The sequence below is a fragment of the Eretmochelys imbricata genome, chromosome 21 (assembly GCF_965152235.1).
Source record: "Eretmochelys imbricata isolate rEreImb1 chromosome 21, rEreImb1.hap1, whole genome shotgun sequence".
In the NCBI taxonomy this organism is placed as follows: domain Eukaryota; kingdom Metazoa; phylum Chordata; order Testudines; family Cheloniidae; genus Eretmochelys; species Eretmochelys imbricata.
In genome coordinates this window covers 8,921,095-9,036,855 of record NC_135592.1, presented here as the reverse complement: position 1 = coordinate 9,036,855, position 115,761 = coordinate 8,921,095, and the positions used below count along the sequence as shown (strand labels likewise).

General features: G+C 47.2%; 4 protein-coding genes across 8 annotated transcripts; 1 reads left to right on the top strand and 3 right to left on the bottom strand.

Moving 5' to 3' along the window:
- Window positions 1–5,057: 5,057 nt before the first annotated feature.
- Window positions 5,058–20,489, bottom strand: FRS3 (fibroblast growth factor receptor substrate 3). 3 transcript variants are annotated; one of them, XM_077839421.1, is made up of 7 exons: window positions 20,358–20,489; window positions 14,428–14,564; window positions 12,946–13,034; window positions 11,955–12,141; window positions 9,053–9,214; window positions 8,291–8,448; window positions 5,058–6,638 (listed from the first exon to the last, which is right to left on the bottom strand). In XM_077839421.1, exons 3-7 carry the CDS (start codon window positions 13,009–13,011, stop codon window positions 5,715–5,717), a joined length of 1,497 nt encoding a protein of 498 aa, XP_077695547.1. In that variant the 5' UTR covers window positions 13,012–13,034; window positions 14,428–14,564; window positions 20,358–20,489; the 3' UTR covers window positions 5,058–5,714. The 3 variants fall into 3 exon arrangements, with proteins under 3 accessions (XP_077695547.1, XP_077695548.1, XP_077695549.1); XM_077839422.1 differs by lacking the exon at window positions 20,358–20,489 and adding an exon at window positions 19,244–19,455; XM_077839423.1 differs by lacking the exon at window positions 12,946–13,034.
- A 4,343-nt stretch (window positions 20,490–24,832) lies between these two features.
- Window positions 24,833–42,555, top strand: PRICKLE4 (prickle planar cell polarity protein 4). The gene is made up of 8 exons (XM_077839570.1): window positions 24,833–25,103; window positions 35,116–35,295; window positions 37,107–37,214; window positions 38,088–38,216; window positions 38,375–38,578; window positions 39,016–39,202; window positions 39,468–39,806; window positions 40,219–42,555. Exons 2-8 carry the CDS (start codon window positions 35,143–35,145, stop codon window positions 40,863–40,865), a joined length of 1,767 nt encoding a protein of 588 aa, XP_077695696.1. The 5' UTR covers window positions 24,833–25,103; window positions 35,116–35,142; the 3' UTR covers window positions 40,866–42,555.
- Window positions 42,556–42,588: 33 nt separating this feature from the next.
- On the bottom strand, window positions 42,589–62,927 carry LOC144278216 (uncharacterized). Its single transcript, XM_077839433.1, has 14 exons — window positions 62,624–62,927; window positions 56,448–56,523; window positions 55,436–55,591; window positions 52,438–52,587; window positions 51,513–51,584; window positions 50,795–50,918; window positions 50,207–50,262; window positions 49,164–49,283; window positions 48,310–48,441; window positions 47,421–47,546; window positions 46,416–46,547; window positions 45,928–46,059; window positions 44,281–44,412; window positions 42,589–43,412 (listed from the first exon to the last, which is right to left on the bottom strand). The coding sequence occupies exons 2-14, from the start codon at window positions 56,514–56,516 to the stop codon at window positions 43,230–43,232; spliced, it is 1,584 nt and encodes a 527-aa protein (XP_077695559.1). The 5' UTR covers window positions 56,517–56,523; window positions 62,624–62,927; the 3' UTR covers window positions 42,589–43,229.
- A 15,801-nt stretch (window positions 62,928–78,728) lies between these two features.
- USP49 (ubiquitin specific peptidase 49) lies at window positions 78,729–113,196 on the bottom strand. 3 transcript variants are annotated; one of them, XR_013348573.1, is made up of 9 exons: window positions 113,082–113,196; window positions 112,837–112,964; window positions 101,934–102,079; window positions 99,184–100,594; window positions 95,132–95,336; window positions 90,886–90,994; window positions 89,344–89,549; window positions 79,778–88,592; window positions 78,729–79,742 (listed from the first exon to the last, which is right to left on the bottom strand). XR_013348573.1 is itself a non-coding variant. In XM_077839616.1 (8 exons), exons 4-8 carry the CDS (start codon window positions 100,564–100,566, stop codon window positions 88,402–88,404), a joined length of 2,094 nt encoding a protein of 697 aa, XP_077695742.1. In that variant the 5' UTR covers window positions 100,567–100,594; window positions 101,934–102,079; window positions 112,837–112,964; window positions 113,082–113,196; the 3' UTR covers window positions 78,729–88,401. The 3 variants fall into 3 exon arrangements, 2 of the variants coding, with proteins under 2 accessions (XP_077695742.1, XP_077695743.1); XM_077839616.1 differs by having other exon boundaries at window positions 78,729–88,592; XM_077839617.1 differs by lacking the exon at window positions 78,729–79,742 and having other exon boundaries at window positions 88,439–88,592; window positions 89,495–89,549.
- Between the last annotated feature and the right edge of the window lie 2,565 nt (window positions 113,197–115,761).

Here is a 115,761-nt window from a genome sequence, read left to right as displayed (position 1 = left end):
TCTAATCAAACAGATCAAGGAACTTGATGGTTAGAAAAAGTCAAATAAAAAAGGTCCAAGCCTGTTCAACCTGCCACTGAAAACTCCCATCTTCTACCTGAGAATGTCCCACATCGGACCACTAGAGGAAGCTATGAGGCTGGATAACACCACACCACACTTATTAACATGGAAACCTCATCAGCAGGGGCTTCCCTTCTGTTTCTGGTCCCAGAAGCTCTCATGCAGCAGAGCTCACACTGTGCTCCATGAAGTGTTCTCCTGGCTGTCGAAAACGAGGCAACAGGATGGAGACTGGGAAAGGACCTTGTCCATGGAAGGAGATCTTCATCTTATGAAGCTGCCAGAGAATGAAAGAGCAGTGGAGCTATTGGTCTAATACATTCCTGGCTAACTCAAGTCAGGTGACCACGGCTGTGTCTCCCCAAGCCCATGAGATGACTAACTGCCTTAAGAAGCCTTTATCCATTCACAGTGTGGCCAACTGGTTCTCCCACTTTGCCTGCACAGATTCTCTCTCCATCCCCGGAAGTCTTCCCACCCAGCTCAAAAGCTGAACTTGACCTTCTGTGCTATGGAGACACGGTTCCAATGAGCATTAAATTGTAAATTCAATTCTACTCAGCCATCCCCTAGAGCCAATCTGCCCCTGGCACTTCTCTCTTGAACCTCTTCATGAGATCGGCAGCTTCTCATGAACAAAGCCTGCTGAGTCAAACATTGCACTCCTCTTACACAGGGATGCCATAAGAAATGGAGAATTCAAGAGACAGTAAATCAAGACACAGCCAGACTGCAATTTGTAAAATCAAACTCCAAATCAAACCACAAATGTACTAAATCAGAACCACCCAGGATGGAATCAGAGGCTTCTTCTCTAACCTCAGTGATGAGAGAACTTCTAGCTACTTCATCTCCCCCACTTTGCAGGTGCATCATCCATTATCAACCACTATAAACTGGATTATAGCTTTGATAAGGCAACCAACTCAAAGTGTCAGAATCTTTATGTACTTATATGGCCCTCATCGCCACAGTACCCCAATCACAGGTGCCTTACAACACCCCTGTGAGAAAGGGAAGTATTATCCCCCTTCACAGATGGGAAACTGAGGCACAGGGTAGCGTGACTTGCCCAGGGTCATCCAGGAAGTTGGTGACACTAGACTATCTGATGGCATTCCAGACCGGGGCATATTAGGGGCTTCAGCCTGTGTGGGTGCACTGGGGGGAAGCCCCACAGAGCCGTGTTATTAACAAACAGTGCCTTGAAGAGACCAGTCTGATTGATTCCAGCCTCTTGGCTCATTTAGAGTTTTGGAAATACTCATTCAGGTATACTGTTCCCCACAACTCCCCCACTCTAGAGAGAGAACACTATGACAGCAAACTCTACAACATGGCCCCAGCCCTCACCTATTACATTACACCTGATTTGACTTTTCCCAAGACAGGTAAACTGTACAGATCTGTACTCAGATACAGTTTTACCTGTACAGATGAGTGGCTTTGGATACACTTAAAGGAACCCAATGTTTCTGTCAAAAGGCAATGAAAGGCCCCTCCCCTTTCCATGGGAAAGGACAGGGTCTGAGATATCTTATTCCAATGCCAGGAACCATACTGATCTTGGGTGTAACCCTACCAAAGCTAAAGAGGCTGCAACCAGGAAGAATTTGGTCCAATGGTCAAGGAGTCCTTTTCTGCTATTGCAGTAGTGTCAAGAGTCCTTTGTGATCTTGAGGTAGTTCTAGCCAATAGCAAGTAGCAGGCCCACATGGGGCAGAATGAGGAAATTTACCTTTTTGTCTGGGACTAGATTAGCTTTGCTGTTAAACCTCCTAGGCCCTGATCCTGCAAAGCAATGAGACTCAATGGGACAGGAGGATGCTCAGTGATTCATAGGCTTAGGCCCCACATCACCTGAGGTCACTTCCCATGATTTACTGAAAGAAAGAAAATGGCACAAGCCTTATAAGTGCCTTAGCACCAGCTCCCATCTGCCAAATGAGTGAGTGCATGCAAATAGCTTACAGGATCTTCTTTCTTATCTCAATCCTTCTCACCCTTCCCTCTTAGCCTTTCATCTCCATCAGGAGATGATCTTGAAGTCCTAGGATTGTCACCACCAGCCACTCCCAATTTTAATATATTACATGTTCTTAAAGAGAGACACACTTTCTAAATCTTATCAGAGTCACCAGCAAATACAGGAAACTTCACAACAGAGTGGAGCTACTGCAATACAACAGGGATGATGGCTCTTGTCACATACTGGTTTTTCCTCTCTCCCCCTTACTCTCAAAAGGTGCTGAGACTGTCCAGCGTATGACTTACACCATGCTAGTAAGAGCTCCTCTTCAACGTGGGTGTTGCTAGGCCTGTTTCCTAGGCCAATGTGGACAGCGACTTTTCCATTTCCCCTGCACTACAAATACAGCTGTAAACAGGGCATCAAACACAGGCTAAAGCCTCAGACATTTCCCATCTGCATTACAAGACCAACTCTCCTCTAACTGCGTGGGCAACAGGCATTTTGTAACCAGATCCCCTAATACTGTCATGGTGTAGATGGACGCAATGTCCGAGAACTATGTTATAAAATCATGCTACATACAACAACGGAGAGCTAGCCAGCTGGGGTATCCTGTGGGTGCATCTGAGCATGGTCTAACTAACCTAGTTCTCAGAAAACTATTGCTGATCAGAGGAATTGTGATAGGGCCCTGCTAAAGATGCTTGTTAGCACAACTGTAATGTGGACAAGGCCTGAAAGTCTGCAGTTTGCGCAGGCTAAGCAAAATCCAGGACAGAGGGAAGTGAGAGAACATGCTGTTTCTTTTATCCTAATGTTAAGAGCACTCATCTAGCAGCAGGCAACCACTTTCTACTTTGTGGTCATTTGTGATCAACATTATTTGTACACAGCCCCGCTAATCACTTTTTAAAATCCACGTTAGATGTGGTGAAATAAAAACGTTTTATCCTCTCCATTAACTGAATAAACCTGTTAGATCAATACATTTGCTACAGACCAATGAGGAAGTGATCAAGGTATTAGAGGACTTGATTTACTGCTGTGGATGTGTGCCAGGCTCCCTACACACCTAATCATAACAACACTAAGCTAGATAGTTCATCATGTCAAATGCTAGCAACGAATTCCGAGAATAGACTCTGATCCGGGCTGCAAGTGAATGGAATGGAAGATCTCAGCAGACTTCAGTGAGTGCTGGATTGGTCCAATGAAGCACTGTAACAGGTAACATTTGCCCATAAAAGGGCAATTCAAAGCCCACCAAAGACAGTGGGAGTCTTTCCATTGACTTCGGTGGACTTTGGACCAGGGCCTACATGAAGACAGATAAAACTTGGCATGGTCAAAGTGGGATGAAATTCATGATCCAAGATTTGACCCGTGAAGGGGTCCATGAGTGCATCTGCAGCATCCGCTGCCATGTAATTCTAACACATTCGTATTGTGACATTTAAAGACATTCTGTCAAGATCAAGCACACATTTAACAAAACCTATATCCTGACTTGTTTTACAAATAATTTTTTTTTGCCTGGATGTTTTGCACATCTCTCAGCTGGGTGAGCAAAACTAGACAAGTCAATTTAAATTCAGCAGTTAGTCAGTTTCAGCTAAAGATTCTCAGGCATTCTCCAGCGCTGTAATGTCTGAGATGCAAAAGCTGCAGGGGAGTATGATATTTAAACCTTTAAAAAAAAGCCTCTTAATTGAGATTTTTCATGAAAATATTTTTATACAGTTACTTAAAAAAAAAATTCTTCCTCATCCTTAACGAAACCTAAGTTTGGGGCATAAACTACTTGACAGTTTCCCTATAAATAAAGTCAGTTCATATATTAAAAATAATTAGCTTCTGTTATAGAACAAAAAAAAGAGATGGAGGGAAGCATGGAAGACAAGAGGTCAAAGGCTTGCCAAAACTCACTCACTTCTGAAAGTGGTGGTGGTGTGTTTGCTATTTGTAATGCAGACACCAAGCCAATGAGAAGAATCATAACACTACAAATGATAGGGAGTTCCTGACCTGAGAGTAAAGAGATTATATGGATATCCATCAGTTTTACTTATTTGTAGGGCTGTGGCTACATTCCTTGCCATTGCTCCTAGAAGGCTCACTTTTCAAGGCAGCACCTCAGCACCAAAAAGAAGCTGGGTCTGTTAGCGCTGGAAAGAATCTCAGTAATCAACAGATTATGTTTGTGACCTCCAGGGCTGAGATATAAGCAGATGATCCCGCTTTTCCCTTTCACCGACTCTAGTCTGTTAACATACCAATGGCAAAGACATCATAAGAAGGTTTGGATGGCTCTGTTTGCCAACCCCGAGAGAGCTTTCAGAAAATTGGATGGCATGATTCAGATCCTGTGGAAGAGGGTGAGGAAGTTTCAAAGCGATAAGGCAGAAGTTAATATAATTCCAAGAGCTCTTTTATGTCTCTCAGAAATGAGAGGGAATAGCAAAGTGGAACCAATGAATGCCTCATGCTGCAGAGATTGGTGTGGCCTGTAGCAAGTGAAACCATATACAGAATGTTATCACTGGACCATCCCACAGTGGAAGAGAAGTAGAATGTCATGCGCAAGTTTGTTTGTTTGTTTTTTTTTAACAGAAGGGCCTGATGGTTCACATCAAATTCAGCCCTGGGGTTACTGGTTACAACCACTCAAAGCCAATGGAGTTATAGTAAAGCTCAGTTTAGTACTCTGAGCCTACAATACAAGGAAACGAGCCATGCATTTAGCCAAAACACTAATCAATTATTTCACATGGACTCAGCGAGGTGGTGTGGGAGTAGGCAACGCTCCTTAGATAGGACTCCAAGCTTGGCTGCCTCGCAGTTATGCTCACACTTCCATGTGTTCTGCACTCACTCCCACCAGTGCATTCCAGGTAACTGAGCTTTGAGTCACAGCTACTCTTTCCCCATTTGTGTTCCACAAAGCATCTGGATGTAATACATCACCCTTTTCACCATATCTCCCCTGTCCCCGCCCCAAAAAAGGAGTTGAACACCAAGCAGATCCATTGCATGATGCCACTGGCTTAGCACTTTTAACTTTGATGCAAAAGAACATTCACAAAATAAAATAAATAGATAAAAAATAAAACAAATAAATAAACGGGCTGCTGGAAAACATTTCTGAATATCTACAAAAAAAGACAGACAGACGTACACACCAAGGGCTCCCTGATCCCAAACCTCAAACTCCACTTGCATTCCCCGTCTTTCCCCCTGCTCCTATGGTTTTTTTTAAAACGCTCTCAATACGCTCTCCATCCCTCTGCGGTCTTCTCTGCACCAGCTGCTGACATGGAGGCTATGAAAGCAGGGGGATTGACCCTGGTCCATGAATGACCTGTTCACGTTTATACTCCGCTTGGTGCCATTTTGAATGCTGGCCCCCCACAAAATAACTAAAATAAATAAATAAATAAATAAACAAATGTTTTCTGCTGCTCTGCAAGGCTTTAAAAACAAACGACACAGGAGGAACGGAGAGACGGGGAGAGACAGGCAGACATTTGTAAAGTCTGCGTGATGGAGCTATCCCAGGATGCTGTATTGAGCAATCAGGTTAACGGGGCATCAGGGCAACAGAGAACAAAAGTCACACTACACGATACACTGAAAGGCAGGTACGAAAGCCACAATGCAGCGCTTGCCCTCAGTGTTTCCCTTACACAGGCAAGTCGGTGCTGTTATGCCGAGTTTTCCTTGAAGTCCCATCGTCTCTGGGCAGCGCTCTCTGCAAGTTGGACATGGCTGCTGTCTTTTTAAGGTCAATGACCGCGTAGGAGTCCATCCTGCCGGCTGGGTGGGTGGCAGAAAGCGGGGCGCCGGGCACCTGGTGGCTCTGGCGCCCCTTGGGGGGGTCAGCCTCCAGCTCTACCTGGATGTAGTTGAGCTGCCGCTGTTGCTCCGGGCAGGGCTGGCGGAAGTCGAAGCTGAAGACACTGGGCGTGCCGTTGTGGTGGTGCTGCAAGAAGTCATCCCGACGCAGGCCGCTGCGCAGTGCAGCGTTTTCCGAGTTCATGTAGTTTTGCAGGGGGTCGTCTTCGTCCGGCTCAGGGTAGCCATTCGGAGAAGGAGTCAGCACGTCCCCAGAGTCCTCGTCCTGCTGCAGCGGCTGGCACTCCCACACAGGAGGCAAGGAAGGCAGGTTCTCGTAGTGCAGCAGGGGCATCCTGCGGTGAGAGCAGCTGTTTAAGCCCAGGTCCTCCCGGGTGAGTTTCAAGCGCCCGCCACGCCGGAGAGACGTGCCCCCAGCAGGCAGCAGGCCATTCACGTTCTCGTACACACACCTGGGCACGAGGCACTCATCCTTGCACTCGTTGTTGTTGTTAGGGGCGCAGATGTGTCCACCGCACTCCCGATGGTAACGGCAGGAGCTGTCACGTTTCACCATGTGCCTGTGAACTGGGGCAGGGCCCAGCACAAACTTCACCTCCCCTGGCTGCAGGAAGACCTGGGGGTTTCGGTCCTCCAGAGAGCAGCTGTGTTTCCCGTGCAGGAAAGGAGGGTGGACTTCAGGCAGCGAATGCATGCAGTGCCGGCCTCTTATCTCCTCCTCACCATTGGTTGTGTTCACATAGGTGTGGGACTGCAGGGAGAGAAGATGCATTTTAGAGGCAGAGGGTGATGCTGGGGAGGGTGACAAAGACAGGAAGAGATCAGAGACAAAAATACAGGGGGTGGAGGTGGGATTGAGTGTAAATACAGCTGAGAATGTGAGTGAGGAGAGTGAGGGGTCTGGCAGCTGATAAACCGGCAGGGCGGGGGAGGGAGGAGGAGGAGTCTTGAAAAAACTTGGAGGGGCAGTGTGCCGAGAAAGTGGAGAGTGAAACTTGACTGAAAGGGATGCAGCTTTGATAAAATTATGTTTACACATCAACTGTTGCAAACCAAACACCCAGCACCAGGAGACAGAAATGAGTTTTGTTTTCTCTCATGGATGTGAATTTAGTTTCTAAGGGGCAGGATGAGCAGCAACTTATCAGATTTCAATTGTATTCCCCCTCACACTGCTCATCTAGAAACTGCCCTGAAGAACTGCAGTTATAAGGGGGAAATAATATGGCTCTAAAGCTTCCCCGTTAGTCTGGCCTGATTCGGTTCTGCTCCTCGCTCCCATAAGTCCCCAGCTTCTCCCTTACGATCAGAGCCACTATTCATCAGGGAGTGATGTGTGGCTCTCCAGGGTCAGAGGCCAGATCTATGCTAGAAGTGCTTTGCTGGTACAGTTATACTGGTATATTACACCACCAAAGTGCTCCTCGTGTAGATGCAGCTTATACCAGCAAAACTGTGCTTTTGCCAGTAAAGCTTATTCTAGCCCGCCCCCCCCGCCAAAATGAGTTATACCAGCAAAACTGTGCTTTTGCCCATACAATTACATCTGGAACAGGGGCTTCTGCCAGTGCAGCTTTGTCCACCACGGATCACGCGTCACCACACCCCGACTGACATAGCCGCGGTGGCAAAAGTTTGTAGCACAGACTTGCCCTCACATAGGCTCCTTTCAACCTGAGCAACTTGTGCACATGAGATGGTTTAAAACAAAATATCGAGGCCACATTTTTAAACAGGTCCCAAGTTGAGTTCAAACTCTGATGTGGAGCATGTGAATTTCCATCTACCCAAGGTGAGATGTCTTCCTGAGCGGTCTATACAAAGTATCCTAGGACACAGCAATGACATGAGGAAGGAGCCCACACCTGCCTAGGTTTGTGTGACCCTGAAGCAGCAGCTATCAGACAATGATGGAGACAAGACATTGGGTCTAATGGACTGAGCTGGTAGGATAAATCCATGAGCCTAGCCACAGAGAGCGAAGATCAGCTGCCCTGGCAGTACAGTGGTAGCACAACACCATGCAAGAACCTGAGTTTCGGTATCCAGCCTAGAGTTGAGCTTGGGGCTGGTGGAGACGTGGAAGCAGCACATACAGTCTCAGGAGGGAACTGCATGCTGCTGTCAAACAAGGGGCAGATCATTACTGATCGACCGGGGAAGCTACACCCAGCTCTCAATGCGAGCAGCTGTTTTAGCCAGTAGTCACACGGGTGCAAATTTGCAACAGTGAAACTAAGTAAAACAGCCAAGAAGGAGCAACTGACAAGGTAAGAGGGTCCCTGGGCTTCCTTAGCATCGAGCAGAAGTGTGAGCCTGGCACCTCACAAGAATCCTAGAAGAGAAGGGGCAGACATGCTACGAGTTCCCGGCAGCAATGGAGATCGGGAGACCTGGTCTTACCTGCTCATCCGGCCCAATGAGGCCATGTGTGGAGTCCTCCCCAATAGAGGAGTGTCTCAAGCTGTTCATGGAAGGGTGTCGGGCTGTGGAGTAGGATGGGGCTTCCCCAGGGAAGCTGTGGAATCCGTTGGGGAACCCTGGAACAGTGTATCCCAGAGCTGGAGGGAGAATTCAGAGAGACATGCTTTAGAGGCAGAGTATCACACTGGCCCTGCGTACAGATGCAGCTGCATCTGCACCATGGGACAGCTTCTCAAAGGGCTTTATTAAACAGGCATGCTTGAAAGGCAGAGCCTGCTTGGCTGGGGAAGGCTCCTACCATGTGTACACCTGTTGTAAATATACAGGCTAGGCCCCCTGGGTTAAATTTACCAGCACTTAAGTCACGCCTATGAAAGTGGGAAACAAACACACATTCTTCTAGTTGAGGTTCCCCTCAGGAGCCCTCTGTTCCCTAAAGAGGCCACTTGGCAGGGCTCCTCCTGGAATCTGACTGGAGTTGGAGAACAAGGTTGATATTTGCAGTTTTTGTTCCCATTTCCTTGGGAACAAGGTATCACATCTGCAAACAAGTGGGGCTTTAAGCATGCTGCACAGAACATACATGGACTTGAGGACCCAGCTCAGAGGCCAGATAGATCACACCAGCTGCTTAGGGGAATGTAGCCTGGGCTTGGAGACCAGCACCCAACACAGAGATAAACTTGGAGAAACTTCCTCTACCCCTCCATTCCCCTGGGCCTACCACTCTGGAAGCCTTACTGTTGGGTGTCTGGGGTGTCCGGGATAGCTCCAGCTCAGTGGAGTGACCGCCCCTAGTCATGATGACTGGCTCCTCCACCACATTGATACTATTACACTGCATCAGGTCCTGCAGCAGGTTAAAGATCTCCTCCGCCCTTGAACACTTGAAGGCAAATATCCCTGTGCATATACAAAGAAGGGGGGTGGGGAGAGAGAAATACAATCCTAGTTTAATCAGAATGTAGTCTCATCCTTGGAAAGCAACAAAACCTAAAATCTGATTGAAAAAGGTTTTTGTTTAACACAACACAATTATCCTGGGGAACTCACTGTCACAGGATAAGGACACAAGCTTGGCAGGATTCAAAAAGAGATTAGACATTATATAGGTAATGAGAATATTCACCCTTCCATTAGATAGTACACAAATATGTAAGAGGTATAAACCCTCATGCATCAGGGTACAAACCAAATACTAAATGTCCGGGGTTAGGAAGAAATTTCCTCTATACACCGGTTGTTACACAATTGCTCGTCATGAAGCTTCTTCAATTTTCCTCTAAAGCTCATGGTGGGAGCCAATATTTCAAACAGGATACTAAATTAAACTGACAACTCCTCTGACCTTGTTGGGCAAGTCCTGTATTTCTCTACACACAAATTTATGATTTACAGGGAAATATTTTGTAAGATATTGTCAATATTAAAACACCTCCTGAGATGATATTTCTGTATAGTGTATCCTGTTTTTACATCACTAGAAACATAACACCACAGTTGCTACTGATCAATTAATTGGTGCATCTAATGCCACCTTCACATTAGTTAACTCATCTGGAGATAAGAATGGTATACTGGGTCACAGATGAGGCTCTTCACCTGTAATTTCCACTCTTTTCATTTTACCTGGGGCCTGATCCAACTCCCACTGTCAATGAAGTCTAATGGGAACTGGATTGGGCACCTGGAATGTATGTGGAAGAGACGGGCAACTGCACCCCACTTTTAAAATGTATCAGATGACACGGTGGCTCCCCAGATAAACAGTTTGACCAATAGCCAGCATGCGCAGAACTAACCAATCACATGCTGGTGCGCACACACATGAATGCACAAAAGGCATAGCAACAAGGACAACAGCATGGCAACAACTGCTGCTACTCTGAAGAAAAATTTGAAAAAAATATTCTTGCCAGAAAATATATGCAGCCGTCTTATTCACTGGTCTAGGGAGGAATGATCCAAACAAAATCAATTAAGTGCAAAAGTCTCCTATGAGCAGGAAAAGAACCAGAGGAAACGTACGCAGATCAAAACAATATGGCTTCCATACAATTTATCTTTGCATATAGAGGACATGGATGACTTAGCCTGTGCCCTCTGAAAGCTCTCTTTGTAGGTGAAGAGGGAATGTCTCTAGCCTAGCTGTGCTATCTAGAGCTCCGTAGAAAACCCGAGTAAATGTCACAGCATTCCAACGACTGATTGGAATCCTGCAAAAGGGAAAGTAGACACACACAAAAAGACACAGGTCCCACCCTGCTGACAACCAATAAGCATGCAATTCCACTAAAGGCAAATCCTGTTTATATAAATATTATAAAAGAGTAGCACACAGCATTGTAAATGCACACAGTACTTTATAAACAGACGCAGAACAGTGACGTGGACTTTATTCAGATATCGGAGGACTTTTCAACACACATGATGCTAATTGGGGGACATAACCGGATTTTTTTTTCCTTTTGCTGTGTGCCAAGAATATGCTCATCTCTTTACAACTAATATACAGATAGTCCTTATGCCAAGAAACTTACAGTTTAACAGGCAGCATGGTATAGTGGGAATCAGGACATAGGCTCTATTCCCAGCTCTGCCAATTACTAATGGTGTGTTCTTGGGTGAGTCACGTCATAGCTATGCCTCAGTTTCCCCACATGTAAAAACTGGGGCACTTTTGGAGCTACCCTCCCCCCCCCCCCGCAGGATCAATGGATAAAAAGCAGTAAAAGTAGCAGTACTGCTAAACAAGGCAGACAGAGAAAACAGAATACGCTGGAAAGACCAGAACAGAGGGGGACAGGAGTTTTTTAAAAACTAACATTGACTCACTTTTTTGGGTCATTGTGCAACAAGCAAGCCTTTTAGAAGGGACCTAAACGAAGACAGAGCAGAGGCTTGGCAGACCGTAGTACAGAGGACATAGATGACGACATGCATGCAAAAGCAAATATCTGAAGTTGAAATATGCTAGGAAACCGGAGCCAACAGCCTCACCCTTGCAAAAAGCACCTTGTGGGACCTTGGTTTCACATCCCATAGAAAGGTGGTATTTCTAGCACCTCGTAGAATCATAGAATATCAGGGTTGGAAGGGACCTCAGGAGATCATCTAGTCCAACCCCCTGCTCAAAGCAGGCCCAATCCCCAACTAAATCATCCCAGCCAGGGCTTTGTCAAGCCTGACCTCCTCAGTGCCAACGCAGAAGAGTAAGCCTACAGAATCACTAACTTTTTCCTGGGTTTTCTTTAATGGTCTCTGATCCAATTGAAACCCCACTCCAAAACTGCTTACCTTAAGGTACAATGAGAGCCAATTCCAGATGTGTTTCTCAATAGCCTAGTTACTTTAAGTCTATAAATATACACAAGTGAGCCACAATAGGCCACAAGAGTGATAGCACATGATGTCTCTGCCCTCATACACAAGCTTCCAACATTAATGTCTTAATTGGGAGTATTAAATGCACATGCAAACACACTACAGTACCCTAGGGGCGTCCTATCGCTTGAGCGCGTGAAGCAGGGTATAAAGCCGGTTTCCGAGACGTGATAAGCAGGGGAGAAATCAGCACCAAGCAGTTACAGCACTCTGCAACTGAAAGCTTTAGACAGGTTTGTTCCCCCAAAAGACATGACACCTTGTCCGGTCTGGCAGCGGCGTCCGCTCTCGAAGGAGAAGAGGTTGGAGTCATAGCCATAGCGGCGCAGGCAAAGGTACGGCCACCGGACAGCATCACGCTTGTGTGTGTGCAAGATGAGCTCCATCTGCGTTAGCTCCATAATCCCAGATCCCAGAGCGTTACCCTCATCATCCACGTTTGTTACCTGCAGGGGCACCAAAGCTCACATCAGGAGGCTCACACAAGGAGATGTGACAGATGTAAGTTTGCCTGGAAGCTACCGGAGCCCCAGCACTCTCTCCCTTGATTCATTAACATGCCTTGCTCTCGGATGATAGGGGGAGGTCATTTGGGTGTGAATTCATTGCTGGTGAAAGATTCCACCTCGACAGCCCTGAAGACTGCAGCCCCATGCCAGCTCAGCTAATGTGCCTCAACACAGGCATTGGGGGGGGTGGTGGGGGGGAGGACACCCTTGAGAGGGAAGAGGAGAGTTCAGTCTCTCTCCAGTTCTTGGCCTCTCTGCTAAGACTGTCAAATGGTTCAACCACTGCCAGTTGTGCTGTGCTTTTATAACCTGGAGACCTGTTTACAGCCAATTAGGCTGAAATGCACTCACTCATTTCACACAAGCCACCACATAGCTACCATAGGGTGGTAACTTTTGATGCCCACTCACTTGGGCCCAATTTGAAAGGTTGCGCAACACATGAGCCATCCAATTTTCCCTTCCCATTGCATCTGTTTCTTCTCTGGCATGGGGAGATTGAATCTCGATGCCAATGCAAATCCTTCTACACGACAGAGAACGGAACCAGCAAGCAGGGGATTCCCTGCTTAAAAATCAGCAACACTGATATATAGAAGAATTCCATATAGAAGAATTCCCCCATAAGAGAAGGGGCTTTAATGTGTAGGTTCCATGACATTTGGATTGTACTTCGCAGGCCTTGATTCCCAGTGGCTGCTGTCAATTGCAGAGCTCTCCCTCTAGGATAAAGGGTATTACCTTAAATTTGGAGGGGTGGTTGTTCGGGACACTGTCTCTGCACAGGTAGCTATAGCAGCTCCCCATGACGTTAGCATACCAGGTGAGCCCTAGAGGGATGGTGGGGGAGGAAAAAAAACAGAGGATAAGGGCACAATTTCATTTGTGTTTTTGATCCATAATTATCGTTTCATCCCAACCAATGACCCAAGCTTTTGAAGTGGTGGAGCAAAGGCTGGGATGGCTCAGCGGAGCCCTGTAAGTGTCCTGGAAGTTAAATGCCCTCAATGAAGGGGGGAGTGGGTATGCATGCCAGGGTGCAATGCCATAGGCAGGCCACACAGTGCACATATGCATCACCCGGTGATTTCGTCTTCACTACCTGCCAGATCGATCTATCGGGGATTGATTTATCGCGTCTCATCTAGACGCGATAAATCAATCCCCGAATCGACACCTGTACTCCACCTCGGCAGGAGGAGTAAGCGGAGTCGACGACCAGGTAAGTCGAACTAAGATACTTCGACTTCAGCTACGCGACTAGCTGGACCTAATAGAAAAATATTTGGCCTAACAGAAAAATATTTTCATAGTTATGCACCGATGGAGCAACTAACAGCGAATGTGACACAATGGGGCTACAGCAGCTGTTCATAAAACAAAGTTACTCTGGAGTTTTGGCACCAACTACCCTTCTTATGACTAACCACAACAAGGAAGAATTCCTTAGGCACTAGCCAGCTCCTCACTAGGAGTGTTTCACCAGTATAGCTCTCCCCGGAGGGTATAGCAGCAAAGCACTCCTTGTGTGGAAACAGCTTGTACAAGCAAAAGCACAATCTTGCCACGATAACTGTGTCTAGGCTAGAGATCACAATCCTGACCAACAAAGCCATGCCAGCAAGAGTTTGTAGTGTAGACCAGTGGTTCTCAACCATTTTGGGCTCAGGACCAATTTGTAAATGTTTATGGCTAGTTGTGACCCAGTAAATAGCCTGGGGTGGAGGCCCTGAGGGGTTTCGGTCAGGTCCTGCCCAGCACTCACCCCACAGCGACGGCTCCTGGAGCTGCTGTGCTGTGGGGCTAGCTGGGCTTGGTTCTCAGCTCCGGACATTGCAATCTCCGGGGTTGCAGCGCCACTCAGGTTTGGCCCCGCCCCCCTGACTTGACCAAATTTGTGTGAGCTGAGTTGTGACCTGACTCATGGGGTTGCAGGGCCACTCACTCAAATTTGTCCTATCCGGACTCCCGTCATCATAATGGCTGGGCCAAACCTGAGTGGCTGTAGTGTCTGGAGCAGGGAGGCAAGCCCAGCCAGACCTGTGGGACAGGAGCCAAAGGAGCTGCCACGCAACCCTTTGAAACATTCTGGCGACTCAATTTTGGGTCTCGGCCCCCAGGTTGAGAAACACTGGTGTAGACCTAGCCCTCGTGCAGTGCCTTTGAGATAATCCGTGAGGACAGAAGAAAGTTTGTAACTCTTTAGTCCCGCTTGATTCTTACCCAGTTGAGGCCATTAGGTGGTTTTTGAGGGCGGGGAGGGATTCCCACTTTATTCCCACAGTCCTCTGCTGAGTGTCATGGTAACCCGGATGTCAAGAAGTCACCTAGAGTTCCGTGGAAACTGTGCCATGTTTCACCTGACAAGAATACAATCAAAGAGATTGGCAGAGAAAAGAAAGACAGAGAGCTAGATTTTTATCATCTCTCTATTAATCTTTCTAAAAAGTTTAGAAAAACATAAATTAAAGCAACAATTTATAAGTGTAAGTTTATGTAACACACTGCATGGACAAATCCAGTGGAGACCCAGGACCAAATCCAGCGGGGACCTGACAAATTACACACTTTGGGGGTAAATTAGAACATAGGTGTAAACAGACCAATACAGTTCTCACTGGGTGAGCAAAATGAGATGTACATCAGCAGGAAATGCAACTAGCAGTTGCTTACTTCCTCCTATTGGCTGCTTTTTTCCCCCACATCCCTCTCTTGGTTTGTAAGTTACACTCCCTTTGCCTGTTCAGCACAAGGTACCCTACTTTGCCACTTACATCCATTTTCCACCCAACAAATGTCACTAGTGAACTTGGCACAGACATTCACGGGAGTTGCACTTACAGCAGAACGAACAAGGCCTGCCAAGCATTTTCAAAGACACACCAAATGTGTGTGCAGCTATTAAGGAATTAGCTCAGCACCATTCATAAATGAAGTGGGGCTGGAAACGCAGACAGGCAAATAAAATTTCAAAGAACACAAGCAACTTTCTTTTCACTGGGCAATATTGATCTCCAGAAATAAGACAAATTTTATGTTTTAATTATGGGATCCTGATCCATTACTGGGCCTCTGAGCACTACTTCAATATAAATAAATTATAATACTAGTAATTAGCATCCAAGATACTAACAATCACATGTATCTGCTGCTTTTAGGAATCTGTATGCATCTGAATTAGACAGAAGGTTCTTAACAAGGTTCAGAGAGCAAGAAGCTATAGAAGCCAGTGGACAAACAACACAATAGCTATTCTATTTTGGATCATAAAAGGAACAAATTCCAGACATACACAAAACTAAACAACTATTCAGTACTTGTCAGAGAATGCAAGTGTCTAGTCCACAGGAAAGGCACATACTAGTAATAGGAAAAACGGGCATTACACACTTTAGTTTACTGAACGCAACATCAAACCAGGGGCACCAGAATCAGACCCAGTCACTACCAAAGGACGCCTTGTGTTAATTATCGAGTAGTCCAAGAAGTGAGAGTGTAAATCTGTATGGACAACTAGCCTGAGATTACAAGAGTTAAATGAAATGAAGATGCTATTGAAAATTTCAAGCTCTGACACATAATCAGTTTCATCATCAGTCACTCCAGCTTAGCAAGAGTTCAGAGACAAAGATGATTCTCTTGGGCAAAAGCAGTATCCTCAAGCCCACATGTATAGGTTGCGGCCGTGACCATGTACAGCTAGCACATTTTGACTATTACAGTAACAAATAATATCCCATTTGCCTCCACTGTACATAACGGTCAGACTTGATTCTGCTCTTTTTTTCTCCTTCCTTATCCATACCTGGGTCTCTCTCCATCACACCTCTGAAACACTGCCTCTGCCTGCCACTACCCCAATCCTTCCTCTGATGAATCCTCATCCAGATCTTAAGCCTGATCTACACTTAAAACTTAAGTTGACAGAGCTACAGCGCTGACATCCCTGAGCTCTGCAGTTCTACTGACCTAAACCCCCAGTGTAGATGCGGAAGAATTCTTCTGTCGACCTAGCTACTATTGCTCAAGGAAGTGGAGTTACCACAGGGATGGAAAAAACCCTTCTTTCACCACAGCGTCCATCTACGCTCCAGGATTGCAGCAGTAGAGCTGCAGCACCAGCGATGCCAATGTAGAGTAGACAAGCCTTAAGTCTCTTCTCAGCTTCACTCTTGCAATGACCTTCTCAATGGCTTTTCTTTGTCCCAGCTCCTCCAACTCCAGAAAATGCAATATTCTGCAGCCTGCCTTCTTACAATCAATACAATCACATCATCCTCAACCCTGAGTAACTCCATAGGTTCATGACACAGTTCAAAATTGGCCTCCTTGTTTGTAAAACCCTCCACGAACTTGCTCCAGCAGACCTCACAGACTTTGACCACTAATCTAGCATCAGCCTCCTCTCTGCCTTTCAACTAATCTGGTCACTGCTGGCACAAGTAGCCTTCTCTTCTACAACTCCTGCCATTATCAACATCCTCTCCCACCCCCCACCCACGCACACCTTATCAATTCTCCATCCTATTTTAAATCTCAGTAGAAAACTTCAACTTTTTCCTTTGCCTCTTTGTTTCTCTCTCCCTCTATGAGTATTTCTGTCATTCAGTTCTTTGGCTCTGTAAAACGTTTGGGAGAGTTATGGCTTCCACTGAAAGGCTGTAAGGCTCAGAACTGAGAAAATGAGATGATAAAACTACCCATGTAACGATCTTTGCAGATTTCCTAGACAATGCCTTGCTGCTGACTATTCTAGCTGTATCCATTTGATGCAGATACCTAGATTCTTAAGACTATATCTTCAACGAGTAATCCTTTGAAAACATGCCATTTTCTGACTATGCTACACATCCAGAGCATATCCTAGCTAACCGAAACAACTTATCTGCAACTGAAAAAACCCACAAGCCAGTATATCCAAGTGGGACATTTTTAGGAAATGTTTCATATTGACTACAACATATTTTAAACATCACTTTCTACAAGACAGTGGAAAGAACTCAAGAACCCTCCTTATTTACTGTCTGCCTACATACTGTACACACACAAGTGCTTCAAAGCTCTTTCTGAGCGTCCATCATCCAGCTCCCTTTGCCCACACCAGCTGCTCCAGCCATCTGCTAAAATCCCCCATAGCCTATACACAAGCGAAGCAAAATGCTGCTATCCTTTGTTAAAGACCCAGATGTCAGTTGTGTCTTTGGCATATAAATATCTACAATACCATTTCTCATGGTTTCTTGCTCACCATGCTTAATTGGCTGTGCTTTCCGGGGGAAATGAAACCAGCTAGCACTCCTAGCCCTATGCGCACCTGTGACTGCCTGGGTCAGTGACAAGTGTCCCTACACTGTAGCTGGAAATGTGCCTCCCAGCCAAGCTCTGCTTGAGTTACCATGCTAAAGGTAGCAGGATGGACAGCTAGCCACCCCAGCTCATACCCACAGGGTCGGGAGGATTTGGACGCAGGTAGCTACCCAGAATTGCTGCCTGTGCAAAAAATTCGCACTGCTATTTTTAGCACACTAGCTCAGCCAGGAGGCGCTCTCCCAGCTACATACCCTAAGGAGAGAACTGACTATAGCCAAGGGATGGGAGTATTCTCAAAAAGATACAAGGTTCCAAGGTTGTCAAAACGCCCAAGGCAGGATTTATATCATTTTCCATCTTATTGTGAGAGAGAGATTCTGAAATCACAGCTGGCAAATTTTCTTGTGATACTCCTGTCACTTTATCAATAAAGGTGGAGATTTTCAAAAGCACAAAAAGGGGACTGGGCACCTAACTCCCATCAACTTTCCATGGAAGTTGGATGCTTAACTCCTGCTTGTATCTTAGAAAATATCCTCTAAGCATTTTTTAAAAACTAAGGAAAGGAAAGGAAAGTCATCCACATACAAAACTCCATCCTCTCTGTAATCCTCCCCAGCTCATATCTCGGTTCTTCTTATTGAGTGTCCCAGTACATAGCTCAACTCTTCGATTCCCTTTGGTGTGAATTTGGTGGTCAGCTCAAAACTGTGACAGCACCAAACACCCTCCAGCACTATAATTCACAATAGTGCCATCACCTCCTCTTCTTGTAATCTCTTCCTGTGTTTTTAATATTTACGTTTTTGAGAAACGTGGGTTGAAAACAATCATGTGAAATGATGACATAGCTCCTTTTCCTGGGAGGGTGGCAGATGAGAAATAATTTAATCTTCATTTTAGAATCACACTTTTTCAAGTTTTACACAACAATGACAATTTTAGGCAGAGGCCAATAATTTCTCCAAGGAGCTTACAAATAAAAATGCACTTCTAACTCAAATGAGTTGACATGTACTGTGTATTGCACCTGCAATGCTAATCTATTGCACGGCTTTGTTCTGTTTCCAAAATTATTATAGACCCTATGTTTATGTGCAACACACAGGTGGAGAGCTCCGGTCACTCCTCATTAGGAGCAGTGGATGCATAAGGCTAAATTGAAAGCTTTTGGTTTGCAAGCCGATTGACAGCCAGCATTGAACATGTGAGCGAATACCCTTCCAATTGGCACAACGCTACCAGCAGAGACCATGTTAAGACCGATACCAGCCCTGGAGCAAAAATGTTAATAAGACACAGGCTTTCAGGAGTCTTTAACCCCTATTTATTGTGTCTTCAAATCCCAATCTGGAGATTGCCCACTCTGTGGGTATGTCTATATTGCAACCAGGAGGCGCGATTGCAGCATGCATAGGCATAGCCGAGCTAGCTTTGAAAACAGCCGTGTAGCTGCAGGGGCATAGGCTAGCCGCCAGGCAGGATCATATGCAGGCAGCTAGCCCATGCTGCCTCAGCTACACCACTATTTTGAGTAAGCTGGCTTGAGCAAAGCTAGCTCGAGCATCCCAACACGTGTTGCAAACTTCCCTGCCGACTGCAGCGTGGATGAAGCCTGCGTGAAATGCAATGCCTAGTCCAGCCATTTGTATCTGAAAACAAGGCGTATATCACTCCCAACCTCAAAAATTTTCACTGCCTTCCTATCCATTAGAATTCAGATCCAAACCTCCCGGTGAGTCTTCATGCTCCTCCATGGACTCCCCCAAACTTGAATTGATCTCTAATTGACAGTTTTCTTCCGCTCTCTAAATATCTCACATTTGTGTCCAACATTCCCTGTCTCTCCAGTGCCGGGGGTGTCGGGGCAGGAGGTGCTGAGGGGTCAGAGGGAGGGGATAACAGGGTGTCGGGGCAGGAGGTGCTGGGGGGGTCAGGAGAAGGGATAACGGGGCTCAGTGCTGGGGGGGTCAGTGCAGAGGGTGCTGGGGGTAAGGGGAAGGGATAACGGGGGTCAGCGCTGGGGGGTTCGGGGCAGGAGGTGCTGGGGGTCAGGGGAAGGGATAACGGTGGGTCAGCGCTGGGCGGGTTGGGGCAGAGGGTGCTGGGGAGGGGATAATGGGGGTCACTGCTGGGGGGGTTGGGGCAGGGGCTGCTGGGGGGCCAGGGGAAGAGATAACGGGGGTCAGTGGGGGGGGTCAGTGCTGGGGAGGGGATAACGGGGGGGTCAGCGCTGGGGGTGGGGAAGTGGGTGCTAGGGGGAGGGGATAACGGGGGATTGGCGCCGTGGGGGTCAGGGCAGGAGATGCTAGGGGGAGGGGATAACGGGGGGTCAGCGCTGGAGGTGGGGAAGTGGGTGCTGGGGAGGGGATAACGGGGGTCGGCGCTGGGCGGGGTGGGGGCAGGAGGTGCTGGGGGAGGAGATAACGGGGGTCAGTGCTGGGGGGGCAGGGGGTGCTGGGGAGGGGATGACGGGGGTCGGCGCTGGGGGGGTGCCGGGGAGGGGATGACGGGGGTCGGCGCTGGGGGGGTCAGGAGAAGGGATAACGTGGGGTCGGCGCTGGGGGGGTGGGGGCAGGAGGTGCTGGGGGAGGAGATAACGGGGGTCAGTGCTGGGGGGGCCGGGGCAGCGGGTGGGGCAGGAGGTGCTGGGGGGCCCGGGCCCGGGGGGGCAGGGGCAGTCCCATAGGGGTGGCGGGTCCCATAGGGGTGGCGGGTCCCAGGTGATCCCGGGGGGAAGATGCCGGGTAGCGGGGCGGGGCGAGCGGGGGGGGCGGGAGGGGTCCCCGAGGGGTCCCCGAGGGGCGGGGGGGCCCTGAGAAGCGGGCCGGGGGTCTCTGTACCTGCGGCGCTGCCCGGCCTCTGCCGTGCGGGCGCTGAGGCCGGGCCCGTCCCGCCGGCCGGCGCCGTGGGGCCCCCGTTCGGGCTCCGGGACCCGCCAGCGCCGCCTCCCTCCCCCCACCCCAGCTCGGGCCGGGGCCGGGGCCGGGCCCGGACTCGGAGCCGCCGGGAGCAGCGAGTCCGGCAGCCGTAGCCTAGAGCGTCTCTCGCTGGGAGGACCCGGGCGGGGAGGCGATGCGGCCGCTAGGTGGCGCTGGGGACACGCGGCTCCAGTCCTCCGGCGGGGGGCGGGGCTCCGAAGGGGGCGGGACCTTGGAGCGAGCAGGGGGCGGAGCTTAGCTGCGGGGCGGGGACATAGGGCTCTCGGTGTGGGAGGGGGAGCTCTGGGACTGGGGCCGAGTGAGGGGATTTGGGGCTCCGGGGGGGCAAGGGAGGGGTTCTGGGGGGCAGAGAGGGAGGGAGGGAGGGAAGCTGGGGCTCTGGGGGGCAGAGGGAGGGAGGGGGAGCTGGCAGTCAGGGGGGCAAGGGAGCAGCTCTGGGGGGCAGGGGAAGGGGAGCTGGGGTTCTGGGGGGCCAGGGAGGGGCTGTGGGGCAAGGGAGGTGGAGTTGGCCCTGGGGGCAGAGAGAGGGAGGGGGAGCTGGGAATCTGGGGGGCATGGAAGGAGGGGAGCTGGGGAAGGAGGGGAGCTGAATTAAAAAATGTTGCACCTAAAGAGAGAAAGCAGCTGGAGGAAGGGGCTATGCAATGTACAAACCCCATCCCACCCACCCCACACTGCACCCAGCTCATGCCACAACAATGTACATACAGCTCACACGCAGGCTCCCCCAACACAGACAAAACCCTGTGTGCACTCCCACGCCGTATACACAAAACAAGCTGTACTCCACGCACACTAACCCCACACCACCCACGCCCGTTTCAGACGGATCATCCCTTTCTTCTAGCAAACTATTACTATTACCAGTTAAAAACCTCCCTTTGTCCCCATGAATTTAGATGCAGTTAAAAGGTGTGTCCCTGTTTTTCCTCTCCATATATCTTGTTTATAGCTTTCGAATACCTACACACTCCAGTAGCCTCCAGTAATGTCGCAATATTAACATAAAAGAATAATTCATATTAATAATAGGTCATCCCCACACACCATGGTAAATGCCTAAACAGATGAGTTAATATTAATGATATTTTTACAATATTCTTCACTTCCTGTAGTGTAGATTGCTGTCTGCTATTAAACAGCTATCAGAAGCGGCTATATGTCCATGGGTGTCTAGTGATCCCTGGATTGTGTATTGGGGGCTCCTGTGTGATGAAAGATGCTGTAGAAATGCAAGGTGATGTCATGTATTAAATCCTGATTGGTAGGACTGTTCCCTGTAGTGGCAAAGTGCCCACACCTGGTCCATTACCCATGTATCTTGCACCACACCCTTCAGAGGCTATGGGATGGCCCAGTATTCAAACATGTGCTTTTTCCATTTTTTTGGTGGAAAGATTGCACGTGGCCAGAGAGACGCACACAACAGATTTCCCAGGGCACTATGTCTCCTCCCCAGCCATTTATCTGCCAAGTACAATATTCCCTGATTGAACTAAAGTAGCAGATGTAAACACGCCAGCCAACCGTTGCCCTGTACCTACCTGCTCACAATTTCCCTATAACCTCTCAGAGTAGAATTACCATTGCATGCAGTCTGAATGCATGGGATACAAATAACAATCATAATTAATAATGCTAGTGACAATTAATTAAAGGTGGGGTTAACATGTTTTCCCTGACTTATGGACAGGGATAGTTTATGATTGTTCTAGCCAACCTACTCTATAACTTCAGAGTTAAATTCTCTTCTGAAGTCAACAGGTGTAACGGAGAAGCTTTTAATCCTGACCTCTGAGAGATCATGTGCATTTATGTTTTAAACAGGTTTTGAACATGGCTCAGACAAAATATCCTTGTCCACACCAGTCAGGGGAATTAACGTGAGACTTCTGCTGGCAACGGCATGCTTCTGATCCCGCAGTGAAATTCACCCCTGCAGAGGAGGCCGTCTGAAGGCATATGCGCTACATGTGTCTTCAGAATAGGGCATAATAAATCTGCAAATATGGTTCAAGCCATACTACAGGGATGGTAGGGGGCTGCCTTGTGAGAGGGAAAGTAGGGAGGTCTGTACATCTGACAAATTACTTAACTATTTCTGTTTTCTCTATGAGGCTGTAACAATGCTATAGACAGAAACTGCCTTTCATGTTTTGTACAGCGTTTACCACAACAGGGGGCCCGACTGCACTTGGAGCCTTCAGGCTCTACTGGGGTACAAATAATAACAAACAACACAGCGCAATGAAAGGGGTTGACTAAACGATTATATTTTCAGGGCTGTAACACAGGTCCCTTAAAGTGCTTAGAACACAGACTGGTTCTGTCTAGCGAGGCAGAATCTTCTGTGCTATGGTTGTGTTGTAATGTTGCCAAGAAGGCCAATGGCATTTTGGGATGTATACGTAGGGGCACTGCCAGCAGATCGAGGGATGTGATCATTCCCCTCTATTCAACATTGGTGAGGCCTCATCTGGAGTACTGTGTCCAGTTTTGGGCCCCACACTACAAGAAGGATATGGAAAAATTGGAAAACGTCCAGCGAAGGGCAACAAAAATGATTAGGGGACTGGAACACATGATTTATGAGGAGAGGCTGAGGGAATTGGGATTGTTTAGTCTGCAGAAGAGAAGAGTAAGGGGGGGATTTGATAGCTGCTTTCAACGACCTGAAAGGGGGTTCCAAAGAGGATGGCTCTAGACTGTTCTCAGTGGTAGCAGATGACAGAACAAGGAGTAATGGTCTCAAGTTGCAGTGGGGGAGGTTTAGGTTGGATATTAGGAAAAACTTTTCACTAGGAGGGTGGTGAAACAGTGGAATGCATTACCTAGGGAGGTGGTGGAATCTACTTCCTTAGATATTTTTAAGGTCAGGCTTGACAAAGCCCTGGCTGGGATGATTTAGTTGGGGATTGGTCCTGCTTTGAGCAGGGGGTTGGACTAGATGACCTCCTGAGGTCCCTTCCAACCCTGACCTTCTATGATTCTATGACTCTATGAATGTCTGCGCTTGGGGATGGGATCTTAGGTGTGACTGAAATGCTCCCCTTTCTGGGGGAATAGACACAAGTGACAGTGAGTGAATGGACAAGGAGGACTTAGAGGAGGCAGCAATACTTCAGATTGTGCGGAAAATACACAGGAAAAGTAAAGAAAGGCCCAGCAGCTCAATGGGACAAAGTCCGGAACAGCAAGCAGTCAAGATAAAGCTGACACCAAACCCAAACATAGTAGATTAACTTTCACTGGGTACAAGCTGGTTGAATAGTTCCCTTTAGGACTCTGGTCGAGCTGAATGTGCCTGGATTGGAGCTCCTTTTAGAAAGCCGCCCTGGGTGAATTGAGAGGGGTAGTATTCTTTGATACACACCTAGGGATTGGCACAGGTCCCTTCTTGTTGTTGTTTTTGACAGGCGGACAGCGAAGGAAATAAAATGCCGTAGCACAGGCATGAACAGATGTGATGATACATATAGGGCACACTGGGGAGGGCTCTTCCCACCTCTGCTACTGCCTGGCTGCGTGGTCCAGGGCAAGTCACTTCACAGTCAGCAGCAGCATTTGAGTTATTTGTGTTGCAGTAGTTCTTAGAGGCCCCAGCCCTTCTGCTAGGTGCTGTAGAAATCAACACAAAAGCAATCTGTGCCCCAAAGACCTTACAATGTAAGTATGAGACAACAGGTAATGCAGCCAACAGAGGGGAACCCAAGGTATAAGTATCAGGGGGGAGCTGTGTTAGTCTGTATCCACAAAAACAATAAGGAGTCTGGTGGCACCTTAAAGACTAACAGATTTAAGGTATCAGTGAGACAATTATGATAAATGTGATTAACCATAGTCAGGGCTCTCCATCTGCTTAACCACTGTTCATTTAATTATTTTAGGCATCATGGCAGAAGCGAGTTTTAAGGAAGGAGTCGCTGATCCGTGCCTCAGTTTCCCCGTCTCTGAAAAGGGGATAATTATCTTGACCTTCTTTCCTGAGGTCTCAGAAGAGTTTGCGATCTGTGTAGCATAATAATCACCACAGAGAGGAAAAGCAACGCACCAGTGAAGCAGGGGGATCAGGCACCAGATGGAGGGAAGGAGAGAGGCAGACGACAGAGAGGTGGTGAGCCGCAAAGCAGCGCCCAGATCTTTCCCCTGCAGAGTTAACAACAGTCTCCTCTCGCCTCCTCTGCTCGTTTCCCTCCCTGCCTGCTGCCATTGGCTGCCTCTGTAGGTTTAAGCTAAGAAGCCCCGTAATTAGGACCCCAGCTGACACAGGGCCAGGTTCCTGGGCAGGCAGATTTTAAAAAAAGAAGAAAATCCCTGGTGGAGCCTGGGTGTTTTCCTTTCGCTTTGCTGCGCAACCTTCCCAGCCATTCCCCCTCTGCCTGCGGCTCTTTGAAGCAGGTGGAGAAGGGGGTGACCAGCCATCCCAGTGTTATGGGGCTGTCCCAATATTAGGGGCGTTGTCTTGTATAAAGCCACTATCCTACCCTCCCTGGGAAAAAAAAGTGTCCCGATTTTTTCACCCTTGTTTTCTGGTCACCCCTCGCTGGGGCGCGACAGGAAAAGGGCAAGAATACAAACCTCTTTGCGTCTGGGCGAAGCAGATCTGGGCTCCGGCGCTGGAAGGAGGGGACCCCCAGGAAGCGGCAGGTATGTGATCTCTTGGGGTGCTGTGATTCCCGGCAGGCAGGTCCTTTAGGGGTGGCATGCTCAGTGGTGCTGGAACAATTTATATAGTGGGGGGGCTGAGAGCCACTGAACCAAACTGTAAACCCTGCATATGATGGAGACCGCTTCAAGCCAGGGGGTGCAGGAGCACCCCCCAGTTCTGGCACCTATGGGCATGCTGCGCCAAGCTCCGGGAGCTGGGCTGGCATATGGGGCAAAGAACAGAAGGCAATATCCTAGAGTGGGGGAGATCTCTACACTCCCTGCCTGGGAAGTTACTGCAGTGTGATGGCAGGAGAAGGGGGAAAGAACTGGGGAGGGGAGTTCCCCCCTGTGAAAATCGTGTCAGGGTGTATAATAGAGGCACCCCCTCGCTCTTGGGGAAGCTGAGGGAATTCCCACAGAACAAGCCTCAGGAATCCTATATGGAAGAGGGGACTCCCCTTCCCATAAAACAGGAACTGGGTGGCTCAGCTGCTTAGCTGGGGGAGACCGAACTTTTTCACTTCCAGCTGACCCGTCTGCCTGTTTCTGAGTGGGACAGGAAAACCCACTGCGATTGGCACGAATTGTCCCCCCTTGCCAGCAGGCAGGCCGAGCGCTGAATGGGCAGGGGTGGACAAAACACCGCCCTCCCTACTCCCCAAGAGGTGGTGAGACAACAGGGGCCAGATATTCAATAGAGCTCAGTGCCCACGATGGGGGCCAGGGCTGTGTATTTGCAAAGAGCCCAGCTACTCGATTTTCAAAAGAGCCCAGCATGTTGGGCAAATCTGGCTGTAATTGTCACAGCTGGGAGAGGCCGTCACTGGGTGCTGAGTGCTTAAAATGGGCACCTAAATGAAGGGGGGAGCTAAGTGGGAAGGAAAATCTAGCCGTGTGTGTGAGAGAGACAGCGCTGGGTGGGAAAAGGCCATTCTGTCTTGCAGGGATTTTGATATTCTGAATATTTGCTTTCATTCTGAATGAAAACAAAGAAATTTGAAATATTCCACCAAAGGGAAGGGAGCCCTGGCTCAGGTCTACCGGGTGGGCTGTCTTGGAGCCCTGGGGTCCTTCTTCCAATCCTGACCACCAAGTGGAATGCAGATCTTGAAAGATCCTGACCCCAAGGCAGTCCACCCCTGCGTAATCACAGCTAGGGTCCCTGAGGCGGGCTGCCGAGAAAGCAGGGATGTGCCAAACTTAGTGGAAATCGTTCCACGTCCACCGAACATTTTGATGAAACAGCAAATGTTTATTTTTATTTATTTATTTATTTTCCAAAAAAAGTTTCATTCAAATTTTTCTGACCAGCATCAGCCAACACCTGCTCGCACGTTACTATGAATTCAGGGCTGCCAGCCCTGGATCCTCTCACCAGCACTCAACTCAGCAGATTGCTCAGCACAGCTACGAACAAACCTCTTGTTATAATGAATCACAGTCATCTCCCCTAGAGCTTTTAGCATAGTAAGCAGGTGACAGTAAGTGGTGAAAATGGAGCATAGATCTATATATTCAAAAGTGGCCTGGGATTTTGGGTGCCCACCTTGAGACCCCGACGGCCTGATTCACAGAGTGCTGAGTAGCTGCAACTCCTGCTGACATTGGGGGTGCTCAGCACTTCAGCAAATCAGACCCCAGGTGCCTCAAGTTGGGCACCCCAAAATGCATGGACATGTTTGAAAATGTGGGCTGTAGTGAGTTTGCAGTACACAGTACGTAAGCTCCTTCATTTTCAGTTTAAACCAATTTTTACCAAAAAAATTCTGGGTTTTACAAAAAGTATTATTCACCTTTTGCTGATTTTCACTCTATTTTTGTATCATTCAAATATTGTAAAAAATAACTTGTTTTATTAGGACAATACCGTACATGGCATGAAATATATGTGTTATAATAATACGTTAGTCCAGGGATTCTCAAACTGGGGGTCGGCATCCCTCGGGGGGGGGGGTCGCAAGATTATTACATGGGGGGGTCGCAAACTGACAGCCTCCACCCCAAACCCTGCTTTTCCTCTAGCATTTATAATGGTGTTAAATATATAAAAATGTGTTTTTAATTGATAAGGGGGGGGGTCGCACTCAGAGGCTTGCTATGTGAAAGGGGTCACCAGTACAAAAGTTTGAGAACCACTGCATTAGTCTGTGTGTACATGCAAAGCTGCCTGTTGAAGTAAGGTTATGCATTAGTCTAGAAGATACACACAGTAAATAAACAGGCACGCACGCAAGCTCTGAAGTGCGTGTGCATCTGAACGTACTGACGAATCTCACGCCCACCACGTACACATTTGAAGCTGTTCGCAGATAACGGTTGCAAGAGCTGCCATGCACTAAAATGGGAAGAAAACGAAAATCTGTCTGGGAATACATTTCAGAACACAAGGAAGTATTCAAAAGTTTTTAAAAAACAGGAGAAAAGGATGAAGTTGAGGGTATGCGTTGCAAACGGTGTGCCCCAATTATTAAATGTAAATATTTATAGGCTACTAGTTCTAAGTGTACAACAGTAAACTGTTTATTCAAATGAAAAGTTTTATTTGGGGATTAGAGAGCTATTGTTTTCTTAAACTCGGAGGTGGTGTTGTGTTTTGAGTTCTGTTTTCGTTCTGCAGCAAACCACGTTGATGAATGGAATTCAAAACACGAATCTACTGAATACTTTGCCCCGTCTTTCCATCCACCAAAATAAACCCCAATATTTACCCAGAAAAAATTATTAATAGTTTTTTGCACTGATTTTCACCTATTTTTGTTCTTGTGATAATAAACATTGATACATTCCCCGGAGAAATTAAATAACAAAAACTGAAATGGAAGGGCCCTTAGATTATGGTGTGCACAGAAAGAGAGTGATGAAAGATGAAGGTAAATCCTTATTGTTTTAGTCTTAAACTGCATTTGGACCCAAGGAAGGAGTAAGTTACACTGAGCATGAGTTGAAAGTTAACGTTCCGGTCTTGGCATAAGAGAGATGGAAGGTAGCATGCGTGGCCCATGGGGAGCTAATGTAGGAAAGCAAGATACTGTTTCACATTCTTGTAGTGCCTTTCATCTGAAGATCTCAAAGTGCTTCACAAAGGTTCATGTCACTACTGTTGTGCCCATTTTACAGCTAGGGAAACAAACTCCAAAAGGGGAAGTGACGTTCCCAGGGTCACACAGCAGGTCAGAGCCAGGAACAGACCTTAGGAGGCCGGCCTCACCATTTTGGGTTCCAAGCCCTATGGGCAAATTTAGGCCTGGTGTAAGCAGGAGAAACTCGATGGTGGAGCTGTACCTCCTCACTGCAGCTCTGATTTGGGGACGTAGCTATTGAAAAGCCCCAGCGAGGCGTGTGTGTGGAGACAACAAGGTACTCTCCCAAGGGATCCCATGAGCCGCCCAGCACCTCAAGTTCATGGCTAGTCTAGTCTCCCCCAGATATTTGTCACTTCTGTGCAAAGGAATAAGCATGCCAGCAAAGAGAACAACCTTGCACCAGAGGGGCGAGCCGGACAAGGTCATTAAATCCTCTTTCACATAGAAAAGCGAGCGCCAAAGCCAGTGATTAATGGCGCTGCCTTCAGAGCGGGGTAGGGGACAGGACGGGAGAGAGACAAGGACATGGGGAAGGAAGGACTGAGCCAACAAATTGAGGAGGGGGAAGGAGCTGAAGAGAAACAAAGGAGATGAACCTGTGGGAGCTGCCTGGTTCCGCCTAGGGAGGTGCTAGCTATTGTTATTCCCTGCTAATTGTGGGGAATTGTCCAGATGGCCAAACTGATTAGTCACATAAAACCCAAACACAGGGTAGGACTCCAGGGGCTGGATTAATCTCTAGCCTAACCCTCCCTGACGGCCTTACTCCAGTCAGGGATACCACCCTGTTATTTGTCGCTAAGCAACATTTACTGCTCTGATGGAAGGTCCCATCCTGCCAGCCCTGAAGTCTGACGTCTGTACAGTGTCAATGCCAGTTCCTCTTATGTTACCTTCACCCCTGAACTGGAGGAAGAGAAGACCTCAGCCTCCAGTCCATCCTTGGCCTCTCTGCTGAGACTGCCAGGAGGATACAACTGTGATGGAAGGCCCAGTCCCTTGGAAACTGGCATGAAATCACCAGTTGGAATTTCAGTATGATGGCAGCCCGCACCCCAGTGAGAAGCCGCAGTAGCAGGAAGAGAACTGGGTATGGTGGCCAGGGTGCAGAGCCTGGGGAGTTTGCTATTTGGAAGGCCACAGTTGGAAATCAAGGGGAAAGGCTGTTCCTGAAACTCTACAGAATTATTAAAAACATAAGAATGGCCATACTGGGTCCGACCAAAGGTCCATCTAGCCCAGTATCCTGTCTTCTGAGAGTGGCCAGTGTTGGGGCCCCAGAGGGAATGAACAGAACAGGTAATCATCAAGGGATCCGTCCCATCGCCCATTCCCAACTTCTAGCAAACACAGGCTAGGGGCACCATCCCTGCCCCATTGTTATTTGTGTTTCAGTAGCACCTAAAGGACCCAATCAAGATCAAGTCCCATTGTACTAAACACTGTAAAGAAACATAGTAAGGCACAGACCCTGTCCTGCAAAGCTTATAGACAAGACAGACAAAATGTGTGAAGCATTATCACCATTTTACAGATAGGAAAACGGAAGCACAGAGGATGGCCCTGATCCTCTAGGCCAGTGTGACTCAAGACCTCGGTGGTTCAGGAGCCAAATTAGTTATCAACATTACCCAAAAGAGCCACAGGAGTGTAAATTCATGGTTTCCTTTACTAGCTATACACATACATATATATTATTCTCACAGCAAAATGACCAAGTATTCTACAATTGGTTAATAACATAGTCAAAGCATCCTGTTTGGTTAATAATTAAAATCACACATTTTAATATCGTGTGCAGCAAAGAGCCGCAGGAGACACGTTAAAGAGCCACTTGCAGCTCCCAGGCCTCAGTCTGAGTATCCCTGCTCTAGGTATTTAGGTGCCCTTAACATTTTCAAAACTGCTGCTCAGCTACTGCCTAACCCCATAGGTGCCCAAATCCCTATAACCCCTGCTGGACAGCATCCACAAAGCCCTAATGCTGCCCTGCAGCAAACCAGTGGTTTGGACCCCTGGAAGCCCTGAAGCAGGATTCTCAAACCAGGCAAGGGAATTCCTATCTTGTTGGGGGACCTGATCCTGTAGGTGTGCACTGAACACACCTATGACCTGCTACCTGTCAGACCCCACAGTGGAAGGACTGAAGGCAGGCCACCGGTAGGACAGCACATGCAAAAGAGAGTTGGTGGCACAGGGAAACCGAAGGGCAAACGAGAGAGGTACTGAGTGTGAGCAAGAAACAGCAGAGACTGCTTCAGCTGTCCAGGCATGGGCTACCTAAGCCGCTGAGCTGGCCTAGGTGCATAACTCCAGGATGGGGTTCAAGGCTGAGGAACCCAAGTGGAAGGAGGCACCAATCTCTGGCCCAACAGCCCGGAGCATCAGGTTAGTCATTTAGGTTTCCAAATCCTTCTCCTCTCCCCAGCATTTCATTTCTGGCGACCATAGGCAGCTCCCCACTCAGCTTGTGGGCTTCTGAGGATGCCTTGCTTTGGTGCCTAATGCTGCCCAAGGGCTGCCACCGCCAAGATGCAAAATACCCCCAAAAAGCAGCCACTGGCCACCCAACCACCACCAAAAAAGGCCCTAGTACCACTGGTGGGCTTGGAGTCCATCCTGTTTCCCAGAGCGCTTGAGGGAGTCCCCCTACCCTATTCTCCCCATACATTGTATGGGGAGCTTGGGCACCGTGGGCTGGGACCACTAGGCAGCATGGCCCCAAGGGGCCAGGCTAGGTGTTGCAGTACTGAGCAGAAAATCTGGGCCAAAGTGGTTTGCCCAAGGTCACGTAGCAGGTCAGTGGCAGAGCCAGGAATAGCGTCCAGATCTCAATCCCAGTCCAGTGAAAGGCTTCTGTCCTCTCAGGCTCATGCACCGGAGATGGAGTTCTGAAGTGCAAAGCTCTCCCTTGCTGGCATTGCAACACCAGTGTCATCACATATTGATGCCAGCCCAGCCAGTCAGGCGTGCCATTTGGTCAACAAAATACAGAGATTGGTCAGGCAAGTTTGTGTCTGTTCCCCCCTTTTTCCCCCAGCGGTAATTGTGGTCTCTCTGGAGGAACCACAGATCTCCCTTCCCTCCTCCAAGTTTGCAGTGAATTCTAGAGCCTGCCACTTGCTGCTGCCTTCCTGGGAGCAGGGTGCTGGGAACAAGGCAAGCAGTCCTTTTTGTTTTTTCCTCCTGGTCTTTGGCCAATCTGCTAAGTTAATTATTGACCCAGGCACCCAACAGAGAAACCTGAGCTCCCTGTGCTAATTACCTTGGAGGAGCCGGTCTGAGACCCTGAGAGGCATGTGGATGAGACTCAGAAAAAGAGCCATTCCCTCATTAAAACCAAGAATTCCCGAAAAGCTGCACCGATGGCTGGATTTAAAAGTCCCAGTGCACCCCTTGAGCTCTCCGTCCAAAGCTCGCTCTCCTAGGCACAGCTAGAGCACTCCGAATTCCAGGCTCTTCTGAATGGCGTCACAAAAGAGGGATGGGGGCGAGGGAGAGACCTACTTCACATGCTTTCTGTAAGGCTGATCCTACTCGTGGATGATATTTCTGTGCCTTAGAAAGGTGCAGGTTATCCTGGGATGTGGGCGACAGGGTAGGGGAGTATGTTGCAGACACAAACATTGAAGTGCGGTGTACTTTGGAGTGGCATCTGCATTGTGGAAGGGCATGTGTTGCAGTGGGATAGTGGAGCAGAGGGGCAGGCTGAAATGGCATTGCAGATGGGTACACGCTGGTCATCGGGCAGATGCCAAAGGGACGTTGCAGAAGGGGATAGAGAACAAGATAAGAACAGCCATGCTGGGTCATACCAATGGCCCATCTAGCCCAGTATCCTGTCGTCCGACAGCGGCCAATGCCAGGTGCCCAGAGGGAATGAACAGAACAGGCCATCGTCAAGGGATCCATCCCGTCGTCCACTCCCAGCCTCTAGCAGTCAGAGGCTAGGGATACCCAGAGCATGGGATTGCATCCCTGGTCACCTTGGCTAATAGCCATTGATGGACCTATCCTCCATGAACGTAGCTGATTATTTTTTGAACCCCGTTATCGTTCCGGCCTTCACAACATCCCCTGGCAATGAGTTCCACAGGTTGTTGGATAGCTTGTTGGAAACGGCCTGGGAGCACAGAGAAGTGTGCATGCTGGAGAGGGGTACGCGTTGGGAGTATAGATGGGTCTGCCCACTGCAGAGGGGTGCACGTGGGAAACGGGCTGGGATCATGGCGGTGCTGCAGAGGTACATATCTCAGGCCATGCAACTCAAGCACGGTTCACTGGAGTTGGGAACAGAGTGTGCTGGCTTTGAAAGTTACAGTGTGACTCCCGTCTATTAGCCAAGTCAAGGGACTTAAGATGGACACTTTGCTGGGTGCTGACACCAGGCATAAGTTACAGCAGCTTAGACTCCCTCTCTGACTTGGGCCTCATGAATGAACTGATTTTGGGGGGGGATCCAGGAAGTGCTAAAGGACCCCCCTCCAGCCTAAGAGGAGGGTCCACAGGACCTGGAAATGACTTAATTACGGGGGACAACTAATGAAAGAACAGGGACAGGAGTGCGGTCAAAGGTCAAACGAAGGGAACCAGACAGGGACACTGAGCAGAGAACCCCGGACAGCGCCCACTGCTTCTCGAAGCCGTCAAGAGAGTCAGTGGATGCCGCCCAGAGGAACTCTGCCCGGAGACGTGAACGGACGGAGGATTGGAAATAGGCCCCACAGTCACAGGAGATTCCATCGGCCAACCTCCTCACCCTGGTTTTATAGATGGCCACTTTAGCCAGGGCCAGGAGGAGGTTGACCAGGAGGTCTCGTGGCTTAGGGGGCCACGTATAGGGAGTGCGTAGATGAGGAGGTGAGGGGAAAAGTGCAACCAAAATCGTAACAAAATATTTGTGAGGAGCCGGAATAGGGGCTGCAGCTTGGCGCACTCCAGGTAGACGTGCGCCAGGGTTTCCCTCACGCCGCAAAAGGGGCAGGCGTCTGGGATAGGGGTGAACTGCGCCAAGTACATGCCCGTGCTCACGGCCACTGAAGCAGCCGCCAACTGATATCCCCAGCGGGCCTCGGGACCAGGGTGAAATATAGGCTGGCCCACCGGGGCTCCTCACCCTCTAGAGGTGGCAGGAGGTCCCGCCACTTTGTGTCAAGGCGGGATGCAAGGGTGACGATGTGATGCCGGTGAGATTTCTCACAGCAGCTCACTTTGTCTGTCCAGCTCTGGACTCTCGCCCAGTGGGGTGACTGGCTGGATGCAGCGTAGATCAAGAAATGCCTTACAACCCCCACATGCTGCAATCTGTGTCATATGGCTCGTAAATTCCTCAGCTCGTTCCCCTGGGCAGTGCTGCTGATCAGTCATAGCCCTGCAAACCCACCACCTCTGCTCTTCCTCAGCCCCAGGCTCTCTGGTTTCTCTCCGCTCAGAGCTAGGACAGGAAACCCAGCCACGGAGCGTCGGCCTTTGGGAAGGCATCCAAGGAACTGCAGGAGCTGAACGAGCGAGCCATCACATTGACATCTCGGCTTTGTTTTGGAAACCGAAGCGCGGAAGGAAGCCAGCGGTGAAAGAGAGACGCAGGGGGGATGGGGCTGGTTTCCACAGTGTAACCATTAGCTAGGAGAGGTGCCTGGTGTCTGCTGGGTTAGGTGGCTGCTTGGGCTGGAGGGAAGGATGATTAATAACAGGCCTGTGGGGGGCTCACAGGGAAAAATAATCATTTTCCACTGAACTGGAATAGACAGATTAAAGCTGCTTCCTGCTGCTGCACTGAGTGACAGGATGCGAAATCATGGGATAACTATGGGAACATAGGGCTCTCACCAGCTGGGGAACTCTCCCCTACCTGCCCTATGTGCACCTCAGAGTCCATTCCAGCTGGGTACAGAAATCCAGTTCTGGTTCCCTCCCACCTCAGGGGCCTCTCCCAGGGTCTGTCACGGCTCCCTTTTAATTCCTTCCAGCCATGGCTCAGCACAGAATCCAACCCTCCTCCCCCGGCTTTTCAAAGCAACATGCACCCTTTCCACAGTCATTAGTTGAGCCAGAGAGCTCCTGTTATCTCCAGCTAACTTTCCAAGGTCTCTCTGAATAATCCTTCCTTCAGCTGAAAAATTCCCTTGCCTTTCACTAAAGGCTCGAGACACGGGAGGTTCAGTGTACCCCCGCATTGCTTTGCCTGCTACTGAAATGCAGCTACCTCTGGGGTGGAATTGCTCATCCCCCCCCCCTGCAGTAAAGATGGAAGGTTCTCTGCTTTCTTTTGATGCCATATGTATATACAGTAGGTTCCATATCAGTTCTGTAAGGCGGTAAACATACATCACTAAGCACTCATGATGCAGGTTCTCCATAGGCTCTCAAGTGTTCTGTATGGGTAAAGGCACCAGACCAATTCTGCAATGCTACCAAGCACTATATAGGTTCTGTATGGGGAAAGAATCCAGGCACTATGTAGGTAACTATCCCATATAGACACCAAAAGAGTTCTACTTATGGCACCTTAGAGACTAACCAATTTATCTGAGCATAAGCTTTCGTGAGCTACAGCTCACTTCATCGGATGCATACTGTGGAAACTGCAGAAGACATTATATACACAGAGACCATGAAACAATACCTCCTCCCACCGATGAAGTGAGCTGTAGCTCACGAAAGCTCATGCTCAAATAAATTGGTTAGTCTCTAAGGTGCCACAAGTCCTCCTTTTCTTTTTGCGAATACAGACTAACACGGCTGCTACTCTGAAACCTGTCAAAAGAGTTCTGGTTCCATATAGGTTTTGTATGACCAGCTGAGCCTGGCCTGGACAGAGGTACCATAACAAGACTTCAGGTCCCATCTGAAAGCCCTCCAAGCAGCACCAGCCTGCCTGGACATCCTGCCTGCCCCATTAACAGCCCTGTCCCATCTCACTTTAGCTTTGTTTCAGTTCTTGCTTCCTGCTGATGTCCCTGCCGAGCCCTACATGGCCCCAGAGAGACACACCTCCCTGCAGTGGGACACTCGCCGGCCTCGCACCCACCTCCTCTTCGGACAGTGACTCCGGCTGCGCCCTGGAAGAGTACCTGGAGCCCGCAGCAGACGCTGCCCCAGCAGAGGTAGGCAGGAGTCCTCCTTCGGCCCAGCAGCCCCTGCTGCTTTTCCTCCGCTCAGCGTCCTGCGAGATGGTATCGGGGAGCTGAGACTTTCCCCTAGGATCTGAGCCTGGGCTACTGCACGTGCCAAACAGGCCACCTTCGCTGCGCCTCCCTCAATGAAGCATGCCTCTTCGCTGTTGCGCCCACCTCCGGTCCCCACTGGGTCGCTGTTGTCAGTGCATCTGGGAGCCACCATGTCACTTACCCCCAGTCTGCTCTGCCACTGCTGGGCCCCCCACCCACTCATTCTACTCCCGTGCAAGCCCTACAGTGGCTCACGCCCAGTGGCAGCCAAGAGGGGAGAGGGCTGCAACCGGTCCCGCTTAAACCTCCCATTCCATCACAGGGTCGCTCGCTTGGCTTCCCGGCATCCATGCAGCGCCGAGGACAGAGCAGGGCTAGTGTTGTGTTAGCGGGGTGCAGTCTCGCTGGGCTTCCTTAGGAGCTTGTGTCAGTGGGCGCCTGCAAATACAAGGGAGGGGAACAGTGCTGATGGGGACTGTGCGACTGCTCTCCGACGGCCCTGCCAACGCGTTTATTTCAGGCCCGGGTTTCTCCGGCAAGCAGGCTGCTAACATGAAAGAAACAAAACTTCCAGGCACATCCTGAGACAATCCAACTCCCTTTATTTGGGACCTAGCTCAGGTCCACAGCACGCCCAGATCTGCATTCTCCTTTTGCCTGTGAGAGATTAACCCAGCAATGGAATTTAATAGCCGTGTTGACACTTAAAACAGGCCAAAGAATGAACCTGGGGTTTGCTTAGGAGCAAAAGTCCCATGCTGCTTTGCAGTTAAGCTCATTTTAAGCAGGGGTTTTACTAAGCAATAACTTTAGACCAGTGGCTCTCAACCTGTCCAGACTACTGTACCCTTTTCAGGAGTCTGATTTGTCTTGCGAACCCCCGAGTTTCACCTCATTTAAAAACTACTTGCTTACAAAACCAGACATAAACATACAAAGGTGTCTAAATACACTTGTACTGAACCATTGCTGACACTCTCATTTTTACCATATCATTCTTACATAAATCAATGGGAATGTAAATATTGGACTGACATTTCAGGGTATAGTACATAGAGCACCATAAACAAATCACTGTCTGAACTTTTAGTTTGTATTGATTTTGCTAGTGCTTTTTTATGTAGCCTGTTGTAAAACTAGGCAAATATCTAGATGAATTGATGTCCCCCCGGAAGACCTGTGCCTATCCCGGGTTAAGAACCATTGTTTTAGAAAATGGCTGCAGCCGATAGCGTAGTGACAGTAACCACAAAATGTCTTCAGGTGGTGTAACACGACATTACTACCAAAAAAAGAACAATCAGATCTTGTTGAGGCAGCTGGAAAGGTACAAGGGGACAGGGAACTTAGAAAAGAATCTAAGGAGATGTGTACACCAAAAGAGGGAAATAGATATGGATTGGAATGATAAACAATAGGAGATAAGGGTATAATTAACCTAAGAAATCACAGGGGAAGTAAGACCATCTGCAGAGTGGACGCAGGTTGTCAGCGACCGTCTGCCTCTCTGAGTTTGTGCTGTCTTTACTAACTGTTAAATCAATGTATCCACTCAAAGCTGATCTATTCGAGGCTTGTTGTTATTGAGCTAATCCAGACTCGAGAGAGCTCCTCTCACTAAACGGATCATCACCATTAACATTTGCATCAATTATTGGTGATCGATTATTGACCAATTATTAATCCTTGATTTGTCATTATTAATACCCTGGAAATCTTTTCACGTCTCTCCTGTGTGAATTCCCCAGGTATCTTCGTGCTTCGACTCTCCCTCAGAGGACACGGTGCCTGCTGCCATCAGGAGCCAGCTCCGCATCAAATCTCTCCTTCGGCAGCTGCCCCCGCAGGACTGCAATGTAAGATGGGCAGTGCCTTTCCCATGGGGATTCTGTATGCTGGCTATGGTTCATGCATCCATCACTCCACAGCATGAGCCAAGCTCGCTCTTCCCCACCCCACAGGCTTTGCCACCCTCTGCTACTCCAGCCTTAGCTCCCTCTCCCATATCATCCTGTGCACCTCAATCCTGTCCTGGAGGAACCAGTCCTCCCACTCCAAAGACAGCTTTGATGCTTCTCAATCCTGCTTTGCAGTCTCTCTCCCCCGTCCCCCCCCCAGTATTCCAGTTCTGGGATCCTCCATGTTGTGCTCTGCCAATGCCTCTTACCCCTGGCCTGCTGCTGCCCCTGCTATTCACAGCCCTTGTTGCGAGTTCAATCCTTGAGGGGGCCATTTAGGGATCTGGGGCAAAAATTGGGGATTGGTCCTGCTTTGAGCAGGGGGTTGGACTAGATGACCTCCTGAGGTCCCTTCCAACCCTGATAGTCTGTGATTCTCTTGAGTAGAAGCCAGTGATGCCAAATTCTGCACTGGCTCTGCAATGTAGACATGTGCCCATGGCGGCCAAAGCTGTGACCACTCCAACCAGTGCTGGTTCGAGGGGCAGGGGAGCAGGGCCTCATGCTGGCCCCCAACTGCTGCTCCATTCAACTTAGTTCCTCCACTCCTGATTGGCCAGCCAGCCTTTTAGGTTTTTTAAAATTATTATTTTTTGCTCGGCCACCTGGGCTCCCAACTCCATCCAAACTCCTGGCACTTGTACCTATGCTCCAATGCGATGCCCATCACCACAGCATCCAAGCACTTCTTCCACATTGGAGCACTGGGTTGCAGGGGTGAAACCCCCAATGTTCCTGCTGCTGTGATGCTATCTTCTGGTTCCTTTCCAGGACAGGTACTGCCCCGGCCTTGGGGGGGAGGACAGGAGGCGACTGCAAGCATTCAGCGCCCGTCGCAGGCAGGAGTCACTGGGGCAGGGATTTGCGTGCCTTGTGCCCTCTGCCCGCCTTTGTGAAAAGGTAAGACGTTGCCATGCCCATTCCAACCTCCTTTGTTTCCAGGACATGCGAGGCTGCAGCCTGGGGCCCATCAGCACCTGCAGCTATGCCCCTTTCACTGGCCAGCTCACAGGTCCCGGGACAATTCTCGGGGCTGATGATATCCATTTGCCTTGCAGTGCGGCAGGAGGTTGAACACAGGGGACCTGGGGGTTTTTGCATCCAGGCTGGGAGACCGGTCCTGCTGGCATCCCTCCTGCTTTGTCTGCCACTCCTGCCACCAGCCTCTGGTCGACCTGATCTACTTCCACCAGGAGGGGAAGATCTACTGCGGCCGACACCACGCGGAGTTCTTCCGGCCACGCTGTGCCGCATGCGATCAGGTAGGCACACAAGTGACTGCGCAGGCAACGGGGGCCGTGTCCCACTTTGAAGGCAGCGGAACTGCTATGCCACGCTAGGCCTCGGCTCCGTTTAGTCCGGTATCCCTGCCATACGGCACCAGCCCATTGGTCCCTCTACTCCTGCGTCCTGCTCCAGCCAATGATGCTCAGAGGAAGCTGAAGATGCCCAGTTGTACAATGCTGTCCATGGGGTGTACAGAGGCAGCGGCGGGTTCCTTCCTGACCCTGGCAACAACCCGTTTATGCCCTGAAGCATGAAGTTTGATCATCCCCATCTTAGCATCAGAAATAAGCTCAAATCCCCCAGAATTTGCAGGAGGAGGGGTTCCAACCCAGATCCAAATGCTACCAGCTTGGGGGCTCCGTCTCCACCTTTGGCGTCCGGCTGAGGTCTCCCTTGTGCCTTCTCTCGCCAGCTGATCTTCACAGACGAGTGCACGGAGGCCGAGGGCAGGCGCTGGCATCCGGGGCACTTCTGCTGCCTGGAGTGCGACCTGCCTCTTGCGGGGCAGAGGTACGTCATGAACGGCGGCAGACCCTGCTGCTGCAGCTGCTTCGAGAGCCTCTACGCAGAGCTCTGCCAGGCCTGCGGCGAGCTCATCGGTAGGTAGCAGGCAAACCGGGCACGGCTCTGAGCTGGCCAGTCGCACCAGGCGTCGGAGCGGGGACAGAGTAGGCTGAAGCGTTCTGCGGGGGGCTTGGAGCAGCCAGCGTTCCCGGGCGGAGGGATTAGAATGAATGGGAGGCAGTGGGCATGGGGTGGCCCAGCTGAGACCTCCCTGGGAGAGGACGGGCACCACCTTGAGGAAGAACCTCCTACCCTTGTAACGGCTCTGTGTGGGCTGTCGCTCGTTGTGCTGTCCCTCAGGTGTGGACAGCGAGCAGGCCACTCACCAAGGCTGGCACTGGCATGCCCGGGCCTCTTGCTTCCGCTGCACCCTCTGCCAGAAACCGCTGCGAGGGCAGCCGGTCACGTCCCACCACAACCTCCTCTACTGCTCCGAGGCCTGCAGCTTGCAGAAGGCGACAGGGTCCTCCACAGCCTCGGACTCGTCCGACTCCGCCTTCGTCTCGGCTCCGTCTCCCGACTCGACGCCTGTCTCCCGGGCCAGCAGCAAGGGCGGCAGGAGCGCCCCAGGGCCAGGGAGTGCCCCTCCGGCTCCAGCAATGGGTGGCGATTCCTGTCAACGGAGGGCAGAGGCGGAGGGTACAGTCACGCGCGAGCCGCTTTCAAAAGCAGGAAGGGGTGGGGGCAGAAATCGGGGGCAAGGAGAACGTTGGTCCTGCACGGCCAGGACAGGGAATTTTCCCTTAGCAGCAAGAGGCAGGGCATGTCCTCCTGCCAGCACGTAGTGTCCAGGCTGGCTCGAGTGTAGGACCATTCTGCTCTTGCCCACACCAGTGAAGTCCATGGGAGGCTGCATGGTCTGCAGGATCAGAATCAGGCCCATAGGCTCTACCAGGACAGATCAGCCGGTCGGGCCTTGGGAACATCTCCAGCGGTGGCCAGCAGCTGATACCACAGCGTAAGACGTAGGGTGGGGACAATCCTGCCCTGATTTACGCAGCCCCATCGGCTTCCATGTACATGTCAAGGCAGAACTCCGCTTGGGCTCCAGCATTGTGCGGCAGTTGTCATCAAGCGGGGATGGGGGGCATGGTGGTGAGGGGCACATTTGGATCCTTTTCTTTCTCCTTCTCCCCTCGTTCAGAGATGGAGGACTCTCCAGATCAAGCCTCCACGCGCCCCGCACGCAGAAGCCAGGATGGCCACGGGACAGCATTCCAGGAGAGCAGTAAGGGAACTCCCTTCCCCAGTGTGCTGTCACAAGCAGCTGCCGATCCCCCGGGGCAGGAACGATCCTCCACCACCCTGCCCAGTGAACTGGGTCTGAATGGACCTGGGGCCTTGGGCGACCAGCTCCCAGGGAGCACGCTCGCAAGGCTTCCCCCAGGCCGGGAAGCTCCGCGCTTTAGAGTCAGTTCATCCACTGACCCCAGTCCGGCAGCACGACAGAGCCCGGGCCCATCGCTCAAGGATGCCCGCCCACTGTATGTCATGGAGGAAGAAGATTCCTGGTGCCCGACCTGCTCTTCCTCCTCGGACTCAGACTCGGAGCAGGAGGGCTTCTTCTTTGGGAAACCGATCCCGAAGGCTGGGCCAGCCCTCCCCGACAGGGAACGGAGCGGCCTTAGCAGGGCGGCAGGAAGGAGCAAGCACTTGGCCAGGCTGCGAGGAAGCCGCAAACACTGCAGCATTTCCTAGCACAGGGAAGGCTGGGCAAAGAGCAAGGGCTCCCCAGGCAGCAGGGAAAGGACAGAAAGGGGGTGGACGGCAGGAGGAAGAACTTGTTACTTAGCCAAGTGTATTTAACCAGAGGGTCCCCCCAGTAGACAAGCCAGGGGACCAGAAGTAGCCCCATGATGAAGAACAGGTACAGCAAGCTGGGGAGGGGAAGGCAGACAGCCCTCAGGGGGAGGCACAAACATCCCCTCTCTTACCTCACACCCAGACATGGGAAAAGACAAACCAGCCAGCCCTGTTTGTTCTCCAGAGCCTGCTTCTCTGTGAAATGCAGGGGGGGGTGGGGTTGTTAACACAGCAACGATGCCTGCAATCCAAATCTCTCCATTGCCCTATCAAAGGATTTTGCAAGCACTGGAGAGCTCCGAGGGGCAGGACACAGGTGGCTCGGTTTGGCTGCTCCGGCAAAGGGGAACTCTTGCTCTGAGGACCTCCCTGCTGAGAATCCCGTTCAGGGAGGTGCGCACATTCAGGGGTGGCCTGGCCCCTTTCGCCAGCCCACCGGGACCGATCAAAGATGGACACCAGATCCTTCAGCTCAGGGCCGAGTGCGGCTTTCTCCCCCACGGTGAAAGCTCTGAAGGAGGATGACTGGACTTTGGAGAGGGAAGAAGGGTTTTGAAACCCTACAATCAAACTGTAAGCAACGAAGAGCCCCCAGCCCGGGGGTGGTGAGGGGCAGACTGTGAATGTGCCGGAGTATTCAAGAGATCAGTTCCTAAGCTTCACCAAAAAAGTTCAACATGGACCTGAAAGGGGTTGGCGTGTGAATAAGAGAAGCAGGTCTGGGTGGGACATGTTCTGACACCTGCCTGTCTGCTGCCTGCAGGAGGAAGAAGGAAAGGGCCTCACTGCATTAAGGGGGTCCAGTCGCTGCTCGCAAGGGGCTTCCCTTCCACTCAGGGTACGTCTACACTACAGCTGCTGTAGAAGCCCAGCTATGTAGTGCTTCCCACAATCACGGAAGGAATTTTTTCCGTCCATGCCGTTAATGCGCTTCCCTGAGAGGCGATAGCTGCCTCGATGGAAGAATCCTTCCGTTGGTCTGCCTGCGTCTGCACAAGGGATCAGGTTGGCCTAAATTTTAGGTGTGGACCAGATCTAAGTCATTGGCACGGAATATGCTGGCGGGATAGAGCACAGCTTTTAAACAGGAGGGGGTGGGAGTGCTGCAGGGCCGGTAGAAGGAGCCCAGGTATGGAAGAGCAGGGGAGCTGCAAGTCAGGAGCGAAGTGCATCAGCAGAGCTGGGTAGGGAGTCCAGGATTGCAATCACAGAAGAGCAGGGCAGCCATGCTTCCGTGGAGCTGCCTTGGGACTGAGGATTAAGCTGGCCTAGGGCCATATTTTTAGAAGAGTCCAGCTCCGATTTAGGCAGAAAATTAAGCAGACAGAAGAGCCCAGCACACTGGGTGCTGAGGGCTTGAAAATAATCCAGCCCTGAGCTCCTTTAAAAATCCCACCTCCTGTAGCTACCTGCATCACACCTTGCGCCAAGCAGAGCCACCAGTTCCTCCTACGGGAGAAACGCCCCAAACTGAATGTTTTGAAACAAGCGTGTAATGGCCTCAACCAAACAGCTGCTGCCTTATTTACCAGCTTCCCCGTTAACTCCCCTCAGTGGCTCCGTCTGTGAGCGGCTGTATTCACACTCGAGCAGGCTGACACAGGAATGCTGATGGCGCAGGGGCAGCTGCAGGGGGGCGCTCTGCCCTCCGCCTGCCATTTTATTTTTCAGAGATAAAACAATTTTCTCCAGAAACAAACAAACAAAGAAACATTTCAAAGTTCAGGGAAGCCAAGCGGGGACTCCTCTCCTTCAAGGAGACCATGAGGCTCAGGGGCCCTGATCCTGGCCGGGTGAAACCACTGCAAGTATTATCCCGAGGAGGCTGTCGCTCATCACTCACAGCCTCGGCTTCTGTCAGCCCCGCATGAGAACCCTCCACCCATCCCCAGCCCCTCTGGCACCACTTATCCATCCCCACGGCTACTGACCCCTTCGGCCCTACCCCCAGGCAGTCCCCTCCCCTCCTAAATTACAAACCCTCCCTGCCACTTCAAGCCAACGGCCCCTTTCCCATTCCATGCCGTTGGCCCGCATCAGCACGGTGATTGCAGCCCTCCATGCTGGGGGCTCTGCTCCACCCGTCATCTCCAGCTGCAGCCACACAAGTCCGCAGCTGCTGGTTTCTCATCCCAGCCCGGCCCGCTGCTGGGGCTCCAGCCCCAGTCCCCAGCAGCGCTCCCCCCCTCCCCACCATCGCTCTCACCCACCACCCATCGGGCTCAGAGCCGGAGCAGACGTTGCCCGCTGTGCTGCCTCTCACAAGCGGGCGGAGCCCGAGTCGTAGCTGCTAATGAAGCGCTCCAGCTCCCGCAGGCAGTGGCCCCCGACCTGCCGCAGGTTGGCCCGCAGCGCAGAGCCCATCGCCGCCTCCATGGAGGGCTCCTTCTGCAGCAGCATGGCGGCCACCACAGCGAAGGCCAGGCTGGACTGCTGGTAGGACTGCAGGGAGGGGAGAAGGGGAGCTTGTCAGACGAGGCGGTAGGCAGGCAAGTCCCTAAACTCAACCTGGGTGCCTGAGATTCCCCCCTGAGGCCCGATGGGCAGCCCCGTGAAAATGATCAGAGCTACCCTACGACTCAGGCCAGTGGCACCCCCTAGGGCTGGGGCAATAATTAGTGCTTTCGTTGATCCCTGCTGCTGTCATGACACACCTCTGCTGGGCGGCCCGAGGACCTCTCCCCGCTTCTGTTTGGAGGGTCCCTCCCTCCGCCCAGAACATTTGCTACCACCAGAGCCTTGCAAGGGGTCAGGCTCTGAAGCCTCAGCCGCAGGGGCGGACAGATGGGCCAGCCAGCCAATCACCAGGGAGTGTTAAGACAACAGGGCCAGCCCTCAGACTGCCCCCAGACCCTGGCAGTTTAATCCACTCCCCAGCGGAGTGTGAATCCAGGAGGAAGAATATTTTTCGCATGCCGTGATGGCCACAGGCACAAGAAAACAAAGCAAGGAGGAGGACGGGGGTAGGAGTGAGGTTGCTTTGACTTCCTGGCACCAAACTCACTCGGCCTGAACTGCTCCAGGCTGGCAGTGGGGTTTTGCCTCCAACCTCATTCTTCCCAACCCAGGATCACGCTGGTCATTCATGGATAGCAGACACATGAAGATCTGAGACGCCCCCCCCGAACCTATTGCACCTGCTTTGAAGCCCTCACTGCAGCTGTTGCAAGGGATTTGGGGCAAGCCATGCAGATGGCGGAGGTGGTTCGGGAGGGGAAGGGAAACCTAGATCCTGCACACATCAAGAGCCTCAATGCATCTAGGTCCTACCCTGCTCCTGGGTGAGCAAGAGGGGACAGTTAGAACTTACCAGCTCAATTTCTTCCTTTCTGGCCAGTATGGCAGCAGAACGAAGGTACTCCATGGTCTCCAATGGGGCAGCCAGAGCAGAGCAGGCCTGGTAAGGATAACCTGCGTCCTCCTGATGAGCGGCCAGCTGCTCCTGCGTTGATTTCAGACAGGGTGAGGGAAGGAGGTTAATCTGGTCGGGGGGAAGACAGGGTTGGGCGTTTGCAGGTACATGAGTGAAGAGGGCTACTGACAAATCGTCCCAAAGTCAAATCCAATAGTCATGAGTGGAGAAGCCAGGGATAAACTCTTCCCCCTTACCGCTTGCTGAAAGTGGGAGCATTAGAGGGATGGCTGCAGAATATTTTAAAGCATTTTTCTGAGCTTTATGCCACCTGCCCCAGCTTCCTGTCTGGGTAGCAAGGGGCAGTTTCCCTTTAAAAAAAGAATAGGGGATGCCAGAGATGGGCACCAGTCCAGATCAGCTGCGATGCAAAATCGCTACAGTCGGATCGCTGTTCTTGTCCCTTGCGTGAAGGGAGGTTGTGATAAATGAAGCGGGAGGCAGCTCCCTTTTATGGACACCCAGCCAGCCAGTTAGCTATAAAATCCCTCTTAGTAGCTGTTCTCTACTTGCTTTACCTGTAAAGGGTTAAAAAGTCCACAGGTAAAAGGAAGGGAGTGGGCTCCTAACCAATTCCCTTTGTCTGGTCTGTTGTTCTTTGGAGAGAGGGGACAGAGCAGAGACAGGGCTGTAAAAAGCTTTTTGTCAGGTATGGAAATCATAGGATCATACCTAAAACCTACTCATGAATCAGAAAATGTCCAGAAAGACACAATTAGGTTTATTTCTGTTTATTTCTTATTGGCTTGTGGACTCCTCCGTGCTAACCCCAAATGCTTTTGTTTGGCTTGTAACCTTGAAGCTGGACCTCAAGAAGGTTATTCTTGATGTTTAATTTTTCTAAGTGGGTTTTTAAATCTAGCAAAAGCCTAAGTTCCAGATGTATTTTCATTCTTTTTGTTTTTAATAAAATTTACCTTTTTTAAGAACAGGATTGGATTTTTGGTGTCCTAAGAGGTTTGTGCACATGTTGTTTAATTAGCTGGGGGAAGCAGCTAATTTCCTTTGTTTTCTTTCTCAGCTCTTCCCCGGAGGCGAGGGGGGGGGGGGGGGCTTGAGGGTACCTCACAGGAAGGAATTCCCGAGTGCGCCTTCCCGGGCTCCAAGGGGTTTTGCATTTGGGTGGTGGCAGCATCTACCCATCCAAGGTCAGAGAGAAGCTGTAACCTTGGGAGTTTAATACAAGCCTGGAGTGGCCAGTATTAATTTTTAAAATCCTGGCAGGTCCCCACCTTCTGCACTCGAAGTGCCAGAGTGGGGAATCAGCCTTGACAGACGTCGACGGCTCTCAGCCCAGTTCACAGTGGGCAGGCACCCCTGGCAGAAAAGCCACCACCACTGGCAGCCCTAGCAGAGCTGCCGAGAAATTAATGGCTCACGGGGGATGCTTCCCAGAATCTACTGCCTTGGCACTTGCTTTGAAGCACCCATGCAAAGGATTCTGGGGGTGTTTTAGGAAACAAAAGTGGGCTGGACAAGGACTTAATCCCTCCCAGGCCTAAGGTGCCAACCTGGGAGAATGGGGGCAAACAGGTCAGTTCATACCAGCTCAGTTTCTTTCTTTCCCACTGGAGGCAGCTCCTCTGTGATCTCAGACCAGACTGGAGGTAAAGTAGCTAGAGCAGAGACAGCCTGGCTGAGAAGATCCGGGGCCTTCAGGTTGTCTTCCAGCTGGAGCTGTGGAGATTACAGAGGGGGCGAGGGAGGTTATGCCATTCCAGAGCATGGGAGCTGTGGGTTTGCCAATGCATGGAGTGAAACGGCGGCAGCGAAGACACTGACAAATCAAAGCCAAAAGACTGGATGGGCCATGGGAACGTTCCCCAGAACCCTTCAGGTGGGTTCGTCTTCTTGCCTCCACTGATGCACGGTTGGGATAGTGCAGAGGATTCTGGGGACTACAAGCATCAGTTCCAAAGGATGGGGCAGGCAAATGGAAGCAGATAATGTGTGGGAAGAGGGCAGCAAACCCCACCTTATCCTAAGGCCCCAGAGCATCTGATCCAAGGTGAAGGAGAAGGGTCAGTTCATACCAGCTCAGCATCTTCTGTTCTGATAGGATAAAGCTCCTCTGTAGTTTCAGGTGGGGCTGGTGGCTCAGCAGCTAGATCAGAGCCGGCCTGGCTGGGATGGTCTGTGGCTTCGTGGCTGGCTTCCAACTGGACCTGTGGAGTTTTCAGATGGAGGGAGGAACAGTTAGATTGTCCCAAGGGAGGGCAGGGCTGTGCGTGCATGAACGAAACAGGAGCACCAGAGGCTCCAACAGTGCAATCAAACTTTGCAGCTTCAGAGGCAATTCTGCAGGAATAAAATCCCTCTGTTGTCTCACAGCAACTGGGAGACTACTGTAATAGCAATCCCTAGCGCTTAGCTAGTGCTTTTCATCCCTAGAGCTCATAGTGCTTGACAAAGGAGGTCAGTGTCATGAGTCCCATTTTACAGACAGGGAAACTGAGGCACGGGGAGGGGAAGTGACTCGCCCAAGGTCACCCCGCAGGCCAGTGGCAGAGCTGGGAACAGATTCCAGATCTCCTGAGTCCCAGTCCAGTGTTCTAACCATTAGACAAGACTGCCTCCTGTTCCACACCATGGAACACATGAAACACACTTGTGACCCACGCGCCCTTTTATCCATTCGCTACGTTAGCAGAGGGGGCAGACTCCTATCTCAGCAGCCTTGCACCTCGATGTCACCAGCGATGGAACAGTGCGACTGCTGCTGTTGGACAAATGCCCACATCGCATTCCCCATCATCCCTCTTGGCTGCACTTAGCTGCCTCCTGGACTGCCTTGGCAGAGTCCAAAGGACTGAATGGACCATGCAGATGCTACCCACAAACTTTTGCGCCGGTCGTCTTGGAAACTCCTTTGACGCGCTACTGCAGCCGGTGCCAAGGATTATGGGGGGTGTTTGGGAATTAACGGCAATCCATTGTCAATCAATGCCAGGTGGGCACGAGGAAGGGACTTCAATCGCATCTCTCAACACGTCTAGCCTCGGGGAAGAGCTGAAAGTGGGGGACGGATTAGCTCATACCATCTCTATTTCTTCCTCCATGAGACAAAGATCCCCCGGGGTGTCAGCCAGGCTTGAGTCAGTCGCCAGAGTGCAGCCTGCCTGGCTGTGATTGTCTGCAGCCTCCAGACTGGCCCCCAGCTGGACCTGGAGAGATTTCAGATGGATGAGGACTGTCCCAGGGCAGGATGGGACCTGTGGGGGCAGGACTGAACAGTGGCCCTGGAAATGGTGACAGTCAATCAGATCAAGGAGCTCTGTGGTGCTAGAGGAGATTCAGCAACCAGAGAAGCCCAGAATAAAATCTGCCCCCATCCCATTACTCTCTGCAATGGGGAGTGTTGCAGAGACACACACAGAACATTCTCTGTGTACAATTTCCAGCTTGCTGCTGCACTGGGAATTCAGGCTCCCCCTGAAAATCAGCCTATTGATGCAGAGTCATCTGGTGGTCTGCGTGAAGCGAGTTCGGTGGGTCTCAGCCCGAACTGCCCCCGGACAGTTGCCCACGCCACAAAAAGCTGCCATCATAATTAGCCTCCTTTACAGCCAGTCTTGGCAAAGTGTCCAAAGATTAAAGGGGAAGACGCTCCCCAGAATCCTTCACACTGGCTACTTTGACACCCTCCTTGCTGCACTGCTACAGACATCACTAAAGATGCTGGGGTGCTTATGAGATCCAAAGGGGAGCCCTGCACAGGTCAAGGTGGGAGAGTGAAAGGAAGTGGCGCATAGGGACAAGGAGAACCAAATTCCATCCTGTCCTCCTTAGACTGCAAACACCTTTGGGCAGCAAGTGTCCCTTTGTTACAGGTACATACAGCGCCTAGCGCAAGGGGGCTATTGCAATGCTCTAGGGCACCAACACATCTGCTCCAAGCAGAGTGAGAAGAGCTGGGTTAGTTCCTACCAGCTCAGTTCCTTCCGTTCTCATGGGATGAAGATCCTCTGTGGTTTCAGTTGAAGCTGGGGGTTCAGTATCCAGTGCAGAGCCGGCCTGGCTGGAAGGGTCTGTGGCTGTCTGGTTAGCTTCCGGCTGGACCTACAGAGGTTTCAGATGGGATGAGGGAAGGAGATTAGACAACCAGAGGAGGACAGCAAACGGGTGAGCTTGCGTTCCCTCTGCCCAGGCTACAGCTTCACGCCACGATGTTGGCCATGAGGCTGCCAGTGCAGCACCTTTCACCAGCACTTAATTCACACCCTCGCTACGGCAGAACAATCACCAGCCTGTACCTGGGCCTAAGAAAGGGGAAACGAATCTCCCCCTAGCAGGCTTCTGTACCTGAGGTTCACTCAGCATCTCCAAGAACTCGACTGAGCCCTCAGCAAGGAGATGAAAGGGGAAACCGCACCAGGGACTTCTCAGCTGGAACAGAGGGAGGTGCAGTCAGCAGCTGCCTGCTGCAAAATGGCCCTGGTAAGGCTGCTGCTGCTTGCCTTTGCCAAATATAGAGGGCCCATCCCAGCAAGGCATGCTGGGAAAAAGAATTTCCAATAAGACGGTGACCTTGCTCTACGAGAGTGAGTAGGCATCAAAAAGTCGCTAGGGAAAGGGGCTGTGCCGGTTATCTTCTCCTATGGCCCCACCTTAGATTGGACGCTCTTTGGGCAGGGACAATACCCGCCTCTCTCCCCATAGCCTGTAGCACCCGAGTTTCACACAAATCCCCCTACACCCAAGGGACTTAGGACACAACCTCGTCCTTGGGACCCATCCATTGGCCAGGAAACCCAGCCCGTTCCCGCCCCGCCGCCCTTGACCTGGGGTGGTTTGGGTTCTTCCACTGGAGCTGCGGAGTCTTTCTTGGATTTTCCAGGCTTCTTGGGCGCTGCTGTTTTCGCTTTCTCTGTCTTAGACGAAACACTTTTCTTTCTACTCGACTGGAGGAAGGAAAAAGAGCAGAGGCTGGAATCTCTCTTTCTCTTATGTCTTCCTATGGCCCTCTATTACTGCTTTATCTTAGCCCCTCAAATTCTTTATTGTGTTTATCCTTGCCACACCTCTGTGAGGCCGGGCTAAACACAGAGTGACTATGTGACTTACCTTACCTTACAGGTCACACAGAGACACTGTGGCAGAGCAGGAATTGAACCCACGTCTCTGAAATCCAAGGCTCAGGCCCTAACCACTGGGCCAGCCTTCCCCTCCTTGGCTAGCAGCCTGCAGGCTTTTCTAGCTGTGGTTGGGGATTCCAGTGAGACTTTGGGCATCTCCCTTCCCCTCCCTGGCCCATGGACCGTCCTCGGCTGAAAGACAGCGGGTGAGACTTCCCAAAGCCGCTTCCAGAGGTTGGCTACCCAGTCCATATTCGATTGCCGCAGGAACCAGACATCCCAATCCCTCAGTCAGCTTTGGAAACACCAGTCCGTCTTTCCAGGCTGCAGTTCACCGGGGGTAGCCAGGCTCTAGCTTTGTGGGGCTTACTGCTCTGGGGAATGCCCACCACGACCAACTCCACAGCAGCTAAGGGCCAAGTTCTCCGCTCGGTTACGTTGAGGCAGCCCCATTGACTGTGACATGCTCGTGTAAGGGGGGGGAGGATTTGGTCACGCATGGGGGGCGCCCACCCTGTGTCTACTCGGTGGGTCCCCACGGGCAGTCACCCTTCAGGGCTGGCCAAGCAGCGCAAGCAGGAACCCCAGCCACAAGCGGGTTGGGTATAAGACCAATTCCTCCTCACCGGCCCCTCTGCCCCCTGCCTGGCTGGGGCGCGGAGAAGCATGAGGGGCTGGACTCCAGAACCCGGCTCATCCCCTCCGCCGCCCTCCTGGCGGGAAGCAGAGAGACGCCGCTCTCCTCTTACCGCCGAGCGTCTCTCTGGGGAGCGGGAGGCCGACGACCTGGACGACTTGAACTCTTCTGCAAAGAGACCAACAGGGACAGAATGAGGCAGACAGAACCAGGGGGCAGCAGGGATGCTGGGCCTATGGGGGCCGGGCCACGTTCCTCCTCCTGAGTGAGGGGCAAGAGCTCTGGTTTTAACACTGCCCTCCAGTCCCAGCCCCATGCTGGGTGGAGAAAAATCAGATGGGTCCTCCTGGGCCGCTCCTCAGCCCAGGCAGATTCTGCCACCCAGCCTCTCCTATGGGCTTCAGTCTTCCTCCTTCCACCCCTGAATCCTTCTCCTAACAGAGCCACGTGCTGACAGTCAGCTGTGCTCCATACCGCCCTGCTTGCTGCTCTTCCTGGGACCCCTGCGATCGATCCCCGGGGATCCAGACCCTGCTCCCCAGGCCAGAGAGACCTCCGCGGCAGGCAGAACTGGCAGGACTTTCTCACTCAGTGCTGAGACCCTGGAATGCAGCTCGGGATGGGGCATTGCCACCCAGGGGCTGTTTCCGGGGCTAAGGAGCCCATATGGTGTATGGCCTAGGCCCCCCAAGGGACTGACCTCTGGAGGAGCAAGACTGAAAGCGGTGGTAGTGAGGGTCGAATTTCCCCCGGTAGCCGCCTCGGAAAGGGCCGCGGTGATGCTTCCAGCCGCGGCCACGATACTTCCTGGGGAAGAAGCCTCGCTCCCTGCGGAAGGAACAGGTGGCCCTGTGAGTAGCTTCTCTCATTCTGGTCAAAAGAAAGTGTTAGCCCTGGAGGCTCCATCCGGGGCTCCAGACAAAGGGCAGAGCCAGGTCCCCACTGGTATTTAGATCCCACCCTGGAGCTCCAACCTCCAGGGCTGGCCGGCTGCTTTTACCTTTCCCCAGGCCGGCACGCCCATTTCCTCCTTCCCCTGGTATCTACCCCCCTGGCAACCCCACCCGTGTCCTTCCCCTTCTCCCTCCAGATGAGATTATCCCCCTTAGAGTGGTGCTGCCGGGACAGTCACAGCTGAAAAGTGGCAGCAGTGGGAACAGCCCAGCCAGAGATGAGCCTGGGAGCAGTGGGCTATCCTGGGATCACTTGACTTGAGTGCAGATTGTGGGTCACGCCAGCACTGCAGGGTGATTGGATGTGCTCTTTGGGCAACCCTCGCCTGGGATCTGGCCCACTCAGCGAACCTCTCTGTAGGCTCCCCTTGGAATTTCAGAGCCTCGGCCCCAGGCAATAGGCCCATCCCCGCCAGCCAAAGCACCCTGCTCCCGCCAACACCCACGTGCGTCCCCTGCCGACACCTGCCTGTCCCAGGAGTTGCCATGTTCCTCCCTTGATATTGACTTCAGGCAGTGCTGGTTAGGTGGCGTGGCCTGAGAAAAGGGAGACGTGTTACACAGGTTGTGGAGATGGCGGGGTAACTCTGGGCGCTTTGCACAGGGTGCTTTGCAGAAGCTCAACAAGGCAGAGCAAGGGGAGACCTGCTCGCTCACTCTGCCTCCCTGAGCAAGGAACAGAGCCCAGGCGTCCTGGTTCCCAGTCACCTGATCTAAACACCAGGCAACGCTCTGCTCCCAAGGTCTGGGGATAGAACCCAGGTGTCCTGGTTCCCAGTCCCCTGCTTTATATAGAGTTGACCATGCTACTTCTCTGGAAGGGACTCTTCTGAAATTTGACGACGCAGAACAGCAGCAGTGCAGTATAAGAGGGGCGGGGGGGGGGGGTGCGCGCACACTGGGGACACGTTTGCTCAGCTCCAGTCCCTCAGCAAAGAGCCCTCAGGACATGGATGTACATGGGTCATGCTCCAGGGGTAAGTGCAGGGAGCTAGGAGCCAGGGGCAAGGCAGATCCAAGTGGCAGACGGACAGATCTGCAGGCTCGGACTTGCCAGATTCACCAACGTATAGCGTGCCCCATGAGAGACTGTATACAGTGATAAAGAAATCAGCTCCAATAGGTCTCCTGCAGAACATGACAGAGGACAGACTACATGGCGTTTCTCCCCGAGTTTCCAGGGTGGGAGCAGAACATCCCTCTGGTTTGTCCAGCACAGGAAGGCTCCGTTCACTTGGGATCCCCAGCACTGTAACCAGCCCTGCAGAGATTATACTAGTGTTATCCTTTGCCCGCCCCCCAACACCAGTCTGACCGCTGCCCATCTCTCGCTGTCTGCATGGGCACAATGGTGCCCTGCGCACCAAAGCTCAACCCCAACCCCACTTACCAAGTGCCACCCATCCCTGAAGCCTTCCTCGTGCCTCCCGGGTTGGTTCTCCCACCTGGCTGGCTGCGGATGATCCTGGGGTGCCCAGCACCCACCGTTGTCACCCCCGTAAAAGTCAGCGGGATAGGGTTCAATGTCTCGGGAAAAGGGCTGCAAAGACACAACATGTGGGGTGAGGGCAGTCCTGAGTGAGATACGCGGGGATGCATGACCTGCCCTTGTGTCACAGGGACAGAGAGATCTCATTCGCAAAGATTGCCAGACTGGATCAGACCTGGGAGGGGGGCCATCTACTCCAGCATCCCGTCTCCATCAATGACCAGCACCAGCTGGTTCAGAGGAAGGTGCAAGAACCCCTGCAGTGAACACTATGGAATAGCTGGCCCAAAAGGGAATTTTCTGCCTGACCCCATCAGTTAGTGGCTGTCTCCTACCCTGAAGCCTGAGGATTTGTAGCGTTTACATGATATTTTTATCCTATGAACTACAACTGTGGAAGCTCTCACTGTCCCTATAAAGGTCTCATCCTATTGGAAATCCTACAGAGCTTTTGCCCTCAGTATGATACCTTGTGGCAATGAGTTACACAGGTTAATTTATACACCCGGACTAAACAGTGTTTCCTTTTAGGAGCTTTCAGTTTCTTTCCAAGGTCATTGGCTGTCTTCTTGTTCTTGGACCGGGTGGGAAGGTCAGCAGGCACCCCCCCCCCGAATCTACCATCTCCCCCATTCATTATTTTACAACCCACTCTCAGGGGTTCCCTCCTTGTTAAATCACAGAGGGAAGGTGGGCAGGGGTGGTTTCCCAAGGAGCTCCCAGGGCTGTCAGCTGGAGGAGTGCTATTTCACAGACGGTGTAGCGAGTTGCCAAAGGTCCCACAGCGAGTCAGTGGTAGAATCAGGAACAGAACCCAGGTGTCCTGACGCCCAGGCCCCTGCTCTAAACTCCAGACCAGAATGTGGAGTGAACTGTACGAAACCGGATGGCTTGGGACGGCAGTACTAAGAGAAACACCGTCAGTGGGGGCAGGGGTCTCGGGTCCAGATATAAGCCTCCGGCCCTTTCCCTCCCAGGCAGGTGGCAATCGTCATCCTCTGCCCACCCCCCTTCAACTGGGGGGCATTAGCACTTCAGGCCCTATCTTCCCCTCCTGCCCCATCTTCCCCTCCTGCCCCCTTGCTTTTGCTGGGAAAGAGTCAAGCCCGCAACGATGTAACACCTTGGCCTGCTCCCAGACTTCATAGCCCTTGGGAGGCAGAGGCTGGTCAGGACTCCAACAAGAGGCAGTGCTGACCCTCAGACCCTGCTGGTGCTCCCCATTCTCTGCCCTTTGCTCCTGACCTGCCCCCCTTCCTCCGACGGTTAGTTCCTGACCCCCTTAATACTGTGGTCTCTGAATTCCTCGTTCCCTACCTCTCAGGGAGGCTCTGTTCATGGGCGTCCCTCCCCCGGAGCCGTGACCAGCTCAATCAGCCAAGCAGATCTTGCGTTGGTCACTTACAGACAAACCAGGAATTCTCTCTGCTATCCACAGCCCTCGTACTGTCTGCATGCACACAACAGTGCAGCAGGGCTCAGCCTGGACCCCACTTACCGAGTGCCAACCACCCCTGAAGCCTTCCTCATGCCTCCCGGGTTGGTTCTCCCACCTGGCTGGCTGCGGATGGTCCTGGAGTGCCCAGCACCTGCCCGTGTCACCCCCGTAAAAGTCAGCGGGGCAGGGTTCGATGTCTTGGGAAAAGGGTTGCAAAGACCCAACACGTGGGGTGAGGGCAGTCCTGAGTGAGACACGTGGGGATGCACGACCTGCCTTTGTGTCACAGGGACTGAGGTCTCATTCACAGGGATTGCCAGACTGGATCAGATCTGGGACAGGGGCGGGAGGGGGCATCTACTCCAGTATCCCATCTCTGTCAAGGAGCAGCACCAGCTGCTTCAGAGGACGGTGCAAGAACCCCTGCAACGAACACTATGGAATAAGTGGCCCAAAGGGGAATTTTCTGCCTGACCCCATCAGTTAGCGGCCGTCTCCTACCCTGAAGCATGAAGGTTTGTAGCCTTTACGTGGTCTTTTTAGCCTGTGAATGTAACTGCAAATAGTCACATTATCCACATCAGTAAATGTCTATTCCCCTTTGAACCTGACTGAACTCTAGGCCCCAGGTTAATTACGGGTAGTGTAAATAAAAGGACCTGCTCCAATCAGTTTAATCAATGTCCCCTTTTTCCTGGGTGATGAAGGAAGGTGAATAGGAGCGACCCATTTACCTTCTCTCAGCCAGTCACTGTTTTGTGCCTCTCCATTGCTGCTTTAGGGCACTCAACTGTGAGGTAGGTGGGCAAACCCTGTTTGCTTGTGGTTAACTGCTGGGGAAACCGAGGCAAGAAAAGGTCGAGTGACTTGCCAAGGGTCACACAGAAAGTCAGTGGCATGGCCAGGGTTAGAGCCTAGGTGTCCAGCCACCCAGGCCCCTGCTAGGGCACTTGGGCTCTCTGGGAGTGAGCAGAAGGAATGGCCTGGGTGGCCTGGAACAGCAGCAGCCAGAGGCAGGTGACACAGCTAAGATGTTCTCCTGGGAAGCATTAGCTGGAAGGATACTGGCTGGTCCTCAGGGGGTGAATCAAGCCCCGGGCATGGAACAGCTTGGCCTGTTCCTATGGCTTGGTAGGTTTGTGACCCCTGGGAAGCAGGGCCGGATCAGGACACCTGACAGAGCCAGTCTGGACCCCCTAGCCCTCACAGGGCTCCCTCCCCGTCTTCCTGACCAGCCTAACATCCTCCCCGCCACTCAGGAAGGCTCCACTCATTTGCATGCTGGTCACAGAGCTGTGCCCAAGCAGCGATTGCTTATGCCTGCCCCAAGAATTCTCCGTGGGACATCGTCCTTACGACCCACGTCCCCTGCTCCTGCCCTAGCCCCAGCTCACCTGCGGCCAACCTGCCATGCTCTGCCTGGGCACAATGCCCCTCCAGGCTCAGCCCAGACCCACTCACCGAATGCCACCTGTCCCTGAAGCCTTCCTCGCGTCTCCTGTGTCGGTAATCCCAGTTGGCTGCCCGCTGATGGTCCTGGGGCGCCCACCCCATGTCCTCGTCACCCCTGCGAAAGTCGGCAGGGTAGGCGGAGGGGTTGATGTCCTGAGGGCAGGGCTGCAAAGAGGATACATGTGGTGCGGGGGGAGGGCAGCGATGAGCATGACACATGGTGAGGCAGGATCTTCTCCTTTACCTCAGTGACAGCACTCTCCTTGCTGCCTCTCAGCAGGTGGACCGAGGGGGGCACAGTTACATGGGTGGGAACTGGCACATTTTTAACCTACTCCTGGGAAACGATTCTTGAAGCAAAGGGGAGACTGAAACGCCTCTTATTCCACATGTTCTTCCCATTCCCAAAGCATCACAGCAAACATGAGATACAAGTCAGCAACGAGCCCCCTGAATCAGCTGCAGCTTCTGATGGAGGCAGGCCAGAGCTGTTCCCAGGGCCATGACACAACGCCTGTCTGAGACTCGGAGACAATGGATTTACATCAGAGATGGAGCTTGCTGTGTAGCTCCATGGTCAGGAAAGAGGTGTGACTGGCCCCCCAAGTTCATCTCAACTGACCATTAACTCTGGAGCCTAATGACGGGGATGTACAATATTTGACACCATCAGCCATTTCGCTGCTGGTTGTATTGGTGGAAACAAGCCAGCTATTCAGGGAGCCTGGCCAAGGACTTGGTGGAACACCACCATTTCCCTCCCCCATACACACTCTGACTCCCACTTGGAAAGCAAGGAAAGTAGACTGAGAAGGGAGGAAACCAGGCGCCTCCTGTCACTGGTGACCTTATCGTTCTGTCCATGCTTACAACTCCCTCCTCTCCCCAGCCATGTCCAGGGCACACTGAACCATTTGGAAATTAACTCTTTGTTCCCCGGGGAACGAGCAAACTCTGCAACGGTCCCATCTCTTCCCGCAGCACCAGGTTACACCATCTCCTCCCCTCCGAAGCCACTTACGTAGAAGAAACCATTTGGGTGCCTTCTTCCGGGGAACATCCTGTTGCTCAAGGCGAAACCCCTCCTCATTCAAGCCCTGGGAGAAAAGGGGCGGGGAGGGAAATGTTGTGAGTTCAATTGATTAACAACTGAAACCCCACATAACTCAATCAATCAATCAGCACAGACAGACCTCAGCCCTTCATAGCCCACTTGTTTATCACCGCTGAAGCGTGGCGGTTAGCTACACTGACTTCCTTTTCCATTTCGGTAACACCCCTCGCTTTGCTATTAGTACATTTCCCTGCCCTTAGGGCACGTTTTATACAAGTCAGTAGGATCGCAGACCTGTCTGCCACACCAAAGTCAGCTGCTACCAATTTTCCACGATTTCTCTTACCCCAGTTTGTTGGTAAACCGTACATTCAATTGCTTGACCGCACTTCGGCTTGTTACGAAATATACTCAAGAGAGTACATAACCAAAGTCAGTCAGATTTACAGCTCAAAGTCAGTAATAATGGAGTAGAGGTAAAAAGTTTCAATACAATACCCGTTTCCAGGAAGCAGCGTAGTTACAAAGAAGGCAGGGGTCCAAAGTTACACCCCTCAAGCTATCCTTTTTCTGTCCAACCCCTCCACAAGTAACGAGATACTGTATGCATCATCTGAGGCTAGATTTAACCAATCATCTTTCTACTTTGTTTTTCTGGTACCATGCTGTACCTGTTAGCTCTCTGTTCTGAACTCAGCCATTCCAGATACCAAGGGCGTGAAGGCATCCCCTGGGCTTGTTTCAGAGTAGAACACTCATATATCTTGTCCTTATCTTTGAGACATTCTGTTAGACTTGCAACAGAGGTCTCCCTACGGGATGGGGAATAGGCAGATATCGGACACAGTGTTGGTATATAATACTCTAAAATGCTCTTTTTTGATTACAAAACAAACCTTACTCACTCCACATTCACACCCCAAACATACTATACCAGAGTCCAAAGGTTAGAATGATCCTGTTGGCCAGTCGAGATTCCTTCTGATCATAAGATTGTAAGATGAGGGGAGCCAGTGAAAACCACATCTATATCCACATGGACTCTAGATCAATAAACGACTCCGATTTGTAGAAATCATAGCCAACCATTTATAGTCCATTCCATTGCGTCATCGGTTCTTTGCCTTTGATTACTAGGCCTTCTACCCACACAATTCCAAAGACACTATCCAGGGCGGGCCGCCATGATCCAAGATGGGCCGCCATGATCCAAGACGTGCCATTTCCTCCAATTCTTATACCGTTTTATATCAGTCCAGCTGGTATTGTTTCCTTTTCTGCTGATCTTCCGTATTTTTCTCAGAACATAACAAAATTGTTTTTGCACAAATAGTTCTAATAGTCCTTGACCTTAAGTTCTTGCTTCGGTTGTCAACTTACAATGCATGTATTCACGTCAAGCATGCGTCATTCATACCAGGCCTCAATAACCTATAACATATTTCTACATAAAGATATAAATCACAATGTATATTGATATATATATGTATATCCCAACAATTCCAGGATTGGTCAGAGAGACTAACTCCCTACCCGTTACTATGGTAAAACATCCACATGTTCTGTTCCTGACAGTTTTACTATCTTCTTAAGCCGAAGTTTACTTCAGCTAATGCAAGGTGCTGTATGATACTTAGCACAAGTGTACAGGATTATAGAAAGACAGAGGCCAATTCAGGCCGTGTAACTGCTTGAAATATATATATATAATCTAATGGCACAGAAGAACCTCAGAGTTATGAACAGCAGAGTTACGAACTGGCCAGTCAACTGCACACCTCATTTGGAACCGGAAGTACACAATCAGGCAGCAGCAGAGACAAGCCCCACCCCCACACAAAAAACACCCCCCACCAATACAGTACGGTACTGTGTTAAATGTAAACTACTAAACAAAATAAAGGGAAAGTTTTAAAAAAGATTTGACACGGTAAGGAGACTGTTTCTGTACTTGCTTCATTTAAATTAAGATGGTTAAAAGCAGCATCTTTCTTCTGCATAGTAAAGTTTCAAAGCTGTATTAAGTCAATGTTCAGCTGTAAACTTTTGAAAGAAGAACCATAATGTTTTGTTCAGAGTTACGAACAATCCCCATTCCCAAGGTGTTCATAACTCTGAGGTTCTACTGTACGTTGATATTGTTACTCCTGGGGGAATTCTGCGCCACTGCGCAATGCAGAATTTAAGGTTGTGCGTTCAGGATTTCCTTCCCCCCGCCAGAAATGGGCTGCAGTACTGGTAGCTGCCACTAGCAGGTGACACTGCTGTGGGGAGGGAGCTAGAGGGATCCTGGCAGCTGCAGTTCCCAGCATGCCTTGAGGGAAGGAGAGGGTGGCACACAGGAAACTCAGCCTGGGACCGAGCATCAGTCTGTTTCTCCTTCTGGATCCCTGGGCTCTAGGGGAAAGGGAGGGAGTGGGTGTCTGGGCAAGGGGGGGCCCTGCGGCTGGGCTCTGGAGGGAAGGGCTCGGGGGGCGAGAAACTGCCTTGTCATAGGGGTTTCTTTAACTCTCTACTCCTGGGGGAATTTTTGCGTGTGGGTCTGTATTGTTACAGACATACTTGCTGACAGCTATTTTGAAATAAATTACCAAAGTAAATGAAACTGGCGTGATTATGTAGTATTATTTTGACAAATAAAATTTGCAGAATTTTAAAATATTGTGAGCAGAATTTTTATTTTTTTGGCGCAGAATTCCCACAGGAGTAAATTATTGTGTGTTTAATGCATATTGATATCCGTAGCCCAAACAGTACATATTGATCATGTGATATGTATTTATTAGACCAGCATATATTGGTCAACAGGGGAGTCATCCGTTATTAGGTAGGCCAGAGTCACCAGCTGATAGGGAGAGAGAGCACTACAGCGGGGTAGAGCGTGTGGGGGAGGTTGAGGTTGTATATTAGGAAACACTTTTTCACTAGGAGGGTGGTGAAGCTGTGGAATGTGTTACCTAGGGAGGCGGTGGAATCTCCTTCCTTTGAAGTTTTTAAGATCAGGCTTGACAAAGCCCTGGCTGGGATGATTTAGTTGGGGATTGGTCCTGCTTTGAGCAGAGGGTTGGACTAGATGACCTCCTGAGGTCCCTTCCAACCCTGATATTCTATGATTCTATGTCCCCTTCCAGGCCCTGTCTCCACAGATTCATAGGGGGTGGCTTTCAGCCCAGCTGGCTCAATGGAGTTGGAGGAACATGACTGAGAAGCCCCCTTACTGCTCATTGCAAGTTTACACCAGCTCAGCTCTCAGATGGTGGATGTGTGAAGCCTACATGACACTTGCCCTTACCGGAAATCCACTGCACGTGGTCAGGAACAGCTCCGGAGCATGTGTCCTAACTACCATTCCCACTACGGATGAAAAGCACTGGTAACAGGCGAACACACACCTGATACAAAGCCTACCGACACCAACTGTCCATTGACGGGGCCTTAGGGGCTTGATCCTACCACCTTCATTCATGTGAGCAGCCTTGCGAACTGGCTTGGGCAACTCCGGCAGTACAATCTATCATGCCGAGCGTCTGCAGTGAGAAATATGGAAAACCCTCCCTTGCCCCCCAGCACTGGCCTTAGGAGGTCACATGTGCTGAACAATCCAAAAAACCTCCATGGGCCCAGTCCTGGACCTGCAGCACACTGCAGATTGTTCTCAGACCTACTGAAGGTGATAAGCGCTGAGCATACTTAGCCCCAGGAGGGGTCTGGGGCCTGTTATTTTTAGCAGCTCTCCTTCACTACACTGCCCAGGACTATCCCCTGCAATTTTAAATGAATGCCTCAGATTTAAATTTGGCCTCAGCTAGACACACGGTAAATAAAAGCTTTTATAAAAGCTATGACCAGGAGGAAGGATATTGCACACACAAAAATCCAGTGAAAGCTGTTTGAAATAGATAAACACTGTCCTGCCCTCTGCAGTCCAAAGGCTGGCCCATTAAGAGCCTGAAAGCGAAAATGACCATAAACAAAAATGAAACTGATGTCATCTATTTGCATTGTGAGAAATGGGACAGGAAAGAAAACAAACTGGATGCAATAACAAACAGCAGGGCTTGGGAGTGGGGGGTTATGGTTCTATTCCAGCTCTGGCACTGGCTCATTCTGTGACCTCACATCCCCTCTCCAGGCCTCAGTTTCCCACCTGTAGAGTGGGCATGATGAAACTTCTGTGCCTTCACAAAGCACTTTGAGAGCAGGGGTGGAGGGACTGGCCATTGATTTTCCCAAGACACATGCAGTACTGCTAACCCCAAATGTTCCAAAATCATGGAGTCAGGCCGCCCAAAATCATGACATTTTTAAAAAAATAATATTTTGGGGGGTTCTTTCTATTTTCCTTCTGTTTTCTGGGCCCTCAGGATGCATTCGGGTCACAATTTCACTTATTTTTACTTTTAATGAAAACTAAGATTCCCAACTAACCATGCATCTCTGAGTGCTGGAGCTTTAAAGCAAACAGGAAATATTGCAATAAAACCACCAGAGCAGGCAACACTGTCTTGCCTCTCAAAATAGACCACTTGATTCCGGGACCAATTAACTTCAGTTTTTGAATAAGGAACTTGAAACAAGTAAAATGCCCAGGCAGGTTGAGCACAGGGACAAGGTCAGTTTTTATAAATGCCATTTTTATTTAAGATTGGTGGGGGAAGCCTTTTGTTTGAAACTTTCCCAATAAAAGTTGTGGACTTCCAAATTGTACACTTTGGGCTTGTCCACACTTGATAGTTAGCTCAGATTAAGGTAAGGTTTGGAATGAGAGCATCCACACATGGATTTTATCAGGAATAGTTTCTTGCTTTAAATTCACATGTTACCTTATACTGGATTAACTTTCATGTGTAGACAAGCCCAAGCGCCCAGGAATAACACTAGAATAGCAATTCCTTAATAACTGGCTCTCTCTTGTTTCCACACAGCACCCAGCATAATCAGGGTTTCTGGGCATTACTACAAGCCAAACCCTCAGTGCTAGTCCTATCGATCTCGTCTGGCCTGCCTTTCCACAATGGTGTAATTAATAACAAAAACACCTGGCCCATATTCCAGCCCAGGAGCAAAATATGCTCTATAAACCGCGAAGCAGGGGTTCCCAAACTGTGGGCACAGTCCTGGGTGCTCTGCCATCATGGACAGAGTTGTTTTTTTTTTGGGGGGGGGGGGGGGGGCCCAGCAGTGACGCCAACCACGCTGTGCGTCCAGGGCAGTTTCCCCATACGGGCTGGGTAATGGCCACCACGCCCTCCAGGCTCAGATAGATGTAGGCCTTGGTGCCCACGAACCACTGGGTGCTGGTGGCCACAGTAACAGTGTAGGGCCGGCATGGCCGGGCCGAGTGCACACACAGCCATAAGGAGTGGAGATTCCCACACTGTGCCAACCAGGGACTGAGTGCACAGCTGGGCCCTGCAGCAGCACCCCCTCGGACACAATCCCTCCCTACATCCCGAGCTACCCCCCTCTCTGCACACAGCCCCGAGCTATCCCGTCCCTGCCCCCTGAGCTACACCCCTCTCTGCACACAACCCCTGGCTACCCCCTTTCTGCACCCTGAGCTACACCCCTCTGTTAGCCGATGGCCAAGGATGTTTGGTGAGGTGCCAGCTATGCCCGTTTTATACCATCCGTGACTTTAACCGCTAGGACGCACTGTCCCTTTGCGGCGGGCAGCCTGGGCTAGGCTGACGGATGCCCCAAGGTCCTAAACACCCGTGACTTTAACTGCTAGAGCTCAGAGTTCCTTCGCAGCGGGCAGCCAGGATTGACTGACAGGCGCCCCAAGAGTTTGCCCCGTGGAGGCGGCACAACTCAACGCTAGGCTCTTCGTACTCTCACCTAATGGCCAGGCTTTAGAGCCAAAACGGCTGAGGTTCTTTAATTGTGTTGGCTGCTTTACAGTAAACCAGAGAAAACAAGTCAGGCTTATGCACAAATGGTTACCAAAATTTATTAAACTAGATTCTAATCATGTGGTTACAAAATTGCTAGTGCCTACTTATTTAAATGTAGAGATGTTACACACACAAACAAGTCACAAAACTGAAGCCACAATCCCAAAGAAAGAAAACAAAGTATAGAGCTCTATTTCAAAATATGTGTACACTAAAGATAGGAGATCAGGTGTGGGTGCTTCTTACCTTCCTTGCATCTCTCGATTCCAGCGGTGCCAAGCCAGGATCGGTCACTCAATTCCGCGGAAAGACGAAAAAGGGACAAGGCGTAGGGACCCTCTTAGCTGCAGAAGCCTTGGGAGGCTGTCACTTATCTGACCAGCAGATAGATAGTGAAAAGCACTCAAAAATCATGGTGCTGTAGGTCCCCTACTTATACCTCTGTACTCCTTTATTCTCTTTCTCCTTTCTTATGCCAAATTGGGGCTGGTCTGTCTGGGCGACGCCAGCTCTCGCAAAAGTAGTTTACACTTGCAAGGGAGAGAAACAATAAGTTTCGACTACTGGACATTCCTTTCATTAGGGTAAATATTTTCCCACCTAGGATGTTGGGGTGTGTGCATCACGCTATTTAGTAGGGGCTAAGAGCCATGTCTGTCACAGCTTCTTTGTCTGCTGGGAGCCTAATCGTTGTATATCTTCCCAGAGGCACATTGTAGGAGCACACCTGTGCTTCTCACAGCTTCAAAGGCTGTGCTGGAATTGATGTTAAGTGCCCTGTTGTTTTGGCTCCCTTGTGTTCCCAGCAATGCTGGTCTGAGACGGGGCGGGGGGGCTGGCTGTCTGGCTACACCCCCTCTGCACACAACCCCTAGCTACCCCCTGACTGCACCCTGAGCTATCCCCCGACCTGCATGCAGGCCCTAGCAACTCCCTGCCTGCATCTTGAGCTGGCTGAAAGGCTGAAAATGGAAGGGGAGATCAGCTTGAGTCTCACGAACATATGTCCCCAGCTGGAACACCTGTGCAAGGAGAAGCGGGCACGGCCATCCCATTAAGAGGACTCCCGGTCTGCAAATTATTTTACATCTGGATTTACCCTATTTTTTCTTCTCTAATTAGTAGAGAACAGGGTTGGGTCTTTACTCACACCGCACAGAAATGTAGCTATTCCGCTTAAAAAAAATACAAAAAAAAATCAAAGGGCACAGTGCGGTTTTCAACAATGCTGGGCACAGGGGTGCGTGACCGAGCGTTCAGGTTTTATGCGGAAGGGTGCGCTGACCACCACATTTGGCTCTCAGCACTTGTTCCCAGTGGGGGTTTTACAAAACCCGGGCGGCTTCCGAGGTCTTGCAGCATTTCTCTGCGGGCAGCGTGCCGGGGAGGTCAGGTGTGGCAGCACACAGGTAACGGGCTCAGTGTTTATGTGCAAGGGGATGGCGTGTATGGATGGCACACCGAATGTTCACCGTTTTCCTCAAGAAGCAGCAAGGGCGGGCCACAGGCTGCACAGGTAGGCCGCGGGCGGCGGGGGAAGCTTGGGAACCCCCTGCCAGAGAGACACGAAGGGACCCATCACCCTGCAGGAAGGGCGGCAAGGGGGCATTTTGCTAACAACAGCCAGGCAGGCGAAACACTTTGCTAACCAACATTCTCGCTACCCTTTGCAAGCGGGACAGCAGTTGCTATAGGGCAAGGGGGATGGGGGGGGGAGTGGAGCAGCCCCTCCCCAGATTTTTTTCATAGGTCTATAGGCTCCACTTCGACACAGGCGCCCACACCCTTTGCAGGATGCAACACAACCAGGACGCTGACACAACTTTGCAAACCCCCCCGTCCTCCCCCACACACAATTTTTTTCTGCAATGATCCCCAAGGCTTTGCAATGCACTGAACACATCCAAAATACACTCAGGCCACTCTCTGAATCTTGCATCCTGGCTTTATTCCCCCACCCAAAACCTCCAATTCACCCGAATTTTGGATTGGTCAAGAAATACGGGATGGGGCCCACGCAGGTCACTCACCCCAACTCCAATGCCCGTGGCTCGGCACCCGGGTGCAAATCAGCTGAGCGAGAGTGGGCGGGGAGGGGCCGGGGCAGGGGGGCTACTCCAGGCCCCACAGCAAAGCAGGCGTGGGTCTAAAGCTCGACGGGAGAGACCTGACTCCCCACTGCAAGGCTAGCCTAGGGATAAAGAGCCCATCACAGGCCCTTGCTCCTGGGCAGCTGGGGGGCAGCAGCCCCCTTAGCAGCCGTGTGCCCGCGGGCCCTGGCTGCAGACAGCACAGAGCGGAGGGGGAAGCGAGAAACGCGAGTTTCCTTCCAGCGCAAGCTTCAGGAGACTTGGAGTATTTCTGACTCCCCTGCATCGAGCCTGCGGGCAGGGCTGGGGGGGACATGCAGGCCAGCGGCGGCTGCTGCTGATTGCCCTTGATGGGTGGATATTTTGGTCCCACCCAGGCGCTGGCTGGTATATTAACGTCTCCGGGAAGGGAAGTGGTGCTGAGGTGTTCGGGGTTGCACCTTTGCACTTGCTGATGTGTGACACTGGAAACAACTTCCCCTGAGGCCCAAGGACCAGGGCAGCAGGCAGCTAAACTGAACTAAACCCTGAACTAAACCCTTTGAAACTTTCCTCCGGGCGTGTGGCCCTTCTGGGGTTTTAAATTCTGCAGAAAACAACATACATTTTGAGCAGGGGGTGGGACTAGATGACCTCCTGAGGTCCCTTCCAACCCTGATCTTCTATGGGTCAATGACATCTCTCTCTACAGATCTGTATCTATGGCACCCTGGGTGTCTGCACGGCCTTTCACTTGGGCAGAAGACCTCAAAAAGCTGTGTCTTGATGCAAATATGCCAGCAATTGATGTAAGGAGGAACTAAAGACCTGCTGCCCCCCTCTTCTGGTTCCTGCGTGCCTACGGGGAGTATTGCCTCGTGTTGGAACGTTGGCTTGTGAGGCTGAAGTTGTCGGTTCTGTTTTTGGCTACGACCCAAGGAGATGGGAACAGACAGGCACTTTCTATTCCAGTGTCCCAAATACAAGGGAGGGTGAGAAAGATACTTGCTTAGATGATCAGGACCCGTAAAAGACGTCTCACTGAAAAGCAATGAGGACAAACTGTACTCAACTCTGGGCAATGGAGAGAGATGGCACAGATGGCATTGCCCTAAAAAGCCACCTGCCACCAGCTCAGGAATAGACATTGCTGACAGAGGGACACATGGGATGGAACCCTGACCACAGCGCGTGACTCTTTCCTGGGTGGACCAAACCGGCCTCTGACAGATACCCGAGGGGGGCTGTCCTATCCTTACACGCTGGCAACCCTTGTCTAGCTTGCCATTGAATAGAATTCACAACGCTGTGGGACCTTGGGCAAATCGTTTTGGTTCTCTGTACCTCAGTTCTCCAGCTGTAAAAGAGGGATGAAAACTGATCTGGCCTCCTGGTTCTTTTCTGCTTTACAAATAATTAAGATTGATGCGGAGGCCTGTTGGGTAAAAAGTCCAGTCCCCATCAATTACTAACCTTCACTAGTTTAAAGCTTTAATAAGAAAACATCTGGCGTGTATATCACTGCCTGAATCCTGCATAAGAGAGAAGTAAAACAAACAGAGCAAGATAGGGTAATGATCAGCTACCCAGTCCTGGGCACAGGTAGGCTGTTTCTGTCATCATCAGGTCGGTGTTGGTCCAGTTGAGTGGGTGCCCTGTGTTGCTCCACATCCCTTTCTTACACACACATCCTTTATGCCGGTGCAGATTATTAAAACGAGTTTAACTATAAACATTCTATTCTAAATATTGCTGGATGAGGCATGCCACACATCCCTCAGGTTTATTAATTCAAACCTTTATTTGAACCAAAAGCATGGCCTTGTGTTTACAATTAGAAAGCAACGAATGACAGAGATACAGAAAAAGATATTGTCCAATTACCTCCTTCTGGGGCATAGGCGGGTCATGATGGATTTCTCCCACTGGTCTCCAACCATGTCCTTCCTCTCTAGCAGGTTTATGCCTTTTCCACAGCGTGACAATCCAATAAACCTTACAATACGCATCTGCATGCTACAGTTTACTTAATGTTTGCTGACCTTGCTATTTTCATGTCAGCACATCACCTTCCTCCAGACAGGCACTTTCCTGTTTTTCCCAGTACAGTGACTTTTTGGCCACTATATTTGGTGTATGAAGAAGGTACTGATTAACTTCATTTTATCTCGGCCTTTCAGCACCTTACCAAACATCACCTTTGTCCTAGCAGCGACATTTAAGCAAGCGCACACGAGGCGACACTCATGTCAAGCAAAGACCAGGCAGAGTTATTGAAGCCGTGTTGGTCCCAGGATATTAGAGAGCCAAGGTGGGTTAGGTAATATCTTTTATTGGACCAACTTCTGTTGGTGAGAGAGACGAATTTTCCTTTCCCAGACCTGAAGCAGGGCTCTGTGGAAGCTCGAAAGCTTGTCTCTTTCACCAACAAAGTTGGTGCAATAAAAACAAAGACTAGGCCAAAGTCAGTTAGCTGAGCAAGCGTATTACCCTGGCCTGTATACATGACCCAGGCTTATGATCTTTCCAACAATATATTTTCATGCACACAACATAATAACTAACCCCAAATCCTTCTAATACATTTTTACTTATCCTGGTCGTTGTAAAATTTTAACTGGTACCTGCTTGTCTATTTTAAACCATTACCACCCTCCTCGTGACTCAATCCCGCTGTCTTTTCATTGCTTTTCTGTGTTCCATTATTTCTTACCATGGTCTTATTCTTACTTATCTGCTTCTTGTGGCCTGGGAGTTTCTGGATGGCTAGTTCTGATCAGTCACTGTCGGCCTATGACCTAGCTGGTCTTACTAGGGAGATCTGCACCTGGCTAGTAAATCATCCATTTGTCTGGGTTGCTTTGCCCTATTATCTACACAGAGCAAGAACCCACTGTATATAAGACCAGACAAACCAGCTTTCTGTTTTTTACAACCTCTGAAGTTGTCTTAGCAGAGTTTTGAGAGCTGTGTCAAAAAGTCGCACAAAGAAAACAGAAAATTCCCTTTCACATTTTCTGATAACACTGTTAAATAGATACTAGCTACTTTGCTAACATTATTTAATCTGCATTTATCTAACACAGTTAATTATACATTTTTTTACAGATGAAAGGCACTGAGGCAAAACACAGCTCTGGTTGCCTCAGTGTTCAAGCTGTTAGTACACTGCCATCTGCTGGCTTTGGAGAGATTAACATCCCCACATCACAGGCTGTGCTTAAACTGGCCAAACTTCCATTCATTTAAATATTATTGTTATTATTAATTATTATTATTATTATTCATGTTTATTATGGAAGTGCCTGGGGATCAAACAAAGCCAGGAGCCCATTTTGTTAGGTAATGCACAAACACTGCTTACAAATGCAAGTCCCTTATGCTTTTAATGGGACCTGGCCACTTTTACCAGTTCAGTGCAGGTTTATGAATCACCAAGGGAAAAACTACTTAAGTTTTCCCTAGAGTAAAATATTGTTGCTTTTTAAAGCCCCCTCCCCACTTTTCAGAGACTTTTAAAGGAATCCATCTGTGGCTATAATGATAAGCAATATATGCTCTGTATCCCACAAAGCCTCGATCCTGCAAATCTTTATGCAGGTGCTTAACTTTACTCCTGTGAGCGGTCTCCTGCCATGACTTTAATGGAAGTAAAGTTAAGCACCTGCATAAGTGTTTGCAGGATCAGGAGTTAAACCAGAAATGCCTGAGCTCTCCAACTATAGGTACGACTATTATTGACAGGTTTCAGAGTAGCAGCCGGGTTAGTCTGTATCCGCAAAAAGAACAGGAGGACTTGTGGCACCTTAGAGACGAACAAATTGATTAGAGCATAAGCTTTTGTGGGCTACAGGCCACTTCATTGGATGCATAGAATGGAACATATAATAAAAGAAGATATATATTACACACACACACATACATACAGATAAGTTGGAAGTTACCATACAAACTGTCAGGTTTCAGAGTAGCAGCCGTGTTAGTCGGTATCCTCAAAAAGAAAAGGAGGACTTGTGGCACCATAGAGACTAACAAATTTATTTGAGCATGAGCTTTCGTGAGCTACAGCTCACTTCATCGGATGCATTCAGTGGAAAATACAGTGGGGAGATTTATATACATAGAGAACATGAAACAATGGGTGTTACCATACACACCATGCATCCGATGAAGTGGGCTGTAGCTCACGAAAGCTTATGCTCAGATAAATTTGTTAGTCTCTAAGGTGCCACAAGTCCTCCTTTTCTTCATACAAACTGTAAGAGGCTAATTAGTTAAGATGAGCTATTATCAGCATGAGAAAAAACCTTTTGTAGTGATAATCAAGATGGCCCATTTAGACAGTTGACAAGAAGGTGTGAGGATACTTAACATGGGGAAATAGATGCAATATGTGTAATGACCCAGCCACTCCCAGCCTCTATTCAAACCCAAAAAGAAAAGGAGGACTTGTGGCACCTTAGAGACTAACCAATTTATTTGAGCATGAGCTTTCGTGAGCTACAGCTCACTTCATCGGATGCATACCGTGGAAACTGCAGCAGACTTTATATACACACAGAGAATATGAAACAATACCTCCTCCCACCCCACTGTCCTGCTGGTGATAGCTTATCTAAAGTGATCATCAAGTTGGGCCATTTCCAGCACAAATCCAGGTTTTCTCACCCTCCACCCCCCCCCCCCACACAAACTCACTCTCCTGCTGGTAATAGCCCATCCAAAGTGTCATTATGCAAGGCACTGCATTTAGCCGTATGGAGTGGAAATCTATCAACTGCATGAAAAAACTTGCACAGATACAGACAGACATCATCTTCCTTTCCAAATGCAAACAGATGGACATCGTACCAAAAGGACTGAAGGTAAAAAATCCATTACAATCTACATACCACACAGATTATGCTGACAGCTTGTGCCACACGCTCTCAAAGAAACTGCGGAATCACCTGATCAACATCCTCTACAGCAAACAGGGAAAGATTCTGTGTATATATAAAGTCTGCTGCAGTTTCCACGGTATGCATCTGATGAAGTGAGCTGTAGCTCACGAAAGCTCATGCTCAAATAAATTGGTTAGTCTCTAAGGTGCCACAAGGACTCCTTTTCTTTTTGCGAATACAGACTAACACGGCTGTTACTCTGAAACCTCTCTACACAATGTGCATGATAATCAAGTTGGGCCATTTCCTGCACAAATCCAGGTTCTCTCACCCCCTCACCCCCCTCCAAAAAACACACACACAAACTCACTATCCTGCTGGTAATAGCTCATCCAAAGTGACCACTCTCCCTACAATGTGCATGATAATCAAGGTGGGCCATTTCCAGCACAAATCCAGGCTTTCTCACCCCCCCCCCCCATACACACACAAACTCACTCTCCTGCTGGTAATAGCTCATCCAAAGTGACCACTCTCCCTACAATGTGCATGGTAATCAAGGTGGGCCATGTCCAGCACAAATCCAGGCTCTCTCACTCCCCCCCCCCTTTTTTTTTTCCCAGGGACACACGCACACACACAAACTCACTCTCCTGCTGGCAATAGCTCATCCAAACTGACCACTCTCCAAGTTTAAATCCAAGTTAAACCAGAACGTCGGGGGGGCAGGGGTTGGAAAAAACAAGGGGAAATAAGCTACCTTGCATAATGACTTAGCCACTCCCAGTCTCTATTTAAGCCTAAATTAATAGTATCCAATTAACTTGGATTTAAACTTGGAGAGTGGTCAGTTTGGATGACCTATTGCCAGCAGGAGAGTGAGTTTGTGTGTGTGTGTCCGTCCCTGGAAAAAAAAAGGGGGGGGGTGAGAAAGCCTGGATTTGTGCTGGACATGGCCCACCTTGATTACCATGTACATTGTAGGGAGAGTGGTCACTTTGGATGAGCTATTACCAGCAGGAGAGTGAGTTTGTGTGTGTATGGGGGGGGGGAAGAAAACCTGAATCTGTGCTGGAAATGGCCCACCTTGATTATCATGCACATTGTAGGGAGAGTGGTCACTTTGGATGAGCTATTACCAGCAGGATAGTGAGTTTGTGTGTGTGTGTTTTTGGAGGGGGGTGAGGGGGTGAGAGAACCTGGATTTGTGCAGGAAATGGCCCAACTTGATTATCATGCACATTGTGTAGAGAGTTGTCACTTTGGATGGGCTATTACCAGCAGGAGAGTGAGTTTGTGTGTGTGGGGGTGGAGGTGAGAAAACCTGGATTTGTGCTGGAAATGGCCCAACTTGATGATCACTTTAGATAAGCTATTACCAGCAGGACAGTGGGGTGGGAGGAGGTATTGTTTCATATTCTCTGTGTGTATATAAAGTCTGCTGCAGTTTCCACGCATCCGATGAAGTGAGCTGTAGCTCACGAAAGCTCATGCTCAAATAAATTGGTTAGTCTCTAAGGTGCCACAAGTCCTCCTTTTCTTTTTGCGAATACAGACTAACACGGCTGTTACTCTGAAACCTATTCAAACCCAAGTTGATGAAGTGAGCTGTAGCTCACGAAAGCTGATGCTCAAATAAATTGGTTAGTCTCTAAGGTGCCACTAGTCCTCCTTTTCTAGTTTGAATTTTAATTCAAGCTCAGCAGTTTCTCCTTGGAGTCTGTTTTTGAAGCTTTTCTGTTGCAGAATTGCCACCCTTAAAACTATTATTGAGAGACTCGCAGGGAGGGATCCACGAAAGGACTTAGGCTCACAGCACTGAGCGTCACAGCAACTAACCTCGGGGTGCCCAGAAAAATCACACGAAGAGCACTGCAACCCACACAGCCGAGTTAGGCACTTTGGCTCCCTGGACAATGAATGGGGAGAGAGAAGCGCTTTAGAATGTGATCCACAAAGCAGCGTACTAGACAGGGAATCTCCTGAGCTAACCAATGGGAGATGCTGAGTGTGTGGGTGTGCACACGTGCATGCACACCCACGTACAAGCCAAGCTTTGCCCCTCTCTTTCGGCGACTAGGCTGCAGGGAGGCCCCAGACTCTGCTTCGCGATCACCGAACGGGAGCCTGCCATCCATGGTGTTTCTTGCAAGACTGAATTAGGCCCTCAAAACAAAATGGTCAGAAAAGGAGGTGGTGTCGGTGCACAACCGAGCAGCTTTGCAAGGTCAGGACCTTCTCCCCTGCAAACCTGAGCTGCAAAATCCTGCAAATCCTTGCGCACTTACTCAACTACCGTGAGCCGTCCCACCAGAGAAGGCAGTGAAGTTAAGCACGTCCGTGTGTGCAGGATTGGGGCCTTACTGACGTCTTTGCTGCTTCTGGCTGTTTTTTGGTAGTGATTTTTTTAAGGCACACTCCTCTTGCTCCTCCTTGGAGCTGCTGCCCTCCATAGGTCTTCCCTATAAGTTCTTAAAAACATGGCTGTATTTCCTTAGAGGGGCTGAATGGATTGAGAACTTGCCATTAGTATTCATTAGTTATTATTATGTATATGACAGTGATGCCTAAAAACCCCAGCCAATCTCAGGGCTCCCTTATGCTGGGCACAGTACACACACAGAGTAAGAGACAGCTCTGGCCCTAAAGAATTTGCAATCTACATAAACAAGGCAGACAAAGAGTGGAAAGGGAAACTTGAGGCACGGAGCAGGGAAGCGATTTGACCGCAGTTACCTGGGACCAGGCACAGAACCCAGTTCTCAAACGCTAATGCAGGGCCTTGTTCACTGGACCATGCTACCTCTCAGCATTCCCGAGGGCTGGACTACCTTGAAACTGTCTGTGTACTAGAGGTTTAGGCCGCAATAGTGAGTTCTACGGAGAAGTTTCCCTTACTGAAGTCCTTGCAGGCTCAGGGCTTATATCCCATTATCTAAATATGCTGGATGAGGCTTTAGCCCCAGTTAGTTCCTGTTTTATGCAGAGAAGGGGCATATTGACAAACATTTTCAAGTTAATTTCCGGGAGCATCCTGAAATCCAGCTCCAATCACACTACCCTCCTGTTAACCCCCCACTAGTACCCTCATTCAGTCTCTCCCCTCAATGCCTTGTACTCCCTGGTGTTAGTAGATATTAAACCTCTATCATTCTCTTAGACCTATACTAACCACAACTTTTGTATGCAAACCAAAGAGTATTCTGCCTTCTAACCCAAAGCATTTTGTCCTTTCTCTGAACTAGGGTGTACGTCCAAACACTGAAGTATTATAGGATCAACAATGAAATCTCTTACCCTGACCCCAATGACCCATGGAGAATACATCCAGATGTTCAGGCACAGACCCCTGGCAACTAACAAACGATGCCTGTTACCACAGATGTGTGTTGTGATGAACAAGAAGGTATGATTGATGAGGGGTACTTATGATCTAAATATGTTCAGTTATTGTAAGGGGTATGTTTATTGCATGTTATCTGTGATTTAGGAAATGACCCAGTAAAAGGTGTTCTTAGCTCATTGGGAACGACTTGTTGCCACAGATGTTCTTAGCAATAACAACTGGGTTAGAAATCCCTTTAGTTGATCACTCGTGTAATCTGAGATACCATAAAAGAAGTTCCATAAGCAATTAGGTAAATTGAGATATCGAAAACAGACCACAGAGTGGGATCAATTGTGAGAAAGTAGCTTCTCTTCCTCACAAAGGAATTTCTTTGTCCCACACACTATAGAAGGGAAGAGTTTGGGGAAGTTAAGCTGGAGGTGGACAAGCAGCTATCACTCCCCTCATGCAGAGGGGCTGGTAAAGGGTGCTGTTCTTTCTGTACTCTGCTGGATCCATAGCTGACTAGTAATCTCTGATTAAATAATTCCAGCTGACATCACACATTATTATGAATCAGAACACGTACCGGTAGAACACACAGCAAGGCAAGAAGACTTGCAGTCCCCACAGCTGGGACCTGGGGAGGCTTTAATAAGCTTGGCAGCATTCATGGAAGCAGGGCTGCAATTACACTCAGAGACATAGACTGCTCTTTGCTGGGTGTTGCAGCAGAACAGAACCAAATCATGCAGGCTTGCCTCCCATCCCTGCTGCCCCAAGTCCTGAGGGGGCTTTAACCCCACCCTTAGGAGGCCAGGATAACCCCCTGCTCCTTACCTTTCCATTACTGACCTACCTCCACCTAGCCCAGGTGTCTTCAAATCTACCACCCTGCCCTGCCATTGGATGCCGAGCTCAGACAAGCCCACCCCTCCTGCAATCCCATTGGCAGAAAGGAGAGCAACCACATTACCTAAAAGCCTGTGCTTTAGCCACACATACACATCACTCTCTTTCCCTGGCTCAGGGAGAGAGGGCTTGGTGCGCATGTGTGGCTTGATGCATGTGGTTCTGGGTAATGTAGTTTTTAAGGAGGGTGATAATAACATTACTAAATAGGGAGTTTGGGGGTTGTTGCAAATGGGAGTGTCCCTGACATGCCAGGAGGCTTGCTCAGTCTGAGCCCTAGTCTACATTACAGAGTTAGCTCGACGCAAAACAGCTTATGTCGACTTAACTACATAAGCAGCTACACTAAAATTTTGCTTCCGCTGATGGAACTCGCCCACTACACTGACTTAATAACGCCACCTCCGCGAGATGCGCTGAGACACAGCCAATGTAGCTAGGTCAAAGCAGAGTCAGTGTAGACCTGCACTGCTCACATCAAGTGTTGCTGGCTTTCCAAAGCTGACCCACAATGCCCGACACTGACAGGTCAATCGGTGCAAGCGCTCCTGGTAAGGACATGCCCCACCGACACAAGGAGCAAAATGCAGACGTGCAGAAGTGATGTAATTACTTCGGGTTTCAGAGTAGCAGCCGTGTTAGTCTGTATTCGTGTTAGTGATGCATCCGATGAAGTGAGCTGTAGCTCATGAAAGCTTATGCTCAAATAAATTGGTTAGTCTCTAAGGTGCCACAAGTCCTCCTTTTCTTTTTGTAATTACTTTGGCGGCTGTACGCCAATGTAAATTAGGTCGCCTTAATTGTGTAGTGTAGACATGCTCTGAGAGAAGGTGCCTTGTTAATGTGCTGTTCGTAGGAGGCATTTGGATCCATGAATAATCTTGGCAAACTTTCCAACAGTGATTGTCATTCTAACTCTCTCCATCACTCACGTCTCAGTCCATGTCCTTTTCTTCTTTAGTCCCTAGTCCGCCCATATCCATGTTCTCAGAAAACCATATTCACGTCCTATCAAAGCTAGTGGTTATTTCTTTGGGTGTTCATGGGTTTGACCCTACAGGCATTTAAGGATGCAACTTTACAAACCAGAGCAGGGACTTCAGGGTCAAGGCCCTGACTAGCATTATTTATATTCATTTTTCCCTATTTTATCTTTCAAGGGCTTGCACTTTGCACGCGGGGCGTTGCACGGGCCCTTGTACTTTGCACCCGGGGCTGGCATTTACCCTTGCGCTTTGCACACGGACGTTGCACGTCACTGCCCTGGGCACATGGCCTGGCCCCAAGCGTGTGCTTTGCACACGGAATAAGGCTCGGGGGCTGCACGCTGGGATCGCACTTTGCCCGCGCAGTGCTGCAGGGGGCCCCCTTCTTGGTACGTGCACGTGGCCCCTGCGCACGCGCAAGGCTCCAGGCCGCCACGCGCTCCCACGCCGCTTTCCCGCGTCGGCCCCGCCACGGAAGTGACGGAATGGGGCCGAGCCATGAGCAGGATGTGACGTTTTATCCGCTGGCCGCACGAGCCGCGGTAGCCTCGCCCCGAGCACGCGGAGCAGCCATGGCGCCGGGCGTGCAGGCGGGCGGCGGCGGCGGCCCCGGGTCCCCCCGCGAGGGGCTGCGGGACTGGGTCTGGAGCGCCTGCCGCTTCGCCGCCGACAGGAGCGACTTCCGCAGGTGCCCCCTGGCCGGGCCCCCCGGCTGAGCGCGCTGCTGTGGGGTGAGGGGGGCCGTGACAGCGCCCCCCCTCCCGCCCCCCGACGGGGAGACTGGGGGCCCCCCCGGGAGCCGTGACAGCGCCCCCCCTCCCGCCCCCCGACGGGGAGACTGGGGGCCCCCCCCGGGAGCCGTGACAGCGTCCCGCTCCCCGACGGGGAGACGGGGGGTCCCCCCCGGGAGCCGTGACAGCGCCCCCCCTCCCGCCCCCCGACGGGGAGACTGGGGGCCCCCCCGGGAGCCGTGACAGCGCCCCCCCTCCCGACCCCGACGGGGAGATTGGGGGTCCCCCCCGGGAGCCGTGACAGCGTCCCGCCCCCCGACGGGGAGATTGGGGGTCCCCCCCGGGAGCCGTGACAGCGCCCCCCCTCCCGCCCCCCGGCGGGGAGACTGGGGGCCCCCCCGGGAGCCGTGACAGCGCCCCCCGACGGGGAGACGGGGGGGCTCCCCCGGGAGCCGTGACAGCACCGACGGGCTGTGACCTCAGTGTGGGGGAAAGCTGCTCTTCACGTGCCCTTGCAGGATCTGAGCTGTGGGCCTGTGGCTCCCCCCCAGGAGTCAGGCCTGGTTCCATGGCACTTATTGGAGCTGAGAGAGGGGGGAGGCTCTACATGTGCCTGGAACCTACCTTGCTCACTGAGGCTGTGGCCCCCAGAGCCCAGGAAGCGCACACAGGCCTTTAAGCCATGACCGGGGTGGGTCACTGCAAGGGGTGGTGGCAGAGTTGGGTCAGGACATGGTGAAGACAAGTTAAAGGGAAACATTGCATTCAGTGAAAAATGCCGTTGAGGAAACAGAATCTGGAGCAGTGCTGTGTCTGCCCCATTGTTTTCAGCAGGGCAAGGTCCCTAAGTGACACACTGAGAGGTGTGAGATTGTAAGGAGAAGGAGTTGTCTGGTAGCCAGAACTGGGGCCTGGCAGTCAGAGTTCCCTGGGTTCTGTTCCCCTCCAGCTGGGAGGAGGAAGACTGTGGTGTTGCAGCTAGGCCAGGGAATGGGGCATCAGGAGTCCTGCAATCTATTTGTGGCTTTGTTACTGACTTGCCCTGTGACCTTGGACCAAGTGACAGCCTTCCTGGGGCTCTACTTCCACATCTGTAAAAGGGAGAAGGAGAACCTTTCCTATCTAGTAAGGAGGTTGAGGATGTATGTTTATTTCCTTTCAAATTTAAAGCGCTTAATACATATTGTTATTCAGAGTAAGAGTTTGGTACTTTAGGGTAAAGATCCCAGACATGTGAGGCAGGTAACATTTATCCTTTTACACAACGTAAGTCAAGAATAATCACAGGGCATCTCTAATAATTTTAAGCCTCTGTTGAAGAGAATACACTCCTGAAATAATTTAAAAAAAAATCAAATTAGAAACAATTAAATCCTGTTCTCTGCATTTGCCTTTTTTCTGTTACCAAGATCTCTGGTATGTGAAAAACCTGACATCTGCTTGAGTTCATCTGATTCTGCTGCTTATTCCCTACCTGAAGTCATAATTCTGCTTGCCATAATTGTGGCAGCAGCTAGTTACCATAGGAGGGGGAATAAGCAGCAGGAGAAAATTATTTCTTAAGACAAACATCCTGTTTTCATGGAAATCTCCCTAATATAGGATGAAGCAGGGGAAATACAGAATATAGATGGGAGTAGAATGGCTTCTAAACAACAGGCCCTTCCTGAGGAGGCAGCAAAAAAGGGGAAACCCCCACCCACAACTAACATTGTTGCTTCTTCCAGCTATAGCATAGCTTGGCAATGAGACTTAATATTTGTTTGTTTTAAAGCCATCAGTGCTGGAGGTCTTGCTCTGTACATTTACAGTTGGTATTCTAGGTAGGAAACACTTTAATGTAGGCCAGACAACACCAGTTGCTTCAACAAATCTAACTTTGTATTTGTTTCAGAAACCTCATAGTTAACCTGGGGCTTTTTGCTGCCGGAGTCTGGGTAGCCCGAAACTTGACAGACATTGATTTGATGGCTCCTCAACCAGTTGCATAGCAGTACTAGTGAGTACCTGACATTGTGAAGGTGTGGAAATACAGTTGTTGTTTGAATAATGAGAGGAAACAAACTAATCAGGATAATCAACGGTTTGGATAAAGGAGCAGCAATAGATATGGGAAGTTCTGGAGCTTTTGCACGACACAGGATTAAAAGACCGCAGTGCATTATTTTCTACAGAGGAAGACTGCTGCAGTCAAGTTGTGGGAACTGCACTTCTGTCTAATAGGGGCTCCACTGTCTGGAGCTATCAAACTTCAATATTAAAGTCTGTTTTGTGGAGGAGGAGTGTGCAAGCTAGAACTGGACTACGGGGCTGCGCAAGAGACTTCTTTAAAGTTCCAGGGCCTATGTCTCAGTTTCAAAGACTTGCATAAATCTATGTCCACTTCCTTTGTAGGAGTCTCCCCTCCACTGCTTTATACTACCCCTTAGAGTTGTCAACAGCCTTACACTTCCTGTGGATTGAGCTCCTCCCCCTCCTTTTTTCACACCTATTTTAGTGAAGCTGTACTAGCGTGATTTGCTCATTACTACATCCTTTTTTGCCAAGGCCTCAGGGTAAGGATGTTGTTTTGTAAAGGGCCACTTACTGTGCAATCTGTGTTATGCCTTCTCCAAATATGTTGCGTATCTAAGACATTCTGATTAATGTAATGTACGGCACAGTCTCAACCTAGCCTCATGGTCAGTAATGGATATTCCAACCCAGCTGATTTTTAAGGTTACCTTAGGCTCCGAAATGCCCTTCAAATGGGCAGCAAAATTCAAATTACATAGATTTTTCCTTGATCCACATAATTTATATAATCAGGTGAACATGCAAAAAGGTAGGCCCTGTAAAACTATAGGTATTTATATTGTGCCCTAAAATACAGTGTTCAGATACAAGACTGAACACCACCCATGCATTTAACCATCAATGGTAAGGTGTTTCACAACTCAAAGTGGTATTCTAGGGGAAACATGATTACCTTAGTGACTTCTCACCCAATGTCATTTTGTTACACTAGACCAGACACTTGGCTCTCTAACCCATCCTTTGTCTGATCTTTAATTGCAGATGTGAATAAAATGTACCTGCATCAAGTCTGAAGAGTTTCTAATCTCAGTGTGACAGGATGACCAAAATGATGATCAGAAGAGCTGTGTGGTGTTTGTTGCTTTTGTTCTAGGTAACTGAAAGTTCAGCAGCAGCTCTAAAATTGTATTTTAATTCAAGCATAGCTATCATTCCACAATGAACAGTGATAAGTGAGGAGAAGCCATTTAACGCTTGATGTTTGTTGTATATTCAGTTCACCCCACTGAGCTCAATGTCTATTAAAGTAATCAGTTATTTTCAAGACTTGTGAAGCTGTTGCATATTGAGTTTAATTCTGTACCATGTCTAGAAGCTTCTTATTAAATTATCATAAAATGTGTGAAATAATGACATTCTATTGCACTGGAATTTTATTCTTTTAATAGGAAACTTCATCTTACAAAACAAGGTGTAAAAAAGAGTAAAGATTTACAAAAATCATAAAAACATGATTCATATTTCACACCCAAAAGAGAAAGGAACAAGTCCTAATCCTGTGTTGTAAGCAGGACTTGTCAGCTATTTATTCAAAGGGAAAACAACATTTTTAAAAGCCCTAAGTAAACTCTAACCACCAGAAATGTACACGGATAAATGTTCAGACAGGATAAAGCTGGTGCATTTCTTTATCTTAGAGGAATTATGATTGTATGTTATACTTGGGGAAGAAGCTGTTTGGTGTTGCATAGCATTTTAGTGCCTTGGACTGGTTCTGCTAGTTGCCACCATTAAGTTGTTGTTGGAATCCAGCTGATCTTGGTGAGGCTATTCCATGGGAGGTGAAAGTGATGATATGGAGGACAGGCTCAGAAGCACTGCTCCTTTCTAGCTTTAAGCATGTGCGTTGTCATGCTATAGCTACACAAACAGTAGCACATGTTCCAGCCCTGAGCATTATGCAGCACCACTGCAGCATGGCTTCAGATCCTTTGGAATTTTATGCATGAGTTCATCTATTACTCTGTGTTAAGAGGAGTCCTACACAGCACAGCCAACAGATTCAGGTGTCTGTTTTTTGGTGGGGTGTAGTGAGGGCCCTTCAGAGCAGATGGAGGAAATAAGTCAATTTCAGCTTTATCTAGTAAGTTAATTGGAAATAATCTCCGCCTAAATTTTCAGAACAAGTATTTCAGTATTCAGCAAAGGATGCTCATTATGAACTTAAGTCTCACTAAACGGGAGACATGTCCTCTTCCAACAAAAATTAAAAAGGGAAGAACATTGGATAGATTTAAACTTGATTCCTAAAGGTTTTTGACTTAACATCCTAACTTCTTCCTAGAACTTGGGTTCAGACAGGAGCCAGGTTATGCAGCTGTAGGCACACAATTCTGTCATGGTGAGTTACTGGATGTTGACTGAAATAGAGCTCGTTTAACTTCCATAAGATTAGGAGCAGTCCTTCACCAATACATCTATGCACTGAAATGGCCAGCAATTAGTTAGATTCCTAGCTGTCATCTATGAAAGTCCTTGCAGCTAAGACAGCCTTGTTAATTACCAGAGCATGGTGTGTATCAGCTTAGGTAATTATTGATCAGGTAGCAGAAGCCTCTAGTACAGCTACACATAGCTTTGACTTAAAGCCCCCCCCAAAAGTCACTGAAAAGCCAATGTCTGGCCAAGTTATTTTTTTCCCCTTCACACTTTGGGTTTCTTGCTCAAAAAAGCAAAAGAAACATCCATCCTTCATTTGTGCTTTCAAGAGAATGTTTAATGTTAAAAGAAAACTGTTCTTTCCAGCCTTGGCAAATATTTAAAGAACAGCAGTCTTCCAAGGATCACCAAGCAAAGTGTTACTTTATAATGGGATTTTAAAAAGTACTTGGCCCTGGTTTAACTGCTCCTATTGAAGTCAATGGTGTAATTCCTATTGATTTAATGGGAGAAGAATTAGGCCAATCCAAGGGCTCTTCAAAATCCCAAACTTAATCACTATTCCATAAAGAAGCTTGGAAATCCATGATCAGAACTTGTAAATTAAGTTTACAATCTGGATCTAGACTGTTCTCAGTGGTAGCAGATGACAGAACAAGGAGTAATAGTCTCAAGTTGCAGTGGGGGAGGTTTAGGTCAGATTTTAGGAAAAACTTTTTCACTAGGAGGGTGGTGAAGCACTGGAATGCATTACCTAGCGAGGTGGTAGAAGCTCCTTCTTTTGAGATTTTTAAGGCCCGGCTTGACAAAACCCTGGCTGGGATGATTTAGTTGGAAATTGGCCCTGCTTTGAGCAGGGGGTTAGACTAGATGACCTCCTGAGGTCCCTTCCAACCCTGATATTCTATGAAGTTTATCTGTTATGTGAACATTTGTTTAAATCGGATTTTAAAACATTAAAAAGGGGAAGACTCTTGGAAAAACATTGAGGGGGATTTTATTTCAGGCAAACAACTTAGCTAACTTTTATAACTTTTTTCCTCTCATATGAACTCTCTCTTTAATGGACACTAATAGTTATGGCATTGAGTAAGTTTCCCCCTTAATTTGTAAATGCTTATTTAAAGCTAAGTTAAAATGGATCAGTTCTACTTCACACCATGGGCTCCTCATGGTGCCAGTATCAAGGTCACTTCTGATTGGCAGCAGCCAGCAAGGGGCCCCTCAAACACTTACTCAAAGTTGAGTTTTCACATATTGGTGTGGTTTATTTGAGGCAGGGGGAAATCTGTGCCTATGTGAATTTTAATTGTTAGGCCAAATGGTACTGTCAAGTGGTAAGGGCTTTCTAATACGATTAGGCAGGAGCGTATACAGTTGTAGCCTTGCCAGATCAGGAGTACTGAGTTAGACAGACTAAAGGTAGCATTACTTATCCAATCAGAAAGGTGCCAAGGTGTAGCTAGGCAACTGTTTAAATTAAGGGATAGATTCTAGACTAGAGCAGGAAAAGCTGGCAGAAAAAGCCATTCACTTAAGGCTCTAGCTTGTCTCTTTTGATAGATACATTGTTAGGCCTTGTCTACACACAAGAGTTGTAGTGGTTTAACTATACTGGTATAGCTAAAGTGATACAATTCCCCCCACTCTCCAGTGTGGCTGCTGTTATACACGTATCCCACTGCAGCTTATTCCACAAATGAGAAGGGGAATAAGCCATACTGGTTTAAGCACTTTTCACCCAGCCACACGTAGGACATCGTATCACTTTAGTTATTGGTTTAAAAGAACCAAACTACACAACCCTAACTAAAAATTATGCTGATAGAAAATGTGTGCAGACCAGACCTATTAATGTGCAACACACAGTACACTTCAAAAAAATTACACTCCCAGAGCATGCATTACCCTACCATGTAGACAAGCTCTTAGATTGAGACTCTAATTACAAGTGCACTAAATGCTGTTCCATCTCAGGCCCTAGATGTTCTTTCTGTTCATCAAGCAAAAAGCCAGCATCAGAAAGTTCTCTACAGAGTTTAATTTTAACATGAAAAGAGTTCAGTTTCTCTCTCATATCTAAGGCAATAGTTTTCTACCCTGAAATGCTTAACCATAATTTTTTAATATTAAATCAAAGTACAAGCTATTAGTTGTCTATTCATTCCTTTTTTACCTCCAAGTGACCATTGTGGGGTTTAAGCAGGTGACTTCCTTTATATTTTTCTTTAAATCTCCAGAGAAGTGAGTGGATAGTTTCTGAGAAGGAATAGTTTTCCATTAAACTTATACTTTTTGTAGAATGTATGGTTAAGTGGCAGGCCCTCAAGGGTTAGGATTTTGCTGCTGATCAGATTCCATTCTTTGATTTTATGCCCTTTGCTGCCGCCACCACCCACACACAAAAGCATTCACTGCTGGATCCTCTGGTGATTAAACTCTTCCTGCCTCATCTACATATACTCCAAAACGTTTTACAGTGGTCATTTCAGCTTTGTCAGTGGGTTGTTTTTTTAACTCCTTCCCTTTCCCAAACTCCAACCTGAACAGAATTCAGTAAAAGAGCTGTTCATGCACAAGCTTCAAACAATAAATAGTTAACAGTGGTTAAAGTCAGTCTTGGGCCCATTGGGCTGGTCATTTTTTTTTTCCTTTTGGAAATGTAAGTTGAAAACATTTTTAAGACTTGTTCCAGTTTAAAAGTTCCTTTTGAAAGCATTTTGGCCAACCATACAAATTATTCTTAGAACAACTGGAACTCATACATACACACAAAATAAAATAAGCACAATGGAAGGAATGGCCCAAGGCATACCCTAAAATTAACTAAGACAACTAATTACAAATTGGTACAGGTAACTAACAAATGCAGTTTTTGATCATGAAACCTGTGCTGTGGTTTTATAAAATTTAAAAACTTGCAAGAATGCTTCACATTCCCACTTGTAAATACATGGATATCAATATTGATGTAATAGAAACCAAAAACCCTCCCAGTTTAGGTTTTATATTCCCACAGGCAAGAAATTCCTACTCAACTCCTTCCTCCCTGGCTAATCTCAAACCAGGTGCAGAGATTAGACACAAAAAAAGGCAGCATTCAGAGCAGGAGTTGGGATTTTACCATCTACAGTTTAAGTAGAGATATTTAGCCACCTTAACCGTGCATCTTGCATATGAAACTGCAGTATTGTGGGATTGTTTACTACACTGCTAACTGGTAAATCTGTGCAAATAGTACCATGTCAAAGGTAACTCTCTCTCTCCCCCCTCCCTCCCCTTCTTAAGTCTCCAATCATCAGTCAATATGTTTAAATCAGAAAGGCCTTTCCAAAACTCCTACTACTCTACCAAAATGCTGCAAGTGGAGATTTTATCCCTCATATAACACAGGTCTTATTATAAATAAGGTTCTTGTTTTGAGAGGCATAACCTTACTGACCTGATTGGAAGTGGTCTGAGTAACATAGATAGAAAATAAAAAAAAAAAAAACATGTTCTGCCTTTGAACAAGTAGTCATTTGAGTTATTACAAACACAGAGATTTCAGACATGTACACCAAAATATATCAAGTTCTGAACTTGCTGGTAAGAACTGTTTTTCTTCATTCACATACAGATATGAAATGTAAAAATGTCAATGACACTGAAAAGTACTTGTAAAAAACATACAGATTTGTCTGCCACTTGAACGATGAGAGGGGAAATTCTTTTAAAACTCCCAACTTTTCGGTCCCATGCAAAATGTAATTGGATACAAGGCACCAAATTTAATGAATCATATAAAAATTAGTTCACAAAGCTTTATCAGTAGGTAAAACTAACCCCTTTCCCAGTCTCCCATTCCTGCCCCCCCCCCTTTTTTTTTTCAAATTTTTCTGTCTATAATACTGTTGACCTCTCCCATTTTATGCTGGGGTATTTTGATGGCAGCCAACACCCACTTGCTTGTCTCTTCCACTGGGAAGTAACTAAGCATATTCTATCAGAGATTCTGTATGGCAGGGAGACTATTTACACTAGAAGCCTTGGCTTTTAAAAACAAAAATAATCTCTGCTTACGAGTCCATAGGACACATTTAACATTTTTACCATTTCCAATTTTATTTCTACACTCAAGATGTCTGGAAGTTCTTAACTGTGTGGAGGTGGTCCTGTCACCCGGAAGGGAACAATTCCAATATGACAGCTCAGTCCCAGACTGTTTAATATGCATTATTCTATCTACTGCCTCACCTGTGACAATGTTTGAAGTTATCAAACTGGAGTTCATCTAGTCAGTAGACTACAAAAAACTTTGTCAGCTTTCAGTATTTTGCATTGAAATTCCTCTTCGCCCAATGCATAGTGTAACTTGGCAGTGCAGGCAGTAAGAGAGTAAGGTACTGGGAAGTAGTTGTAATTAATTTGCTAGTGGTGAAGTTAGCCTAAGACAATGTTTTCCAGCAGACCTTGGGACTTAAAATTTACAACTTCATGGTCAGGTTAAGATTTTCATATTTAAAAAACTAAGTGAAATAGAACTGGTTTACTTAAGATTTAAATAGATTAAGGAGGTGCTGGTGGTGCCTCCATATTTCAAGCTGCACATACGTACGAGTATAAGTAATTCATTAATTTACAGCAGCTTCCTATGCTTCTAGAGGCCTATCCTGAAAGGTGCCAATCACATTCAACTCCCATTAGCTTTGGGTGTTGCTCAGCACCACCGCTCTCAGGAGGCTCTGTTCACCTGACAGGACTGGGCTCCTAGAAAGCCACAGGAGCAAAGGTAGGACAGAAAAAATGGTGACAATTATTTTTCGTCTACTGTAGCACTCCAAGGTTTAAGGCTAGCATTAGTTGCTGCTTCAGAGCCTTACAAATTTGGTCATCGACATCCTTGTATTTGCATATGCAGCAGCAACCTCTTGCAAATGGTTTCCATCAAGCCAATAAACTTATACAGAGCAGGCATAATTTCTTATTCATCCAGTCATTTAAAAAAGAATTGAGATATTAGCCTGTTCCACCCATTTTTTCTTTTTTAAATTGAAGAATTTTAACTACCCATACAGGACCAAATTCTGCTCTTAATTACACCAATTTAAGGATCTGATTCTGCCAACATAACTACTGTACATAACTACTCACATGAGTAGTCTTATTAAAGTAAATGGGACTACTTGCATGATTCAGGTAGCATCCGTATGTTATGTGTTTGCAGGATAGGGACCTAAATCTGGAGTAATTCAATTGACTTCAACTGAGCTACTCTAAGTATATGCCAGTGTCTGAGCATAATTTGACTCATAGGATTAAGGAGGGACAAAGTTTATTTTATAGGTTACACTTTTGTCAAGCATTCACTTAAGTGGACTTCACTGTAATTGCAAATAACATCTTCATCTTATTGACCTAGACATGTAACTTCCAATCAGAATTTCTGGCAACCAGGACACTATAAAACAGTGTACAGCACAGTGGGAGCACTGGGCGATGCTTATATAAAGAAGCCTGCAGTAGACAAATATAAACCAAACAGCATAAAAAATGCTATACGCTATCGCTTCCAAATAAAAGCTAAATATTACAGAAACCTCACAGTGTTGGAAAAAGCAAGTTTAATTTAAAGTATAATTATTTCCTTCCCTACCAGGGTAAGTCTTTTTTCTGACTGCAATTTCTCCACATCTCAGCACTACTGGGTTAATGTCATATGGAGAGGCCACTAATCTCAAAAGATGTCAACAGCAAATGCTACAAATCTGCTTGGGAAATCTGATACATTGATGGCTAAATGTACACCCTCCTTCCAGCCTCCCTTCCCTCTCTGCAACCTACTCAATTCAAGTGACAACTGTATTACTACCTGAATTCAAATATTAATGCAACACACTCAGTCAAAAGATGAGCATTCATAGTGATAAGTCTAGGCTCACTGCAGTAACAATTGTAATGCTGCATTGTGGTTTGCCTTTATATCATAGACTTTTCTATAACAGCGTTACCATGGCAGGAGTTTCCAGAAAGTAAATTTGCCATTATGGTCATCAGTCATGGTAAACTGTGAATCTGCTGTTTAAAAGCAAATAATCTACTTTCTGTTAAATAATGGGTCCAATTTCATCTTAAAAGAACTGATAGGCTTGGAAGGATAATCAGTGCTTTGGAAAATATCTATTTCTCCCTCCACCCCCAAAAAAGATTAAAAAGGTATTTTAGTACTTCAGCTTTCTCTTCTCTACTTTTTTCTTTCAAATATTGTTTGGACTAATAAGTATGTACTTTTTGTATTAGCAAAGAACCAATCATGCTTATAAATATTTGATAATCACAGCTGCATGATTTTGTTTCTAAATCTTACGGACCTCAACTTTTACATTCCCTGGGCCAAATTTGGACTGCAGTGAATTCAGTGGAGTTGAATCTCCTTACATTCTGTCTTAATTTGGCCCATTACATTTTGAATAGTTACTATCTATGGGGTTTCTTTTTATTTCCTTGAATTGCCCCCCAAAAAATCAGTACATACATCTAGGAAATAAACAAATACCTGTCAGAATTCATAAGAAATAAAAATCAAATCCTTCCAAGCCTAGTTACAGATAAGGCTTTTTTTTTTTTTTTTTTTTTTAAAACAAAACAAATTTCATTAGCACCTATGGGACTGCCTCAAATTGCTCTGCCTCCAGTGAGTGAAAATGTAGAATTCTGAAATTACAGTTACTAGCAAAACAAAACCAGGCAATTTTTATAGGCTCCAAAGCAACACGTTGCTCAGACATACAGGAAACACGGATTCTTGAGCAACTCCCACTCTCCAGGACAGTGAAGACCAGTGTCTCCTTGAGGTGACACACTCAGTCTTTGCTCTGGTGACAGGAAAGAAGTCGGTTGTCTGCCCTGCCATACTGCTCCCTCCCTCCCGGATAGTTGGAGTGATTAACAACAACCTGAGAGGAGAGTCTGTTTTGCCCTTAAGACAGGAGGTTAATTGTCATGATAGTGGCAATGGCAAGAGGGTATTACTTCAGGAAATTTATCCCACCCTCTAGAACAACAGGATGGCTCTGCCAATTAGTTTATATCTGGTGGGCAAATGCTGACAAGAATAAAAGGAAAGAAGGAAAACCAATGATTTCAGGACTTTTTATCTGGATTTTAAGTTTAAATTTCTGAGGTTTAAAATGTCCCACTGGATTTTTAAATTGTTTCCACCTTAGCCATCTCCACCAAACAAGACTGACTGCACAGGGAACAAGAGACCCTCTTTCGAACTCTCAGGTCTGATCTCTAAAATTGAACATGGACAGCACAATCCTCAAACTAAATAAATGTTTTAAGTGTGGTTCTACTGAGAAAAGAGACTAAAATGGTACTGTGAGGCCCTATGGTTGCTGTGTTTCAGTGATTTCTATACCAAGCTCAGATTGCAAGTATAAAGATGTTTTTACAAGTCTGCAGCTCTGCAAACTCAAACTGGGATTTGAGAGCCAAGCCACCACTTGAAATAAAGATGTGGCTGGCCAAATTCTTCCCTCCATAATGTCTATGTAATCTCATTGTCTTCAACAAACTTGCATAAGCGTAACAGGTTGGAATTTAGTAAGCAATTGTGTTTATGCACAAAAAAACCCCAAAATCCAGCACACTCCCTTATAGCTGCGTTGGCACTGTAGTGCTAACAGGAATAAAAAACAACTCACACTTATTTTTGCTGCTAACGTCTGCAGACAGGATTCTGAACATGTACTGGGGCAGATCTGATCAATCAGAAGGTTCCACTTTTACATGATCTCTCTCCAGAGCAGAACCACATTTATCACATTCCATATCAGAAGTGAACACTAAATTTCCAAGTCAATTTAGTCCAGTTAAAGAAAAATGCTGCCATGTGTGTACCAATGCTAAATTTAGGCCCTGTCAATACTCAGAAAATGATCTGTTGCTGACAATGGAAGTCAGTAATGGGCATCCTCTAGTCCCTTCCTCTACTGGTGGTGTCCTATGTGCACTAATCTATTTTCAAAATGTTTTCAGCACTGTTACAGACAATGTGATTAAGGCTTGGTGAAACGTTTTCCTAGGGCAAAGGGCCTTAGAAGACTCTCCAGCAAGAATGCCTTTTGAAAAATACAACTCCACCTATTCAAGATATTTTGGGGAAATTGAAGCCACTCAGACAAACACAGGTGGGAAGGGACTGGGTAAGTGATTCACACCAGAGAATATCATTGACACCAAGGGAATGAAGGTTAAGTGAGATTCTACTGTACCTCTATTTTTTCTGGAGATCTTTTTTGTAATCCGTATTAATTGCTAGCGAATTTGGGAGTCAGTTTGATAGGTTTGTATTCTGGATGAACAAATGGGTTGTACTTACTTTTACATGCTTCATTTAATTTCTGTTTGAAATAAGATGAACGATACCAGGCATCTGTGGCTGTTTTGAGGAAAGTGAGTTTTACCAATGAAAAAAAAAGAAGAAAAGATTCTGACTACAATTTTCTATGACGGAATTGCACAGCCTGATAGGCATTTTTCCGGACCCTGGGGTGGCAAACATGGTGATTTGATCTGTTCCTGCAGTAAGCCTTTATTCCTACGAAGAGGAATGATGTGTGAACACCAATGGTTTAAAAAACTGAGAGAGTCAGTTGAGTTATTAATGCTTCCCATCATGGGAATGTCAGTCTTCTGTCCTTATCGCTGTTTTTGGACGGCACCTGAGCTTGGAGTTGTGTTTCTGAGATTCCTGCTTTGCCCTGCACTGTTCTTTGAGTGTAAAAAAGAATGTAGGCCTGGGTTTTGCACACCTCCTCCACGCTACATACATTCAGTTTGGAATCATTGCAGTGGACCCAAAAACCTAGGAACCAAAGGAAGAAAGAGGACATTAGTAACGAGACCATAATCCTTTTGATTGTCTCTTATAAACGTACCCTAAAAACAATCACAAGAAATGGGAATTTCCAGGGGAGGGGGAAAAGAGAGGTGTTTTAACCTGCAGGTTAGCAGGTCTGCATAGCATTTCTATGCTATTAACCCAGTTTACCACTATGTGGTGGAGCTGTAACTTGATTTTCTATTATATCCTAAAAAAACCTCCTCAACTAACAAAAACTAAAAGCTTTCAAGACAGGCCTAGTTATAATTCTCCCTTCTCTGTAATAAGGTGGGGAAGAGTAGTATCAATACTCATGCTGTGGAAAGAGGTAAGCGTTCGGGAATTTAGAAAAACACTGTGGATGTTATTCATGACTAGTCCAGCTCCAGTTTCAGCACATTTTCTGTGTTATCTCCCCATCCCAAGTAGGGTCAGAAAGATGCCAATCAGAGCAGCACAATCGAGTTACGTAGCACAAGACAATGAAACGCTGATGGTACGAAGCAAGCAGTAAAGCCATCCCAGTGGGCTACAAGGAAGGGAAAGGAAAAGCAGTCTTTGGTCGTTATGCAAATACATGCTACTAGCAATACGCTCTGGAAATAAAGCTATGGAATGGCAATAAATTTTATTTAAAGCTCTGACTATAAACCTTTAAAATACACTATGTCTATGGAACAAAATATTAAACAGACTTTTAAAATCTGTTTCCCCAGTAATAAGGCACACGCACCTCCCTCTGTGTTGTAGCAATATGCTGTGTAGTGTCCTGAGCCAAACCCTTTACCATGATGCATCACCACAGCGGAGAGGTCATAGACAAAGGTCTCTGTGTCAAGAGAGGAGAGAGAGTCCCTGCAGCAGTAAGGTTCCATGTTTAATACCTGGTCAAAGAGGACATGGACCCCAATCTTCTCACGGTGATTACGTCCAGACCACCTGCAACACAAATGTATGCAATCAAAATAAACCCCCCCAGACACTCAAGGACTTTACAAAGAAATAAAGTGGTAGGGAGCTGGGGAAAAGTGGGGATGGGACCAGTAACCTGCTCCTACTAAGAGATTTTGAAGAATTCAAAAGGGGAGAGGTAGACGTTAAATATGTTTTTCTTCTTGCTCCCACTCTGAAGTCTATTATAGTTTGTAGACTGGTGTGAAATAATCCCAGGAAATGCTCTAAGTGTAATATAGCCCCATATAAATGTGTTGTCTCGGCACCACTTACGAGATTCAGTTATGGATATAAACTTCCCCAAATACGAAGCATACTCCCCCATAACAAGTACACTAGGGCTGGGTTTATCAGTCAAAAAGACACTTTCCAACCGTAGTTCCAGCATCTGTTATATTATGGAAAAAACAGAACAAAAAACATGACCTAGAAGTGGCAAAAGTGGGGGTCAGATAAATTACCAGGGGGACCAAGTTCCATAGATGAAAACTTACCACCGTGTTTCCAAAATGAGATGCTACTCTCAATAGACTGCAACTTTTCATGATTATCCCCACTTTTACCAGGGCTTAATAGATATTAATGTTGATATCTAAAACGGTCATAATCAGAAACTCCATTGAATGAATAGAGTCAATTTGGAGCTGTTTCAGGCTGCTGCAAACTCAGGCAGGCATTGAATGCACTGCACAAAGGATACATAGTTGTACTATATTAATATTTACACACGTTGACCAGTATTTGTATTTGCAAAAACATTAAGGCTATGTCTATACAACAGAGGTAGGGGTGTGATTCTCCAGCTCGTGTACACACTTTCACGCTAGCTCTCATCAGGATAGTCCAAATATAAATAGCAGTTCAGCCACAATAGCATGAGTAGTGGCAATAAAAGCACGGGTGAGCCGAGCCAAGTACATATTTGCCAGTTTCAGGTGGGTTTGTACTTGGCATGGCTCAGTTGTGCCCCCATTACCCATGCCACTGCGGCTGCACTGTTATTTATACTTGTGCTGGCTCAATGAGAGCTACCACAAGCATGTGTACATGAGCAGGGGAATCTCCTCCCTAGCTTGAAACGGAAATGTAGCCTAAGAGCAAGATACCCATTTTAATAAGGACACTACACGGAGTACACAAGCCACCTGTGCTGTGAATTAAACATTTGCTGCGTGTAAGATGTTTTATTTGCTTGCACGATGCAGGAAATAAGATAATTTCATAGTGTGTATGAACCACTCATGTCCAAAAAGAAGGTAGCACATCTTTTCCATGCAACTATTTCCTTTGCTAAACACTACCTGTGGCCCGCAAAACTCACCTGAATCGTTTAAGGTGCAGCCGGAGGACCTGAGGTAGTCTGTAGATCATTAACTGCTTTTTAGCTTCACTCAAAACAAGAGGTTTAGGAGAAGACTTCCGTCGTTTGCCTACAAAAAGTTTAAGAAAGGCATAAAACATAGGTTGAGTTGTAAATTGTCTTCAAGAGAGGAAGCGGCACATGACAAACCCTTCCTTCTTCCTTTTTAGTCAGGTCAGCTCACAGCAAAGACTTACCAGCGAAATACAAAGTGAATAAGGATAGAGGTACACCAGGGGAAGTTTTGCTTACAACAACCTGCATCTGCAACTTCTAAGCAGGAGGATTCCAACCCCATGGATTTGTTGGAACGGTAAACCATGCTGTTTAAAATATTCACAATTTCACATTTTTGTGCTGCTTATAATCTTCATGCCTTCAGTTATCAGTTTCAGGCTGCTTCTGTTAACATTTCACACTGCGATGTACAACAGGGCTGATAAAAAGATGGCTAGGACCACAGAGCATACAGCCAGTTTCAATGCTAAATAATGCTAGGTTGTCCCCAAGTTATTGAAAAAGCATTGTGGATATTTTTTTTTTTTTAAATACAGCACCAGAACTTTGTACGGAGCTTTACAGGCAGATAAAAGACAGCGTTCCTGTGCTGAAGAGCTGATAGTCTAAGTTAAGATAGTTTGACAAGAAATTGCAACAAATATTGTGAGGACAAGGGTTACCATGGAAAGATCATGTGGTTACTGTGGGTTAGCAATGTGCGTATCTGGAAGATTTTTCACTTGTGACTGTGAGGGGGAGAGTAAAGTGTATATGGCTAAATGGAAAAGGGGTGTTTTAAGAAGCCACTTGAAGGAGAAGAGGGGGAAGGCCTGGTGACCAGATCAAAGACGCAGTTTCGTGTGTAGGGGTCCACAAGGGAAAGAATGGAGAGAGTGGGAGAATAAAAGCAAAGGGGTAGTAAGGTGTGCGGCTTGGGTGAGCAAATGGAAAACAGAGGCCCTTAAGTTCTCATCTCCACAACCACTCACTGTCAACTTCTATTTGCTATTTTTTAAGTAAAATTTTGATCACTAACAGGAATGTAAAATTAAGAGGTGGCTCCTTACGCTGCCTTGAGCCCAGGGTTTGCAGACATGGATTCTCACTTTGGAGTGTTGTAATCCACACCATAAAGTACAATCAACAAGAATAAAATAATTTATTCTAATTGGAGTGATTTTTTACAGTGCTGAGTGGAGCTACCACTGCAGAGCACAGATTACAGTACAATGAAGGTGCCATAATCAACACGTTGCCAACAACGAAAGCAATCTGAGAACGAACAGTAAAAGAATCAAAAGGATTCTTAGCCACTATTTACATTCTATCAACTAGCAGATTTGTTATTAAATTAAAAATATAACTGTCCCCATAAACCCTGTAGAAGTAGCTCTCTTTGATGGGAGAGAACAAAATTATAAAAAGCTACATTCTAAAAACGTTCTTTGTACTTCACCTTAAACAGGTTTGAATTAAACTACAATGAAGGGGCAAATCCTGATGATTGCCTCTCCATATTTACTCACATAATTGCGCAGGCAAAATTGTTGCCTTTATTGCATCAGGATTTTGTAAAAGCCAAGTAAGGAGTTCAGAATTTGTATCTAAAAAATTAACCAATTTTTATTAACTCTGCTTGTGTTCTACTAATTAATCCTTATAGAAAGTGATGTATCCCACATTTAACCATAAACAACAAAGAACAAATGTCACGTGTTTCCCAATGGGCTATCATTTTCATGTTTAAGCGAGTTGCTAACAAACTGAGGCGGAGGGAAAGTAGTTTCAAGGCAAAAATAAAATAAAATAAAAAGCCACTCTATTATATATCTAGCAAACACCTCCACCCCCACCCACTGAAAGCAAAGGTTCTGAAATGTGCGCTTCATTTTTTCATAAAGAGAATACAGAGATAACTGCTTCATAACAGACCTTTGCTAACTCAGCCTCCTCTGTAACTCAGCATTCAAACAAGGAAGGAGTATCGCATACAGTCATGTTGGCTAGTTGGCTTTATGCAGCACAGTCTATCTTAAATGTCTGACGCGTGGTTTCTCAAGAGACTGAGGTGAGATATTTTATGTTGCTTTTCAAAAAAAAAAAATGTAAAACAGCAAATATTGAAACAATTTTTGATTACCAAGGGCTGGGGGGAGGAAGGAAAGGTGTATTTATTTGTTTGTTTTTGGAAATCACTAGAGCTAAAGCATTATATGCAACACCCCTACACAATCCATTTCTGTCTTCAACATTTTTGTTTTTACCTCCATCCAAAAGGACTGAATATCAGCTTGCAAAATCTGGCACTGTGTTCTACTGACAGACTGATTTGACTCACTTATATTGCATAGATAGAGCAAGTAAATCCTGCACTTCACTATCTTTGGGGGCGGGGGCGAGGGAGGAGGATGAGATTCATATGAATCAAGTTAGAGATGAGAGCTTTCAACAAGATACCAAGCCTGGTAGGGCAGAAGGGAAGTGTGCCTGCATACGGAAGCAAGTTTACTCCAGAGTAAAGACTATTTTAAAATTTATCGACAAAAGATGGGATAAAAGTGTGTGTGGGGGGGTGTCTTTTTTTCCTAATCGGAACCTGTCAACTTCACCAGGGCACAGAGGACACAGCTTAGAAAAAGGGAAGAAAAAAAAAATGGACAGGTGACAGCCAGAGCTTCCAATAAGAAATGTACCTGTTAAGTGGATTTCTGCATCTCACTGAACCAATTCAGAACAGATGGGTTGCTCCTTCTCTTTATCACTTCTGACAAGCAGTACCACCAATGATTTTTGGCATCTACTGGTAGGACTGCTGCCTCCCACTAGGACTTGCTTTTTTCAGTTAATGCTTCCTTATCCAATTCAATTATAATCGGCAAACTTTACATCAGCAAACTTTAGGTCTGCACAAACAAGAACTGCAGAATACAAGGCTAAGACACAAGCCAAACTGAACAATACTGATCAGATTTGTGTGAATGATTCACAGCAAATAATTTAGCTGATGAAATTAGTTCCCTCTTTTGCTTATAGACTATCCACAAGCAGATGGCTATTTCCTCAGATTTTTTATCTGAAAGTATTTAATAAATTTGTGATTAAAAATACTGATTGCAAATCACTCCACACAAATGTTTGCTATTTCAGCTGTGCTGATTAGTTGTGACAGGTCAAATAAGTCACTCTGTTTCGTCCCAACTGGATGAACATATGACGACGCCATCATAAATAATCACGTGTCAGAATTTGAAATTCAGTTTTGGTGAATTGGGTGCCAGTACAACTAAACCACATGATTATTCACAAGCTCAAAATTACTTCGTTCAAAAACGTAAGCAAATGTTCTTGGAAAGTTTTCTGCAGTATTCATCCAACCCTAATATTAATCCTCAGACCACCACGAAAGCTAACAAGAGATATATTCTAAATGAGAGGAGTGAGATGCACATGTTCACTTAACAGAAAATACACTAATTTGAGAGTCAAATAGCAATTTCAGCTCATTGGTAAAGACACCTACTAGTCACAAAGAAAGGGAGCACCTTTTCTCTGACATGGTGGCCCTTTAGAACTCTTTGCCTGAAAGCTACAGCTGCAGAGACAAAAATGCTCAAGTCTACAGTGCCTGAAGGAGACATGATGCTAAGCCTACACTGCAACTTACCAAGACTACACTAAAACTCACATACTGCAGGACAAACAACAACACACCTGGCCAGGATAGTTTGTTCATTTCTGCCATGACAGGGAAGAAAAGAAGATGATAAACTTCCTTTTGTACCTGCCTCCACAATCTCACCTCTCCCCCCCAAAATTACTGTGACCGATTTAAGTGGGGCAGAGGAAGCAACCACCTAAAGAAAATCATAGTAGGAGGGAGCAGTTATAGATGGGGTCAAAATATATTCTTAGCAATCTGTGCTGCTGAATGTAAGGAATGATAAAAGGAGCACCTGGTCAGTTCTGAACTGGTACACAGAAGGTGCAGAAGCTATCAACAGGAAGAACCTGCACCAGAACAGAGTAGTGATGAAGGGTGTGGGTATTTTTTTAAAAAATATAACAAACACACCCCTCTCTCACACATGCATCGAGGTACCAATTTTTAGATTTACACACACACACAAAAGTGCACTATGAACATCTCTTACCCGGAACAATGGACAGTGTATCTAAGCTGCAGGTAAAGCATCAGCACTTCACTTACTGTTGCATTGGTCACACGCATATATCCTCCCTTCCAGAGCTTCTGTTTCTGTGAACTTGGCCAACATTTCTGTCAGCATGCACTCTGTCTGGTTAACGGGGACAATCCCTTTCTCAATAGAGTGATAGCGTTCAGGGAATTCCAGGGAAAGATCCCAGAAGGGCTCAATGGTGTTGGATTTGTAGTTGCATGTTATGCAGGTGACCTGGAAAGGAAAGGTTTATACACAAATGATGTTATGTGTACACATACCTACAGTATAGGCATTTATATTCACGTGGGCCAAAGAATTGTTTGGTTATGCCCGTGTGGCAATCCAGTCCAGTGGACAGGAAATTGGGCTGGCAGTCCAGAGAAACGGGTTCTATTCCCAATACTGACCATGACTCATTGTGTGATTTTGGTCAAGTCATTAAACCTCTCTACAGCTCTTTCACAATGTATATGGGGATGATACTTATCTTTGTAGAGTGCTTTGAGATCCTCAGCTGAAAAGTGCTATATAACTGCAAAGTATTATTATACATGTCTCAATAGTTCTTAACTATTTTCTAATACTGTCGCCCCTTTTTGACCCAAGTGGCTAGTCAAAGTTCAGGGCCCTGGAAATGTTCCCATTAGGAGGAGAAATCAGTGGTAGTCAAGTATTTCTTTGATCCGATCTTATTTATTTACAAGGAACGTACAAAGTTCTGCTTCTCCAAATGCAGAAGGAACCAAAAACAAGACAAGTTTCTTAGGCCTTGTCTACACTGCCACTTTACAGCGCTGCAACCTTCTTGTTCAGGGGTGTGAAAAAAACCATCCCCGAGTGCTGCAAGTTTCCGCACTGTAAAGTGGCAGTGTAGACAGTGCACCAGCACTGGTAGCTACTCCCCTCGTGGAGGTGGGGTTTTTTATAGTGCTGGGAGAGCTGGTGCTGTGACTACACGGCAGCGCTTTAATGTTGCTAGCGAAGACATGCCCTTAGCTTACAGCCCCAAACCTCTAGCCAACAGAGCCAAAAGCGTTCTCTCTAGCTTTTCCAGGGTCACACTGGGCTCACCAGCTACCTCTTGGCTTGGCTACACTTGCGAGTTAGAGCGCATTAAAGCAGCCCCGGGCGCCCTACCTCACTACCCGTCCACACTGGCAAGGCACGTACAGCGCTCTGACTCCATGGCTAGAGCGCTCCTGGTACTCCACCTCAGCGAGATTAACGCTTGTTGCACCTTCGCTGAAACGCCCGGGCATCAGTGTGAATGAAGTGTTGCATTACTGCGCTCTGATCAGCCTCCAGAAACGTCCCATCATCCCCTTAAATCAAGTGGCCACTTCTCATTGTTTTGAACTTGCTGTAGGAATGCGGATATGCCCTTTGAAAGCTCCGTTTCTGACAGCCAGCTGCTTACGAGCTCCGAGACAAAGCAACCATTACTGTGGGATGCTGTGTGTGTGTGTGGTGGGGGGGGGGGGGAGGTCTGCTGCTCTCTGAACTTACAAGACAGCATGCTGACATGCTCTCAGCCCCCCCCAAAACCCACTCTCTCCCCCACATACACACAACACACTCCCTGTCACACTCCAGCCCGCTCCCCCCCATTTGAAAAGCATGTTGCAGCCACTTGCATGCTGGGATAGCTACTACAATGCGCTGCTCTTTGTGGCTGTTGCAAGAGCTGCTAATGTGGCCACGCCAGTGCGTCTGTAGCTGTCAGTGTGGACAGATTGCAGCGCTTTCCCCACTGCGCTCTGCAAAGGCTGGTTTAACTCAAAGCACATCTGCAAGTGTAGCCATGCCCTCTCCCTCTGTTCTTAGTATCTGTGTCTTCTGTTTTCCCTCACACTCACTCATTCTCTCTCTCACTCACACATCCAACCCCTTTACTCCTGGTCACAATACCCAGTGGAACCACCCTCTCCCCCACACCACATAGTGTTAGTTTCTGAGCAGATTCTATTAGGCCTTGTTTTAGGTGTGGCCCCTCAAGTGTTTCTTACAACTATCTTAACGGAAGGGCACAGTCACACATTAATTTAAAGGGGTTTTAATTCAACCCATAAGGAGGTTTCACCCAGCTCATATCAATACAAAGAATTCATGTTAACATTTAGGGCCCAATTCTCACCATTTCTTCTCTTTGTTCACTTGTGGATTCAAGAATACCATCTATACTCACTTTCGTTGTTATGGTCAGTTTCAGTTCCTGTTTCATGCACTAGCCCTATGAAATCACTCATGCTCTGCTCTGGTAGTGTGGAGGAGGGAGCTCAAATGCACACTGTTCCTCATGTCCTGCAAAATGGTGCTGACCAATAACAAATTGCAGCAAAGTTAAAACTAAAACTAAGGCAGCAGCAGGCAGGGGCATGCAGAGAGAGAAAGGGGAGGAGAGTATATGCATGCAGGTTTGGTGTTACTCTGGGTTCTACTCAGTTTTCCGAGCTGGAAAATGATCTTTATGAAAAAAAAAGATTTCTTGACCTTGAGGTATGTTCACTTACTGAAGGGCAAATGTAATTGGTCAGAGGGAGTGATGACTAGCAGTTAAAGCAAGGGACCGAGAGGGAAGACTTCTGAGTTTTATTTTGAGCTCCGTCACTTGCTGTGAGAGACTTTAGGCAAGACGCTGCATGGCTGTGTATCTCAGTTTATCCATCCATAAAGCGTAAAGCCTCAGATGAGGCTTAATGAAAGAATATTTGTAAAGCACCCTGGGGGAACCTTGGATGAAAGATGTGATGTGTAAATGGGAGTTGCATTGTCACATATATATAATAAACCTCTTGGCAGGAGAAGCATAACAAATAAAATGGCTCAAAATATATTCCATCACACACATTGCATATAACTCCATGAAGAGTTGTTAATACAGAAGTCTTAAACACTGTGGCTACATCTATGACTCTAGACATGTATTGAACAGTATTAAACAACTAGGATGATGTTTCTGAACACAGAACATTTAGTTAAAAAAAAAAGGGTATGAAGAGTATGTGCACCGTAGACACCTTTCAAAATGAACAGTGATTTTAAATTAACCCTTGCTCACCAGAAAACCCAACGCCCACATCTAAATAGAGGACTAAAGGGTATATATATTCTCCTTTAATATGCAAATAGTTTCTATTAATGCTAATTCAAGATAACCAGCACTGGGAAAAAAAATGGTAGTAACAATAATAGTGTCATGTGTTCATTTTTATGGCCCAATCCTGCAAAGTGTCTCTTGCAAAGTGCTAAACACCTTCAGGGCCCTTTGACATCAATGGTAATTGAGGGCTTGCAAAGACACACAGCAGCTCTTATTATCAGACCCTTGGGGAGTAACGTGAGATACTCAAGGGGAAAATACATCCAAAGGACCAGATATTGAGAGATGCAGAGCACTTGCAACTCGCACAGAAATCAACAAGAGTTATGGGTGCTCAGCACCTCTCAGGATCAGTCTCAAAATGCCTGCAAATATTCATTTTAAAACAAACTTTATTCTTTTTGAGACACTAAGACTGGATTCTCTGGCCCTCTCCCCACAACTCCCCTCCCACTCTTTTGAGCACAGAAACAAAACAAAAAAGCCAAATTAAGTATAAAGACATTGTGTAAAACAAAAACCAACTTGCACTAGGGCTGAGGCCTTGTCTACCCTGTGTGCATTTGTCATCTTAAAGTGATAAAATATAGCTAAATTCTGATACCTTTAGATGTGGGTTATATGGGGGGAGGGATAGCTCAGTGGTTTGAGCATTGGCCTGCTAAACCCAGGGTTGTGAGTTCAATCCTTGAGGGGGCCATTTGGGATCTGGGGCAAAAATTGGGGATTGGTCCTGCTTTGAGCAGGGGGTTGGACTAGATGACCTCCTGAGGTCTCTTCCAACCCTGATATTCTATGATATGCTGGAAATGCCAACAGATCCCTAACAGCTCTAATACAGTGCTGCAATGAATTCCATCTTCATTAGGGTCACCTACCTAAGCCCTGTTGAATATCCAGTGGTTCCACAGAAAACAGAACCTCTGCTCCCTGGCACTGAAAGCAGCAGCTGGTTTCAGTGATGAGCTATGTGCATACCTGACTGAGCAGCTGCCCGTGAAAAATGGTGTTCACCACCTTCAGGACTTGCTTGGTGAGCTTCCTCTGTGAGAAAGGGATGAGGATCCTGCGCTTCGTTCCTTCCGACTCCAGCTCCTGCTGCACTTTGTCCAACAGCTCACAGAGAAATTCCTGAGCGTCCTGCTGATCATAACCTCGAAATGCTGGAATCAGACTCCACACGGAGTGCAGCATGGCAAATGGAGACACTAATGCCCACTTCCCAGACCACATGACTCTGAAGAGGGTGTGCAGTTCATGACAGAGAGAAATGTGCTTTGAACTCGGTTCCTTGGGCTGTATTAGTTCTAAACTCCTGCTTATTGAGGACCCACCATTTAAGCCAGCTGGCAAGCTTTGCCTGCCATATGACCCCATTTTATCATTCCTCCCCGACTCATTAGCAGCAGATCCATTTGCCAACTTGCCAGACATTCTAGACTTTCCATTCACGGTTTTGGCTAAGAGTTCTTCAGTTTCACAGAGGTCAAGTGTCAAAAAACATTCTCTGAACTTCTGGAGGTGACTAAGCACTTGAAGGATTGAGTTCATGTAGCATGTGTTTCCCAGATTCCTTAAGCCAGTCACACCAGGAGTCATTAGGGGTTTACGCCGGATGGAATAAAACTGTCTGAATCTGCTGCTCTGCACTCGCCTTGAGGTAGGGGAACTTGCTGCCATCTCTCTAAACTTCCTTGGAATCAAATTCTCTCTGTGAACGTGAGACAGAAGTCTCGCACTCTTTCTAGGAGGAGTGTTTGCCAGTTCCTCCAAAAGTCGCCGTTTCATCTCTTGCCGCCTCTGCCTGGCTGCTTCCTTCTTTCTCTCCAGTTCCTCCATTTGTTTCTTTTGTTCTAGTTTTAGCCGGCCTCTAGAACTCTTATCAAACCAGGTCCGCAGTGCTTTTGCTAGCAAAGATTGGCGCCTGTGCCAGAGAGCAGTGAGCATCTGAGGCTGTCCCTGAGGGGTCCTTTGATGGCTATACACCTCCTCCCCCAAAGCCATTGATCGCAATGTCCTCCCACTTCTTGCTGATGGATCATGCTTCTGACTTCTAATAGCAGAGAGAGAGCTTCTTAACAATTTCAAATCACCCTCAGGATTATCATTCAAGACATAGTCTTCACAAAGGTAACAAAACACATACAGATCATTAACTTCCATAGCCAAGGGATGCCTGGTCTCTTCAAAGTGTTTAAGTGCATGTTCCTCAATGTACCTTCCACAGGCCACGTGGGAGCATTTCAGACAAGCCCATATAGACTCCGTGGTGTTGCAGTCTTTGCAGTGCCACTTCTGGGGATTCAGGATAGAATGGTCCTGGGCGAGTCGTAGCCGCCCGACATGTTTGCATCTATCCATGTCTTACAGAAGGCTCCACTGCTGTACCCTTGCAAGACAAAAGGAGAAGGATCTTAGAGCCACAGGACAAATTTAAAGTCATGTCTCTTTTGTAAAGATATATATAAAAAAAAAAAAAGACCTAAAAAGACAGACGTGTCACGTCTTGCCAGCTCCAATTACAGTATTTCCTTTCACAGACTGAAATACCTCTGGTAGCAATTTTTAAAAGCTATTTTTAGTATCAGTGAAAGACACTGGGTTGACAAACTCCAAAGAATGAAGCTGACTATCCACCTACTGCCAACAGCCCAGGTAGTGCCTCTGCAAGCTGACAACACGCCTTAGTGAGCCTGCGCTCTTAAGATGGACCATTTTAAGGCCAATAGTGAAGATGTTTTTGTGACAGACATACCTGTCCACTAGGAACTTGATGGAGATTACAAAACTTTTTTCATAAAAGCCACACAGATGCTAGATAATTGTCATGACCAAACTGGACTATATTTGAAATGAAACCTGAAAGGTAAAGGCGCTATATCACACTATTGGTCTCTTGAAGTCTCTCATTTTCCACCATGTAATATTTTTTTTCTGAGTTGGGCACGGTGCAGGAGCAAGAGTTTCAAATATTTCACTAAAGTTGAATATAAAAATTCAGCCATGACAAAAAAATGAAATGCAACCATCGCATTTATAGGTCTCACGTAGTTTATGCAGTCATATTATGGCAACATGTGTCTGTGATTGTATTTGAGCAGATATGGGTTTGGTTTTTGGCTCTTTCACTGAATTCTCCTCAGCAAACCTTTAATTTAAAGGAAGACTTGCAAGCAATATGAGTCACAGACTCATCCTACAAAAACAATTGGATAAATCTTCAGCTGGTGCAACTGTCATAGCAGTATTGACTTCAATGGGGCTACAACAATTTACATCAGCTAAAGATTTGCCTCTATACTTCTAAACTAAGGCCAATATATTTGTTTTTAAAAAGTTGTTTGCATATTACAGCCTTGCACAGAAACTGCAGGTAGAAAATACATTCCAGGATTTTTCACTTGTGCATTCTGACATAATGCACAATTGAGTATGTCTGCACACAAAAGAAAAGACAACCAAGTTACTCTATTTTTAAATAAAGTACAAAGCAGGGATACTGGAATACTAAAGAACCACACGCTTCCAGTTGTGTCTTCTACATCCATATGTTTTATAAATGATTCAGTTATGTTCTACAAATAACATAACGACAGAGTTCTTCATGCTAGTAAAATGGTTTCTTTTGTATAATCCAGTCAGTGATCGGATACAAATGGAGAAAAATTGGGATGAAGACGTGTCAGACAGATACATACATACATACATACAAACAATTCACTACTCACTGTGTCATCTTTAAACATTCTTTTTTTCGCAACTCAATGACCAGAGCCTGGAACATCCCCATTTCAGCCAATAGGAGACTTGGCAGTTCTTCAGGAATTTAATTACTACTTAGGTCTTCATCACAAAGCAGCACAGCTTCAAAGCCCTAGAAAGAGAATATTCCTGTGATACATGTAAACAAACTAAAAACAACATAGTAGGGCTGCTTTAGAACATGATTAATCCCCTCAATGGGAAGAGCTACCGCAGAGAATGTATTCGTAACAAGGAACAGAATTAGCTGGAAGTCATGACATTAATGCATCTAATAACCCAAATACTCGATTGTGACAAAATGTCAAATGGAAAAGGGTACTCCAGAATTTCATTTTTCTGATCATCAATAAATCTGCTGATCACACACATAGCCTCTTCTTCAAAAGTTTTTCATAGTGGATAACCTACCATACGGCATAGTAAAATCTCAACAGGAAAACTAAGCAAACTTATACACCTCTTGTGACCACTTTAATTTTGGCTATGCAGCAGGAAAAACTCTGTTTCCTATATGTTTTTCACAATAAAAATGTATAAATGGAAAGTTGTCAAATGTAGATGATATTAAAATAAAACAAGCGTAATGGGAAAAAGACGGGGGGTGCGGGAGATTGTGAAATGCATTCTGTCCATAATGGAGGAGGAAAGGTTAAGACAGAAAGAGGGTTGTTATTTATTGTAATAATGAAGAAAAGTCGATCTCACCTCAGACACACATTGTGTGATCACAGTACCTCAATACAACACAAAGTAATAATATCCAGCGAGACTAGCAATATACACAACACGGTTACAGACCATTCAAAACACAGTTACAGAACTGGCATGCAGAAAGCCTTATTTCAAAATTCGGAATGCTATTTTATGGGGAATATAGTTGAAATGCAACTAAGGAAATAGCATACTTTCCAGGACATTTAAGATGAGCACTGTAACAGCCAACTACAAATAGTATGCAGACTGCACATTTGACAACTCCATGAAAATACGCCTTAGTCTCTCTTAAATTTATTATGCAAGTTTAAATTAAACTTTACTATTAGCACCACCATATTAAGGATGGAAGATTTCAGAGGAAGTTAAACCTTTTCCACTCCATCTTTTGTTCTCCTCTATTTGAAAACAGCAATACAAGTGGCATCTTTAGAATTTGTATGTCTCTGCAACAGAGATACTTAAACATCAGAGTAACTTTTTTTTTTCACTGGCTGTTTAAAACAGCTCTGGATTTAACTGTGCCTTTTACTTGGGCTGCGCTAGTTCATTCCCACATGCCAAATAACTGGTAAGGCACTTTCAGAAATAAAATGAAAAACAAAGAATGGGAATGGTCTATTTATAAATAAGTTCAAACTGTTCCCCACCACCACCACCACTTATTTCTCTTTCTGTCTTTCTTTCCTTCCTTCTGTTCCCTCTCAAATCTTGTCTGAAAATTGTGGAATAATCCGGTCTAGTCTTGGTGAGACTAAGTGGCATTGATTCCAGCTCGAAAGAAAGTAGACACTATGGTAACATTGACAACCTTCATTTACATAAAAGAATACTAATTATGTTGCATCATCAACATCTGCAATTCTGCTCACTGCCATATGCTACAGTGTTGGGAATTTAACCCTTAAGCCTCACAAAGGTGCCCAGAACTGCTCCTTACTACCAAAATAAATTTGTTTCAAACAGTGTCTAGAATTTCTTATTATAAACAGCAGTGAAGCACTTCCTTCACTGGTTTCAAAAAGACAGTATTCTTAAAAGGCTTAAAAATTACCCCAATTTTCCAAGAAACCAAGAAATCCCAGTAGATGGTTGGTTTTAAACAAAAACAAAACAAAACAAAAAATGTAGCCACGGATAAGATACAGCATCATACTATAGTGTTTAACAATAAAAACATGCTGTCCGTGTTTGCATTACAAGGCCTTTGACAGGTTTCAGAGTAGCAGCCGTGTTAGTCTGTATCCGCAAAAAGAAAAGGAGGACTTGTGGCACCTTAGAGACTAACAAATTTATTTGAGCATAAGCTTTCGTGAGCTTCATCGGATGCATTTGACAGTTTCTTTTATTTTTACTGTGTAGACTAGTAAGATTTCCTGCTATTAAAATAATTTTATTCTTTTAAAATCGTGGTCACTTAGCAAAATAGGCATTTGGAGAGCTAGATGCAGTTATTCACGGCACACAGATATTCTCAACTTTGCATGTAATATTACAACCTCCTTTCTCCTTATATAGCACATTTTCTTGCGAATGCAGGCCCAGGAGCATATACCAATTATATGTAACTGCTCTGGAAGTGACAACAAAGGAACAGTTTTTATTTACTCAAAACTACTTAAACATACATCATCTTTCAGGTTTACTCCTCCTTCAGCGTCTGTTACCAAATGAAATCTTTCCCTCTTCCACCACATTGGTTTTCATGTCAAAACTAAAAAGCAGTCTGCATAGCCAGCTGGGGTGTCTGAAACGTCTGCATTGCTCACTAAACATGCCCCCTCCTCATCTCCAAAAGCAATTTAGACTTGCCAGATACTATAATCTGAGCTTCAACTGCTTCCTAGAAGCAGTCGAATCCCTTCTTCAGAGCAAATCATGAATTATTGACTCATGTTAGCCATGCTCCTCCTGAGGTCTGAGTTCTCAAAGTATGAGTTTCTCAGCAACAAGTGTAATGAAGGGACCCACCAATGTCTGGAGCTCCTGTTCTCGCCCACAGACACATGCAGGTAACTCTCATTAATGAAGTTAGCAAGAGCTGTACGCACCCAACTGAAGACAGAGGTCAGCCCGTCTCTGTTTTTATGCAACTATTACAAACAACTGCCAGCTACTTCCTACTTCAGAGGAGAGGATGAAGTCAACATGGACCAAAGTAATGGGGAAAAATAAAGAGCAGAGCTAAAGGAACACAAAAAAGAGAAGAAAACTGGAAGATGCAAACAGTTCCAGGGAAAAATAATTAATCTTATTGCAAAGCCTGTAGAGAGCTGAAGTAATTTAAAATGTCACAACTCTCAAACATTAAGTCATATGGTTGAATAAGTAGGCCTAGTATAAACTGAATAACGACTGTTTTAATACCAGAAAGTTAACATCCTAGCATGTTTTCTTAACCACTTAGAACAAAAAGCGAGTTAGCTCTTTTTTGTTGAGATTACAGTAACTTAGTTTTATGGGCACCTTTTATCTAGCATGGGACATCTCAAACTTTTCCATGCTGTGGATCTCATTTTAACAAACACTATCTCAGAGACACCTCCTCTGCCAGTTGCTGACTGCTTGGGCTATTTTCCTGCCTCATGAATAGCTGAAAAGCAGTGATTGCTCTGGATGGAGATATGATACTAGGGGAAGTGCTAAACTTCATTAAAATACAGCTAAAAAATACATTAAAAGATGGAAATAAAGAAAAAGCCAGCACCACTCAACTAGCCAGCTCTCTGGTGGACCACCAGCAAGGGTTCCATGAACTGTTGTTTGAGCAACTATAATCTACAAGGATCCCATAGTGCTTAAAACTGGTGCCAAATCCCACTTTCCTTACTTACATGGGTCCTCCTAACCCCGTAATTTACCTGGAGTGAAATTCTCTGCTGCATCTCTAAGAAGCATAGCACAAAACCCACAGTCCCAGGGAAAAAGGGGCTAAGGTGGCTTTAAGCCACTTTTTCAGTCGCTCTATACCAGGGGTGGGCAAACTTTTTAGCCCAAGGGCCACATATGGGTATGGAAATTGTATGACAGGCCATGTATGCTCACGAAATTGGGGTTGGGGTGCGGGAGGGGGTGAGGGCTCTGGCTGGGGGTGTGGGCTCTGTGGCAGGGCCAGAAATGAGGAGTTCAGTGTGTGGAAGTGGGCTCTGGGCTAGGGCAGGGGTGCAGGAGAGGGGGGAGTGAGGGCTCTGGCTGGGGGTGCGGACTCTGGGGTGGGGCTGGGGATGAGGGTTTGGGATGAAGGAGGGTGCACCGGGCTGGGACCAAGGGGTTTGGAGGGCAGGAGGGGGATCAGGGGTGAGGGTGAGGGTGTGGGCATGGGAGGAGGTCAGGGGTGCAGTCTCCGTGCGCCGCTTACCTCATGCAGCTCCCATAAGCAGCGGCATGTCCCCCCTCAGGCTCCTATGTGGAGGCATGGCCAGGCGGCTTTGCATGCTGCCCTGTCACAGGTGCCACCCCCGCACCAATGGGAGCTGAGGGGGTGGTGCTTAGGGTGGGGACAGCATGCGGAGCCCCTTGGCTGCCCCTACGCATAGGAGCCGGAGGAGGGGGGGAACATGCTGCTGCTTCTGGGAGCCACGCGGAGCCATGGTACGCACTGAGTGGGGCAAGCCCCCGACCCTGCTCCCCAGTTGGAGAGCTGGGGCGGGGCAAGCCCTAGACCCTGCTCCTCGGTAGGAGCTCAAGGGCCTGATTAAAATGTCTGAAGGGCCGGATGCAGCCCCCAGGCTGTAGTCTGCTCACCCCTGCTCTATACTAACCCTGAGCTGTCCCAGGGCTTGGAGAGCACACACCCTAAGCTTGTAGCCCATCTAAGTTACAGAAGCCTTCCTGGGCTTCCCTACCTCCCCAGTGCTGTAGCACTGAGTGTTGTGTCTCACCCGCAACAATCCACCCTCCAGGCTGGGGCTTGTGAGAGGTTCTGTGTGAGCCTGCCTTATAGCTGTCTTCCACAGTGCCTGCACCAAGGGACTCCTACCACACTACTCCACTGTAAAGGGCGAGAGCAGGGGGAAGGATCTCACCTTTATTGTCCAGTCCATAATGCTTACTAGCATGGACAGTTAATGTAGAGTGAGCAGGATATTGCTCATGCATTTTTAAAAGGACAAAACAAACTTCACCCACCACTGAAATACACCAACCTCTGGGTAGAACATGACAGCAATGTTTTGTGGTCATTTAGGGCAGGAAATGAACAAAGTTTCTTTAACTCGTAACACTAAAGCATACAAAAACATGAAGCCATTTAGCCATGTTTTGCTCTAACAGTATTTACTGACTATCTGAGAAGTATTTTTCAGCGACTAGATGTAAGACGTGTTTATAAATGAACATGTGGATATATTATTATCCTTTATATTGTACCTTTCCTGTTTGTGTCACATATTTGGAAACAGATTGAAGAAATCTATAAAGATTTGGCAACGGCCACAGTTTTGTTTTTAACTTATGTGTGTGAGAGAAACATTCAGCAATGATGAGGAGTGTTGGACTGACAGCCCTGGAAACTGAAAGTTCTCCATTTATTCATGGGAAAGGTACTGAGCAGGGAGCAGCAAGGTTCCTCTACACCAACCTACCAAAGTCCCTCATCCACAACCTGGAGACCACCTTTAATGGTGGGAGGAAAGTTCACCCTCAATGGCCCTTTCATTGATTTAGTCCACCTACTGAAACTGGCAAGAGGAAAAAAGAGCAGTGGCAGCTTTGCTGTTGTAGACACCTGTCTACTGTGAGCTGGAGTTACATTAATACTAACTTAAGGGTTTTTTTTGTTTTTGTTTTAAATAAATGCGGGGAGGGGATACATGTTTGAATCCTACCAACAACAGAAAAACAAGGCTCAATTTGAGTCTAATTAGGCCAGCTAATTTTAAAATTCTGATGGAAATTTTTTTAATTTGTCCCTTTACTTACTGGATACTGGAGCCTACTTTTCAAACATGCAGTCTTAGTCTTATACGGCAGAATTTTCCCTCTGCTGCGTACGTTCAGAAGTTCTCAAACTGGAGCTGACAATAGGGAGAAAAGAGAGAAACGTGTCTAAAATTGTGTGCCGACTGTTTAACCAATCCTTTTGCAAGGATCACATACAATGGCCAAGCGTCTATGACTGTACATGGATACTGAACGTCTGAATCTATCATTCTGTCAAAACTGGGCATGTAGCTATCAAACGTCTCACAGTTAAAATGGTAATTGGCAAACTGAGAAGCATACCCATTCTGTTTGTTCGCTGCTGCAAAGGAAATGAAACAGAGCAGGAAGGATGAGTTTTGTGATAGCCTCCTGTAAAATGCAATAGAGTAACATGTTTCTTTTCTTGAAGGAAAGTGAGCCAATATATTCTTATTGTTTTAGCTCTGCTGACCGGACTGCTTGGTTTTATTTCATTATTCATAGGAAAATATTGCAGGAGGGTGTTTCCTAAAAGTGCCAGGCTCTCTGAGATGGTGTTTCTGTTAGTCATTTTACAAGTGAAATTGATCTAGACTGTTTTCTTTAGTGAATTATTGTGCTTAAGGCATTTGCGTGTGTTCATGCGTGCAGTTCACTTGTTGGTATTTATAGCAAATTAGACTTTTCTATTGCACTAATTTATATTTATTTTTAGTACTATACTTTGGGCAATACAATTCTGCTTCATTTGTTTCTCCTCCAGCCTTAAACTTACTTGCACCCCCTAATGTCCAAGTGTAACTTAACTGCATGAACAAGAATACACCACGGGATTACTGTTAGGTGTGTTCTCATTTCTGCAATCCTCATTACTCTGACATTGGTCTGACCTGTTCTTTTGGACAAGTAGGGATGGACATGAGCTTAAAAAAAAAAAAAAGCCATCTACCTGGTTCATAGTCAGTCAGGTACAGGGGTTTGGGGGACAGAAATGAGATGTATGATTGGTTAATTTAGACAAAGTAAGGAGCAACACACTCCCTTCCTCTGTAACAATCTGTGGCCACAGGAATAGAGACAGGGTCATCAGCTAGCTGCATACATGGAGGAAGGGGAAAGAACTAGTAACCTGCTCCAAAAAGTCACAAACCTCTAAAGGAAAGTTCCTCACAGCAGTCAGCCACAGGAGAATTTATAGCCTCTATTTTGTTCTCAAGCCATTAGAGGAGTGAGACTATTACAAACTAATAAACAGTTAAGTAAATCTAACATTCCATTCAGTAGAAGGGAGTGCTATCCATACCAGACAAACAAACTAGTGCTAGTATCACCTACTCTCTGTTCAGACACTATGATCCATCTTGCTGAAATTACTGGTGTACTGGCCACCAGAATCATCTGCTGACTCACAGTATGTGGCTGCTCAGTTAAAAACCAAGCACTTTTTTCAGCTTTTCTTTCTCCATGGAGTAGTCACTTGGCACAGAAATCCATTCTCCCAGTTAGACTCTTACTTGCTATTCGTAAGCTTTCAAATCCCATCTCTAACAAGTAGTAACAGCCTTAGCAATTTTTTAGTCTGTACCTAAAGCATATTTTCTCAAAAGCTGTCTGCTCTATGTTCAATGATTGCTGGATTCTCTCTATTCAAGATGACAAATTCCCAAGTAAATGGCCTGGAGGCAAATTAATACAACTGCCAAAGAAATAAAAAATAAAAAGAAAAGAAAAGAAAAGAAAAAACATTAGCAAAAGCATCAGAAGATTGTGAATATATTGCATCTTTGAAAGGGGAAGGGCAATCAGACCAGAGAATTAAATAGCTGCTGTAACTCAGAGTAGAAAAACACCAAAGAAGTCTGGTAAATAAAACTCAACCCCCTAGTACTTGCTCAATTCTGAAACATACTTTGCTAATAACACACACAAAGAGGCCCTCAAGATGACTAGTGCTCTCTGTTTATTCTTTCTGAGTTGCAACAAACTCATGCAAGTGTTATCTTACCTCTGTATTTCAATGTACAAAACACTTTAGCAAATCTCAGGGCCTAATGCACATCTTTCTGCTTTCAAGAGTCAGCTTAAGTTTGGAACCATAAACACAAGAGTGATGAACTAAAACTCAACCTTAATGCCAACTTCCACAACGAGCTCTATTTTATTAACTCAAAGGAGTGCATTATAACCATGTTAGTGTTAAACAATTTCTGGGAGTTCATATTGTGCTGTAAAAATTTGCTCTGGGCTGAAAGCTGGTATCTTAGAATTTTCAAATAAAGGTGGCCATTGCAAAATGGGGGAGGAGGGAAGTGTGGAAATGTTAAAAAAAAATCCTATTTAATTTGACTTCCACCTGAGAATTTCAGGTTAGTAATATGGCCTCTGTAGAATTTCGCCATTCATACAAACCAGGATGAAAGAAGCTAAAAGTGAAGGTGCTGTGGGTGGAACTGGAATTCTGGGTGCTTTTCATTCAATTACAAATCAATATTAAACAGAGTCTAAAAAAAACCCCAAACCCACAGTTATTCCAATAAAGAAAGGGACATAGTAAGGCTCTAAGGATGGACTCAAATTCTATCTGAAAAGGCACAGCTGGACACTGGGAATAGTGCTCCTGCCCTGAAAAGTGCAGATATTTTTGAGAAGGATGGATGGAGATATAGAGATAAAACCTGCCTCACACTGACAAGATAAATAACTTCCACTGCTGAGCCTCCTAAATAATCATTCTGATTCCATTCAGAAATATGAACAGAGATTCTCAGAGATACTGAGACCCTGTGAACCTACAACCAGGGCGGAAAAGTCCACCAGATTTTAAGGGACTAAAAGGTAAGTGACCAAACACATTTACCTCCTCTTCCTCACTCTCAGCTTCCATTCTTCAGGTGTGCAGCTAATTGACTGTTAACTCATTTCATGCAGGTAGTGTATATGTATATTACAGCACCAGACAAATTATTAAGTCATAAGATTCTAGGAACTATACAGACTCAAAAAGGGCTGAATTCAGTTAAAAAGCCCCCCCCCAGTCTGATAATTTCCACTTTAGTAAAAATATGACCTGTGTGCCCCTTTAGGCAAATGACAGGCTTATGAGCCATAGAAAGCTTTTAGCAGATTGTGTCGCGTCAGATGAGGGACAAAAATGAAAAGCATCTCTTTTTTCCTTAGACTCTGGAAGCTGAGAGTACTTTAAGAAAAGGATTGCTGTCTTTGAAATTATTTTATACATGAGGAAGGCACTACACAATTCTAACTGTTTTTGTTATGCTAGAATAAATTTGGAGCTTTAAAAAAATCCTCGTGTCTTCATGGAACAAAAGGTCACACCTCTAAAACACAAGCTCATAAATGCTTACGTTTGAAACCTTGTCTTCTAAGTGTACAATATCATAACACATCTTTTCCTGCTGAAACAGCTGCTATCTTATGGGCCAAAGTTGATATCCACCAGGAACTTAGCTGACAGTTTATGGGTTGAAAATAATCACACAAAGGCAAACAGAAAAGGTGGATTCCTTTAGCTCTCAAACCCATTTCAATATAGCCCTCTTAAAGGCTGAGCACACCACATTTTGCATTGCTGTCCCTCTGCTAACCAATCTCTATTGTTCCAGACACCCTTTTAGAGCTATGTCCATTTTTCAAAGAAAGACTCTGACATCTTATGATACATAAAATGGTCTCAACAAAAATTATGTATTTCTCTTATTTCCTTTACAGACAGGAATATTTGCATTAAAACAGGATATTTAAGAATTGATCTGCTCCTGTAGGGAAACAGCAGCAGGAGCAGATGAATGCTTAAAACAAAGATCCTGTTTTTTTGTTCAAGATCACTACAGAGGGAAGAAAAAAATCCCAGAAGACATGTTACACAGGAAGAATTATTCTGAAGGGTAATTGTTATCAGGGTTTTCCACAAGGCATCTGTTACTCTTTAAGAGATTCCCTGTGTGGCTGAATCCTCTTCACCAGGATTATAGTCCTTTTCCCCATGGCTATGACACTGCTCGGTTGACTTTATGAGTTTTTGATGCTGAAATTACAGATTTAAAATATTTGTGGCCATGCGAAATACCAGCCTGACTTTCCCCCGCTTGTCAGCTAGCTTATCAACAGCCTCCTGAATAAGGAAAAAGTATATCATGACTGCAGTCAGGACCTGAATCCTCATTTAATTTCAGGCTCCTAGACACCATACACAGGGGGGCCTCTTCATCCCTTAGGGATGGTCTACATTACCCGCTGGATCGACAGGCAGCGATCCAGTGAGGGTCGATTTATCGCATCTAGTCTAGATGTGAAAAATCTACCACCGAGCGCACTCCGGTACTCCACCAGGGTGAGGTGTGCAGGCGGAGTCAACAGGAGAGCGTCAGCCATTGACTTACTGCAGTGAAGACACCGGATCTAAGTACGTTGACTTCTAAGAAAGTAGCGTAACTTAGATGACCGCCCGCCCCAGTACAGACCAGGCCTTAGAGTCCCAAAGATTTTCTCCACACCTTCTTTAAATCCCCACTGGATCCCATCAGTGCTGCCCACTTAGCCAAAAGTTGCTGTTAACATAATGAAAATGCACACTGAAGTCTCTACACTTAAAAGTTTTGCAAGCGTAACTATAGTGATTAGGAGTGTGAACAAAATAACACCCCCGCCCCACCCCCAACTGACAAAATGGCAAAAGCTCCAGTGTAGATGCAGTTATACTGGCAAAAAAGTCTGTTTTCCAATAAAGCTTACTTTGTTCCACGAACTGGTATCAGCTATGCCAGCAAAAGAACAATTTTGCAGGTATAAGATGCGTTTCCATTAGGAGGGCTTGCCAGTATTGCTATATCAACAACCCTTTCTAGCGTCAATGAGGCCTGAATGTACTGCTCTTGCAGAACACCTTCCAAGAGGGACATTCAGACCTGAAATCGAACTCAGATCTTCTTTAGGGCCATGCAAAATGTTACCACTAGTTCAGGATCAACTTCTGAACTTTTTAATTAAGTTCTTTAGCTTAAAGAGCCTACGATCTGTACTCAATCATATACATCTCCTTTCATAATGCAAAACTGGGATTAAAAATGGTTTTGGAAGGTAGAGAAATAAATGTAGGTACCAAAAGGTGGAGGTGGCCCTGGAATTGTCCCTGGAACTAAATATTAACTAGACTGCTCTTCCATTTTAGAGAAGAAATTCGTGCAAAAATGAGCCTGTTCTTTTAGCTGATTGAATATCTGATTAACTCACTTTGCCATAGCTGGAGTCTAACTCAACTGTCCATTAGGATCTGGAGAATACCAGAGGGACCGAAGAGTTCCAAGTCTGATCAGTCAGAGGATGGGCCAATAAAACCAACAGCAATCCATGCCAACTTCCTGTGGGGAAGAGAAAGAACGTGATACGGCTAGGTCATTGAGGCCTTTTTTTTTCATGGCAGAAACTACTCATGATATTACCTTATGAGGCTGTTAAATTATTTTTAGATGACTTACTTCTCCATGCTGCTTCTTGTTGTAGTAGAGACAGAGCCAAATAGATACAGGCACAACTCCCATTTATTGTTTACAACAGAGCTGAATTTCTTCCCAAATCTGAAGATCAAACTGCAGACTTGTCCCTGCTCCTTTCTTTTGCTGGAGAAATCACCACCTTTCAGATCTTCTAGGCCTTTAATAGGCTGGAACCTGGCTATCTCGAGGGATGCCTCTCTCTGAGACTGTGACCCTTCAAGATAAATGCATTCATCAGCTCTGTTGGAGCTTACTTTCTAGGTAAGACTCAAAGATCCATAAGGCTGGACTCTTAAAGCAAGTGGCTCACTGCTACCAAACGCACTCATACCAGTTATCAGGCTCATCATGCATGTCACCCCTTCATAACAAAATGCCAGGTTCATATCTCCACTTTAACTCCTACCTTCTACCACATCTGCAGTAACTACCCTACGAGGGATTTGGGGGAGGAAACAAAAAACACAACACAACATTCTATCAAGCATACACAACTCTATTATGAGAGGAAAGGGTCATGGATACAGTCTGATTTTTTGTGCTCAGACTCAATATTACAAATCTTCTAATTAGTTTTCTACCATTTTCTACCATTCTGTGAAGGAAAAAGTAACTAACCTTCTCTATACCACATTACATACAAATATTACTTTTGTAAGAAAACTAACAGAAAATTCAACCTTACAAATCAGCCTTACTTTTGAATTTCATGCGGGTTTTATTGTGTTTGTATCACAGCCTCCATATTAACTTTCTATTTTTCATTTAACTCAAAGACTGTTGAACCCAGTGAGCCATGAGGTAGAGAACTCTGGCTGCTAAGCAAGGTTTTGATCGTTACACCTGTTAAACCTTCAAGTAATTATTCTGACTCGAACTAATGAGCTAGGTAATTTTTCTCTATATAAGAGCCTCAAATTACAGAGCTTTGGGAAGCAACTTTCAATGCAGTGAAAAGATCAAACAAATCTAGAAGTTTGTTTAGAAAGGGACTCCTCCTCAAGGTTCACTGGCTCAAAATTTTGATTCACCCTAAAAATAATATTTTCTGTTTCAAATACTTAACACACTGACAGTCAAATTTGGAGGTCCTTATTCAGTCAAGCTCCCATTGACTTTTACCTAAGTAGCGGATGAGTAAAAAATTAATAAAGATTTGCTCACAAAATAGCTACATTTTAATGGGATGATCAAACTTTGAACTCACAAACTTTGAGAATGGCTGTTGAGAAACTGGGTTTCCCCAATGCTATATGATCATGGAGTGAACCAGTACCTTTGTTTTGTTTTAACAGGGTTACCAAGAAAGTATAAAATGTGAAAAACCACCATTACAGGTTCTGAAGGTCCTTGAAAATGCTTAAGTTAACTGAGCATCAACCGTGGATGTTATATTGAATTATTGGAATGCTGTGTAATTCTCATTTTATGGCAGTTTAGAATTTATAACTGTTTTTTACTCACATAAATAAAACCTTTTCCATTAATTTTAATAGGCTTCTAAGGTGTTTTGTTTTTTAAATCAACATCAAGTTGAGAATCATGTCAGAGTAGTCTGCATGTGTGAAATGTATACACAGATATACTTAGTAAGTATTAAATACAAACATTTCACTTGTTTCCTATAATCTCCATCATTGGGATTAAAAGCGAAAAGTCAAGGCACAAAATTCTGCTATTAGTTACCCTGTATAAACCTTGAGTGACTTCAAAAGAGATAAATGACCAAAATCTGATATGGAAAAGTGCTTTGAGTTAGAATATTTTTTTGTTTTAAATCTAGCTGTACAATACAAAGAAATAATTGTGGCTCTCAAAATAACAGCAACCAGGTTTTAGAATGTATAAATTCAGTGTTTTCTATTTCCATAACCTATGCCAACATCATCACAGATCCTGATTCACAAACAAGGTTTCTCGAGAAGCCCCCCAGTGTAGAAACCGCACCATTCTTTAATAATTGTAGTTTGTATTATTGTAACATGTAGGAGACCCCAGTCATGGCCCAGGACCCCATTGTTGTAGGTGCTGTCCAAACACAGAACAAAAAGACAGTCCCTACCCCTAAGAGCTTTAAGTTGTCTACACATTTTCTTCCCTTACACACCAAAATTGTAACTACCAAAACAGACAGGGCCAGAACATCATGTTGCGTAAATTCGTGTCACTGAACTAAAGAAAAGTCAGTGGAACTATGCCAATTTACATCATCTAAAGATCTGCCCCCCAGTTTTTACTTTCCCACATTCTCCAAACTTTCAGGGTACAGACTGAAAGAGATAACTTTCTGCCTCCCTCTGCATTTACTAATGCCCCAATCCTACAAATATATGAGTTTGATAAAATTAAGAATGTCCCTAAGTGTTTACAAGGTCAGGATCTAAATTCTTGATACAAATCCTGGTGAACAAAAAGCCTTACAAATAGTAAAGTGCTGCAAAATTAAACAAAATGAGCCATGTTGTATTTCTGCAATGTGCCATTTTCCTTGATACTCTGCACTTTTTAAACACGGCCTACTATATTTCAACAGAAAACATACAGATGTTTTAAGAATGCAGAAACCAACATCTTAAAGATGGAAGATAGATTTTTAAATATATACATATGTAGAGATCAATGATTGCATTTTCTATCATCTGCTGTGTAAAGCATACATTCA

Bases quoted from the DNA above. Each gene is read 5' to 3' on its own strand.
- FRS3 (XM_077839421.1), bottom strand. From the start codon at position 13,011: ATGGGGAGCTGCTATAGCTACCTGTGCAGAGACAGTGTCCCGAACAAC. The intron at 8,449-9,052 runs GTAAGGCTTCCA...TTCTCCCTCCAG, and splicing joins GACACCCCAGACACCCAACA to CTCTGGGATACACTGTTCCA. The intron at 6,639-8,290 runs GTAAGACCAGGT...CTCTCCCTGCAG, and splicing joins TCATTGGGCCGGATGAGCAG to TCCCACACCTATGTGAACAC.
- PRICKLE4 (XM_077839570.1), top strand. From the start codon at position 35,143: ATGTCCCTGCCGAGCCCTACATGGCCCCAGAGAGACACACCTCCCTGC. The intron at 37,215-38,087 runs GTAAGATGGGCA...GTTCCTTTCCAG, and splicing joins TGCCCCCGCAGGACTGCAAT to GACAGGTACTGCCCCGGCCT. The intron at 38,217-38,374 runs GTAAGACGTTGC...TTTGCCTTGCAG, and splicing joins CTGCCCGCCTTTGTGAAAAG to TGCGGCAGGAGGTTGAACAC.
- LOC144278216 (XM_077839433.1), bottom strand. From the start codon at position 56,516: ATGAGGAGGGGTTTCGCCTTGAGCAACAGGATGTTCCCCGGAAGAAGG. The intron at 55,592-56,447 runs GTAAGTGGCTTC...TCCTCTTTGCAG, and splicing joins ACCCAAATGGTTTCTTCTAC to CCCTGCCCTCAGGACATCAA. The intron at 51,585-52,437 runs GTAAGTGGGGTT...CCCTTTTCTCAG, and splicing joins TCAGGGATGGGTGGCACTTG to GCCACGCCACCTAACCAGCA.
- USP49 (XM_077839616.1), bottom strand. From the start codon at position 100,566: ATGGATAGATGCAAACATGTCGGGCGGCTACGACTCGCCCAGGACCAT. The intron at 95,337-99,183 runs GTATGCACATAG...TTTCCTTTCCAG, and splicing joins ACGGGCAGCTGCTCAGTCAG to GTCACCTGCATAACATGCAA. The intron at 90,995-95,131 runs GTAAGTGAAGTG...AACTTTTTGTAG, and splicing joins TGCGTGTGACCAATGCAACA to GCAAACGACGGAAGTCTTCT.